The sequence below is a fragment of the Aythya ferina genome, assembly GCF_964211825.1.
Source record: "Aythya ferina genome assembly, chromosome: 3".
Taxonomy (NCBI): Eukaryota; Metazoa; Chordata; class Aves; order Anseriformes; family Anatidae; genus Aythya; species Aythya ferina.
This window is the reverse complement of record NC_140298.1, coordinates 111545287-111689465: the sequence shown is the minus strand read 5'-3', so window position 1 is coordinate 111689465 and position 144179 is coordinate 111545287. Positions and strand designations below refer to the sequence as shown.

General features: G+C 38.0%; 2 long non-coding RNA genes across 3 annotated transcripts; one reads left to right on the top strand and one right to left on the bottom strand.

Annotated features, from left to right (window-relative positions):
- Positions 1-64250: 64250 nt before the first annotated feature.
- LOC311435080 lies at positions 64251-113399 on the bottom strand. Its single transcript, XR_014691916.1, has 3 exons — positions 113341-113399; positions 68987-69218; positions 64251-64339 (listed from the first exon to the last, which is right to left on the bottom strand). It is a non-coding gene; the product is annotated as an uncharacterized lncRNA (long non-coding RNA).
- LOC311435079 lies at positions 75154-81608 on the top strand. Of its 2 annotated transcripts, none has more exons than XR_014691914.1 (3): positions 75154-75283; positions 80898-80960; positions 81266-81608. It is a non-coding gene; the product is annotated as an uncharacterized lncRNA (long non-coding RNA). The 2 variants fall into 2 exon arrangements; XR_014691915.1 differs by having other exon boundaries at positions 80857-80960.
- Positions 113400-144179: the final 30780 nt, after the last annotated feature.

Here is a 144179-nt window from a genome sequence, read left to right as displayed (position 1 = left end):
CACTTGATTATATAGAGCAATTATGCAAAGAGCATATGAGAAATATTTTATATTTCTAGTGTGAATATACAGTAAACTGAAGGGAAAACATTTTCCCTATGCTTAGTTCTGAACTGATATATTTTGAGGGATTTTGAAAATAGATAAATGGAGAAATTTTGAAGGAAGAAGTGGCAAAGGAATATTTAAAGGTAAGGGATGTTATTTATTTGCATTTGGGAGTATGCATTGCCTTTCTTCCAAACAAATCTGTAGGACCTTACAGGCAATTAGTCTTTTGAAGAATTATAGACTTGGGTGGATGTCTGAGAACATTTTTAAAATATTTGACTCTTACCAATTTTAATTGGAGTGGATGCATGGATTCTTTTGAGAATCCTGCACATTGCATATCATTGCTTTTAAATGTTATTTTAAATCTATCACTGGATAAAGAGTTTTGTATACCTTTTTTTCATACAAGAAAAATATACAAGTAGGTCAGATATACATACATTCATCTTTTCAGAGTTAGTCTTAGATTTTCATGTAGAGAGCCTTTAATTAAGGGAGGCAATATAAAATTTCCAATGAAATTCAATAAGTATGCATTTGATCCACAGCTCTTAGTAGACGAGGTGAATGGTTTTCATTGTACATTAGTCTATTAGTCGACTAAAAAAAATAAAGAAGAAAATGCATCTCTGTTAGTCATTATGATATAAATTTTAACAACCTTTACTAAAAACTGTCTGAAACATCACAGCATTTTATGATGAATAATTATAGTCCTCAGTTCTGGCCAGACCTTACTTGGTCAAATTGGTGAATAAATAATATCTGGATTCACCTATCTAAATAAAGATACCTTCATATATACCTTCATACCTAAACACAGTGTGAACTGTAGCTAATATGGTGTCCATATGCTGTTTTTACAATCAGCAGAGATATGGACAAAATATCTGGAACTGCAGGCATAGTTCATTTAACCCCAGTTTAACCCCAGGCATAGTTCATAAAATATATATATATATATATATATATATATATATATACACACACACTTTTGTCTGTTCCTCTTAATTTCCTCTATAGGATTATCCATATGATAAAAGGAGAGAAAAAGGGATAGAAATGGTATCTACTGCATCCCTTGATAGGTGGCTACATGGACCTAAAACAAATTGGTAACATACATAATTAGTGCTTCATGGAAGCTGGCACTTTGCTATTCCTTTGCCTGCTTGGTTCACAACTCTTCCAGGGTAAACCTATACAGTTTTATTTTTAGTATTTTACATATTTACATTTCTTATGGCTGAGTTTCTGTTCATATGAGAAACAACTCAGTTTATTCATTTTTGTTTTTAAAGAATATTTATAAAGAGAATTTATTATGGTACTGTATTTCAGAGGCTTCTTTTATAAAAGTGAAAAATAACATTTGGGCCTAAAGTCCTATGTTCAGAATTTTCTGTTGTGACTTAAAGAATACTCTTGCCAGGCAAGAGAAACCAGTCACTTCCAGATCCTAGTCAAGTACTTCAAAAACTGCTGGAGAATTCCACTTCTGAAGAATTAACTTTTTGGCTAACAGAGCTCTCAAATGTAACAAGTTACCTAGCATGAAACTTGAAAGATCATGTTGAAAAAGTGAAATTTAGTGCTATTTATCATTTCCTCCCTGGAAAGAAATGATTTTTTTTTCATTACAGTAGAAGCAGAAGTGAATGCTATACGCTCCAGGTTCAGCGTTCATCTCCTACTTTTGTTATTACCTCTAGGACTAGCATCAGATCAGATACTCAGTGGTATTCCAGAAGCATGGAAGACTATGCTCTTGTGGATTTTCCCAGAGAAGCTGTAGATGCACCATCCCTGGAGGTGTTCAGATTAGATGAGGCCCTGAGCAATCTGATCTAGTATGTGGTGTCCCTGACCATGGCTGGGGTATTGGAATTGGATGATATTTGAAGTTCCTTCCAACCTAAGCTCTTCTATAATTCTATGTTTTGTTCTGTTTCACTGGTTCTAGATAAGACAAAAAAGGATAGTTCTTTTGTATCATTCTGTGGTGGTTTTACTCAGGTGGACAGCCAAGCTCCACCACAACCACTCTGTCACTGCCCCTCCTCAAAGAAGGACAGAGAAATCACTTAACAATTATTGTCATGGGCAAAACAGACTTGGTATAAAGAGATAAATGTAATTTATTAGCTATTACTAACAAGCTAAAGCAGTGAAAAACTAAAAACAAACAAACAAAAAACCTTCCCCCCATCCACCATCTTCCACCTCCTCCCCGTGAGCAGCACAGAGGAACGGGCAATGGGGCTGTGGTCAGTCCCTGTTCGTTTCCACCGTTCCTTCACGATCCCTCCCTGCCCCTGCTCCACGCAGAGTCCCTCCCATGGGATGCCGTCCTTCCCAAATTGAGCCTGCAGGAGCTGCCAACAGGCAGCAGCTATTCAAGAACCACTCCAACACGGCTCCGTATCACAGGGTCCATCCCTCAGGAGCAAACTGCTCCAGCACAGGTCCCCCACGGTTGGCAGCTCCCCCCAGACTCCCTGTTCCCACATGGGCTCCTCTCCACGGGCTGCAGCTCTGGCCCAGGGCCTGCTCCTGCGGGGGCTCTCCATGGGCCGCAGCCTCCTCCAGGCCACATCCACCTGCTCCACCCGGGGCTCCTCCACGGGCTGCAGCGTGGAGATCTGCTCCATGTGGGACCCATGGGCTGCAGGGGGACAGCCTGCTCCACCAGGGGCCTCTCCACAGGCCACAGGGAAACTGCTGCTGCGTGCCTGGTGCACCTCCTGCCCTCCTTCTTCACTGCCCTGGGGGGCTACATGGCTGGTTCTAACTCCTGACTCTCCGAGCTACTCTGGCACAGCAGTACTTTTCCCCTTCCTTAAATACGTTCTCACAGAAGCACAAACAATTGAGCTTATTGTCTCAGGTCTGTGCAGTGGTGTGTCCCTTTTGGAGACTGTTAAAACTGGCCCTTATCTAACATGAGATAGCTTCTGCACTCTTCTTACAGATGCCACCCCTGCAGCCCCCCCACTACTAAAAACTTTCCATGTAAGCCCTTCAGATTCCTGATAGTAAAAATTGAAGTAGATGCTTCAGACTTCACATTCTTCAGGGCAGGAGCAAGGTCCTTCAAAGGTGCTTACAGGTGCTTCCTGTAGTATTGATGGATATTCCAAATCACACTATTAATCAAGAAAACATAAAAAATGATTCTTATTTTTCAGTCACTAACTATTCTAACATATATAGTGCCAAAAAAAAAAAAAATCCAAAATCTGGGAAAAACAAACCCAAGCACTCAAATAGTGTGTCAGAATGAAGCTTTTTTTTTTTTTTTTTTTTTTTGACAATTTATTTCATCTGTGAACTTCCATTATCTGATGTACCATATTAAGAAACAGGCTCAGTGATGATGATGGTGATGATAATAACATGGTATCTGGAAATAATTCTATGAAACACTGTCTGAAAAATGCCCCTATTTTGTACATAAATTTGGCATATTCGTAAATGAAACAAACACCTGCATTCACAAGCAGTCCTAGCTCTTATAACTGCAAAGTTTATGAGTTTGGACATCTGTGTTTGCTAACAGTTGTCACCATAATTTAGAAGGTCTTGGGAAGTGAAGGGTTATGGAATTAATCTTGACATATATTTCTGAAGATGATTTTTTTTAATGTAGAATGTCTGCTATATGTCACTATCTGCATTTATTTTATTGAAACGCACAATATAATAAAGAAAAAACTGTTCTATTTTATACATGTATATATATATATTTTTTATATTCATACATGTCTCAGGAAGCTCAGGAAGACATTTAAATAGTTATCTGTCATGACTACAATAACTTTGCTTGCATATGTTAAATTGTTTTCCAAAGTAATGATACTTTTTTGAATCAAGGCAAGAAAGACACTGACGTTAACTATGCAGTTATAATTTTCTATCAATTGATACAATAAAACCATGCTTTTTTTTTTTCTTTTTCCCCCTATAAAATATGGTAATTTGATTGGCTGGTTAATTGATTTTTCAGAGGAGAATCAAGAAATGACCATCTCATTTACAAGTAGAGCTTATCAGCCAGGATGCACTTGTATGGCCAGAGAAACAGAAAAACACAGATGGAAGAAAGAAAAAACAAGCAAACAGAAAATAGTGAAGCCAAATGTTCCAGTTATTGTTCAAACTTCTCCAGCTTGAGCTTTAAGGTATTTTTAATCTCATCTCTTTTCATTTACTGTGTCAGGTAAAGCAAATATATAAAATGCTACACTGGTTAGAAAACAGGTAGTTTTGTTTATTAAGTCAAAGTGAAATGTTGATTTAAACTAAGAACATAAAAAAAAACAAAAGGGAGATGATTATGGTTTCACTTTGGCTGCTCAGATTCTAATAATCTTCTACATGTAATGAGACTGGGGAATGGAGAAGCCTTTTCCTGACAATGCTGGCAGCAGGATAACTTCTACACGCTATTGATTTTTCTTCATTGATTGTAATCTTCCTCTTCCTGAGCGTCTGTCTTTGCTTCTCTGACATATCGAACACTGAATAGTCCCTGAGTAATTCTTGAACAGTTTGGGATCATTTTTATTTTCACAGGACAGTTGAGACCAATGAAGTGATTTATGTGTACTTTGGAAAGCAAAACAAAACAGTACTGCTCTGGGAATAAATACGGACACAAAGATTTTTTTTATTTTTTTTTTTAAAGCATCCCCCCTCTCCATTCCTCCACCCCCCTCTACTTCTCACTCCAATAATTTCATAAGTATCTGCCAAATCATGTAGAGGAGAACAGTAAAGCATAAACAGCTCTCACAGCTGTGATTTCAGCCATGATTGATGATGAAATACCACTGGAGGGATAGCAGAAAAATGAATATTTATTAATGATATAAAGTACTGCTGGTTTAAAATCCAAAGAGATCCATCATTTCATATCCATGGGATGTATGCATTGAAAGTGGAATGTTCAATAAAAGGACCAAATACCTTAGTCAAAACATAAGTAATTCCACTGAGTTGCTGATTGAATTCCTTTCGTAAAGTGAGCTAACCATAGTGTTTTTTATAAGGATTTTATTCCTGCCTTAGCTGCAGTTAAGATAACATGAATGGTAGGTCATGTAGACCTAGTCTAGAAAAAATTACCATAGCAATAGTTTTAGCATATTATAAATACACATAGCTGTGCATAACTATCATCCGTATAATATTAACATACAGTTTACAATCATTTTCTGTAGAGGTAAAGACTCCTCAATTGTTTGATGTGTAATGTTTTTTTTTTTTGTTTTGTTTTTTTTTTTTTTTTTGTTTCTGCCATTACTTCATTAGTTTTTATTTTAAGAGTTTGATAGGTCAGATAACCTGTGCTATACAGGCAGCTTTGCACACTTTTTATTCACACACACACCTCATCTTTCAGAAGTTAAATAAGTGTATTTATGACTTATATGCAAAAGAGAAAATTCATCTTTTTTTTTTTTTTTTTTTAAAAAAAAAAAAACTCATGTACACACACAAAAATCCTCATGTCTTTCTCTTTTAAATGTAGGCCTGAGTAGTAAATATTGTCCTATGTTGATCTGTTGATCCTTTTTTTTTTTTTTTTTTTTACTCTGATGTTTTTGCAGCCTGTTATATGGGATGAGCTTGTTCAGACAATAAAAAATGTAGCTGCTCTGTTGACAGCAAAGGAGAAATTGACTGATGGAATTCAGCTGCATAATTTAACATATGGCTTTCAAGTCAGGATGGAAGTTCCAGAATGTTAAACTTTGGCTAATGGATAGTGCTGAGAAAAGCAGGGTTCAGAGGAAGTCTAAAAATGGATCAAAAGCATACTTATGGCTAAAAAAAATGTAAACAAAATATTTATTTACTTTGATTTTGGGAAAAAAAAATAATTTTAAAAGCGAGCCTCTAATCAATGCTGTTGGCATTTGGATGGTAAGAAAAGATATACATATTCTACCCATAAGAAGAGACTCATTGCATCATATAAAATTGAGTGTGAGCAACTGAACAGCAAGTGATCTCCCCTCTTTTTTCAACATCACCCTTACATGCGTCTAACTCAGCAAAGCTTCACCTGATGAGTGGGTTCAGTATCATTTTGTATTCTCACAGTCATCAGTGGAAAAGCACACGCATTTTTCACTGAAGTTATTATTGCATTACCTGGGCAATTATAATTTTGTAAATAATGAGCCTGCAAAGAACATGGGCAGGGAGTGGGGCAGAGAGGTAGAAGAAGGGGAGAGTTTTGGTAGCTAAACCTCTGTGGAATCAGATGATGTCTCTGGCTGCTCAATTCAGGGATTAGCAACTTCCCATGCCAGGATTTGTAAAAAGACTGGTGCTCCTTTCTGGATCAGAGCTGGAAGAAGAGTGTGGAATTTAGACTTATTTAAATAGCTCTGCTGTTTAATGACTTTTTGTCATATAGTCGGATTTCAGAGAGGATTTAGAAGCTAAAAGGTTAAAAGAATATATTGTTGTAGTGCAACAAATTATTGTAAAATCTAGTGAGCCTTTCATAACTTCGCTTGTCCTGAGTGCTGAGCCAGCATTTTGCTATCACTGCCTTCCCAAGGTATTTCCAGCAGCTGCAGTGTTCAGGGAAGGTTAGAAGTATATTTTCTGGAAAACAAACAAACAAACAAACAAAAGACAAACAACAACAACAACAAACCACAGACACTCCTGCGTGATAAACAGTATAATATTGGCATTAATTTTGGGAAGATGGGAAGAATGATGACAATGATCTATGTTTTCATGTGGGGAGAACAGAACATTTCCTTTGGGCTTGCAAACATATTGCAAATGCAGGTGAATAGAAAGACACAGAAATCAGCTAATGACAAAGATTTGGATTAATTTTGTCAAAAGCCAAGATGGAATTTAGATTCATCATCAAGCACTTGAGTCTATATGTGCATTTGCTGCTATTAGAAATGCCCTATATACATCCTTTGGCAGCCCAAGTGGCTCTAGATACCCAGGTGGGACTGTTAGATGTAGCTTCATCAAGTAGTTACAGACCCTGGGGAGATTCCTCTTTCCTGACCTGATAGTCACAAAGCTGCTGCATTTCCATCCACATCTCCAGATAGCAAGGCGTATGGAACATACACACACACAGACATACACATGCACAACATAAAAAATGGCCACACACATCAGCACAGAGAGGAAACAGAGTCTTTACTGGCACCTGCATAATCATACTCAGCACTCATATGTGCATATGTAGCAGAGGTTCCCCATACTGCTTTTCTTTTCAAGCTGATCAGGGCTGTAGTCTGCTGGCAGGATATAGATAAGCACAATATGGGTCACTTGAGAAGCTGACCTCAGATGATTAGTCTATCCTGTCACTGGTTCCCAAACCTCAAACTATTCCTGCTGCTTGAACCTGAATCCTCAAGACTCCAAGGTTTATGTTCCTCAGATCACTTATGCTGCTGACATGTTCAACTGGCAGCTCTCACCCATTCACACACATTTACAAGAGTGGACACACAAACAGAAGACAGAAGTAGAATTTAGTAAGAATAAAGGGTAGTGTTGGGTGGTCAAGAACAGGGTCCACTCAGCACACTGTACCAAAACCAAACTCCCATTTATGCCCCATTTTCCCACACTTGTTCCTCCATGATGTCCCTTGACCCCTCATTTTTCCACCTTTGGTCCTTCCCCTATAAGCCCCCTAAAAAGTTTTGCACCTTCTCATCCCCTTAAACACCCCACAAACCAAAAGTTCTCTTCCCCCACATGCCATACTTATTTCTACACTCCTGTAGACAACCATCTCTTCTGTTTTGCAAATCACTCAGCAGAAAGAGACATCACAGAAACTCAGAATCACAGAATAGTTGATGTTGGAAGGGACCTTTGAAGACCATCTAGTCTAACCCCCCGCCAAGCTGGATCACCAAGATCATGTTGTTCAGGATGGCATTCAGGTGGGTTTTGAATATCTCCAGAGAAGGAGAATCTACAAACCCTCTGAGCAACCTGTTCCAGTACTCTGTCACCCTCACAGTAAAGAAATGCCCCCTCATATTCAGATGGAACTTCCTGTGCTTCAGTTTGTGCCCTTTGTGTCATCTTGGTGGGTTTCAGACCAGGGACAATAATCTGTGTTCCTTCAGTGGTCTTTAGGAGTAATTCAGAGTGCTCCTTTTTCACTGATTGCAGATTTTCATGTGCCTGTTTTTCCATTCTCAGTGGGGTGGGTCTTTGTGATTATCTCTTAGTCACATAAAGTAACAGAAGTAAAAGAATTAGGCATAGTTAAAAAGAAAACCAAACAGCAATAACAACAAAACACTGGTTGCAAATGTAAAAACTCATCGTTCATGTCTTCTGTTTAATTGATGACTGAGATATGCACTTCCACAGGATAAGTCATCTTAGCCTAGAATAGGTATGTAAGACAGTTGAAATAATTATTCTCTGAAAGTGATTATAAATGGAGTCAAGGGTGATGATACTAAGCTCACTTTCAGGCCTCTAGAGGTAGATAAAGCAAATCCCATCAAACAAGTCAATTGTGCACTGGGGACTGGAATGCAGGACAAAAGAACTTTGTTCCTGAGTCTCATGATGTGCCCTGGAAGTCTTTTACATCAATAGAAAGACTACCATCAGAATTTCTGGACTTTGGATCATTCACTGTCTTAACAATATAGAGTCAAAAAAGAAAGAAATAGAAAAGAGCTTAGATACCAGAAATGTTTTGCCTAACCTGGAGGAACTTTGGCATTTATCAGAAAATTCAGTCAGGTTGAAACAAATTCAACTTCTTGCATTAGTCAGTGGCTGTCTAACCCTGAAAGTATGTAAAGTCACAAAGGAGTCCCCTGGTCAGCTAGAATTTCCTTCAGTGTCTTCATTGAAATATAACTTGGAAAAATTTTGAGCTGAACCATTATGTGCATCTCAGCTGAGGAACCTGGGGAGCTTGTGCAGAATACATGAACTCAAGAAAAGGAAACAGATGAGCCTGCTTTTATAACCATCTCTCTCTCTCTCTCTTTTTTTTTTTTTTTTTCTTTTCCCTTTTTAGCTAGTGAGCTACTGGTGTGTATCCTTGTGTATTTACAGCTAAATAAGAAATAAGTAAGAAAGATTAAGTCCCTCAAGTTTTCCTGTCTCTTAACTATCTCCCCAAACTGTCCAGACTAGCTTGCTGCTCTTCCAGTCTTGATACTCTTGTATGAAGACTTCAACAGGTAAGATGAAAAGAGATCCAGGTCATTGTGTTCTTAGGGATAGATAACACTTTCCCGTCAGCATATGCTTAAAAGTAAAATTGTCTGACAAAAGACAGAAATATATCGACAACTATACAGCATCAAAACCTGCAAGAGAGCCCCTTTCATAATCCCTCTCATGTACCTGTTAAAAGAAGGCTGAAACTCCCCACTGTCAAAGAGAAGGTCTTCAAAAGGTCCAGAGCAGTAAAAGTTTAGCAGAAAGGGAGGTGAGGAGTGGGATCTGTAAGGGAAATGGATGGTGTAGAGGCTAAAGATCTGCAGAGGGAAACTAGAACCCTGAACTAATTGCTACTCTGTGCAAAAGATATACAACTAACCTGGGGTAACTTGCTTTGCTATTGCTATATTTTCCCATCTATTAAAACAAACAAACAAACAACAACAAACATACAAAATAATAAAAAAAAAACAACACTATAATAGATACCAACTAAAGACAGGATAGCAATGTATCCAGTAGGATACAAGATTTGAAGGTGTTAATACTTTTTAAGATCTAATGACAAAAATCTTGCTAATTTATTTCTTCTGCTTTCATATTGGTAACAAACACCAGATTCCAGTAATGCACTGGTTAATAATATCAAAAATAAAGCAGCAGAGAAGTGGAGATAATGAACCTGGTTAAGATTCTGTTGCTTCTCACAAGGGAAAAAATGGCTTTATTGTGATTCAAGCAGAGCAGCCAGATTTCAAGTATTTGATACTAGCAGGTAATGGGAAATTACCCATTTTTTTTTCCTATTTCTGCTCCAGCATCTTAACTTGAGCACCCTACATCATTCTATTTCATGGGTCCTGACACTTGGTAAACGGGTTGAAAAACTTTTAAAAAGATGGAAAAAAATACAAAAAGTCCTTTTGTTTTCAGCAATTATAATCACAGTTTTCAGAAAACAGCATCCATATCCTGAGCTGATGGCATTTTGCAATGGTATGTCACATCTGGATATATCAACCGTGTAATACCATTTGACTGATGGCAGCATTGCCAATTTGTGGAAAGGCACCTTTAACTGAGGCAACTTTTCCAAATACATCTCTACCCTGAGCCTATAATGTGCCACTCTGCCTCTTGGGCTCTGTATTGATCATTTGGCTAGTGAGGTGATGAAAATCAAGTTTTAATAAAGGAATATCCATGCTGAGTGGCCAGTGACTCTAGGTTCAGAGTCTTCATAGTTGTTCTTAAACTACCTTTAATCTGTTTTCTTAAGTAAAGTCCCTAGCATGAATGCATGAACGTAATCAGGTTTGGGCAGCTGATATTAGTGTTGTTACTATAACTGTTAAAGCTACCTGCACTCAAACCTTCTTCTTGGATGCAGTGGAATATTGCCATCTTCCTATTAACCTCCCCTACTTATCATACAGGAAGAAGAAAGCTGCAACATTTAACTTGGCCATGCGAGCCGATCGCCTCGCCATTTGCCGAGGCGATCGGCTCCGGGGCAGACGCGTTCTGCAGCGGAGCGGGGGATCGGGCCAGGCAGGGCTAATTTTGTCCGGCATCGAGCCTACTTGAGGGAGCCGCCAGGACCCGGCAGCCCTCGTGAGGGAGGCTGATGAGGCGAAGGCGGAGCCAGCAGCGCCCCCTCCCCAGCCCTTCAAAAGCAGCCCCTAGGGAGCGCGAGCGACCAGGAGCGCGGCGACCAGGGCGGGCAAACAGGGCGTGGCGCGTCAGAGGGAGTGGCGCGGCAGTTAGCGCGGCAGTTCGCGCAGGCAGGGCGCGCAGGAAGGGCAGAGCGCTCCCCCTACACACAAACAACACCTCCTTAACAACAGCCGTAACTAGGCGATAATGGTCGCCACCAGGCACGGCGCGCTCTCCAGAAAGTCGGTACACACGCAGACCGACTACCCGTTAAAAAATGCCGCAGTTCAGGTCACCGGATGCAAGGAGTGTCTGAGCCTGTTGCTGCCATCGGCGGGAGGCAGAGAAACTGCGTGCGTGAGGTGCGAGCAGGTGGATGACCTGGTCCGCATGGTGGCGGAGCTCAAGGAGGAGGTGGAGAGGTTGAGGGCCATCAGGGAGTGTGAGCGGGAGATAGACTTCTGGAGTAACTCCCTGCAGGGCCTCAAGGGGAGGTGCCGAGGTGAGACTCCCCAAATGGGGGCGGACCCCCTGCCCTGTCCCCGTCGGGCAGAGGGAGGGGATCTGGGAGCTGAGGAGGAATGGAAACAGGTCCTTGCTCGACATCGCAGGCGATGCTCTCCCCTTCCGGCCCCACCTTCCCAGGTGCCCTTACACAACAGGTTTGAGGCCCTAGAGATTGAGAGGCCGGTGTGTGAGGAAGAGGTAGCAAATGTTCCCAGGAGGATGCCTGGGGCGAGGAGGTCGACTCCGCGCCTCAGGACTGCCTCCACCAAAAAAGACAGGAGGGTTATTGTTGTTGGAGACTCGATTCTTAGGGGAACAGAGGGCCCTATTTGTCGGCCGGACCCTACCCGTAGGGAAGTCTGCTGTCTCCCTGGGGCCAGGGTCAGGGACGTTGCCAGGAAGCTTCCTAACCTGGTACGCCCCTCTGACTATTACCCCCTTTTGATAGTCCAGGCGGGCAGTGATAACATCGAAGAGAGAAGCCTCAAGGCTATCAAAAGGGACTTTAGGGGGCTGGGTCGGTTAGTGGATGGAGTGGGAGTGCAGGTGGTGTTTTCGTCCATCCCTATGGTGGCAGGGAGGAGTTCAGAGAGGACACGGAAAGCCCACCTGTTAAACACGTGGCTCCGGGGCTGGTGCCAACGCAGAAATCTTGGGTTTTTTGATCATGGGGCACTTTACTCAGCACCTGGCCTGATGGCCGCAGACGGGTCCCTATCTTTTAGGGGAAAAAGGATCCTGGGCCAGGAACTGGCAGGGCTCATTGAGAGGGCTTTAAACTAGGTAGGAAGGGGGATGGGGCTGAGGCTAGGATTGTTGGGGCTGTGCCAGGGGGAACAATGGCAAGGCCGGAGGATAAGGCAATGGCCCAGCTGAAGTGCATCTACACCAATGCACGCAGCATGGGTAACAAACAGGAGGAGCTGGAAGCCATCGTGCGGCAGGCAGGCTACGACTTGTTTGCCATCACGGAGACGTGGTGGGACCAGTCTCATGACTGGAGTGCTGCAATGCCTGGCTATAAGCTCTATAGAAGGGACAGGCAGCATAGAAGGGGTGGTGGTGTGGCTCTCTATATTAGAGAGTCTTTCGAGGTTGTAGAACTCGAGGTTGGGAATGACAAGGTCGAGTCCCTTTGGGTTAGGATCGGCAGGGACAACAAGGCTAGTGTCCTGGTCGGGGTCTGCTATAGACCGCCGAACCAGGATGAGGAGACGGATGAGGAATTCTACAGGCAGCTGACAGAGGTTGCAAAATCATCAGCTCTTGTACTCGTGGGGGACTTCAACTTCCCTGACATATCCTGGAAGCACAACACAGCCCTGAGAAAGCAGTCTAGGAGGTTTCTGGAGAGCGTGGAAGATAGCTTCCTGACGCAGCTGGTTAGTGAGCCTACCAGGGGAGGTGCCCCGCTAGACCTTCTCTTCACAAACAGAGAAGGACTGGTGGAGGATGTGATCGTCGGGAGCTGTCTAGGGCAGAGTGACCACGCAATGGTGGAGTTCACTATTCTTGGCGAGGCCAGGAAGGGGACCAGTAAAACCGCTGTATTGGACTTTCGGAGGGCTGACTTTGAGCTGCTCAGGACACTGGTTGGTGGAGTCCCTTGGGAGGCGGTTCTGAAGGGCAGAGGGGTCCAGGAAGGCTGGGCGCTCTTCAAGAGGGAAGTCTTAATGGCGCAGGAACGGTCTGTTCCCACGTGCCCAAAGACGAGCTGGCGGGGAAGAAGACCGGCCTGGCTCAACAGAGAATTGTGGCTTGATCTTAGGAGGAAAAAGAGGGTTTATAAGCTTTGGAAAAGTGGGCAGGCCACTAAGGAGGACTTTAAAGAAGTAGCGAGGCTGTGCAGGGACAAAATTAGGAAGGCCAAAGCTCATCTGGAGCTCAATCTGGCTACTGCCGTTAAAGATAACAAAAAACGTTTCTATAAATACATCAACACAAAAAGGAGGACTAAGGAGAATCTCCATCCTTTACTGGATGCGGGGGGAAACTTAGTTACAAGAGATGAGGAAAAGGCGGAGGTGCTCAATGCCTTCTTTGCCTCAGTCTTTAGCGGCAATACCGGATGTTCTCTGGATACCCAGTACCCTGAGCTGGTGGAAGGGGATGGGGAGCAGGATGTGGCCCTCATTATCCATGAAGAACTGGTTGGTGACCTACTACGGCACTTAGATGTGCACAAGTCGATGGGGCCGGATGGGATCCACCCAAGGGTACTGAGGGAACTGGCAGAGGAGCTGGCCAAGCCACTGTCCATCATTTATCAACAGTCCTGGCTATCGGGGGAGGTCCCAATCGACTGGCGGCTAGCAAACGTGACGCCCATCTACAAGAAGGGCCGGAGGGCAGACCCGGGAAACTACAGGCCTGTCAGTTTGACCTCAGTGCCAGGAAAGCTCATGGAGCAGATCCTCCTGAGAGTCATCATGCAGCACTTGAAGGGGAAGCAGGCGATCAGGCCCAGTCAGCATGGCTTTATGAAAGGCAGGTCATGCCTGACGAACCTGATCTCCTTCTATGACAGAGTGACGCGCTGGGTGGATGAGGGAAAGGCTGTGGATGTGGTCTACCTTGACTTCAGCAAGGCTTTTGACACCGTCTCCCACAGCATTCTCCTCAAGAAACTGGCTGCTCTTGGCTTGGACTGGCGCACGCTTCGTTGGGTTAGAAACTGGCTGGATAGCCGGGCCCAAAGAGTCGTGGTGAATGGAGCCAAGTCCAGTTGGAGGCCAGTCACTAGTGGCGTCCCCCAGGGCTCGGTGCTGGGGCCGGTCCTCTTTAATATCTTCATCGATGATCTGGACGAGGGCATTGAGTGCACCCTCAGTAAGTTCGCAGATGACACCAAGTTAGGTGCGTGTGTCGATCTGCTTGAGGGTAGGAAAGCTCTGCAGGAGGATCTGGATAGGCTGCACCGATGGGCTGAGGTCAACTGCATGAAGTTTAACAAGGCCAAGTGCCGGGTCCTGCACCTGGGGCGCAATAACCCCAAGCAGAGCTACAGGCTGGGAGAGGAATGGTTGGAAAGCTGCCAGGCAGAGAAGGACCTGGGAGTGATGGTGGACAGTCGGCTGAATATGAGCCAGCAGTGTGCTCAGGTGGCCAAGAAGGCCAACGGCATCCTGGCTTGTATTAGGAACAGCGTGACCAGCAGGGCTAGGGAGGTGATCGTCCCCCTGTACTCAGCTCTGGTGAGGCCGCACCTCGAGTACTGTGTTCAGTTTTGGGCCCCTCGCTACAAGAAGGACATCGAGGTGCTTGAGCGGGTGCAGAGAAGGGCGACGAAGCTGGTGAGGGGCCTGGAGAACAAGTCCTACGAGGAGCGGCTGAGGGAGCTGGGCTTGTTCAGCCTGGAGAAGAGGAGGCTCAGGGGCGACCTTATCGCTCTTTTTAGGTACCTCAAGGGAGGCTGTAGCGAGGTGGGGGTTGGCCTGTTCTCCCACGTGCCTGGTGACAGGACGAGGGGGAATGGGCTTAAGTTGAGCCAGGGGAGTTTTAGGTTAGATGTTAGGAAGAACTTCTTCACTGAAAGGGTTGTGAGGCATTGGAACAGGCTGCCCAGGGAAGTGGTGGAGTCACCATCCTTGGAAGTCTTCAAAAGACGTTTAGATGTAGAGCTTAGGGATATGGTTTAGTGGAGGGCTGTTAGCGTTAGGTTGGAGGTTGGACTCGATGACCTTGAGGTCTCTTCCAACCTAGAAAATTCTGTGATTCTGTGATTCTGTGATATGCTGATTTGAGGGGACGGGTTGAGACTCATCTCACTTTCTGAAAAACAATAAGCCTCTGCCATAACCAACACCCAGAAGTGAAGTCCTGGAAATGCACTCCATTCAATGAACAAGGGTTAAAAATTTAAACCTCTACACTCCTTCACTTCTTCACATCAATATGAAATTATTTCTAGATTCAAGTTTTGCCCCATTGTAGCCAAAATGGTGATTCCTGATACCATGAAAAATTTACTACAGAACTATACAGATAACCTTTTATTTAAGGAGTGTGTAGGCAATGACAAAGACTTTTCAAAGAATATTCTTCAGGATAATCATATAGTCTCAAAACACAGGCAGTATATCATCCATTATTCCCTTGTGTGAAAAAAAAAATAAAATAAATCAGTTGTGGAAGCAGAATGAAACAATGCAGACAAATCACTAAGTAAACAGTCATGCTGAAAAGTCCATGCCAATCCAGATGACAGCAGATAATATGGAACATTTGGAGTTTGAAGAATAAATTCTAGTTCCTAATTAGCATAGTGAAAATACTGGAAAGACAACCACTTAGGGGTAGTATTCATCTCCCCTAACTTTGCATACCTGCAAAGAAGATGTCTACAACTAAATGGATGTCTATACTCCTCCTATAGCTGATGGAGTGGAATCAACACTTTCAGAGCTTTCTTCATTTGATCTGCTTTCCTATATTAGGAAGAGATTAACTGAGTTTTAAATGTAGCAATTTCTCTCCATCAGCTATGAAAGCAGCATAGTCACTGCCATCATCAATGCAAATATCTTCATTGTAGGCATTCAAACTTAGCCAGATGAGTCATGCTGATGGTGTCTGTATGATTTTAACTGTTCCCCATCCTTTCTGACATCGACTTATTTTTACTGTCTTTGATACCAAATAAGAGAATTTCATTTCAGGAAGCAGCATTCACAACAATACACGAGGACCACATCAAGCAACGCTTAAAAGGGGTAGATTCTGCACTCTTCACAGTTCTACAATTCTTTCTGCTTCAGAGACTTCTAAGTAACAGGAAATTGCTGTATTTTATGACCTTCAGGTCTCCTAATATTTGTCATTAGTAAATCAGTTATTTATAGTAAGAAAGAAATGAAAAGTATGTGCAATGCACTCCCAATCAGATTTGGAAATCTTGACATTTAAGGAAATTGCATTTCATCTCCATGTCATTGTTTTAAAAATGCAGGTGAAATTTCTCTATTTTATTTTAAAATTAGAAGCCAGGACCTTGAAAGTATGTTTCAAAGAAGGTCAGTTTTACATCTAAATATATAAAATGCCTTAAGACAGCAAAAATTTGGGATTTAGACTTGAAACCTTAAAAATTAGTAAATTCCTGTGTTATTGTTTCTAGATCAACCTTATTTTGGCCAGGTTGTATATATGAATTATAATAGCATCTTTAGTTACACCAGCATATTTTTCTTTTATTTATTTATATGTTTTTCTCCCCAGGATTTCATACCATCTCCTTCACACATAGCATAAGATGGATATTGTGTTTCAAAGACATTAATAAATCTGTCATTTCCTAACTTTCAAGGACTTGCTTGCGGATCTGAAGCAACCTGAATATCTAAAAATTCATAAACATTTCCTGCAAATTACTGGTGTTCATGACATTCAAGTTTCCTTAATGCCACTGTGAGTAGTAAATACTAAGCTCTCTTCTCTGCACAGCTCATGCAATGTATATTTGTGTCTCAAAGGACTGTCTGTTACCATCATCATAATAAAGCTCATCAAAATATTTTGGTATTTGCAGAAACCTTCAGCTTTAAAATTTTGACTGAAGGCATTTCCAGGACTTCACTTCTGGGTGTTGGTTATGGCAGAGGCTTATTGTTTTTCAGAAAGTGAGATGAGTCTCAACCCGTCCCCTCAAATCAGCATGGCCAAGTTAAATGTTGCAGCTTTCTTCTTCCTGTATGATAAGTAGGGGAGGTTAATAGGAAGATGGCAATTATAGCTACCTTACGGACAGATATTTTATTTTAATGCTTTTAATATGGCCAGATGCCATGGTATAAATAACACAATGAACAAACAACTATAACAGCCCTAATGACCTTGTGAGACAGTTTGCAAAATGCAAGGAATTTAAGCTTGCTCTCATAGTCTTCTTCAGAAGCTGTACTTACCTTCCTCCTTTGAGGGAAGGGAGACAGAAAATGTGTTCTTTATAGGAACCAAGACCCTCATGGGATGTCAAAAATTATGCATAATGGAGCTGTCAGGAAATTTTCATATTTAGATAAGAACTCGACATAGTTTTGGCTTTTTGCCAATTCTTAAGAATCCTATCATTCAGAAGGTGAAAAGTATGTGTTCTTTCTTTTATGTTCAAATACTTTCCTCATTCTTGACCAAGTGTAACCCTTTACATTTCAACTGAGCTAGGAAAAAAAAAATCTAACACAGGGAGGACCAAAACTTCAGTATTTTTTCTTTCCTTTTTCCTGAGATGACACAAATGCAAAACTCTTGCTATCTACCAAGCTCTGTGAGAGACAGAGCAGAAAAAAAAAAAAAAAAAAAAAGTCACGCACTTTTCATTACCGAGATGTTGCAGAAGTGATTGATATTTTCATACTGCTTAAACCTCACCCATATAACACAGCTATAAAAGAAAAAAGAAGTATTACCAATTCTTTGCATATTGAGAGACTTCAGAGCTGCTCTGGGCCTCTTTGCATTCATATTGCTGAAGGTTATTGTTAGTTGTCAGTTTCTTAACTCACATGCAGTTCTCAGAGATATCTGATGAATGGAACTTTATGTGGCAAATACGAATAGCAAAGGAACACCTTGCCTTGATAACTCCAGGAAAGGATGCCACCTTGTGAAGTTTGAGAAGTTAAGACAATTTCCCTGGGAGGGGGCGTAAAGACAACCTGCCATTATGATTGATTGCATTCACAGAGCATTTCTGCCCTTGTCTCATTACAGCAGAGTCTGTCCTTGGCTCTAGACTTCCATTGGCTGGTTCTTTCCTCATTTAATGAGATTCAAATCTGTTGCAGATATTTCCAAGCAGTCTGAAACAATCTTATCCTCCTTTCCCCTTTTTATTAGACTGAGAGGCAGCAGATGTGGTGCCATCCAGTGGTCTAATAGTTCTGGGCTGTGCCAGAAGATTGTGGTATCTGTAACCCCTTTGGAGAAATAAAGGAAAACCACTGTAAGCACCAGTTCCTTCCCAAACCTCATTCAAGTTTCATCCACCATCACTGACAGTCATTATCTAAAGAGCAGAGAATTGAAAAGGACATGACAAATTTGCCTGACAAATCTGGTGGCCTTGCCTAACAAATCTGATGGCCTTCTACACTTAGGTTAAAGCATTGGTGATCAGGGGAAAAGCAGCTGAAATCATCTCCTTGGACTTGTGCAAAGCAATTGACACTGTACTCCATGATGTCCTTGTCTCCAAATTGGTGAGAAATGGTTTTGATGGATGGATCACTCGATGGGTAAGGAAATGGCTGGATAGTCACACTCAAAGAGTTGCATTTAATGGCTCATTGTCCAGGTGGAGGTCAGTGATGAGTGTTGTTCCTCGGGGGTCAGTACTGGGACCAGCACTGTTTAATATCTTTGTCAGTGATATGGACAGTGAAATTAAGTGCACCCTCAGCAGGTTTGCCGATGACACCAAGTTGTGTGGTGCAGTCAACATGCTGGAGGGAAGTGATGCCATCCCTTTGACACTTTGAGAGACCTTTGACACTCTTGGGAGGTGGGCCTGTGTGAGCCTCATAGGGTTCAACAAGGCCAAGTACAAGGTCCTGCATTTGGTCCAGGGCAATCCCAAGCAGCAAAAATGTGGGACACCTAGGAGTTGGACTTGAGGATCCTTGTGGGTCCCTTCCAACTCAGGATATTCTATGATTCTGTGGCTCTATGATTCACCTAAAGCTGCTTGCCCAAGACCATGTCCACATGGCTTTTGAAGATCTCCAAGGAGGAAGACTACACTACATCTCTGGGAAACCTATTCCATTGATTATCTTAGGGTGAATCATGTTTGCCTATTATTGATTTAGCTTCATAAAAACATTCTCTCATACAAAAAGAAAGAATGACCGCATATAAATTAGCCCTCAGAGAAAACCTAGACTTATAGTTCTGTCACTATTACAGGCTTCTTTTGAGCTTTCCAATCCAGTATAACTAGAATCAGAAAACAGGACAAATCAATAGGACAAAATATTACCTGAAAGAAAAGAGGTTTAAGGCCAGTTTGATTCAAGACTTCGGTTTGTCTAGGCTATTTAGGTCATTGAGCAGGATATATATGTATTTGAATTCTTGCTATTTATAAAATGGCTTATGGTATTTTTATTTATTTATTTGTTTATTTTCATATCAGTTAAACTGAATAGTATTTTTCTCTGGGTTAGTGTTCCCTGTTGATTACATCATGCCAAAGAAACAAATTTACAGTATTTTGTTTAACCTGACTAATGAGTAATCCTTTGAAGATGGTACATGTGGTGCTACTAGTAAATGTACTCTAGCTGGAATGAGACCACTCCTGAAATAGTGGAAAGTCTCTGTGTGGACAAAAGAGACGGTGGGATCTGGTATTACTACTACCACTGCTCTCACCAGCATCAGAGATAATATAAAAACGAAGTAAATTTTGGAGCTATTGCCTTAAGGTATGCTGAAATAACATCTCTCAAATGTTCTTTTCTGATGTTTCATTATACACAAGCAATATAAATTGCTTCTATTTTGTTTTGTTTTGTTTTGTTTTGTTGTTTGTTTGTTCATTTTTATACAATGCCATACCCTGATCTTTCTCTAACTTGTGCATTTGGTAACCTTCTGCTGATATGGAGGTGTGTGTTATAAGTCTTTTATGTATCTATATGTATATATAGATATATTTATTATTATTTGTATTCTTTATAGCTCATAAGTAGCAATTATAGTTTTCATATTATTGATTTGTTTTTATTTATTCACTTTTCAAGCATTATTTCATTGGACTCCAGAAAACCCCTTTAGGCATGCTGCAACTTCCAGAGTTTTATTTCCTTCTCCTTCTCCTTCTCCTTCTCCTTCTCCTTCTCCTTCTCCTTCTCCTTCTCCTTCTCCTTCTCCTTCTCCTTCTCCTTCTCCTTCTCCTTCTCCTTCTCCTTCTCCTTCTCCTTCTCCTTCTCCTTCTCCTTCTCCTTCTCCTTCTCCTTCTCCTTCTCCTTCTCCTTCTCCTTCTCCTTCTCCTTCTCCTCTTTTTTTCTTTTCTTTGCTATATTTCCAGATTAGTGAAGTATCTGAGGCACTTCCTCTGGATAAAATACCACACCTTGGTATCAACTTTTGTTTAATGATTGAGTTTTCTGTGAACAGAGCTTGTCAATGCCTCAGAGCCACAACCTTATAGCAACTTTTTTTTTTTTTTTTTTTTTTTTTTTTTTTTTTGTCATATGACTCCCTTAATTGTGTATAGTTAAGAAACCAAAGAGTTATATGCAACTGTAGACAAGTTCATGATCTGTTGTAAGCTTCTCTGAAGAGAGTCATGTGCACTCTAGAATCATTCATATGGCCTACAACTGGATGTTTCTGTAGGTTAATACTGTAGCAAGATTTTCTGAAAATAACTGCCATAAATAGGTTGTTTATAGAAAGAACTGATCACACCTACTGTTGGTCTGAGAGAAATAACCATTATAATTTGTGCTTTCTAGTCTGTACAGCCCCTGGAAGCCAAGGACTTTCTTCTCAAAAGAATTCAGTAACAATTACACCCGGGGGTTGTGTGTATGTCATGACATAAAACACAGTCTGAATTAATTATTTAGTATGGTGCAGCCCACTTTGACTTATAAGCTATAAAAAGCCCGCCTGAGAGAGAATTAATTATTGCTGGAAATAACATATAATTACAATGTTGCAGGGAAAAGATAAGAATTAATGTGCCAGGTGTAAGTAGATTAGACCAGCTTGACAGAAATGAGCAACTAAAAAAGAATTTATAGATGAAAGCTTACAGCCATTGCACCCATAGCGACTGGAAAGCATTACCATGTGATGACTGCTCACTAGCTTATGTGAAATGAGATATTGGCTTTAGCCTCATTGCTCAAAGATAGGTCTGTATGTCACAAATCTGACAACAAAATGGAGTGATTTGAACATCTCATCAGAGACACAAGGAGAGAAAAACTTCTATATCTGAATTAAATGTATTTCCTGCCTTGAAATGATCTCCTTGAGTGAGAGTTGAGGAGTCTTGTGGTATAGAAAGGTGCTTTGTGGGAAAACACATTTCAGTCTGTGTTTCTACCTTTGTCCAGTGGTGCAGGACTATAAAATCCAAAGTGGACAACAGGCTACTTTTTGATGAGGAAAAAGGAAATTTTCTGGTCTGTCCATACTGTAAAAAATAGAAGGGGAACTAGGAGGAAGAAAGAGTAAAGAAAGAAATTTTCACATAACTTAACCCATTTCATAACCATCTCATCTTCTTGTTTTAAAATGAGGCATTTACAATGTTCTGATCTTTAACACCTAGGAGAGGCATTTGTCACAAGGGTAATGTGTACGGTTTGCATGGTTTGAAGGTCAGTGTGAGAGAAGTACTATCAAACCACTAATGGGAGTCTAATCAAGAATGGCAACACCTTGAATGAATATGGAAGACATTTATTCTAACAACTTTCTTCTACCTGAGATTACAAACAGGCTTCGCTAAAACATTTACAGACAACATAGAACTACAGAAAACTAAGATTTTGAAAATTTAAATAACTGCTGTGGAAAAAGGAAGAAGGGTGACTTGATATAAACAGTCTATACAGCAGTATGGGAGAAATGAATAGCTCCCTGGAATGGGATAAACATACCTCTAAGCAGGCCTGATGGATAGAGCAATTGGGCAGAATTGTAAATAATGTGCATTTTTAAATTGTTCAATTATTGGCAAAGAGCTAGAACTCTGCACCTGGTTCCATCTCCAGGATAAAATTGGAGAGCTTAATTCTCCTCCCTAATTTACCTGTAATAGTGATTTTTTCTTTGGATATTTTAATATCGTAACACTGGGCACATGGTTAACTCAGCATCTGATGACAGCTACTTCAGGTTGTGTACCACTTGTTGTCTTTCTGTGTTAGGGTGTAGGACTAGGAATCCAAGCAGCTTCTCTAAGAAATCATATGTTAGTAAGAACTGTACTAAAGGTACAAAATCCCTACAGCATTTCTACTACTGATGATAGATTTTAGACAAACCTGAAGCTTAGTCTTATTTTTTTTCAGTAGTTAAATGGTTATTGTTGCTGTTATTGTTGTTTTTCTTAATTTAGATGTTCTTTTAAATACCTACATCACAGCTGATAGTCTTTTGATCTTACTTCAAAACTGCATAATAGTGGGTCAAAGAAAGTAAAATCATTCCATTCTATTCACAAAATTTGTCCTTTATTCAATTTACATGGAATTAAAACTCAGAATTTAAAAATGTATAGACTTATTTATTTATTTATTTATTTATAAGTTCTAATGAAAAGACAGCGTAGCCTTGTGCTTTTTATCATTATAATTCCTTGGAATTTGGGGGAGATATGTCTGAAATTATTTAATTTTATGACAATGTGAACCTACATGCAGAGGACTTCTGGAGATTTGCTTACCATCATGTAATAGTTAAATAACTAAAATGCTAATATACAGGTCTAATTTTCAGTTGACTGACTCACAGAAATTGTTAGATGCAATGCACTTCATAGCATTAATCAATCCATTGTTTTGATTTCAACTGTGATGGGCCATGTGTAATTATGATTGATTCTTGTGAACATTCAGAAATTCACGCAGTGCTTTCAACACAGAAATCCAACCATATCCTGGGCTGCATCAAAAGAAATATGGCCATCAGGTCAAGGAAGGTGATTCTTCCACTCTGCTCTGCCCTTATGAGACCTCACCTGGAGTACTGTGTTCAGCTCTATGGCCACCAACATAAGAAGGACACAGACCTATTACAGTGAGTCCAGAGGAGGGCCATGATGATATTCAGAGGGCATGAGCACCTCTCATATGGAGACAGGCTGAGGGAGTTGGAATTGTTCATCCTGGAAAAGAGAAGGCTCTGGGGAGACTTTATAGCAGTCTTTCAGTATCTAAAGGGTACCTTCAGGAAAGTTGGGGAGGAACCCTTTGTCAGGGAGTGTAGTGATAGGACAAGAAATTTAAACTAAAAGAGGATACATTTAGATTAGATATGTTGAAGAGATTCTTCACCGTGAGGGCAATGATGCACTGGAACAGGTTGCTCAAATAAGTGGTGGATACCCCATCCCAGGAAGTGTTCAAGGCCAGATTGGATGGGGCTTTGAGCAACCTGGTCTGGTGGAAGGTGTCCCTGCCCATGGCAGGGAAGTTGGAGTTAGATGATCTTTAAGGTACCTTCCAACCCAAACCATTCTATGCCTATGATTCTGTGTTTCTACAGTAATGAAGAATTTAGTATAGGAATATAATTGATGCAGAAGTTTTGTCAATGTTGTTTAAGGCTTTACAATTAAAATGGCAAAAATATATCAAACAGATAAGTTAAAGTTTCAGTGTTCGCACTAAAATTCCCCAGTTGCTGTTTCATTGGCATTTGTTTTATAACAAGAACATAAATAGGAATAAAAAGTGATATATGTTCATGCCTACATAGTTGTGTTTTAATTACCAGTTACATAGGGACTATTGAGTTAGCTGGGAAGTTTGCAAGACCACTGTTTTTCAGGCTTTAATCAAAAAATACCTGGTAACAAGATTCAGAATTGATGGTGAAGTTCATAGCTGGTCTTGTGCTATGTCATCTGTTGATACCATGTTGATATGTGATAGGTGTCTTAGATGACTAAGACACACTTAGATATGTGTTGTTTGCACTGTGTATACAGACTGTATAGCCTATATGGCCTGTGGCCAAGGGACAGGTCTTGGAATTTCATTTTCTATATCATTAAAATATTGCAGTAATCTCTGATATATTTTGTTTTTTGCAGCCAGCATTTTTCCAAACAGTTCTAAGGCACAGCACAAGTCAACATGAGCCAGGGACAACTCAGAATAGATATTTTCAAGGTATTTGGTAGGCTAAGAGAGTTAATTAATATGGAAATGAATCATTCTATGGCATGATACTTGAATGTCAGAAGCATGTTGCTTTATTAGTATAACCATAGAATAGATAAAACCCAACTTTTTGTCTCTCCTATTTTTTACCTCTTATTTAGGTTTGAAGTTTGCGTCTATAAAATCTTGTGAAGCAAAACATTTTGCCTGCCCTGTACTTTTCTGTTCAAAAAGAGACAATTAAAAAAAAAAAAAAAGAGTAAAAATAATAAAGTATAGAAAATGTCCTTTGCTTAAGCATGTTTCACTGAAATAAGAAGGATTTATTTATTTGTTTATTTGTTTGTTTATCATCTGTTCCAGCCCCCTGTTGCCACTGGCACAGACATCCAATCTCTCCCATAACCTGATCAGGCTTCAGTGATTGCAGTTACACTCTGAAGTCCTCAGCTCATTGAGGTGAATAGGTCAGCTCCTCGTCTCGTCATTGTCAATATGTGACAAGACTGATTTCTGAAAGTTTTCAACTAAAAGGAAGGAGGAGAGGAGGAAGGGAAAGAATATATTTTAAAGTGGAAGATTGATTTTGCAGATTAGCATGATTCTGGGAAGACACTGAAAATACAAAACTCAAGCTTTCTTCTACAGCCACAATTCTGTTTTACTAATCATATCAGTGCTATTTAGGGGTGAATTTTGTAATACATATTTTGGTGTATCATGATATATTGTTTTTGTATAAATTATCCAGCCTAAAAAAAAAGCCTGTACTTGGCTCCAGTGAGGCTGCACCTCAAGTACTGTGTTCAGTTTTGGGCCCCTCACTACAAGAAGGACATTGAGGTGCTCAAGCAAGTCCAGAGAAGGGCGACAAAGCTGGTGAGGGGTCTGGAGAACAAGTCTTATGAGTAGCGGCTGAGGGAGCTGGGTTTGTTCAGCCTGGAGAAAAGGAGGCTCAGGGGCGACCTTATCACTCGTTATAAGTACATTAAAGGAGGCTGTAGCGAGGTGGGGGTTGGTCTATTCTCCCATGTGCCTGGTGACAGGACAAGGGGGAACAGGTTAAAGTTGCGCCAGGGGTGTTTTAGGTTGGATTTTAGGAAGAACTGCTTTACTGAGAGGGTTGTGAGGCATTGGAATGGACTGCCCAGGGAAGTGGTTGAGTCACCATCCCTGGAGGTCTTTAAAAGACCAGGCATATTTAGAATGGAGTTGTGACTATAAAAATACCGAGAATCCTGGTAAAACCAGGTTTACCCTGTTATATTTCTCTTGCTATCTGCTTATGGGAGACAGGATATTAGACTGTATGGACCTTGGAATTGACCAAGTGAGACTGTTCTTATGTTCTTCCCTACTTTCATTAAATTCTACTAAAAATCTAATCACATTCTCACTGCACAGTGACATTTTCTCATTGATTACTTCATTTGGAATTGCTTCCAACTTTCAGGAAACATTTATTTCTACTCTTTGAACTAAATGAAGATGTTAGGGTGCTGATTCAGTTTAAGATTAAGAATTGAAAATTTAGTTATCTAGCATAGATGTCCACTGTTACAGTAGATGTCTATGATCCTATTACAATCAATGAAGACCTAGTCAATACAGACCATAGAGTCTCTTCAGCTCTCTGGTCTTTATAGATTGTATCGATTGCATCTCCATTAAGAATAATGAGAGCTTATATAAAGATAGCTTGATTCATTTTCCTAAACATAGTTGTCTAATACCATTTGAGATGGTCTACAGTATCCCATGGCAGCTGACTGCTGCCTCAGAAGGATGTAGATCTCCTCCAGCAGGTCCTTTGTCAGATGTACCAGCCCATTTGTGGGTGTCTTGAATAAAATAGATAGTTTGAAAAAGGCAGTATATGCGTGTCATCAGGCTGTAGAAATGAAACTGTCACACACAGGTGGACACCTAAATTTAGTATGCTAATGAGGATCTCACCACAGATTTATTACCTATAGGCTGGTATTGCTGCTTGCAACTCTGTAGAATTCCTTAATTTGAAATGAAAAATGTACGTGCCCTTCTTGAGTGCTAAATGAAATCTGAGATTTCATTTTCTCAGTTATTTGAGTGACTGCGGTTTTGTCATAGTAGGAGAGTGATAATGAAGATAACTGCAAAATGAAGACTAAGAAGGACTTGGTGCATATGTTGTCTTGCTGCTTCATTTAGCTATTTGTGTTCTCTCTCTCGCTCTCTCTCTCTCTCATTTATTTTATTATTTTTTTTTCCCCTCAAGTATCATATTGCCTGGGGCTTCTAACTGGCAGGGCAAGAAACGATTCTCATACTTTTATATTTTCCCTGAACACAAGTCTTGTGAGTAAATGGCTTCGGTGTGTGTTCAAGACCATAATAATTTACTTATTACCCTTCAGCAGAAGACCAACTGAAGCACAGTGTTGACAACAAACCTGGTATTCAAATATAAATGAAAATCCAATGCAACCTGAATGTAACCTCAGCATCCAGAAAATGTGAATCAGGAACCATGGAATCATATTATAAAATAAAGCATCTTATTACCTATTTTTTTTGTCTAGCATATGCATTGCAGAGCAATACTTGCAAGCCTCTCTGCAGCTAGAGAATAGAAATTTAAACACAAACACACACAATAAGAAGGAAGGTGAAATTCCACATACCTAATTTCTACAGGAATGGAGGTTTTAATTAAAAAAAAAAAAAAAAAAAAAAAAACAACAACAACAACAAAAAAAAAAAAACAAACAAAAAAACAATTACTATGAAACTTACATTAAATTTGCAAGACCTTGTGACACCTCTAGTTGTTCAGCTCTGTCTGAAGATTCTGTGTTCTTTCAGCTGAAGCCACTGTTCTCACTGTTCCTGACTTCAGTGGTTCAGCTCAGGAATTTCTATACTTAAGCATAGCATGAATAACATAAATTTTGTTTCCCAACAGAGACACTTGAATAAAGACTTTCCCTATGAAGCCAAGGAACATCATGAAAAAACAGTTCCTCTTGTGAGTAGGACTTTAAGACCAAAACCTGGAGAATTCAAAAACAGTTTTTTTTGCCTTCTATTGCAATTGTAAACAAACAAACAAACAAAAACACACAGTTTTCAGAAGTTGATAACAGAGATTGAGAAAGCCATCTCAGAGTTTTTGAATGCATCTAAATCCAGAGAATTTTCCTTAAGGGAAAAGACAGTTAATGTTTAGAGAGATTAGCTGCATTTTATACTATATCATATTACTGATGGGAGAAAAAAGAAATCTTCATAATGGCAATGGCCTTTTATCCTCAGGATAAAGATGAATGCAAGTCAAGGATTAAAAGCAGCAGTTTCAGAATGATTTAGCTACTTGAAGAGTAGAAGAGATCTGTCCATATGCAAAAGTCAGAGGGTTTCCTGCTTTTGTAACAGATAATTTTTTTTATTTTTATTTTTTGTTCCTTTTTATTTATATATATTAGACTGAAAAAATGTCCTTTCAAACCAAATAAAAAAGTGGGGAAATTCCACTTCAAAGCTCAATTGGTTTAGAAATGTCCAATTCTCCATAAACTCTTTTAAAAATAAAAATGCTTCCTTGACAGAAACTAAAAAGCAAAAGGAGTAGTATTAGATACCTCTAGAACTGACCTGTGTTATGGAGAGAGATGAGTTATCTGTCTCTGCATTTTCAAGGTATACAACCAGACTAATAACGTGAGTCCTTATAATAATCTTCCTCTTGATATTGGATCATTACAGTATTTCACTGACCTGCAGGTGGGGGCAGAACTATTTGCTGAATGGTAAAAAACATCAGCATAGAGGGGGACCTTTCAGCAAACTACCTCTGGCCATGTCCAGTGCCAGTTGCTTTCACCAAGAAGCCAGGATCCAGACAAAAGACAGCTAGTAGACAGTTTTCTCTTGGACACATTTCTTTTTTTCTCAAAGTAGTCGAAGACTCTGAACTGAGGAATTATGATTTAAAGTCCTATCAAAACTTGTTATTATGGTTTTAATAACTTCTAAGGAAAATCTGAGTTAGTGTAGGAGCACAATTATTACCTATTTCTACCCTTCCACATAGACAAATTCAAGCTTGTCTCCAGGCTCTTAAAAAGAAACACCTTTAATCTGTCTAGTCAGAAACACGGAGAAGCATGAAGAACAGGGAAACAGGCATCTACCTTTTCACATCATTTTTGCAGCTGTAAGAACTGGTACACCTTGAGCATCCTAGTCTGCTCTACTGCCAAATGCAGGACAGACTTTTGACTGAAACTCTGACCATCCTTATTTTCTAGATGAAATGTCCATTCCCACTAAGCTGTTAATCTCAATGTGGATATGGCCAGTTTAGCAGTGTACTTGTAAAGAAGTGACAGAGGTATAGACAGGAAGATGTGATGTCTTCATCAATAGACAAAATTTCTGGCAGCTGCTGATCAATGTGACGGCAAGTGCATGGAGAGGACTGTGGAAGTAATGGCTGCAAATTCTCTCATGGGCTTGGAAGCACAGGCCAGAAGAGATTCAAAGACAGGTTGTGTTAATGTAAAAGGAGGTATGATCAGAAGAGATGGGAAATTAGATAATGTACCCACTCATTTCAGGAGTGACTGGATATTCATTCATTATTTTAACAAGTTCAGAAACACAGGCATAGCATGTTGCAAAATGAGCTTTTCCTAAATAACAAAAGAAATAACAGTGATATCAATTTAAATCTTCTTAATCAGATTCAGTGATTTTTCTTAAGTAGCTGGGGGTGGTGATGGTGGCTGTGTCACTCTGAACCCCTCATATCAGTGACCTGGAAGGGCAGGGCCTCCTGTTTTCAGGAGCTCACAGGTCCCCTCTGATACCTTCTCTAACAGGCCAACTCCCAGTAAAAGGAGGTGAGGGGGGCAGGAGGAGGTGGGAAACAGCACTTGCTTTTCCCCAGCAGGACCTCACCTTTGCAGTTGATCTGAGATTGCACCACTTCTTACAAGATTTCTAACAGGAATTTTTGAGGAGTCACTGCCATACTGTAAGATGAATCCTTTCAGAAACTGTGAGTGTAGCTAATTCAAACTGGATCATCTCAGTTAAGTTTGTGCTGCAGTATGTCCATAAACCTGTTCTGGAAATGTTACAATTACACATAGAATCATAAAATCATTAAGGTTAGAAAAGACCTTCAAGATCATCTGGTCCAACCATTACCCTACTACCAATGTCACCCACGGAACCACGTCCCTAAGTGCCAGGTCCAACCTTTCCTTGAACAACCCAATTTATTTGTACAGAATAGGGGAAAGGAGCAGTTAAGTAATTTCCTAGTGGTTATGAATAAAAGTCTGTAGATGAGACAATAGGATAAGAGTTGGACTTGATGATCCTTAAGGGTCCCTTCCAACTCAGGATATTCTATGATTCTATAAACTGGGATGTCTTGACCACAGTCTTTTTTTTTTTTTTTTTTTTTTTATCAGTTGGTCACTCAGGTTTTCCTTGCTTGCATTTATGGCTGGCCTGGTTTTCAGCTGATTATTTCAGCATTTGGTTTGAATGTGCTGTGAGTTTTGCTGAAGTGCATGTGTATGATCCACAGAGAGAAACACTATATTCACGTTACCAAAATTTCACCAATAAAGATGAACCATGCATTATCTGACATGTTTGTCCCACAGTGACAATTATATTTTTACTATATATTTAGGCGTGAGATCACTGTGTCAAAGCAATGGAGAGAAGCCATGCTGAAAAACAATAACCTATCGTGTGATAATGACAGAAGAAAGTAGATGGGTGGGTGGAGAAGGCTTTTTCACTCTTCAGACTTGTGAGGTCTCCTTTAAGGTGTGTACTGCTGTTGGATAAAGAGACAAACTTGCAGTGATGTGTCTGTCAGCACTGCTTAGAGTGAAGGAGCAAGGTAGAAATTGCATGAGAGTCTATTACTGTTGCCTTCAAGGTAAGCTTTAGAAGAGAAAGCATGCAAAGGAAGAGCTGCAGTTTATAGCCACAGTTTGGCAGCTATTCCCAGTCTGTCTTTATGTCTTTAAAATTCCTTTCAGTACAAACATATGAAGGATTTCTCTCCCTCCCCTGCTGCTGTAACAGTTCGTTTAAGGGGACAAAGGAAAAAAATAATGTAAATAAATTATGTGTTCTGCTATCTATCCATTTTAAATGCTGTGTGTTTCATTTCCTGTCCTTTGTGCATGCATGCATCTCATTCAATTTTAAACCATAATTTTTATTAAGATACACAAAAAATGGGGGAGTCAGCTTTTAAACCTGCACTATATCTCTGTTAAAAACTTGCTCCTTTCTGTTCAATCTTCAGCCCTCTCTTTCTCCCCATCTGTCCCCATCACTGTCAGTAAGGAACACTCTTTTGTATTCCTGTGCTCTAGATCCTGTAAAGCTGCAAACTGTAGCCCCTCATGAGAGATGACCATCTAACTATTAAAAGGTGAAGCTTTATGCAAGAACATAATTCTTACTGGTTTATGGGTTGCAGTCAGAATTATAGTCCCAAAAGAAGCAATTTCTGATGTTTAAATTGGAGTGTGGTGGCCAACATGTTGCTGATTACCAGTTTTCCCTCCATTATTTCTGGAAGAGTGGCTTCCTGACATCAGTCTATGCACACTTATCTCACAGGCCATGGGGGGACCAGATCATGCTGTTTCTCAGTCTGAGTCAGATACAGTTTGGAAAGAGGAAAGTATCTGATCACCTTCTTGCTTTTGCTCATCAAAGTCTGCTGTAATTTGGCCTTTGGAGCACTTCTGGGAATTTTGCCATTGGCTCTGTTAGGAACCCAGTAGTAAGTCATTAAGACACTGATAAATGGAAAGACATTATTTCATATTCTTATTGCTATTATGAGTGACACATAAAATAATGCAATAGTTTTTAAAAGTAACTAAATAGTTTTAAAGTAATTAAAGCATCTCTAATAAAATTGGTGGACTTAATACTCTTTAAAACTTATGGCGAGTACAAAATGTTGATTTTTTTTATTTTTTAGTAATTTTATATTGAATTTAGGGAGAGGAAAGGTGAAGTTTCTTTTTTTTTTTTTTTTTTTTTTTTTTTTTCCTGTTTGTTTGCTTGTTTGCACTGAGTGAATTTTAAAACTTTCACCACTCTTTATAGTGATATTTAAAAGAGTGAAGAAGAAAATGAATTCTATCTAATAAATTAATTTTTGAATAAGCATTAAACAGCAGGTATAAGGTGACTTGACTGGGGAACAATGCCTGGGTGATATTATGATTCAATACATTCACTTCTTTGGCCTGATCTCACACATTTCTTGACTGACTCTCACTACAGGATACTTGGCAAAAAGATAATCCCCTGGTTCAATGAGCTGCTATGAGGAAAGTGTTCTGCACCAGCTGGATATTCAGCTGATGGCAGCGGAGTAATGCCAAACTGTTAGAAATATATATATGTTGTCAAATTATAAGGTATCCAAGGCCCATTCCAACCAAACCAAATATTTCTATGACAAGGTGGGAGTCTAACTAGAAGCCAAGAATTTACCTATTGGGTCAAATAATTACATTTCCTGGGTTAGAGCCCGAATACTTGGAATCAGAATATATAACAACTTTTACACTTTGGGTACATAGTTGTGATCTGAAATGCGCTAACTGTGTATGTGGAAGTGGTGGTGGGTGGAGCAAGGTGCCTCAAATTTAATGTGCTTCCTATCCTAGAAAGAGGTGCAGCTGTACTTTTCAGTTCGAGGTAACAGTTGCTCATAGAATCTCAGCAACTTTTATGTTGGAAAGGACCTCTTGAGAGCATCTAGTCCAGTATACTTGTTTAAGAGTTATTCACAGAATTTCAGGGTGAGGTGAGTGGAGGAAATCTGCTAGGGCAAACTACCCAATCTTGGCATCAGTCTTCTCCTGAATACTTAAAAGGAAAATACACAGCTAACAGAAATTTCTGTTCTTAACAGAATTTACAGTGTAGATATGAAATTTTGTGTCCTTTCAGAACATCATGACTCTCAGGCTAAGTCATAAATTTTGTTTCTTGTGAGTTAGGATGTTTTTGATTAAGGCTAAACTGGTACTTTAAATCAATCTTTTGGGTTGGCTAAAGGAAAATAAAAGATGCCATAGACTAGTTTTCTCTTCATCCAAATGAAACTGAATATCTTCCCCCACTGGTTGGTCAATAGCTGTGATTTTTATCAACCTCTTCTTCAAAATTTTGAGCAATAGAAATATGTGTACTCTCACCCTTCCTGTGGTGTGCTAGCATACAGGTCAAATACCAGTCCATGATAGAGTAGTCATGTTTGGGGATTGTGATGTAGACATATATTAAGAAGCCCTAGGATTTAATGAACCCTAACTGGATGGAGAATGCAAATGCAGAAAGTTAATTTAAAACTCGGCAAGCTTTCTGCCTCAAAATAGAGAGCAATTCTTCTATCAATTTATCATAATATTTATACAGCCACTAATACTATAGTAGTTGATTACTTCACGGTCTTTGAAGAAATTATACCCACAATACCTTTCTCTAAAGTAGGGGAGCATTATTATCCTCATTTTTAGGCAGGGTAGCAAGGCATAGATAAAGTGAAGGCTTTATTTTTAGAGAGAGCTAGACACATAAAAGAAGAGAACAGGTGCCAAACTGAATATTCAAAAACAGCTAAGTAATACTGAAAATCCCACCAGGAACCTATCACTATTATTAAATGCCTAAATACCTCTAAAATTCTGTCCCATAGCCATTGTGCCATATGCCTATAGATGACAAGCAGGAATGTATCCATTTTTAGATGACAATGTTTTCTTAACTGATCTGATACTTTCAAGGCAAAATTGAAATGAACCAGTTTATCTGTTTTTAACTCCCTCACTAACCCCTTCTTGAATACTTTAAATGTCACTATTTCCACTGCAACTGAAGGTGTGCTGAATAGCATGCCCTGCACAGAAATATGATAATCTCTCTTCAATGTTTGGCAACTAGTATCTATTAATTAAGAATCCATCATTTGTACTCTGTAATTATATTTATTAAACCCTAACTCATATCCTAACTATAATTAGTTCCTGCTAATTAATTTTATCAAATCCCTTTAGATTCATATCTTAAGTAAATATTGAGTAGCCCTACACTAATTATTTCAATCAACGTGGAGTGCATTTCAAATGACTGTGAATAGTTCCTATTAATTAAATTTAATATAAAATAAATGTTCTATGTAACAAATTTGTAAATGTTAAGATTTTAAAATAAACAAGAACAAAAGACTGGTGTAATGTGAAATACTCATTTACATATAATGCTGGGTTAAATTAGGCAGGTCTGTCTGTGTCAAAATTTCCACAGAGGAAAACAAAGGTGGCATTTGTTTTTGTTGTTGCTTAATATATATGTATGTATGAGAAATATGTGGAAAAGTACGACTTAGTAGTATAATTATGTACATTGAAATGCTTTTCCATATCCCTTGAAGTAAAGACAGGGCATGAAAGTGGAACAGGATCACAAAAATAGGTGAAGTGCAAAGTTTTTGTTAGAATCCTCTAGGGTAAGCATTCATTAACCACCAATGTTGATAGATAACATTTGATTACCTGTTTCAGAATCCTAGGTAATGATAACATAATGTGACAGGCTGCCCAGAGAGGCTGTCCCATCCCTGGATTGGAAGGGACTTGGAACAACCAGGTATAATGGAAGATATTGCTGTCCATGATAGGACAGATGGAGCTAGATGATCTGTAAAGTCCCTTCCAACTCAAACCGTAATTCCATATAATTCCATGATTCTGAGTCTATACAGCAAAAGAAAGTAATGTCTCAGTCTGGGTTGCTTAAACCAAAAGGACTGAAACTGAAGGGGCAACAAGAAGGTAGGATTTCATAGCCCTTCAAGATGCAGTGACCTTGACTTTTATCTGGAGGGTTACTTGAAGGCTGCAGGCCCTATCTTGTATCTCCCATCTATGAAGATGTCTTGGTTATCCCAACGTAGCTAACATGTCCCTTCACTTAGGCTGTTGCATCCTACCAAAAGTTTCTAGGAGATTATAGGCAGCAACTCAAAACATTTTCTAGAGTGAAAACTGTAAAGATTTTTTGTCAATGCTTTAATCCAAATGAGCTAGTCAACCCAAGCTAAAGATGTAGTGTCACACATAAATATGCCATATATCACCATTTATATAAGAGGATAAGAAAACTTCTGAAATATCCCAGATCTCTTCTGTTTCAGAAAGAGACAGGTAGAGTGGGATTCATTTCACATAATTTTAGAAGTCCATGCTGCATTTTCTACTCTTGTCTTCCTCTTAAATGAAATCCACTTTCATCTGCCTTCTTTTAGACAATGACTATAAAACAGGAAGAATCATATCCTAGAAGTGTTTATCTCTTTCTGCTGTGTCTAAATAGAGGTGGAGTGCCAAGCTCAGATACAAGCCATTACACTGTAGGTGTCTGCCTTTGATAAAATTTCTCATGGCACAGGAAAAATTCTTTTTTTGAGACTATGGAGACTTGAGTGATATAGAGAAAAAATAAAAATGGGAATAACTTTTTATTGACTTCTTTATTTTATTTTATTTTATTTTATTTTATTTTATTTTATTTTATTTTATTTTATTTTATTTTATTTTATTTTATTTTATTTTATTTTATTTTATTTTATTACTGTGATTGCTGTCTCACGATTTGGGTTTCTGGAACTATAGCTTTCATAAAATATAGTGACTGGGGAGAAAAGCCTGTATTATTTTTGAAGGATGACATTTTGCTGTCATGGGCTGTTACAGAAGTTATAGCATTCTGTGACAAAGGGAAAACAGATTTCAGCTTGGTAGTTGCAATGGGTTAGTCTTGATTTCAACTAGAGTAACATGGGTCAAGTGTATAAAGAAGCTTTCCATCTGTGAATATTTGATTTTAATTATCAAAGGATACAAACTATCAGGAGCTAAATCCTAATCCAAGCAGAAATATGCGGGACTATGATTCAGATATATTTCACTACTTCATTTTAATCTGTCACTTCATAATTTACAGTAGCACCTCCTAACTGACAGTATCACAGTCATTTTACTGCAGAGATCATGACAGCACAGCACAGATTTTTGAGTTTGCAGAGAACCTCAAATATGGTTTTCATTTTTTCTTATTTATCTTTTATTTAAACATGTAAACACACACACATAAATGAGATTTAACTATTATGGTCTGTTTTGTATCACTCTGCATATTGGTATCAATGGCTTATTTTTCCTCTGCCATTTGATACCACTTTACTACTCCAAAGTTGCTCCTGGGAAAGCTTTACAGATTTATAGGATAGAGAGACCATTAGTTCAACTCTTCTGATGATGTATATTTTCACAGACTTTAAATTTCCTGCAGCTGCTTCTGTTTTGAACTCAGTAACATGTGCTTGTATAAAATATTTATTTTCCAGAAAGATATGCAATCTTATTTTTGAAAGTATCAACAGATGGTGAGTCCACCTCCTCTCTCAATAGTTTGTTCCAGTGGTTTATCATTCATGCCATATGCTTAAAATTAATGCCACATTTCCCATCTGAGTTTGCCTGACTTCAGTAAAGCTACGCTCATTTCCTTGCCAGTCAGTTGTTTATCCATCCTCAGGCCTTTTGGGTTATTCAGGGTGAATCCTTATTGTCCTGCACATGTTAAGCATATGAGGTATACCTTTGCTCCAGTAAACAAGCACCAGTCAACCTGGTATCAGAAAACAACTCTGGCTTTTATCATTTTCATCAGCCTCTGCTTTGTTGGCTGCTTTAATCAATTGGTTATTGCTTTTGGATCTTTTAGCTCTTCCATTGCTTTCATCCTCCAAATGTTCATATTTATACTGTCCGTCTTACTTCGTTCATCTGCCTCGTATATGGGCCTGTCTCTCCCCCCCTTCCTTTTTGTTCCAATCTACCTTTGCTACTGCTATCTTAATCTCTTTCTGTAATCCTTGTATTCTATGTGCAATGAAAAACATAAGGCTTTGCAAAAGTGTTTGAGAGATACTGTTACTCATTTATCTTCCCTCTACTTTTTCTCAGTATCTTTATTTTTATATATATATATATATATATATATAATTTTTTTTTGTAATACCTTCCTTCCCCTACATTTAGCTGTAAATTCCCTAGAGCTGTTTATTTGCTCATAGAGGACTCTGGTCAATTTGTGGACACTAGGAAAAAAACAAACAAACAAACAACAAAACAGATTAAGGAATTAAGACATAATAATTTCATTTTCCTTGGTTGGTGACAGGTATTTGCAAAAGCTTGGTCTCTAAGCAGAAAACATTTGCTTTTCTTAATGGTTGGTCAAAACCCTTAGGATTTCTTCAGACATTTGGTCCTTTTTCTTTCCCTGATGTTAAATCTGGGAGCCCATCCAAGACTTACTGTCCTGACGAAGAGGAGGCGGAGGAGGAAGATTGTGATCAGTATGAAAGGAAGTGTGAAAAAAATGACAGCAGTCTTGCTGGCAAAGCTTCTGGTGACCAGTTCTTTCACACCCAGAAATTTTTCAGCTTTTTCACAGCCATTTTTTGATGAGTTCTCTGATATGAGCACATAAGGAAATCTTTTCCTCCTTACTAGCCATTCCTGACACATAGCTGGCAATGTTGCCCACTGACTGCATTACTATTTAAGGTAAGTCTAACCTTGTAAGTAGGGAAGGATGTCAAACCATTTTGGAAGAACAGGCAGTCCACATGTTGATTCTGTTTTAAAACAGACTTTTTTTTTTTTTTTTTTTTTTTTTAAACTATACTGGTGGCTGGTAATTTTGTTATAATGGTGTCATCAACCACTTTGAATGGCTGTGGTCTACAGTGCTTTTTCCATGTCATACCCTCTTCCCTTCACCAAAGACAACAAGACCAACTGTCAGACTGAAACAAGCACTACTTTTTTTTTAGTTGTTTCAAGGCAATATATTATTTTCTGTCTCTTATAGATCCACTTTTTTTTTTTTTTTTAAGCAACCAGTTTACAAAGTGATGACTTTATCTATTAAAATATTAAAAAAAATGATTTTACCATTTAGCAAATAATTATATCTTATAGTAACATAACAAAAATGTCTCTGGTGAACTAGGAAAGCCTATAAAATGTCAGTTCATAGGTGCAACAAATTTGCTGTAATCCCCCCTGCACTGACATATTTTAGAAATCTCCCAGAATAATATTGTATTTTACACTGAACATCTAATTTTCTATGGTTTGAGAAATGGGTGGGTTGTACTAAGGATATGTGCAGAAAAAAATGATGAATTTGCATAGTCAGTATTTGCATATTTCCAAGGAGGATTATACATATGAAGGTCAGAAATAATGCAAAAGTACTTTTTTTTTTTTTTTTTAAATGCATATAAGTAATATATTCACATTGGCTCCTCCACCTACATGCAAATGAGGGTATTTTTTGCAGGAGCCTTTGAAAGTGTAGTGAGCTAGATCCTTTCCTTTCTTTATTTAAGGAAAAATAGATTATAAGGATAGTAACAGGAACCATGCTGAAGCCTGGAAAACAAGAAGCAAGTTTGCTTCCTGATGGCTAAAATGAAAATTGCACGGGGAAAGCTTGATTCTCACAGAGTTCCTCACTGCATTTGAACTAGAATTTCATCAGTGCATTACAGTTTGGACAGATATGGTATATTGCTCCATTTGAAATATAGTCCATTACTACTCTCTTCAAAAAATAAAATAAAAATAAAGAAATATTAGTTAATGCATGGCACAGCCATTCTGATTAATATTATATTTAGTTTTCTGCTTGTCTCTTAATTATGACTCTTGTTCAGCAGTTTCTTAACAGTTCCTTGGACAATCTGATATGTAATGCAGCCCTTCTTGTAACATCTGCCCATGTCTTACAAGTCCCCATCTCTTTCTGTACTCCTTTAAATTATGATGGGATTGCAATAAGAAAAAGGGATCAGTGGAGCATTTCCTGACTAGCAGTGAGCCTCTTCTGAATCTAATGCTCATAGACTTGTTTGTGTCCTTAACCCTCCTGATGCTCTGCTCGTGGTAGGCTGCGTATGACACAGATGTTTCTGTTGTGCTATTACATGGCTATTTTCAACCTGTTTCTCAGAGCAGATGTTCCCTTGTGTGTTCCCTCCTTTCTCTGCAGACACACTCTCTGTACAAACAGCAGCATGCATTTCCAAAGTTTTGATTTACAGACAGAATGAAAACCAATACCAATGACAGTACTTTTCTCTCTAGCCTGCCCTGTAATAGGACATGTGAGCCTGGTCTTCTTTTAGTCTTCTTTCTCTCACGACTAGCAAGATGTTTCAACTTTTGAATTGTCTGTTTGTAACACATTTTCTTCATTGTATGGGTCAGTATCTGGAAGTGGCATATGTTTTGTAATATGGAAAGCTATCTCCTTCAATGTGCCATCTAGTGGTTGTTCCTTCTTTCTAACCACAACTGGCAGTGTAAATTCAACAGGATGTATCCTGGGATTTAGTCTGAAGGGAGAAGCCGCACAATAATAAAATCTCATCTCCTGCCATCTGTCTCCTGCATATTTCTTTACAGTCCAAGTACATTATATTTAAACTCAAATGCTTCAGTTTTGGCAGCAGTGGCCAGTTATGGTAAGAAATCCCCCGTGAGCTGAAATTCAAAAAGAAGGTGACATATGGACAAAATACACCAGGGATGGTAATGGCTGGAGTTTTATTCCTAACATGCTGGAAGTATCTAAGACTCCTGAACAATGGGATTGCTGGTTAATAGCAACACTGATGTATTTTGTACATTGCCTTAGTTCTGCAGCCTTACAGCTAAGAAGAGAGTAGGAAAAAAATAAATAAATAAAAATAAAAAGAAAGGAAAAGTAAACTGAACCTCACAATGGATTAGGTTCCAGTACCTCCTGAGAACAATTAATTAGGAGTGGACATGGACAAATTGATTTTCTTTCATTGAAGAAGGATGGAAGACATTTGCTTTCAAATCAGGCTTGTTGTTCCAGAAATGGTGACAGTGAACAACATACCATTTAGAAATGACATGACTCTACCTTCCATGTTTCTCATTTGTTAATTCATTTGGAATATCTGCTTTCCTATTCTAGGATATACAGCTTTATAACATAACAAACAAACAAAATAATGCAAATAACAATAACAATAATAAAAACTTTATTAACTGGAGCTTGTTCAGTCTTTGGTCATGTAGCTTATGAGTGTGTAGGAACATTCAACCTCATAGTGGTGCTGAGAAGAGTGAGATAAATTAGAAGCTGAACACGTATAAATGATTGAATTAATCAAGGTTCTCATTATTTGGGCATTGTTCTTCAAAAGGAAACATCCTGCTGCTAGTACTAAAAGCATTTTGAACAACAACCAAGCTGGTTGTTGATGTAAACAAATGAAGTATAACAAATCAACAGTGGACCTTTTAGTGACGAATAAGGAATTTGGTCCTATAATAAGAAAATATACGGGGGGGGGAGGGGGGGGAAGGTAATTGGTGTAATTGGTAACAGTGCAAACACAGATAAATATAACACAAAGGTATTAGTTTAACTATAAAAACGCATTGAGACAATTTATAGTGTAAACAAGATAAGAAACAATGGGGAATTCACAAAAGCAAGGACTGGTTTGTTAAATGTTAGGTAAAAGAAACATGTAAATATGTCATCTGTGGCTTTCTTTAGCTGATGCACAAAAACCAGTCATCCCCCCGAGGGTGATTTGGGCATTCATTTATATTTTTGATGGCAAGAGGAAGTGATCTGCTTTGACTGTTAGTTATCTAAAGTCAAATGAGATAAATCATACCTATAATCTCTTTCTGACTGGGAGTTTAGTAAGCTAACAAACTTGGCCAACTGGACCAAAATTTCAAACACTGTCAAACTAAATGTGTTTCTTCTCTTTTGTCCTGGTTTCAGTTAGAACAGAATTTTCTTCCTAGTAGCTGGTGGAATGCTGTGTTTTGGCTTGGGATGAAAAGAGTGCTGATAACACCCCGATGTTTTAATTGTTGCAGAGCAGTGCTTACACCAAGCCAAGGACGTCTCAGCCTTTTGCTCTGTCCTGCCAACAGGCAGGCTGGGGTTGCAGTAAGAGCTGGGAGGGGACAGACCCAGGACAGGTGACCCAAACTAGCCAAAGGGGTATTCCATACCATCTGACGTCATGCTAAACAATATATAGGGGTGGCTAGCCAGGGGAGGGGGCCGGACTGCTCGGGGTTAGGCTGGTGGTCAGCGGGTGGTGAGCAATTGCATTGTGCATCACTTGTTTGTACATATTATTATTAGTAGTACTATTATCACCATTGTATTATTATTATTATTGTTGTTGTTGTTGTTGTTGTTGTTGTTGTTGTTGTTGTTGTTATTATTATTTTCCTGTCTTATTAAGCTGTCTTTATCTCAACTCACGGGCTTCACTTTCCATTTCTTTCCCCCGTCCCAGAGAGGGAGGGGGAGGGGGAGTGAACGGCTGCGTGGTGTTTAGCTGCCGGCCGGGTTAAACCACGACATCTTTTAACTTAAACTTTCTAAAATTCTATTGTCTAGGCTAGTTTGCTAAATAGTCAAAGGAGAAAGAGAAGGTTGTCCAGAGGGCATGTCATTTTACATTGATGTTAAGTGGCATGAGTTATCTTTTGGAGGTTCATATATGTAGACTAAACATATAGACTACCAAGACAGGATCTTAACTGAGAAGCTTAATTTTAAATGGCCAAAAATAGATGAGATGAATCTTACTCTGTGTGATTTCATTAATTATCAGTAGCTGCTGAGGTCATTAATGTGGTGGTCAAATGACATGGCAGGACACTTTAAAGTCTGTTTGAGAACCAGCAGGAGCTCACTGAGAGCACATAAATAGGCTATACAGACATACTGAACTTCTTATGAGCACAGAGACCTATAGTAAAGATTGTTTTCTAGGAACTTGGCTGATTTACTGGATTTTAACAGCAGGTGCCCCTGTCCAATTGGAGGAGAACAAGAGGGAAAGAGGATTCTGCTAACTGCAGATTAAAGGGATATTGTTCAGCTGCTCTTATTTTCTCTGCTGCAAGAACCTGGCATGCCTTGTAGACAATTTGGATGCTGCTCCATTGCTTCTAGGAAGGGTAAATTAAAATAAATAAATAAATAAATAAATAAATAAATAAATAAATAAATAAGAGCTTTGAGGCAGTGCATGGAAGTGTTTATGCCCAGTGGTTGTTGTATTTGAACTAGTAGTAGTAATTTCTATATACTTGGAAAGAGGGAAAGAAGCTGAACAGGAGGGCCCAAGGAACATTATATTAGTGTTAGCAATGACCACATTTGTGGGTATTTCATGACAGTAGCAAAATCCTTACATTTTATATATTTAGATCAACAACATATAGACACTTTTCACACAAGCAATTTAAAATCTTCATATAGTGTTTTGGAGGTATTTATGTGCCTCTTCTGCTGGCACATAGGAGTCCAGTATCATTTGATGTGTTGTGGACTATGTTAGACATTAACACAGGGCCAGCAGATATCACACAGGACTTATAGGAAACCTTATGACCTCTTGGTGTGGCAAATGGAAGCAGTGTGTAGCACTACAGCATCTCACATGATGCTGGACACCCATCTGTGAGCAACTGAATTGACCTCTTTGTAACTAAATAGATCTCTAACGTTCTGCAGCTAATTCAATGGCTATTATTCCCAGTCAAGAACAACATCTGTGAGCAATTGAGACTCTTATTGTTGTAGAAGGCTTATAAACTGATGTGACCTCTTTGTACAAGTAGAAATACTGTTCTGTTGAAGGGTGCTAATAGCTTCCTGCTAGTGGGTCTCAGATCCATGGACAATTGCAGACATCGTTAAAGGCTGTTGGTGTGCCAAGCATTCAGTTTCAGACACAACCCAAGTGCTATTCAGCCCCCTTGCACAGTAAAACCCAGCTGCAGGAAGCAGGAATAACCACACGCTGCAATAAACTCTGTCAGACAGCATGACAGCTAAAGCTAACTTGGGCTGATAATGTGCAGGCTTTCCTTGGTTGTAAGTGCATAGGCTGAGATAATGGATCCATACGCATTTTAGAGGCGAAAACTAGAAGAAGGAAGTGAAAGCTGCACTATGTGCCTATGTCTCCACGGTCTATGACTATAACCGACGTGACCACACTTTTTTGTCCTTTGGGCTTTCTATACAAACATTGAGCCACCCTCACATAGTGCTGTACCTGAGCTGGCAATCCTGCTTGGTCACAGGGCTCAGTTCAAGTAGAGGTCTATCATAAGTGCTCAGTTCACTGCTTCTGAGTTGGAAAAACAGTGTTGCTTTGCATCCATTGGCATTCCTGTGAAAAGGAAAGTTTAGCTATTGCTTGACTCAACTGTATTCTATAAATTAGGATTTCTTCCAGGTCCATATAGGCAAACAAGACAATGCGCTGTCATATCTAGGGTTCTTCATCGTCTTAATCTTATTGGAACAACTTTGAAATTCAGAGATTGAGGTGCAAAAGAGAGCAGTGTAAATTGGAGTATTTGTGGAATCCTCATCCTGAAAAATGTGACTACAAAATGATTTGACAATCAATTCCTCAATCAAAGGCTGCCAAATTTTTGCATTGGATTTACCAGGCAGAAATATGTGCACATTTGGAATAAGCAGAATGCTTCTAGTATTCATTGAGCCAACTACACATTCACTGCATTGATGATCTTGCAGGCATTATAAATCTGACATGTTCTAAAGACATCAGATTTGCTGAATATTAGGAGCAGAATACCTTGTATCAGAGGCCAAAGGCTTTCTATCTGCATATGTTCTCTAAATTTGCAGTGTGCATGCACAAGACAGGCCATGAATTCCTCATATTCCTGGAGCTGGTGCTCCAACCAAGCTGCCAGATGTCAGGATATCCTGGAGGAAATTTAGTCTAATATCCTCAAATTCCAGCTGTAGAAAGTTTAGGGGGGAGTGAATTTAGGGAGGGTTGGGGGGGGGGGGGTGGGAAGGGGGTGGAAACGGAGTAAGACCAGAGGTCCGCAAATATTATGTTGTCTCCAAATAATAATCTGTTCATTTGCATGTGGCTATACCTTGTTCTTCTTCAGCTTTCTTGACAGAAAAATTTAGATACCACTTATGTGACCACATAGGTTTGATTAAAATAATTGAGAGCTAGGATCCTTGCCCTGCATAAACATATTTTTATTTTCATATCATATCTGGCTAGGTACTATATTAATCTGATTATAAACTGTTGGATATTTTGAAATAGTAGCAGGAAATGTAACTCTCAGAAATCAGAAAATAGTTGTTAGAATATACTAATAAAAAGATACCTGTTGAAGTGCTTGAATTTTAAACTCCTCTTTTCCACCCTCCAAAAAATACAGGACAAGTCTCACTCTTTTCATGCACCGGACTAACTCACAGCAGCTCTTTATAATCAGATTTTTACTTCATCACCCAGAATGTCAGATGTACCCATAGGATTTGCTCTCCCCTCCTGATGGGAACTGCATGTTCCTGCCTCCTCCACTGTCACAGTTCCTTCTGATGCTCTTTCTGTGGCTGCTATCATCACACTGCCACATCTTTCACTGTTGGGAGCACTGCACTGAGGCAGCAACACGGGGCATAGTCAAAGCAGTAACAGCAGAAGCAGAAATAGTGATGGCAGCAGCTGCTGTGGTGGCAGCGGGAACAGCCTCACTGACAGCAGCAGAGAAAGGAAGCTGTCTTCTGAACCTACAAGTGTGAGATTAAATGTTTGCCTGCTTGATTTATAACTGGCCCAATCTATAGATGCCAGAGCATTTATACTTTGGAATGTGCTGAAGATGTTAAGGGGCAAAACTCCAGTGAGCATAACATGATTAAAAGCTCAGTTTTCCTTGAACACTTTCTAACCTTGTTTTTATGAATGTTATGTGTCTGTTTGCATGTTGACAATAATATCTGCCAGGTTTAGACAGCAAGTTAGTCTCAGCAGGTAAGAAAAATACTTTAAATTTTATTTTATTTTTTCCACACGTGGTTTCTAAAAAACAAACAAGATCATGGTTTCAGAAATATATTTTGTAGCAGACACACACTCAGAAAACACAAATGGTTCAATTCTGCAAGCTGCTGTGTGCTCTCAGTTGTATTTGGTATCAAATCAGCTTGGCATTTTACAGGCTTATAAACAGATCAACATGCAAATAGGCATATAATGGGTAACAAATATTCATCTCCAAAAATTCCTCTTGCTCGTGTGAGTGAATCTTGCCTTCTTGTACCTCCTCTTTTTGAAAGTTGGCCCCAGTAGTCCTTTCTGATGTGTCCAGTTTTACATCCTTACCCTTCCACTGACATTAATAAGGGTTACAGATGTACAGTGAAGGGAGAACAGCCTTCCAAATGTCAGAGAGCATGCTGCTGTTCAACACTGCCCTTTAACCTAAGAAGTATACAGCAAAGTGCTGTCAAGTAAAGGGATAATTCCAGGTGATTCCAGTGCTAGAAACCCTTCGGGCTTTTGCAGGGACTGCAAATGTGATTGCCAGACTTAGGAGCATTCATTCTTCAAGGTCAGCTGCATATGTTCACACCACAGAGGAGAAAGTTTCTTTCTGATGGTAAAAGCAAATTTTTCTTTCTTCCTTTCTGTTCCTCTGGGAGAATTGGCAAAGCGATTTCCTCTCCAACATAGCATTTGGGCAAATTTCACCCAATACTTTGTTCACTGTTAAATAGTGATGCAGTGCTGAAAGAAATTAAAGAGCCTCAGCAATTAAAGTTGTAGAGAAAGTATAACATTGCCTTACACAACATTTTTGACCAGAAGTGTGTTTACTTCTCTAAGGCAAAGCCATATCTTAGACAGAAAAGTCACATTAAACTCATAAAATTTTAGATCTCTAAACATTAGATACTTACATATAGGATAATCATATGGTTTCTCTTTTGTGTTGCTGTGAAGAAACACTTTGGTGTGATTTGTCTCATCTCAAGGTAGATCTCTAAAACAGCCAGATGCATCATGCTATGGAAATGGTATTTTCTCTCCAGTGACTATAAAAGGAACCTGGCCCCTCTGTGAGTTGAAGTCATTTCCAACCATTCCCTGAAAGGGATTTTGGACTACAGGGGACATGTGTTTTATCTCAGTGGAGTACTGTGGCGAAAAGAGTGCCAGTAATTTCTGGAGCACAAGTAGGAGCAGTTTAAGGAGGGATGTGTTCAGAGACTTATGTAGCACAGATGTAACGAGGACTGGATTATAGGTGTGTTTATAGGATTATAGGTGTGTTTTCATACTCAGAAGGAAAGACCTCAATCTGTTGATGAAAAATATCTCCCTAGAGCTACTTGAGATGTCTTAGGGTATCCATGACTTTCACACACAGCTGATACAGGATTATGTAGCCTAATGCCTGCCTGGTATAGCAGCTAGACACCCCATGAAGTTACCTAAGTGGCCATAAATTACTGTGTGAGCTAGTGACAGAAATGTGTGTGTGAGCTAGGCATTTGAAACCTTATTCTACACAGTCAATAATCTGAGTGGTTTATCTCACTGACTATATTGACCAGATTTTTGTTGATTGTAAAGTAAGTTTAGACATGACACATAAAATGTTTAAAATACACCTGAATTAAGGTGACTAAATCTGGAGTTTATGGTTTGATTCATTTGCCTAAACATTAGTGACTATTGTCATCTGGGATGTTCTACTATATCCTAACTGGTCTTTAATTTCCTGTCAAAAGTGTTGTGGGTCTTTTGTAAGCCCTCTGCCAGCAGTGTGTCATGTCTCAGATGCCTGTGGATATCACAGTTCTAGATGTTAAAAAATGTGAGTCAAGCTAAAGGTATTTTAAGCTGGAACAGAATCCTGTCCTAGGTGTTTTCTTGTTTAAAAGGGATGTTGAAAATGGCAGAGGTTTCAGAAAGAACTATTTATTTTTGAGTTGGAAGAAATACAAAAGAAAATCTTTTTTCAATCTATTTAGTTTATCAGAATGATGACCAAAAAGAGTGTGACAAGAAACATTTTATAGAAATATTTTCAATAGATGGAAAATACCAAATACTTTAAAATAAATAAAAAGCAGTAGAAGTGGAAGCAAATATTTGATAATTTCAGCTTTGGCATTAGGTAAGCCTCTCTTAAGTAGTGGTAAAAATTACCAAGGGAGTTGGTGAAGTCTGTGTCTCTTCAAGTCTTCATATTAGGATGACACTTTTAAATATCATAAAAAAGCTGTCCTTTTACTGAGAGAACATTGCTGAGCTCAGTACAAGGGAACGTAGGTAAAGTCTGATGGTAAATGGTAGGCTGGAGAATGGACTATATAATATATGGCTTGTTGACCTCCTCTGGCACTAGACACTATAATGAGAAGAGTGTGAGATGAATTAAACTGTGATCGATTTAATTTTTATTTTTTTTTACCTCCAGAAAATGGCAAATAGGAATGATATGGACAATCTCTGTATCACTTCCCTCCTCCCTTTTTACACTAATTATCTATGAGGAAATTGCAAAATTCCCAAAGGTATTTGTTGTTTGCAGTTATTTGTATATTACACATTCACATCTGTATTTGTTGTTAACTTTCTTCAAACCCTTCTTGTTGCCTTCTGTACCTTTTTCTTTGTTGATTCACCTGTTGCATATTACCCAGATCCCAAAATTCAGACTCTGTGGATAGATGTCATTGTTTAATGTAACATCAAAGTTAATTTTCTTCACAGAGGCTTATATGATGCTGCATTTGGCATACTTGATGAAAATAATGGTGATAACACAACAAAATTTTAGTTACTGCAGAGCAGTGCTTACTCATAGCCAGGGACTTTTCAGCTTCTTGTGCTGCCCTGCTGGTGGGGAGGCTAGGGATGTGCCAGGAGCTGGGGGAGGACACAGCCAGGACAGCTGGCCTAGACTTTCCCAGGAAAACATTATATATGATAAGCCCTGCTTTCCTGGAAGTGGCTAACATCTGCCTGCTGATTGGAAGTAATGAATGAATTCCTTGTTTTGATTTGCTTACATGGCTTTTGCTTTACTTAATAACAGTCTTTATCTCAGCCTATCAGTTCTCACTTTTACCTTTCCAGTTCTCTCCCCCGCCACATCTTGGGAGAGTGAGTGAGTAGCTGTGTGGGGTTCAGCTACCTGCTGAGGTTAAACCATAACAGTAGGTATGCTAGTACTTCATGTTTAATACAGCGGGAATTGCTTTTATTTATTTATTTATTTTTGTAATTGAACTTTATTTCATTAGTAATAATAATTCAATTATTTTCTTTCAAACAAAGTAATTCTTCAGCAAATTGGGGAGTGAGGATGAAGATTATTCACAAAGTTGATTGATAATGAAATCCTCTCTGTGTCAGTCAGCTGTGGTAATGAGTGTAGAATAAGAACCTCCATTAGCAGATGAAATATGTGGGTTTGTCTCTGTTCTCAGACTGTTAATTTCTTATTCAGTGATGCTAGTATCAAATTATGTTACATCTCCCTACAATATTTATCTTGCTCCCAGGACGTTAGGTGCCTCAGAGGATACTTATCATCACAGCAGATAAAAAGCTGCAATGTCCTACTTATCTGAGGCACTGAGGATGAGTTTGTATTGTCATGTTGGTACCTTTGTGTATGTTTTTATGAGTCTTAGCTCCCACTGCCTGCTTTGCTATGTTCACTGATGTATAGCAAGTAGTTTCCTTGGAAAGTGAACTCAAATGTGAGTTTATAAGGTAAAATACCTAGATTTGTACTGTAAAAAGTACAAATCTAGCCAGATAATTCCATGGCATTTAGATTCCTAAAGATACCATCAAGTTCTGAGCAAGGTTTTCAGAAGCCTACATGTTCTGGATCCAATTAAATCAATTTTGTATGTCAAATCTGCTCTTTAGAAACAGAATGATCAATTTCCTTGTTTATCTTTCACACATGTCTCTATAGTATCTGATCAATCTGAAAATGTTAACTATTGTGTTTGATATTCATATGGTAGAAGAGGTGGTACAATTCTAATTCTACTGACAGCAAGACGCAGTATCGAATAACTTTTTGAAAATCATTATTTTGGTTCTCTCTATGATACATAAAAGCCCTGATTATTATTTTTTAAATAAAATGAAATATAAAATAAAATATGCTCTTAACAGCCTCTTTTTATGTCAACTAAGTAACCTGAATTCTGGCATTTCTAAATTTAGAGTGATTGATTCTGCAACGATACCTTGTCACCTTCTTGGGGGATGACATTTACTTTAAAACTCCATCCCAGCAATTTCCAGTCCTGCCTCCCCCACACCTATCCCATTTTCTTAGTTGTACTGTCTGGCCAGTTTTACTTTCCCTCTCTCAGATACTCTTTCAGTCTCTCTTTCTCCTCTCTTTTACTTTTATATCACATTTTCCACTCGTGTATGTTATCTCCACTGTTTCTATATCTGTCTCCCTCTTTCCAATTCTGAATCCTCAAATTATAGTGTCCTCAGACTGATTCTTTGTCTCACTCTACACTCTCTGCCTTATTCCACTTTTACTGTGGTCCAGTTGCCATCCTTTGTGTTTTCTAGTTTGTGCAGCTGAAGAATCATTGAAGACTCATAAGAGACAATAACCCTGCAGCCATTTCATTTCCTCTGGCTGACTTTAGAGGGAAAATTGCCATAATTTCATTGAATCCCTACCCAGAACATGTTCAGAGCCATCAGAGTTATTTGTGGGGAAGCTTCAGTAAGTCTGAAGTGAACGCACACATTTTGTTCCCCAAGCTGACTGTTGACCTGTGGCTTTCTGTTGTGGTGGTAGAAGATGGAGTTCTGATACCATGGTCACTGCAAAAAGAATAAGTGCTGAATGGAAAACACTAAACTAGTTTAAAAAAAAATGAGAACAAGCATTTTTTTTTTTTTGTACACAAACAATATATCTTGTATCCACTCCTTCTCTTGGCTTAAACATTCCTAGAAGAATTTAAGCCAGAACAGCTAAAATGCATATAAAATTTTATTTACACGTTATATTTTGATAAAATTTTCAGCCACTACAAAAAGGAAGTTTACATGTAAAGTACTGAGAAACCTTAATAATAAGCAGTGTCTCCAGCACTGTCTATAATTTTATGTGTGTAGAGAATCAGTATGATTACAAACTAAATTTATAGGCTCTTTGGGGTGGGCAACCACTGTGTAATAAGAATCATACTGACTGAATTTTTTTCACAGTTCTTTAAAAAATAAATAATAAAAAAACAAACTAGTAAGGATGAATAGTTTGAACTGGAAAATATCTGAAAGAAAAAATAAATAAATAAATAAATAAATAAATAAATAAGAAAACATTGCATCATTGCATGTCCCTTCATACTTTTTATCAGAAGTAGATCAAAATGACTTAGTTAAGGTTCAATTTAGGGAAATGAATAAAATATTTTCTGTCTGCTTCACACTTCCTTGTTAAGTTGTGTTGTGCAGAATTGATTGTTATGAGGATGTTTTCAAATCCTTGGTTGCAATGGATTTTTTTAATGGAAATTGTGACATACCTAGCAGCATTTTTAAGAACTGCTATACTTGGTTTGCTGCAACTTCCACCATTTGCTTTGCATCAGATTTATTAGTTGAATAGGCAGCCCTTCAGATATTGAGAACCTTTTCCTGTGTGTCCATGCAATTATATAATAATGAGATTGTTTCCTTAGATCCAGTGCTAGGCAGTCCTTTATTTTATTCTTGGGGTAAGCTAGAAGTTAGGTCTCCTTCCCTGTGGGTGTGACAAATATGTGCATTCCATCCTACATCCCACAACTACATCCAAATGGAATTAAAGATTTTATATGCAGCTTGTATTACTTTTTTTTTTTTTTTTTTCTTTTTCCACAAAATGACTTTAATCATGAATCTTTCAATCCATGAATACAGAGTGATCATGAACTAATGGCCAACTGACCACCTACTCCCTACTTAATCTCTCATGATGATGGGCCAATGGGCATCATCTCATTCCTTTTACAGGCATATCATCTTTCAAACAGACATCCCCATTTGAAACAAGGTCAATAAAATTGTCTTGAGCATCTAGGGTGAAGTCAGTGTCTGCAGCTCTGTACTTGGCATCACAAAACTCATTCTAAGACTAATGTACCAAAATGCAAATAACTACATAAGGCTTCTAAACGTGTGCTAGGTGTCTAATCTCCCTTTGTAGTCAGTACTTCTGAGTCTTACACATGGAGATGATGGCTACAGCACAGGAGCTGGGGGAGAGCTAAGCCAGTCATAAAGGGAGCTGGGGGTCATGTGAGATAGTCTAGGGCCTCCAAGAAGACAAATGTAATTGAACCAAGCACTTTGTCAATACAGTTAGTAGAGCATAAAAAGTGATTAATTTTGCATTAAATGAGACAAAATGAATTTGATTTATTTGTACACACATGGGTGACTACAACCATTTCCAATATCCTGTGGTGTCTCTAGGTGTCTCCAGGAGGTCACGTGTTTCCTGTAGATTGTGCATGATATCTAATAGCTCCATCTGGACTTTAAGGTATCCAAGGACATCTGAAATGTTGTGAGATGATTCTGACAATTATTTGAGATGGAAATATAACAGAAACAAAGTCCATTCAGTTATGTCTGGACATATTATCCCCGTTTTTCTTCAAGAATTAGTACAATCCTCATCACTGTTTGGTTACCAAAATAAAGTTTTAATTCAAAGAGTGACTTAAAGAATTCTAAATATTCTGACATAATGTTTAGGATGGTCATGGTTATACAAAGAATAACACATAAAGAATTGTGCTGGGTCCTCTACAGTGTTTTCAAAAATAAAGATATTCTCAGGGGAGGGACTTATTTCACCTCCAGCACTTCAGAATGTATCTGAATCGGATAACTTCACCAGTGTTTCTGCACTAGCCACAGTGGGGATGTCTGTAACATTTTAGTCTTCAGCTCCCAGACTGAGAATGCTGTCACAACAGAGATGAGTGAAAGAGGCACAGTATCAGACCAGTTGTTCCCAAGAGATATTGTGGAAAGAATAACCAATGGACTTCTCTTCATTCCTTTGCAACCCCTGTATTGCCCTCAGATATGCTGGCAACATGAGCAATACCACTGCAGATTTATTGAGTCTGCACACACTTTATTTGGCTTTTTATCTGTTGTATAAACTGCTTCGTTCTGCTATTCCTCAGCTCTCTTCACCCCTTCTGCCCTCCTTCATTCAGCCTGGTAGCAGCACACACTGGAAACATACAACAAGGAAGAAATATGGACTGCCACACTCATCGTGCCTTTAGAAAGCTTAAGGGATGACATACACTGTTCACATTCACAGTGGTAAGGAAAACAAAACAGGAGGAAAGAGTTTACACTCACTGAGAGCTTTCTGAAATGGTTTTGCCTGTGCTGACAGGGAAGGTGCCACTGTTATCCTCCACGCATTCTTACTAGCCCTCCAGCTGCTGGGGGCGCAGGCATTTGCAAGTTCTCCTCCAGGATGGGCAAGCATATCACACTCTGTGCTCGTTCCTCAAAATGTCCCCAGTGGAGGCCTTGTTCTGCCAAGAAACAGGTTTGTTACATCCTTGCAAGTTAAAGGTTAAAGTGTAATGCAAAAGGAAAAAAAAAAAAAAGAAAAAAAAAAGAAAAAAAAAAAAGAGAAAGAGAAAGAGAGAAAGAGAGAAAGAAAAAAAGGCCAGTTATCTCTTTATATCTTTAGTTCAGCCAGACATTATACTGGAGTCTCTCTTCAGATAAACTATAATTTGTCCTCTCCAAAAAGCTTGATCTTGCAAACTTCCTTTTTACAAAGCCTTTTCCATTATCCCCCTCTCCAACAGCTGGCATCTCATTCTCCTGTTAACAGTCCCAATTAGAGTAATCACTCTAAAACTTTAGTAGAGAAAGACACACTGTAGGGAAGGAAAACAACTGCTTTATCTCCTCTAGTTATTTCTTCTTTTGGGTAAACACTTAAGCTATTTAACCCTGCCTGAGCACTTTCTCAAAGGAAAGTTCAGTTAAGAGAGGACAATCATAAATCAATATAATCCAGTCTTTTGTTAGCCCATTCTTTTTAGTGCTCACAGTAATGAGACACAGCTGAATTATGTTAACAGTGGTTTTTATTATTGTATTTCTAAAGCATCTGTTCACATGGTAGATGGACATCCTACATGCACACCCTATAAAATTAAAAATAAGTAAAATTTATGAACAAGAATTCCGTCTTTCCTTTTCACTTACTTTCTCTAGTTCGTCTTTGTATACTGTTGAGATAAATGTCAGCTGTTGAATGTAGAAAAAGCTATGCCTATTAAATGGCTTAATGCAAAAAAAAAAAAAAAAAAAAATCTAAACATGTATTGTGTTCTGAGAATACAAAACAAGATCTGTAGGCATACGAATGCCATTGTCGTGGCCTTCCCTCAGAGAATATGTGATTCTTGAGTCCTGTGGAAAACTGGACATGAACCTCTTCAGCAGCCACAGCAGGGAGAGCCTGGCCAGCAGCTACAGCATGGAGAGATTCTGATCATAATATTTTTGGGTCTCCCATATCATGAAGATGTTAATATAGAGAGGATCCCATGAGAAGCCCATTTTTGGCTTCTCAGACCAGGCCAGGAACTGGAGAGAGCAGAAATATAGACATTACGAAACATTTAGGATTATTTATTTGATAGGCTAAGACGTTAAAAAGAAGGAAAAGGTTTTATCTAGGTCCAGCAGGCCTAGACTAAATGCTTCAATCCATTAGTAGGGATATTCTTTACCAAGGCTGATTTTACACAATGTAATGGGACCGCAAGACCTGATTTATTCCTTACCCTTTAGCCCAAAGCATCATTACTTTTTGAATCTGTATCAGAACCTTGTGGCTTAGGTCTGCTTACCATCACAAACCTACAAAGCAAATGTGGAAGACATATGAAGACATTACCTATTCCAACCCAGTGCTCAGAAACAAGCTTCCCTATACCTTAACTATTCCTGAAACACTGTTGTGTAATCTGTTCTTGAAAATGTCCACTGATGGAAAAGATTGAAATGAATGTTGAAGCCAAACCCTCCAAGAACTTTGATGGAATTCATTTTCAGACCTGGACACTATTAAACAACCCTTTCTCAGATCCCAGAGCTAAAAAATCTCTTGCTAACAGGTTTGTGGCTTGCCAATCAGTCAGCAGACTGAAATTAGGATCAGAGGAGCAGCAGACAGAAGGAGGTCACACAGCTCTCCTCCCCTGCTCTGCCAGTTATAAGCATTAAAACTTTCCTGTCTGAGAACATTTAACAGGGTTTTAAGACACTGTTGCTGACAGACATAGCTGGTTCTTCACTCTCATTGCATCTGGGAGGGCTGATGTGTCAGAAAAAATGGAACAGTAAAGGGAATTTTGGAGTATTATGAGAAGTCACTGTCCTAATTTATGTCTTATTTTGCCCCTGTGCTCGTGTCAAACCCACTACCTCTGATAAAAACATGCACAAATTAGACATTATAAAGTCAAATGAGTCCTTTAAATGCTGCTTTGTGCCAAATACTCTGAATCATGCCTGTGCAGCCGATAACAAAGGTTTACAGAAAAAGTTCTCTAGGGATGAACAAGCATCATGGTAGCTAACCATGTGCTGTGTAAACTTTTCAGATCCCACAGAGCACTGGAGATCCAAGAGTAGCCATCAGCTATCAGTCAATAGGCAGAGAAACAGCTATCAGTAGAAACCCAATTATCTCTCTTTGTTTCATTTGCAGTTTTGGGAAAAAAAATCAGTATTAGATGGGCCTTAAAAAGAGCAAAGATTAAAGTCTCTATGGTTCTGACATTTGAGATTAACAAAAGAAAACCATTTTTATTCTTTTGAGTTAGACTCCCCTGACCCTCATCACAGACACAGAAAAACTTCTTTCTGCAGTAGCATACAGTGGCACAGGCAGTACTAAGTCAATCACAGGTTCTTCAATTACTAGAACCTGTCAAGTCTAGCAAACATCAGTTGATGCTTGAAGACATCAGTGCTGTTATTTATATCACTGCTCACTAGACTTGTATAATTTAGTTATGCTAAAGACTAGAATCTATTGTGTTCTTTTTTTTTTTTTTTTTTTTTTTTTTCTGAATGCAGGGAGCAACAGTACTAACGGTATTCTTCAACAAGCTCCTCGTTTTATGAATATTAAATATATATATATATATGTGCCTCTCAGGTCTAACAGAGAGGATATAATTAAAAAGAGTAATTTTTACCTAAAATATTTAGTTTATCTGAGCATTCTTTTTCACAGAACAGTCTTTTGAATAAATGTATCTTGCTGGCTCAATTTAAATGTTAGAGCGGAACTCTATAAAACCATACAAGTAAACAAATACAACTAGCCTAGAAAATACACTAGAGAAACAAGAGAGTACCAGCAGAAGAGAATATGTAATCCAACATATCTGGACTGTTTTGGTTTTATGCCTTGATACATTGAAATAATCATGGAGGAAAACAAAAAAATAAATAAAATAAAACCTGTTGAGCTAGCTAGCCTGTAAACTAATCCCTACAAATGTGCAGTGCTCAGAAAGTCACCTGGGAACAGCCACACACAGGCTGCTTTGTTCTTAATAAATCTGCACCTAGTCTAGCTCCCAGTGGAAGAGTCCTACTGAGATCAAAGATCTATTGATCAGGCATCTTGGTGATAAATCTAAATTTCAGAAGTTGGGTTCTTGCCTACCCTGTGGAGTCTTTGAGAAATGAGACAGAAAGGGGCATGCAGAAGCACTGGTTATGCTCTCCATGAATTGTGTGAAAGTGTTTATTTCCACAAGTTTTCAAAATAATAAATGGCAACAGTCTGAAAACTCAAAAAGGCAAAACACAGATAAAACAAATAAAGTATCCAGCCCCCCCGCAAGATAAAAATATCTTGTCACACACAGTACCTGTTACAAATAAATAAATAAATAAATAAGTTACCCACAAGATTTATTTTATTTTATTTTATTTAAGGGAAAAAAAGACAAATATTTCCTTTGAGCTCTTCTGTCAGAACTTTTTTTTTTTTTTTTTTTTTTTTTTTTTTTTTTTGGCCAGTTTCTACAGTGTGAAACAATATTAAGAAAAAATGTTTATGCATAATAAATACTGTTATATATCCCAAACTGAACTAAAAGGCCATCAGACATCCCATATATACTCAGTTGATCAGTGACTAGCTGTAAGTGCAAAAGTAGTTTTGAACCTTTTCAAATCATTTGACTCTGCCCTAATTAGAAAAGACATATTTTTCACTTCCATCCAAGCAGCTGCTCTCCTGTCTTACAGCTCATGAACATTGTTCTCTTTTCATATGCTGGCTAATCATGCAGGTGTTGACATCGCTATCCTATATTGCCTGAAGATTGTGTTCACCAAGCATCCTCACACTGAGGGGCAACAGCAATGCCCTAGCATAAAAACAACCTCCCTTTCAACACAGTGTGGAGTGAGAAATGGTTATTATGGTTTATGAACATATCAGACTCACTTCTACAGAAACATATTATTGTGTTATATTCTGGTTTTCAGTGATTATTTCTGTTGACATAATTGTTGTTGCTCTTGTACACAAAGGGAAAAAAAATTACTCTGTAATATATACAGTAGAATTTCATGGAATTTCTAAACACTTCCAGCCTTAAAAAAATATATGGTAACATCTACAAATGGAGCTTTACTACCTCACATATGTTGTAAACATGAGGCTTGTGAAGTGATGAGATATTAAACCTGCAGCCCTGTAGTTAAGACAGACAGTACAATAAATACTTTTCTGTATGCCTTCTCTACAGAAGAGAAAATAATAGATACTGTAAATAGTTGAGGTTACTGGGAAAAAAAAAAGAAAAAAAAAAAAGAAGAAAAAAAGCATCTTTTATTCATTTATCTATTTATTTATTTATTTATTTATTTATTTTCTGGTAGCTAAGAAAGGTTATTTTGAAGGAGATTAGCAGTAGTATCATTTCTAAAGCCACACTATTGTTTTTCAGAATTTCCATCTACAGACCATTCCAGACTGGCTGCCAGTGCTCCAGGAACAAATAGAACCAGCACATACATGTACATTTATTAGTGATGTATACTGTACTATGGAAATCCTAAAAGGGTCTTTCCAATTTATGGTAGGATCTTGGACATGTCATACTTCAGCTCCATATGACTTGGTTTAATCACATGAAAAAGAGATGCATCTTTTAAATTCAGAGCATATGTTTTAAAGTGCTTTGGGATTGGTGAGTTTTAATATGGTGTGAAGAATTAAAATACTCTGGAGCAACTGTAATTATTGTATTCATATGGATAAGACTACCACTGCAATCTATTCCCCACCACACTCCCGAATCCTACTCAAAAAATCTTCAAAAAACAGAACACATTTTCATATAAGTTAGAAATATTTGATATTCTTTGAAAAGAAAGACTGGGATTTATTCAGTGTTTCAAAGAATTTGTCTCTACATGTGCTTGTCATATCCCTTCAGAGAACCTATACAAGATATAATGGAAACAGTGTCGAGGGTGATGAAAATGCCAGAGCATCTGTCAGTGGATCACCTTATGACAGCAAGTGATAAGCCTCCTAATGCTGAAGTGATGAATGTGCCCGAATGTGGACGCTATGCTTGTGTGAGACAGCTGAAAAACACAAATATGAACAACTAGACATGAGGACATGCCTCTGGGGAGACCCCACTAGTTTTTGTAGTACTTGACTGATTCTAGAAAGCTGCACATTTTTACCACAGAGAAAGATAAGTGTGCTTATCAATACAACACCATGGCTCAGAAGAGGAGTAGTTGGTAGGCAGGAAAGCATCAATTGTATCTAAGTATCAAATGTGACCTTTTGTACATGTTCTCCTTGCAAATGATCTTTTATTTTATGTACCTTCAAAGTTTTCATAATGCATTTGGAGTGTTTTATAATTGAACAGTAATATAAAAGCAAGTAGCAATAAACTTATTCAAAAGAAATTGTATACATTAAATGCTAGTTAGAAATTATTTTGCTTCAAGAAAGGAAGTATGGGGCTCCTGTTTGTGGTCAGAAACAAAACACAGTATGTAGGTAGGTTATGATTAAAAATGTGTGAAGGTCTAATACAGACAAACATGTTTCCATAAAAAACTAGAAAGTTACAGGGGAGGAAACTCCATTTTTGATATATTGCAGAAGGGTTTGAATATACTGTTGAGAAATATGAATGTGTATTTCCCAAGATGAGTCAAAAACCTATAATATATTTGCTTTCTGAATGTTTTTAAAGCTCTGAATAGGTCTTAAAAATTTATTTTATTAAGCTGTTTTACAGGATACACACATTAAATTATGTATCAAAATTATTTGTCATATTTAATGACAATAAATGTGACAGAGAAAGACCTATAAGATGAATTCCCACAAGAACAGACATTAGTATATTAGAAATGGATATAGAAATCTATATTACAAATGGATATAAATAAATTCATTTGTACTTCTTGGAGCAAGATGTAAAAGAAGGGAGCAATCCATATTATTGACCCAACTTTAATAATTTTTGCTTTAGATTAGCCAAGTAAAACCACAAATCTCAGCAAATGTTCACAATAAGCATTCTAACTTTTGACTAAATATTCTGATTGATAGTGTCTTATACACTAAACAAAACAAAAAACCCACCACCTGCAGTTGTCTGGTCTCAAAAGGTAAACAAGCATTTTCTCAGTTTCTAATAAATGAATAAGGTTATATTGATTGGCGTGTCATTAGTGCGTTTGAATAGAAAAAGCTTAGTCTTTGTTTACTGCTGTATCTTATTCCACACAAAAAGACTACAGCAAGGAGAGGAGGAGGGCCCAGTGGTGCTAGGAGAAATGGCAATGTTGAGGAGGCACCCATGTAGGCTTTTCTCTATCTGCTCAGATGGATGGAACAAAAAATTGGGTAATTCAGGACAAAACTAAGCAGAAAAAGAACAGGGAGGTTTAGCCTGACATATGTGCAGTGGAATGTGAACAGGATGAACTTTATCCATGGTGAAGCCATGAAGGAGGTGTCCAGCTCATTGGCAAAGCCTGTCTTCAGTTCCACTGTGAGCACACAAACCACTCGTGTCTCCAGTCACTGCAAGAATGATGTCAGAAACCAGACGGCAGCCATGGGAACAGGTACAATACTTGTGCCCATCATTAGAGAAGGGGGAAACTGAGGAGGGAAGGAAGATGTTCTCTGTGAAGACGTAGGGCCAGACTGCATCTGAACTCCTTTCTCTATTTGTACTAAATCTAACAGCTGCTGAAAACACATCTCCATCAAGTGAATACATACACTATTGCATAGATACTGATCTTCACATAGGGCTGCCTTGGTTGGTATCCTAAAGACACCCATTCTCATCAGGTTCTTCATGGACCTAGGGGAGAAGGTTATTTTCCCACATTCATCATCTGGCTTTATTCCCCCTGAATGAATGTCTCATGATCTAGCACAAGCTTCTGTGACCCTCACTAGTTATGTGTCTTTTTGCCACTTGCCTTAGAGCTAAGCGTAGAAACACCCACTTTATGGCAAACAGATATCAGGGTAGCTATTAGCTCCTGAATTAGCTCTGTACTCCCAGCTGAGGCTGTTTCCAAATAAAATTGGCATATCAGAGATACAGAACCACCCAACAGGACCAAAACAACCCCTCTGTGTGTGTGGACCTGAGATGTTACTTTGTGTAAGTGTGATCCTGAGAGCAGGCAGAAAGCATAGATGGGCCTTATGCCCCATCCAGCCCAGGCCTACTGTTTCTGTGTGCTCCACACCACATGTTACTGGTCAGAGGTCTCCATGAGTTAAAAGACAAGTGGGACATCAAGTAAACTTTCTGAAAAACAAAAGGAAAACAAAACAAACAAAAAAAAAGGTTCATAAATTTGCCCACCATTCTCCCCTTCTCCAGACCCAATGCCAATCATAATCCATTTGTTGCTTTCCAAGTCACTTCTGCACTGAAGGAAACAAGTTTCTCATCTGCTTGAACCAGATATTTCACCTACATCATACTGTTACACACCAGCTGCCTGGTCTCTGCTCTAGTATGCACTGAAGACGATTAATCAAAAGTGAAAACTTTAAAATCACTGCCCTTTCTTTGCTCATTATTAAGAAAAAGTCTCTGACTGAGACTAACTATGGACAATTTCAGCTTGAAAAGTAACCCTTTCGTAAAGTTATAAGCCAATTCTGAACATGACCTTTCAAATGGAAAGCTATACAACTTTAACCAGGTTTCATGCTGGGTCCCTAGAATATTTCAAAGACATTTCTTTCACTCTAGCCCATTTTCTACCACTCTGTTCTATGGTAAGTTTGGTTTCATATTTCTTTGATCTGTGAGGCAAATACTTTACATAGTTTAAAAATAGATCCATGAAGCCTTAGCTCTACTCTTTAGTGCTGAGAGGAAAGTGAGTTAATAACCAACGTAGCAGTCTAACAGTAGTGTACTCCTTGTGATGTTCTCATTGGAAGAAATTCATTCCTGCTGTAACTCCACTGACATTAACAGAGCTACCAGCTGAGATGAATTTGCCACATTTTTGTAAAGTACTTTAGAATTTGATGTCATAATTCTCAAAAGACACCCCAGGAAAGATCTCTCTTTGGTGGGTGTGCATGCACATAACAGTTTTCCCAGCTTCTTGTGTTCCTTATATTTCTCTTCACACCATCTCCCCACGCTCTTTGAGGCTCTCCTGTTGAGCAGATATGATGTACTGGATACTCTTTGAAAATAACCGTGTAGGGCTAATTATAACTCTATTCTTCTACTTTTTACATGAATGTGAATTTGGCAGCAGAGACTGAAGAATGAAACCTATTTGAGAGAATATCATGAAAAAATTGTCCATTTTCAAAATGGTTGCATGTTCCATTGCTCACAAAAGGTCTTGTGGTACATAATATTTTGAAAAGGACATTGCTTGAACATTGCTGAAACATGAATGATATGAAATGAAATGATGAGTTTAAGGATTAAAATGCATAGCTAACACAGGTTATGAAGTTTTCAGTGACTTGTTTGCTTGAAAAGCCAATTTTCAGAAAAAGCACATTCACAGAAATGGTGTTAGTGTTAATTTATTTCTGTTTATAAATATTTTCTTTATCTCTGCTTTTAATTTGTATTTGGCAATAGAGAAAAATTAAATCTAAAATAATTAAGTATATGCTTCTGAATACTTAAGAATACTGTTTTATTTGTGTTTTTATTTCTATTATTTGCAACCATTGTTGTTTGTTAACTTCGTAACTGTGTCTCCCATCATATGACTATCTGTTGTTGCAACATACAGAATGCCCCCTCAAGCATCTGTAAAGGTCAGTAGTAGAGTTTGAAATGCCACTTAGTGCATGGCTGTTTGTTTGATATATTTTTTATTAATTAGAGCATTTGATGTGTAGCTGTAAAATCTATTTTGAAGACATAGTGTTCCTGCCGAATCACTAAATAATGCTTTAGACTAGTGGAAAGATCTCATTTTAGCCTCAGAGAATTGTACAGTAGTTCCCTTAAGCATCATGGCTGAATACAGGCTATATATTTCATATACTGCAGGCCTGAAGCAAATATTTTCTGACACTATCCAATAAATCATGTTTTCCTCCACAGCAAATAATAGAACTGTACAGTACATTATATCTGCAGCAGCAACAAACAATTCATCATCTCTGACCTTTCCATAATGACAACAATCTGAAGAATAGAGACTAATTTAAATTTTTATATAATGTTTAAAATTTAAGGACTAAGTCTCCTTTATACTCCTTTCACACTGCTCTGGTAATAAAAAACTCTTTAACATGAGCACAAATACATTTTTTTTATTATTAATAATAATGTATTTTTATTTTTCAAGCTCACACAAATTAACAGAGCACAGGTTTCTCAGAGGACTTGGACCTTGCTGCAGATCAGGTGGACATACCCAAAATAATTTTCAAATGATCACATGCAAGCCACTGAAGTTCAGCCTGTGGAGCCTGAGGACCTTGGATGTGTACTCTTCAGTTGTCTGCGCTGTTTCAGTCACACATCTGCAATATAAAAAAAAATCCTCACATTCATAGCTGACTCTTTTCATCTGCTCACATGTGATCTATATGTTGCTGTCTTTATTCCTGGGAAGAGAGATTGTCTTCCAGCTGGCAGTTTAACCAGTGAAGTATAGTAAAATGTTACATATCTAAAAAATTCTTGCAGTGTAAAAATCCATTTCCCACTCTTATTAAGTTACACAGCCACGGGACTAGTTACTATTTGCATAGAAATCTAATAAAAAAGGAACTAAACTTTCAAATGTGAGCTTGAGAAACAACTGAAGCACATAAACATGACAAACTTCTTCATTCTTCTCCTACCTTTACCCTGCTGACACTAAACCCAAACAACCAAATGTGGTTACCAACTCCAAGTATTTTCAGTGCCAAACCTTCCTGATGCACATCACCTCTGGCCATTCTGAAACCTTGGGTCTGAAATGCACTTTGAAGCTGGTTGTCAGAAGCTATCCAGATTTTCAGATTTTGGCTATTTCATGTCTAAAGGTCTAGCTGCTTCCAAAGAAATCTCACCACAATCCCACAAGTCCTTTGCCATCAACTGCAACTGCATTCATGTGTTTTTTTTTTTTTAATTTATTATTATTTTTTTTTATTTTATTTTTTAACAGGTTTCACCCTAATGGCTGAAATGCCTTATACTCCATGCAGAAATCATGCAGAAGTGCCCATACATATCATAAGAGAGATTCACCATTGACTAAATATTGTCTAGTTATTGGTAAAAATATATTATCAGAATATTTTGCAGTTTTCTGGTTTAATACATGTTTGTACTCCTAACTGAGCTGGGAAAGATGATTCAGAATATCCTAGGACCTCCAGAACTAAACAAAGCTTCCAGTTTTGCCACTGCAGGATATTAAAGTTGTGATGAAAGGGTGATGACTGCTCTGTCCCTCACTGTAACAGCAACCAATGTAGCTGTATCTCACCTTGCACCTTGTTTCCTAAGGAGCCAGAACTGATCAATGATCAAATGATCTCTCCTATTTAGAGAAGATTTGAAACTATTTGATGCTTTATAATGGATTAAGGTCAAATGAGATGATCCCTACCCTTAAAACACAGAAAGCAATACTTCCAAAAACCTGAATAAATTAATAGTTTTCATACATCTTTTTAAGTTATCACCTCAGGATATTTTATGGATGCTCTCTACAGATGGTGATGCACATGGCACTATCTCAATTAGCTCAAACTCTTTCAAATAGTCCACACAAATAATACCCCAAATGCATCAGATGCCTGCATTCGTTTCTCTAATGAAAGCTCTACTGCCCCTACCCCTCATTATTTTATGTGTCCTTGTGCAAAAGTGAGCTTCTTTGCCTGCTATAGCAATAACTTGACATACTGAAGCCAAATATTTAATTGTCTTTATTGCTGAAAGAAAGAGAAGATCAAACCCACAGTTATTCAGAGAGTTTCTTTGCTGCACAGAACATCTAAATAAAAGAGAAGAAAAAAAATCATCCTTGATTATTGTATCTGTAAAATTATTTGGAATGTATACTGTATAATTAAGACTGATTATCAGCTTAAATTTCTTGGCTTTGCTTTTTGAGAATACTGTCTTCTGTGGACATGAGGTTACTGAAACTGTACACTAGTGAGGGAACAAAACAAAACAGATGGTGCATTAATAATGGAAGTATTAGAAAAAGGGTACTCTTCCAGATTTCAATGTATTCATTAATACATTTTAGACAATTTAATTGCTTCCTGAAACACTAATTGAAAGAGTTTCATTTGCAAAAACCTAGTCTTGGTAATATAAACTAGGCACAGTGCCACAAAGAGCTTGAATGCTGTAATAAGGAAATGAATAGACAGCTTTTTTTTTTTTCTTTCCTTTTTTTTTGTCTTTTTTTTTTTTTTTTAAGTATGTTTATTTCTTTTAATGAAATCTTTACAAAGGCGTACAAAGCATCAGGAAAAGAAAGATTTACAAAGGGAAGCCACGTTTAAGAACTGGATGTTTAGAAAATGTGCAGAATATTTCTGGTTTTTGAAATGTCAGGCCATGTCAAGGAAGTGTGAGTTGAATTTAAGAGCCCAGGAATATAATGCAGTATAATTTTATCAACATTACGCAGTCTTATACTTGGCATATCTATCAGTCTAATTAATGGATACTTTTAAAACATTTCCTTCTGAAGGTGTCTGCTTCAACTACTTCAGTGTCTCTTCTAAATATGGATGAGCAGGCAAGTTTTTGTGATTTTGAACCCTCTCACCTGTTGCACATTTGAGTCAAGCTTTACTGTGATCAGGAGAGTGGGGATGAAGAACAGACAGGAAGGTGAAAGAAAGCTAAATAAATGCACTGGAAAAACAGCTGCAGTCTGTCAAAGAGAATAAAGAAAAAGACCAACAAACATGCAGAGAAACCAGAAAAAGATCAATAATGAAGAGAAAAAAATACTGAACGGAAGAACACTCAGTTTCTAGAGCAGCTTCTCATCAAAGCCTTGCAGTGATAGGCAAAGTCCAAAATAATGAAGAAGTTGCTATAAAGTTGTTGTGGTTTAACCTCGCAGCTCCACACAGCTACTCAGTCACTCTCCCCATGTGGGATGAGGGAGAGAATTGGAAAGGTAGAAGTGCAAGAACTCCTGGGTTGAGACAAAGACAGTTTATTATGTAAAACAAAAGCCACACATGCAAGCAAAACAAAACAAGGGTTCATTTGCTACTTCCCATTGTCAGGCAGGTGTTCAGACACTTCCAGGAAAGCAGGGCTCACCATGCATAATGGTTTCTTGGGAAGACAAAAGCCATCACTCTGAATGTCCCCCTCTTCTGCCTTCTTTCCCCAGCTTTTATGGCTGAGCATGATGCCATATGGTGTGGGACATCCCTTTGGCCAGCCTTCAAAACCTGGAAAACCTTGGGAAAAGTAGATGTTTATGGAATATTTTAACAGTTGTCCATAAGAGGTGCAATTCTTACACGTACCCAAGATTTCATGCTTGGGTGCTGTTTTAATTCCCAGTTATTCCAGAGTTACTGGGATCTCACCTGTTTAGTTTGAAGGAAGCTGAATAATTCTTAAAAATTTTCACCTAAGTCAGTAGCTGAAGAACAAACACACACTCAGGCCACAGTCAGACATGCTGCAGGAGTCTCATCTGAGCTAGACTGAGATCACTGCCCTACCTGTGGATTGCTGCTCACTTAGACCTGCCAGCAAAACTATGGTCCCAAACAGATTATGTAAAAATGGTTGAAACAGCAATCACTGTTGATACAAATGTCACAGTGTAACTGTGTTTTTACTTTGTCATTTTAACGATGGGTAACCACTCCTGGAGTTTTTCTAGCTGATATGATATGTGATATGATTTTTCTGAGGAAGCTATTGAGCAGCAAGAACAAGATAGAAATGACTTTATCTTATTTTGACTAATTTGTGACCAAAAAGCACATCTAAATGTAGCTTCATACTTCATCAGATCCTGCTCACACATTGGTTATGTATTAGTATAACAACATTGCTTAACAGTGTGATTTTTTCTAATTATGTAGTTATAGGGAAACAACTCCCTTTATGGATGTCATTACATCAATGCAAAAGTGCCTCATACTAAGACAGATGGCAGAGCTATATGAACACACCACAAGGCAAGAGGGCCTGGATTTACAGCACATTCACTGCTATGTGTTACCTGTCCTTTCATCTCTCAGAAGTCATGAGATATTTGTTGAAAGTCTGAAAAAGTTTCTTTCTTAAGCAAACAATCACTGATATCTTATATATTCATACATGTATGATTAAAATAATGAGATTAATACATACGCTACAGAGATGAAATCTCATACATCCCTCTCCCACCTCCTCTTTTTTTTTTTTTTCCTCCTACAGTGGAACTCCAAATAAAAATATAAATTGATTTCTCACAAAGTATTTTAAAAATGTTTTTGAATTTCTATGAAAAGTACATCTGACATTCTCTCCCTCTTTCAAAATAAACAAACAAATAAATAAATAAAAAGGAATTTGCAGAACACTATTTTTTTGTAAACTGAAAAACACATAAAACACATTAACAGAAAATTGATGACCAATTTAAAAACATTTAGTCTGATCCCATTTTGAAATATCTATCATGATTACAATGGATTAAACATACAAAACTAGCTGCACTTTTTCATTCAGACAGAGTCATCTTTTTCCAGATTTGTTTTCATCAACCATCATTATCATATGTAAGCAAATAAAAGTAGGAAGACTGAGTTAACAAAACCTGCATCACAGTTTAATTGCCACCACAAAATTACTGGCAACTTTAATATTAAACTTCTGATTCTATAGAAGGTAGAGTCTTATCTGCGTCATATAGAAAAAAATGTGAAACTAATATGTCTATGCTCTCCAGAGTATTAGTAGCAGCTTGTTTTATGAATCATTACTGTCCTTTCCAAATTACTGAGGAAGAAACAGTACCCTGCTTGATAAAAGTGGCATTTTAAAATCATGATAAAGAAATATAAGACTTTAACTATAAAAGCTTCTTTTTCCTAGCTTCCTTAGGGATATTTATTTGAGCTATGTTTGCAGTAAAGTCAAGTCCTAGTTGAGACAGAAAATCTATCCTAAAGCAAAGGTTTGTTCATGTTATCCTGGAGCTGTCTCCATATATGCATACTAAACTATCTAAAATTTATCTATTTGTCTATTTATTTATTTATTTATGTATTTTTGACAGAACACTGCAGAGTAGGAATCTGGACTGCCACCAATGGCCACATTTGCTCCCAGTAATCCAAATCCTATCTTGACTACCTAATTTTTCAGCACCATCCCTCGAGTCTGACTAAATGACAGCTCTGATGTTAATGTGAAATACCTTAAAACAGAAAAATAAATAGAGTTGGTTTCCCTTCCCTTCCTTTCCCTTCCCTTTCCTTCCCTGGGCAAAAAATAGAATACAGAAGGTTCTGTCTGACCATCAGGAAGGTATTTCACATGGGTGAAATACCTTAAAAAAAAAAAAAGGCAGAGTTTTCCCAGAGAGGTTGAAGAGTTTTTCTCCTTGGAGATCTTCAAAAGCTACCTGGACATGGGCCTCAGCACCCTGCTGTACTTGAGAAGGGTGGTTGGACCAGATGATTTTGGAAGATTGCTTACAAACTTAACCAATTTGCATGATTCTGTGAATGTGCGCAGAGAAGGTCAACAAAGCTGGTAGGAGAGCAAGGCTTCATTAGCAAAGCAGGACTTCATTAAATGTAAAGGTAAGGAATCAACCCTAAATGTTTGTTCCCTGCCTCCCTGTACCACCACCACCACCACCACCACCACCATCACCATCACCATCACCATCATCATCACCACCATCATCATCATCATCACCACCACCACCACCACCACCACCACCACCCCCCAATTTCTTCTTTTCCCCAGCTTTTATTGCTGAACTTGACATTATATGACATGGAATAGCCCTTTGATTAATTGAGGTCAGATGTCCTCACTTGTGCACTTCCAGCCTCCTCACTGGTGGGGCAGTGTGAGAAACAGAAGAGGATTTGACACTGCATAAGCACTGTTCAGCAACAGCTGAAACTTTGCTTTGCTATCAACACTGTTTTGGTCACAAATCCAAAACACAGCACCATACAACCTTTTATGAAAAAAATTAACTTCATCCCAGACAGACCCAGTCCAGTTGAGCATTTACTTAGCATTCTCTCTATGTCTATTTGTTTGTCTCTAAGAATGGTATTGAGCTGCTCCCTGTAAAAGAATATTATATCTTCTGTTTTCAGTAAGATGAGAGGTTAGATTGGCTCAAATTAAAATGAGAGTTGAAATTATTAGGAAACAAAGACCTTTAGCAGCTCTTTGTTTAACAGTTAATCAAAAGTTTCCTCTTTCTCATCCTCTGCTGAGGCTTTGTCATTATAATTAATAAATGGGAAATGACTGAGTGACATATATATTGTCATTGTTTAGCCTTTTGAAATATTGAGTGATCAATTTGGCTCTTCATGTTACCTTTTTTTTTTTTTTTGTGAACATGGCTGTCAAAAAATGGAATGTTTTGATAACAGCCTTACAAATTTTTAAATGAAAATAGTTTTGTTGTAAAGTTTTTTTTTTTTTTTAATTATTTTTAAAGAAAGGGTAATTGATAATGAGAAAGGGCTTAACTCAGAAAACATTGGCTAGATTTAATGGCATTTTAAATATAGTTGTAATTTTGTGGATTAAAAAAAAATGCCAGAAAATTTGAAAGACATATAAACTGTCACAAATGTCCACGATGTGGTATCTCAGTCAATTCAGAGTTTTGTCAAATATCTTCAGAAAAATTTTGCTTGAGAATGTGAAACAGATTAAAATTCAGTCTGAAGCTGATAGCCTTGTTCAGCTGATATCGCATAAATAGCTTTTTCTCATTTGTGGGAACACATTTGTGGACAACCTTATTTTAATTTAGATATAACATAATGATACAGTTGAAAACTGTCATGTATAGAGATATAGGCAAAAATATAGACAGTCAGGCAGGTCGAGGTAGCTTTTCAGTGTGGGAAACCTCTGCTGTCTCTGAGCTGACAACAGAACTAGGTTGCATGGTTCACAGCCAAGAACTGGGGCAAAAGACTTTTGAACCACAACTCCCTGTGGACTATGCAAAGTCACAGACGGTGATGTTTGAAGCTGAGTTGGCGCATAGGAAATATCTCACTAGAAAACAAAATACTTCACATTGTACAGATGTTTTGCTAAGATTTTCTGTATTTTTCCTTGTCATCATCTTTCAGGCAAAAATAAACAAAAAGCTGTAAGTGCTGGAATGATGGAATTTTGTCAAGGAAAGGTATTCCTGTTTTTACTTAGGTCTACCTCTTTTTATCTAAAAAAAAAAAAAAATCCTCCGAAGGAAGCCAAATACTTACCTTGTTCCTTGCCATTACTCTTTATTATAATGAGGTTTCCCCACAACTAGACAAAAACAAACAAACAAACAAACAAACAAAAAAAAACACCTCTCATGTACTGCACTTTACCTATATTTACATATATATATTTACCATATATATACATGTATATATTTACTGTGTTATATGATATATACATGCTGATAAGCACTAGATTTTTCTCTATTTCAGGCATTATTAAAGTGCTGAACAGTTGTTTCCCAGAACTGAGCAGTTGCCACAGATAATAGCTAGTGCTCTAATAGTATAAAAGATGCATCAGGGGTTTAACTGGGGTTGTCTCCTGATATTGGTTTCTGCAAGAATTGCATATGAACAATAGTCTTGCTCCTCCTTATCTTTTGCCTTCATTGATTGTCTGCTATTTGCACTGCTGTGATCTCTTTGCTAATGCCCAGGAGTTACATACAAGTTGCTGCACTAGGTTTTAGTGGGCTGAGGTGTGCTTGGAGTGCATGTTTTTGGACCTTTAAATTCCAAGATCTATATGATTTCTGATTGCTTCCTCACTACAGTTTTCTATCTCTCTGTGTTTGAAGTAACAGACCATAGACAAATATCTTTGTTTAAAGCTACAGCCATTACCTGTCCCAACTTGGATGATGTAATAAACGTATGTGATGGCAAGGAACTGTCTTCAATGATCTAGGTGCTTTCTTCCAGGTTCCAGTATCTCAAGGCAGCATTTTAGACCTTCATTTCCTGATATTGGATTTTAAGCAGATTTCATTTCTTCACTATTCTTCTTTCTCCTCTTACATCCAGCTTAGTCCCAGCGAAATGTTGCTCTTCAGCAGCCTGTTGCCTTTGTCTTGCCCTGTAGGGGAATATGTTCTTAGGAAACATATTTGGAAAGCAGGTATTAGTTTAAAAATGGCAACTAACCTTAGATTTTTAATTTTTCTTTCCACTTTTATTTTTCTCTTTATTCTGATTCTACCAGAAAAGCAAAAAGCACTCCATGGAAAGGTCTTAAAAGAAAAAAAAAGCTTTGCTATCAGAGCTGGAAAGACTTGGAGCCATCTAGATGCTCAGCGTAAGTGTAGTCTTTATTTGAATTTTCGTATTGAGAACATTCTGCTCTATATTATGTGTCCTGTTTTGGACCATTCAGAGTTTGCATATTAGTAGGCAGCAAAGATCTTGGAAGTCATGAAGTGATATTTTATATTCTGCCTCCATGCTTATTTTCTACTGATCCGAACTGTTTTCCCTTGTTTTCTACAGTTCTCAACCTTCAATTAGGTTGTTTCCATTGAGACATTTTAAATGCTCTTCTTACCATACCAAAATCTTGTTTGTACACAAATGACACAGATGATGCCAGAAGTTGTGTTCAATACTTGTTTGTTTTTTTTTTTTCCTTTTTTTTTTTTTTTCTTTGAAATATAATCAATCCCAAGGACCAAAATTCCAACAATTTTATATCATTTTCAAAATAATTAACTAGACATCTGCCACTCAGTTAAAAGGCAGATTTTATCCTAGCAAACCATTGTGTGTTAATTTTTATGTCTGTAAAATAAATCATGCAACACAGTTTACAGATGGCTTCACTTTATTAATACTCACTAGTTGAGATTTAAACCAGTGTTGTCTTTTAACTTAATAGTTCAGTAGCATTCACTTTTAAAAGAAAATAATGATGAAACTTGACAAAGCGATAAATGTAAAACAGAAAAAGCTGTTTTTCATAAGCTTTATCTTTACTGACTAAAAGACAATTTTAACTTTTACTATCACAGATTGATGTTAGAAACTGAAGTATTTGCCTTAAGCTGGAGTAATAAATTATGAATTTGTGGCCTCATTTAACGTTGTGGTAGCCCTGGCTGAAGCACTCCCTTAGGAGAAATGTCATTTTTTTGTCAACACATACAGAGCAATAAAAATATGCACCCTGGTGTTCCCAACATTTTCTATAGTATGGAAGCTGTGTGGCATAATTTATAAAGTGCACTCTAAGATTACAAAGCTATTTTTGAAATTGCTGCATTGAAAATAATTAATAGAGAACCTGATACGTATTCATTTGTTTAATAAGCTCTCAAATTAAAACCAATACAGAACAAAACAAAAGAAAAAATAAACTTTACCTGAAAATGAGAGTAAATAAGCATCAGTAAGATCAATAACCAGACTAAGACTGCCTGATCATAGCTTTTATTTTATCAGCTTAATCAGGGATCAGTTCTTAAAGATGCTGGTTTTCCTGGCCCTGATTCAATGAATCAGAATCACAGACATAACTACAAACAAGAGAACAATCCTTTCAAATATAATTGAACTAAACATTTGCTTCATACTGGACTTCTCAGGACAGAGCCAGAGCATATATCTCTATCTCTACCTACCTACCTACCTACCTATCTATCTATCTATCTATTTATATATGGATTGATACATTTTGCAGTTACTTTTCAGGAAGAGTATAGGAACCTGTGTTGGGTCTGGATGGAGTCACCTTTTCCTGCAGCAGCCCACACAGTGCTGTGCTCTGCATTCGTAACTGGAACAGCACTGATATCACTCCAGTGTTGTGTCTATTGCTGCATAGTGCTGGCACAGCATCAGGACACCTTCCTAGCCCCCAAGAGCCAGCAGGCTGGGGGTGGGCAAGTGATGGGGAGGGGACATTGCCAGGGCAGCTGACCTAAACCAATCAAAGGGATATTCCATAATACCTGATGTCACACTCAGCAGTAAAAAGGAAGACTGTCGTAGGGGAGGGGGCTGTTCCTCCTGAACAACCACTACACGTTTTGAGGCCCTGCTTCCCAGGACGTGGCCAAACATCGCTCATTGATGGGAAGTAGAGAATATTATTTTTACCCTCTCTCTGTGCTTCCACACAGACTTATTGTTCCTTTTGTTTCATTTTCTCCCCATTCCCTTTCCCTTTAATTGAACCTTTGTCACCCCAAACCTTGAGTTCTCTGTGTTGTATTTTCTCCCCCTTCCTCTTTGAGGAAGGTGCTGCACACTGGGAATGTTCCTTGTCCAGTTCAGACCCTCAGGCCTTCTCATCTTTCTAGTTTTCTCTGTTGATCCAGTAATCAGTTTGGGCTATGGAAAAATGTTACCTGCCCCTCTGCAAAACAAACAAACAAACAGAAAACAAAACTGCAGTATCAGGATTTAAAAAAAAAAAACAAAAAAACAAAAAAAAAAACTATTCTATTTTTGATTTTCTGCTATTGGTGCAGTTATCTTAAAAACAACCTTTACCTGCTGCTTCTGCTATAAAATGCTGTGCATTGAATGGAATCCAAATAAACATATCAGCTATTATTCACACCCTTCATTATTTTGGTTTAAATCTCTGTTAAATCTCTGTGCTGACACTATTATTTCAGTCTAAGTGCTCTACTTTGATATAGCTTAAAGTTGATTTCTTTCCAATTTTTCTAAATTTATATAAAGACACTCTTAAGTTGAAATAAGAGTGTCCGTACAAAGCTTCAGCCGAAAATTGGAAAGGCTGCAAATTACTATTGAGATTGTTATTACAGTTCTGCTCATGGTGTAGATAAACGCAAAATCATTAAAGTAAGTGTTAGTGATGAATAAGCACAAGAGAAAAATACATCTGACTGAGGCTTCACATTTTGCATTTTGTTCTGCAATACCTCATTGGAGCTTTCCATCTATGGTTAGCACTAGTAAATTGCATCAGATTTCATCACATACTGATTTCTTTGAAAAAGTTAGATGCAGTTACTGATAAACTACTTTGTTCCCCTTGTTATAAAAAATAACTTGTTATTTTCTCTTGTTATAAAAAATGCACTGATATAAAAAATAACAAAGATTTTGGGTGGAGTCATTCCTTATTGAATGTTATGGCCCTCAAATATTACACATAGATTTGATGATAATTTGAGTCCACACGGAGTAAGACTGGGCATGTTTTATACTCCCAGAACAGTTTTGTCCTTTGAAGAACCGCTAGCTGCTTTTTCTCATGACATTTATAAATGTTTATTTAGGAAACTGGCTAACCTTTAGTATTGGAGTTCTTCTGTTTCCAATACAATGCTTTCTAGTGAGGGACAGACCAAAAGTAAAATGATTAGTCCTGCTATGATGTTAATTTAACCTAATTGCAACAAACGTTCAATTTATTTTTCCTTTGCCAGATCTTATTTCCAATATATTATTAGAATTTTAACCACTGATTTTGGTTAGTCCAGGGTTTATCTGTGGGTAAAGATTCCCTAAGATTTCTTTGTGTGGATAAAGAGAACAAAAATCTTCTTAGATTTTGAATTTCAGAGTTGGATTCTGAGCTCAGAATCAATGAGGAGGTGGTGTGAATTTCATGCTATTTCAAGTAGAGTATCATGGATACAGCAGTCAATGAAGCTGATCAGAAACAGCATTAGACTTGCCTATAAAGATAAATGAGGAAATATACTGAATGGTGGGTGCCCCTGAACAGTGTCAGAAGAAAATAAGTTAAAAGGCAAAAATGCTTTTATATTAGAATAAAAAACTCATAAAAGTTTAAAAAGGAAAATATAAAAGAAGACAAAACAGTTAGAGAAATAATCCAGAGACCCAGTGGGGAATATCAAGGTAGGATATTAAATTGGGTTTAGAAAACTGTACTTATAAGATTATGTGAAGGCAGAGATTTGAGGATCAAAAGAAATAGAGTTAAATGGCTCAAATGCTTTCACATGATTCTAAATCGACTCAGCACGAGCAGCTTGTGACGTTCAGTCTGCCAATCTTCCCTGGATATGTGTGTTCTCTTCCTAAAGCCCTCATTGTGATCTTAGTAAAAGAAATTCACATACTAATGATGTCCCTTAGTGTACCTTATGAAACATTCAAAATGGTCTGTTATGGATATGGAGCTTAACAGGGAGCAACTAATTGTTTATGCTGGGCTAGCCTGAGGGGGTTTCATTTTAAAACTTTAATATTATAAGGCCTGAATTTCCAGGGTAAAGTTTCTCTAATAGATGGTTCTATAGCACATAGCCAGTCAGTGAAAAGCACACTGTGCATAATTTTTCATATGAAACTCTCTGTAGACTATGTGCTGTTTATTTATGAGGCTGAGGTCTGGCTATGCTAATAGCTGGGAAAAAAAATCAGACAGCCACCCTACCTGCTAGCATACTAGAATTCTTGTTGTGCCACCTTCCAAGCTGCTGTTTTATTAATGATCTTGAAACTGAAATAGTAGGGCATGAAGAAGTGTTAAAATGACTTACTGATATGTCACAGACATTTGCCAAGAAAATGAAATGCACTGAGAGGAAAAAGCACCAGGGAGGCCAATGAGGAACCAAATGTTCCATATTCTGATTTGTCTGACCTTCGCCTTCCTGAGCTCTAAAGAGAAAGTAGGCTGCCTTGCTTGTGCTGTGCAAACTTGTTATCCAAAAGCTCCATAACTATGTGGATTATGTACAGCATTTGCTTATTCACATTAAAAATAAGTTTTTTTTAAACTGAACATATCTTTTGCTTTGTTTAAAAAAAAAAAACAAAAAACATGAGCACAGATATTACATGTTCTCTCAGACCCATCAATGTTTCATGCTCATTCCCTAGCCTTTCTAATAACAAGCTCTTTAGACAAAAAATAATTAGGGAAAAAATAAGAAAAGAAAGTCATAACAGAGGAATAAACAGAAGAAATATACATAGCTATGCAGTGTCAAGCAAACAGTTGGAAACAACTTTCACATATCCTTTTGTCAGTGTAGTATTTCTAGTGTCTAATTCAAAGCTTTTATTATTTATTTATTTATTTGTTTGTTTGTTTGTTTGTTTGTTTTTCCTTCTGGATAATAATCTGCCTGTCTTATGTCACAGCACACAAGATAATCGATTTGTGTCTTTGGGGGAGTCCCTTGGTGGTGAATTGATATCCACTTTGCTAGCAGCATAGTCAGTGAAAACTTCTTCCCAGCTGGTTGTCATCCCAAAGAGCAGTGCTAGCAAAGCATTTCCTGCATCAGCTCTCTGATCTGCTCAAGCTGAGCTCAGCCAACTGGGAAGGCAGATTTCACCAGAATCTCAGTGGGGATGGAGGCATCTTAAATAGCCTAGCTGGTTCTGAGAGAGGACTTCTGTCCACAGACTTTGAACACCCACTCTCCAGAGAAATCAATAGGAAAAGTGATCATGAGAGATTTTCTCAAGTGTCTGAGCTGATGAAAGTGTCCTACCTGGAGTAATTTACAAATCAGACATAGAATTGAGAAATACACACAAGAAAAACACATAATCCTGTCAGAGAGGCTATAAAGTTTGATGGTTTTTTTTTTCATTGGAGATGAGTCTTTCCCATATTATCGGAAGGAAACAAGCAAGGCCCCGCTATCTTTATGGTTTGTGAATTACATTTTTCATGCCCTTTCTTCCAAAAGTTTCCCTACTATTTTGCTTAACTTTTGCTCAGTAGAATAACATACTTGGAGTAAGGTTAGTATTTCAGGTGAATGGGTGTCTTTATTTTGCTAGTGAATGATATAATATGTGTTTATGACTCACATATAAAATGCTTTAGGGAGTTTAATGTCTCTGTATAAATTTGATATCTGAAATTATTACGTACTATAGAGTCTGTATGGCATCCTGTAGCTGGAATGGGAGCTGTAACTCAATCTCTGATCTCTCCAGTGAATGGATATTAAAGGTACTAAATGATTATAAGTTGGTTTAGACTCTTATGTTGTTGTTTTTGTTTTGTTTTGTTTTGGCTTTGTTTTTTAATTTTCCCCAGATGGATTTGTCAAATTTGGAGGGAACTGCATTCACTTTTGGAGGCAGCAGACCTGTCTTTATCCACAGTTCTCACAGGGAATGGATGGGAGCAGTCCCAACCCATGCTGTCTTCTGATGGGCTGTGACACCAACTGGGTAGGTCTCTCTGTAGATGGGGAAGGTGAAGGCTGCATTCACAGCATCCTTGGAGAGGTTGCTAACAAGCACAAATGGTACCACTTGCTGTGTGTCTACATGTCTAACCTGATCATAGGAGCACATTTTCAATTGATTTTCAGTTTCAAGACCAAATTTTAAATTTGCCTAAATTCCTGCAAGCCTGCTTGATTGCATGAGGCTATAAAGGGTAAAAAGTCAGTGAAGAATTTAGTCATCTGTCATGGTTGATTTAAGCAAGTTTTAGACTGTTATCCTAGAGTTCAAAGGTTCACTCACGCCACCATCAAGTCCTCCATCTGTTCTCTGGCTTCTGATACTTAATTGTGTTTGGTTTCTGTTAGAGGCCCAGAATGCTTGTTAGATGCTAAAAAGGTGTAAAACATAATCCAGTACTGTCTCCAAACTAGTACCCTGGCAAGCACAAACAGTGCATCTAAGATCATGTTAGTATTGATCTTGAGTCAGATCACATTAGCACTTCCTACACTACCTGGCTAAAGCCTGCCAGGGAGTTAGCAATGCATAGAAAGACAGACCCAGGCAGTACAATCGATGGATTAATGACGTCTGTCTCCTTTGTGCAATTTTACTTCCTACATATGTCTCTTGATCGCCTTGTGCCCTCCCTGGGAATAAACTTTATAAAGATTCAGAAGATACATGACACGACTGTATAAGTATGTATATGTATAAGTATGCCTGTATAATAGCAAATACATATACATATAGAAGTATGATAATAATTAATGTCTACTTCTGTGTATGCACCTACATTCATCCATATATATAGTTTTTCTCTCCTAGGAAAGAGATTTTGCATTCTGGGTAAGTTTTGTGCTCCTACATCTTAAGCTAATATGGAAATTTTTAAGAAAAGCAGGTTATCTTTGGCAGATGGTCATGTTTACATGATACAGAGAGTTGTATAAAACAGCTTGTAAAATTTCCAGTGTACGGATGAAAAATAACTATAAACTTTCCTAGAGGATTTCTAGGTTTTTTCTTATGTCTATCTTCCTCATCAATTTAACTACAGATTATTAGCATTTCTCATTATTAAGTGGCTATATGCACCCACATTCACACACACTCATGGATGGGTTTCAAATGAGTTTCTTGCATTAACAATAAATTATCCTGTCAATTTGCTTTTTTTTTTTTTTTTTTTTACTTTAAAATTTAACACACTGTTTTCAAAAAATACCATGTTGTAGCTAAATGCTTCACTGTATGTTGCTCCATATGTTACTCTGCTATTGCCTTCAGAAACAAACCTCCATTTCCACGTGACCATACCTTCAAATATTTAGTTTAACCCTCCTATTTATTTATATTTTTTTAAAGTGGTGGTTTCTGATTGAATTACTGATACATCAAGAACATTTATTTGTGATTTATATTCTTAATTGGAAGAGATTTTTCATTAAGAAGTCTGTGTAACAGTTCATATCTCCAAATATTATCCATTTGTAAAATTAGCTGTTTGTTTTTTTGTTTGTTTGTTTGTTTTTTTCCTTATTTATTTATTTTTCCCCTACCATCTCTATTTCTCTACTTACCTCATTCTGAAGCATTTCCCTCAAGGATTTTAAGTCTGCATTATTTGACTCCCTTTACATAAGTTTTACCACCTGTTTTCATAAGCTCTTCTGAGAATCTTAATCTTGTATTTATTATTATCTGTATTACACTAACATCTACAGGACCAGATGAAACCAGAGCTGCTTTATTATTATTATTATTATTATTATTATTATTATTATTATTATTATTATTATTATTATTAGATGTACATTTCAAACATACAGTGAGGCACTAAAGAAAATAACTGACTTCCTCACACATTCAGTGAAAAGAGGAAAATACCATGAAGAAACTGGGAGATGTTTTCTTCTCCACTTGGAAGCCTTTGTGGGCCTCAAGCTCTTCCATTGACTGCTCAGATACACCTGACTGAGTGACTTAGTTTAATTTGGACTTGGACTTACACCAGAGCCTTGAGCATCAGTACAGTCTGTATGTCACTCCTTTGTCTGTGTCTTCTTTTATGTATAGCTATTGTATCCCTTAAGGGAAATGCCTAGCAGAGGTTGCTGATAGTTGACATTATATTGCTGTCCCTATCCAGGCAATAAAGGCCAAGACCCGGATCTAGAAACAAAAGGGCAACATTGCACTCAGCATGTCTATGGAGGAATTTTTCATTAAAATGTCTTTTAAAAAGCACAGGTTGGGCATTTCACTTATGAAGGCTGGATCTGACCAAAAATCAATAAATGAAAGACTAGAAAAGGAAACAGAATGGATGTGATTCACCCATAGCTGTACATCTGGTCATAGTCTAGCACAGAGCTGGCTGGACTCCCTTGCCTCCAATATGATGAGCAGTTGTTCACATTTGCCAAGCATTCGACAAAAATATATTTGGTCATTTTTTTTTCTCCTCACAGATATTTTTTTCATTTTTATTTCTTTCAAGGCTCAGTTCTTTCTTTGGGCAGAAAGAAAATGGAGCTTTTAAGGCTTTATAAGCAACATATCCAGACAACGTAGGCACCAGGGACTATTTCAGAGTGTTTCCATAAAGTTGTTAGCAAAACAACTAGGAGCCAGTGTTGTAGTAATATTCATAGCCAAAATGAAGGCCTCTGTGACTCAAAGATCCTCCTTAGAGCTGCCAAAGATGTTTTTTTCTGGCCTATAAGGAAACTGCACTGCAGTTTGGTGACTTACTCATAAATTCAAATAATAACTCTGACATGCCGCAGAGCTACTTGCGTGTTTGTTCCTCAGAAGAGCTTCATGCAAGGAAGTATGGATTCTGCCCTCAATTACGATTATGATTATCTATGGTGCCATTATATATGCAACAGATTCAGTTCCCTATCTTAGGAGAATGGGTTCCTATAAGTATAACTATAAGCCCACAAAGATGCTGAATATTTTATGAAATTGTATTTTAGTTTAGAAGTGATCTGCTAGGAATATATTGCTTTCTTCCTGCTCAACTCCCTGAACACTCTTAAAAACATGATAATGCTCCTGACAAACCTTTCAAGGCTAAGCAATTTCTTTCAAAACAGGAAATAAATTACACATTTGAAAATCGTTCACACACTTGATCTATCCTGATCAAAAACCCCATCCCTCAAGACTGGACAGGTTTTCTTCAGCAGTTTATAGTGGGTTCAAATTCTTGTTAATTTAAGAAAAATATTATAGGGCAACCATTTTTTATTATTTATGATTATTTAAAAAAACTCATTTCCCTTTTCCTACATGAGAACACTAACAGCACTCTGTTTTATGGAGATCATATTGACATTTTTGCTAACTTCATGCTCATGAGGTTAAAATTGCTGTCCATCACAATAGTATCTGAACACTTACTCTTCATGGTCCCATCCAAAAACTTGCTCCTTTCACCAGTGTACATCTACTATGGCTTGGCTCTCTCAGAAATTGTGAAGAAAGAGATTGTAAGATTTACAAAGCTATGGTATTTCACATTGGAATTTGAGCAAATTCTGTAGGCTTTAGGCTCCTTGTGCAGCCTGCTAAAATATATATGTTTTGTTACAATTGGAAGTTTGTCCGTGAACCAAAAATGCAGTATTTTAGAAAGTGAGGGGGTGCACTTAGATCAAAATGTTTCCATTTATAATGTATTCATACCTGCCACCACTGAGTACCTAAGTACAGTACTGACTATCCTGAAAATAATGAACCTGAAGAATACCTGGATCATAGTTCTGTTCAACATACAGACTGTACAATGTGTCAAGACCAAACATAATAAAATATTTGACTGCCAGGACAAATATACAATCTACAGAATATTTGAGATTGAAACATTAGTGTGTTAAATAGTGAGCAAATGTTGAGTTTGATGGTGCCTCTTGCCTTACGACCTGGCCTCACCAAAACATAAGACAAAGAAAGTGTGAATCCCAAGGGAAAGGACAAATTTAATGATAACATAAATCATTGGCTAAAGCAATGATGAAACCCTGTTCCTCAAGCTCAGCCCAGACAAAATCTCTGTCCCTCAGACCAATGTATGTTTTATTCTGAAAAGAGACTGGAAATGCCATGTACCTGCTTCCAGGCCTATTTCCCTTTCCATAAGGTTGTTTCTTACTGTGCAGTGATTGTAAGGTAATTTCCATTACTTAATGGAAACAGGAAAAGAAGATGTATTTGCTGAAGCTGAAAAACAACCAGGAGTACAGAAAATCTATTACAGCTCTGAAGAGTCCAGTTTTTAAAATGAACAGATAATATTCTAGTTCTCTGTTGTTGCTGCTGCTACCCCTCTCCCCACATTTTATTTTTTATTCTTTCCCAAAAGGTAAAAGAGTTTAACTGGGATAGTTGAATTTTACCTCTTAACTCTATCTTCACTTCTTTTTACTTTTTTTTTTTTTTTTTTAGTGGGTTTGTGGTGTTGGGGTCAGGATTACAGTTGTTGTGAATGAAAGAGAAGAGTGTTATTTTGTGTGTTCAAGTGAAATTAGAACGTGTATGCCTTTAGCAGAACTGTACATTTGTTGATTGCTGTGGTAGCACTGTTACTTAAAAACAATAACAACAACAAAAGTAAACAAAAAAATAAAACAAAATAAATAAATTTCACAGCTGTATCGGTGATATTACACCATGGAAGAATTTGTACAACCGAAACAAGAAATACATCAGTAATTATAAACAACATTGTCAGTATTCCAAAACTACAGCACACATTATGAAGAGTTTATGTCCTCATTACAACCAAATACATTGTACATAGATTAAAAGAAAGTTAGATGCAGGTTGACAAAACTGAAAGCGTTTTATGTTTAGCAATAAAATTAGATTTTTCCTACTAAATAATTTTATTTTTAAAAAGATTAGTATTTGAGAAGATTTAAAAAAATAATTAAAAAAAGAAATCATTAAGTAATCTTATAAAGATATATTAATCTTATAAAAATATGTTTGGAAATGGGTTTTGGCTTAATAGGAATTTAGAATAACATTTCAATAATACTTTTAATTAAAATATTTGGAGGGAAAAAAAGAAGAATAAAAGAAGAACTTTTTAGAAGAATCACAATAGTGCTTCTTCAAATACATTATAGAAAAATCATTTGGAGTTTTTTTTCAGTTAAAATGTTCGTGTTCTGTGGTCAACTCAAATGTAAGATTTCAGTGCCTGATACTAATTGGGATCTAAGTCTTTTCCTACTGAGTACAAGAAGGTTCTTCATGTCTGGTAAAAAAATAAAATAATAAAATAAAATAAAATAAAATAAAATAAAATAAAATAAAATAAAATAAAATAAAATAAAATAAAATAAAATAAAATTTAAATTAAAAATTGGAAGTAGTTTGGAGGTGTTGTGCAATTATGATCATATTTTTATGTTTTAAGCCTCTAGTGTAACACAGATCTACATAGATCTTACATAAGAGAAGTTCATCAGAAAAGTGTGTTTAAATCTTTTTGGTATTTTTAATGTGCATTTTAAGAGAGTTTAAAAAAATCTATATTACATTCACTTCTCTAGAACTCCAAAGCCGTTGAAAGGATTTTACTTTTACTTTCCAGATGAATGAAGTACATTTCAAACCAAAAGTAGGATGTTTAAGGAATTTCTTACTTTCTGAAAAGGTAGGATTCTAATAAATTCTTTTTCAGACATAATTATAACAAAGTTCTATAAGCAACAATTTCGGTCAGCTGGCACATTCCTCAATTTGTGTCCATCAAAAAACAGCCAAACTATGAGGAGTGATTTAGCACCTGTGCATGGGAGAAGGTTCAGAGGGCTTTTTGGTGCTGGTGGCAGTCTGGGTAGACCTGGTAGCTCAACTTCAATCAGTTATGTTATTAACAACATCTTATGCTAGGCTTTGTGTCCTTAGATATTAGAGTTTTTATACAAGAAGATAATTGTCATTATCTCTGTCTTACAGAGAATGAAAATGAAATGGCTTGCTCAAAATTACCTTGGAGATGAGGGGCAGAGTCTTTGGAGGAAATGTGATCCAGGAATTTCCAGCCTGTTAGATCAGACATCACACAGCACTTAGCCATCCTTTCAGTGCACACTGTGTGGCTTAGCCACACAGACAAGATACTGAGGTTTATAGACATCTTCAGTGGATATTCTGTATGTTTCATAAGGACAGGAACCCTCTTGGCTTCTAATTTGGAGGAGAGGAGCCTAAATTCTGATCCTGTTCTACTACTACCCACAAAGCTTAAAGCTGAAAACCTGTTTTCCAAGCTGTTACAGGTTGCTTGTGAATGCAGTGTTAGGAGGGAGCACATATCATTTCCTATAACAAAATAATGGAAAAAAAAAAAAAAAAAAAAAAAAAGCTTTGCATGGCTGGCTGCTTATTAGAGGCAAGATTAGGCTGACATTTTGAAAATAATAATAATAATAATAATAAAAATGATCAAACTACAATAAAAACAAGAGAAAATATTCTATATGCATGGCAGAAGTTTTATTTTTTAAGAAAATCTTGTGACTCAGTTTCTGATTTGTCCAAAATACCAAATCACTTAAATCTTTTTATTTTAGTATACTAAAAGTAGGTAGCACAAAGAAGTGAATAAAACTACAATTTAGGTAAATTAGATCAATCCCCTCTACTCAGCATTTTCAGCATTTTTGAGATCTTCAAAAGCCACCTGGACATTGACCTGGACACCCTGTTCTGGGTATTCCTGCTTGAGCAGGGTTGGTTGGACCAGATGACTTTCAGGGGCTGCTTTCAACCTTAACCACTCTGTGATTCAGTGAATATGATTCTGTGTTCCATGATTCTGTCATTCCATAATTTGCCTTTCACCCAGATAAGAATTGGAAGGTTAAATTAAATTATATTTTAAATATATTTTGAGAACTTAATGCAAGAAGTAATTAAATATACTGATTTCAGAAAAGTTTCATCTATGTACACTTATAGAAAGACCCCAACACAGAGAAGTCATTTTGATGTAGTATTCAGAGACTACTGTCAATTTTTTAATTGAAATTATGGTTATTATTTTCTGTATTTGAATCATTCTCTATGATGTTAAATCCTGGTGTTAAAACATTATTTTGATTGCTATAATTAATATAGGAATTAGAATACTAGTTAGGACTTGCAACCTAATTGTGTAAAAAAAAAATTAAAAAAAAAAAAAAAGAGAGAGAGCAAAAAAGATTTTTTTTCTGCAGTTCATATTGTCCTTCGTTGAATATGTATTCCCAGACAATGTTATGTATTCAAATTAAAACACTCAATGCTGAATCAGTCCAAGGTCATTATAGTTTGTCTGCTACAGTCTCCCTCAAGTTTGATGAGAGCTACATTAATGAATGCATTAGCTAAAAAAATAAAATAAAAATAATAAAAAAGAACACTGTTAAGTTCTTGTATTAGTGATGATAATTTTGCATTTGACACAGAGTTAAAAAGAATTTCTTTATTTGATGGTGTATTAATATCTGCAGTGACAAATCCTTCAGCACATACTGTAGCTGCCATTGCCTGGAGGAAAACCTAAGGACATTCTAAATAGCACTGTTGAGGGAAGTTATAAAGAAGTACTTGGTTTGGAGCTGTTAGACTGAAACTAAGCAGGAGGGTTTGATGTATTGCCAGAAGGGTTTATCTTCTCAAAAAGTTTATAATCAAACACAAAGGAAAGCCTACTGCATATATTGTTGTTCAGCGAACATGAAAAGTTGTTTTCCTTTCATTAATGCATCTCTCTTTACACTTAGCCTTATCCAAAACAGCACATTCTGTAGACATTATTAGCACTTAAAGTCCAGGATTAATTCACTTCAGTGAAAATTTAGTTCCTTTTTAAAATTATTTTTAAGCTGAGCTTGGCAGAGGCACTTGAATGGGAAGTCAGAAAAGGGAAAGTAAAAATTGATGCTGTAATAGCATCTAAACTTTCTGTCTAAATTCTAAAAGCATTTTGCACATATTATGAATCAGATCCCTAAGAAAATCTTATTTATAAAGGTAAGTATTGTCCTATCTACTCCAGGAAGAAGGTGAAATAAGGAATCAGTTACAGTTATATATAGCTATATATTTATGTTTATGTTTATATAATTCAGAGAGTTGAACTGAATTTATATCCCATTATCTCATCGCTACCCTTCAACTGAAATAAGAGGATCACACACGTGAATCTACACATGTACAAGTGTTCACACATGCAGCCCACACTTATATTGTTTGTGAATCGCCTATCATAATATTGATGTCTGCAGAACAGGTGTCTTCAACTGTAGAACTTGCTCCAAGCTTCTCTTAGAATTAATGGAGAAACAAGCATTTTAAGACATGATCCACTTAATCTTACTAGGTGTCAAGTTTAGGAAAGGAATACTCCCAAAAGTCAATTTTTCTTTATTGATACTAAAGAGAATCCAGAGAAGTAGCTCAGATGCAGAATATATAAATTTAGAAACCCCTGCCCACAGTAAGTAATAAACGTTTCATAGCATGTTTCTGTGATTTTTCATTAAAAAAATTAAAAAAATAAAAAAAATGACAAGTACATGGCTATGAATATTAAGCAACCTTTTAAGGTGCCCATTCTCAATTTTGAACACATATAAATCGATTAGGGCTATAGTTTTGAAAGATAGTCATCTAGCCTTTTAGATTAGCATTGCATGTTTTTTTACTTTTCTGCAATAAATAAGAAATGTTAAAGAGATATTAATGATTTAGGTAGAAAATCTTACAAAGGAGTGTGAGAAAGATTCAAGCTATATGAATAAGTCATTTTAGAGATATATTAGTCACAGATATTGAATGAAAGCAACTTGGCTAGGGGTATGACTTTTCCTATGGCATTAGAAATTACTGAATAACATGATGTAAATATGCACATGGGTGCAGCCTGCAGGGTTTGTTCTTAAAGGTCCATAAAATAATGTTGAATTACATATGTATGAAAAGTAACTCACCTCACACATATACCATGTTGGGCAGAAACTGAAAGATATGACGAACAGTTGGTATCTTGGTTACAGAAAAATCAAAAAACTCTCATTTTGTTGAATGTGGCGAGATTTTATATTTTGTCTTCAGTGTCATAGAGCAGGGGAAAAAAGGAAAAAAATAAACTACATAGTTTTCTCATTGGTTTGAGTGTCATGAGATTAAAAAAGACACAAATTTGATAATTAAAAGGAGAGAAAGAATGAGTAGGGGATGTGTGAGTAGGGGACACAAAACTAAAATGGCAAAATCTGCAAAGTGGGTATAAGCACATACATAGGACAAATATCAAACAATAAATCAGTAATATAATTCAGCATTTTCCTCTCAGTGTTTTCTACTACAGCCTACCTGTTTTATACAGCACAGACCACAGCCAGTACTGAACAAGATTTACTTTAAAGAATCTTAATAGAATATAGAGATAGTGGCATGAAGAAAAGGAAAAAGAAGCTTCAAGCTGAATATCAAGCCAAACTTTCAGTGACTGAAATCTATTCAAACATGCAATAGTGTAGTGATCAGAAACATGTGTCAAAATAACACCAGGAATGGTACTTCTGGGAGCACTCCAGTATTGGCAGTTATATTGCTTTATGACCTTCCATTCTTAGTATATATGATGTTATGATAGCTTTTCAAAAAGTTAGCTTTTTCTCCCTGGCCCTTTTCTAGTCTGTGCTGCTGTCTAATGTGGTACAGGAGCTAGCAGACTTCTTGGAAAGGACAGAACATGTACATTTGAAAAGTCACTATTTTTCACCCAGCACTATCATCCTAAATGGATGGAAATATTTGTTTGCAGAGAATACAATTTGCCTAAATCTGCTGCAGTTCTTCCGTGTGACCTCATGCATGTTATTGTTGTCCAGGACCATGCCCATACCTTCATCCACCACCACGGCTGGCACCAGAGTATATATGTTCCAGGTTCCCAGAGACTCCTGTGTTAGATGCCGTGGCTCCGTATCTGGTTTACGCAGATTACTGAACCTACCAAAATGATTTCCTCAAGTGAATTGCTGCCCAATGAAATACAGAGGTCTGAGTTAGGTACTAATTTGCTGGATGAAGTATTCCTTCTCGTTGAAATGCATTTCCTTCCATTTGTGTTTCATAGCCCAGTTTCCCAGTTTGGAGGTAACCCTGCTCTCAGAGCTCAAGGAGGGATTTTAAAATACAGTTTTCTTTACATATTAGAGCAGCACTGAGAACACCAACCTTATTATACTCTCCTTTTTTAAATGGGCACTTGTAAGAAAAGACTGGAAGTTCTATTACTTCTTTCTGCTGCTTCCCTGCATAAAACCACAAAGAATGTATATAGGGAGAAAACAAAACAAAACAAAAAAAACAAATAAACGCTTCATTTTAACTCTTCCATGATCTGTTTTCTGTGTATGATGTAAATTCTAAGGGACTGAGAATTTCTGTAATACTTTAGTACTGTGGTGGTTTTACCGTGCTGGGCAGCTAAACCCCACAACCGCTCTCTCACTCCCCCTCCTTTAGATAAGGAGGGGGAGAAGTAAAGCAAAGAACAACTCACGGGTTGAGATAAGGATAATTTAATTAAAGGGAAATAATTATAATAATTAAATAAAGACTACCATGAACTAAACAATTTAACTAAGGGGAAATAAAAGGGAAAGGGGAAAAAGGGAGGAAAACAAACAAACAAAATAAATGAAAGCTATATGGAAGTGCAGAGGAAAGAAATTACTCTCTACTTCCCACAAATGAGCGATGATTGACCACGTCCTTGAAGCAAGGCCTCAACGCACGCAGCCGGTGTTCGAGAGGAGGACCGATGTCTTCTCAACGAGAGCCCACCCCTCCCCTCTTCTTCCTGTTTCCACCTTTTATTGCTGAGTGTGACACCACATGGTATGGAATATCCCTTTGATTGGTTTAGGTCAGCTGCCCTAGTGATGTTTCTCTCCTCACTTTTTTGCCCACCCCCTAGGAGGGTTAGAGAAAGGCCCAATGCTGTGCCACTGCTGCTCAGCAGTAGACACAACACTGGTGTGATAACACTGCTGTTCCAGCTACAAGTACAGAGTACGGCACTGAATGGGCTGCTGCCGGGAAAGTTAACATTCCAGCCAGACCCAGTACAACCTCCACCCCTTATTCCATAACATTTGTGTCACACTCAGATCCCCATACTTTAGCATACAAGCATTCTCATCATTATCCCTTGTCCTTTAACAGGACAAGGATTTAACAGGACAGGATTAATAGGCAGGTGTATCTTTTCATTCCATAGGTCTTTCTTGGAAAATGTTCGTAAGAACTGTTGATGATTAGGTCTTCATCTGCCAAAGTGGCCACTCAAGGCAGGCGGAGTTGGATGTCTGGACACCAGCACCAGCTTGGTTCAAGTCCTTGTTGCACTGCCCGGCTCCTTGCAAAGTTGACCTGTCGTTGATCCTACAGCATCTTCCTACAACATATAACTTAGATTATAGATTAGTTTTCTCTCAATGTCAAATCTCCTTGAGGCACACACTTGATATCCCCATTCTTTTGCATGACCCACCAGGTATACCCTGGTCCTTGGGCGAAGACAATCCCACGAGTGGGTTTGCCTTTTCCCGAGCCAGGAGCAACCCACACTGCCTTCCCCATCCACCTTCCTATATGCACTACAGGAACCTTAGCTCCTTTCACAGTGTGTAGGGGTTTTGTTTCGGCAGGACCAGCACGGCTGTCAGACCCCCTATTGTTAACTAGCCAAGTGGCTTCTGGTAGATTTGTGTCCCATTGTTTCCACGTCCCAGCACCTAATGCTCGTAACATAGTCTTTAACAGTCCATTGTACCTCTCAACCTTCCCAGAGGCTTGTGGGTGGTAAGGGATGTGGTACACCCACTCAATACCATGCCTCTTTGCCCAGGAGGTAACAAGATTGTTTCGGAAATGACTCCCATTGTCAGACTCAATTCTCTCTGGTGTACCATGACGCCACAATACTTGTCTTTCCAGGCCCAAGATAGTGTTTCGGGCTGTGGCATGGTTTACAGGGTATGTTTCCAGCCACCCAGTAGTTGCTTCTACCATGGTGAGTATGTACCGTTTGCCTTGGCGAGTTTTTGGGAGTGGTCCGATATAGTCAATTTGCCAGGCCTCACCATATTGAAACCCTAACCATCTCCCCCTGTTCCAGGGAGATTTTACCTTCATGGCTTTCTTGATTGCAGCACAGGTCTCACACTCATGGGTAACCTGTGTGATGGCCTCAATGGTCAAGTCCACCCCTCGATCATGAGCCCATCTGTAAGTGGCATCTCTCCCCAGATGTCCTGATGTTTCATGGGCCCATCGAGCTACAAACAGCTCACCCTTACGTTCCCAGTCTAGGTCCACCTGAGCCACTTCAATTTTCGAAGCTCGATCCACTTCTTTGTTGTTCTGATGTTCTTCAGTAGTGCGACTCTTGGGCATGTGGGCATCTACATGACGTACTTTAACATCCAGGTTTTCTACCCGGGCAGCAATATCTTGCCACAGGGTAGCAGCCCAGATAGGCTTACCTCTGCGCTGCCAGTTGCTCTCTTTCCATTGCTGCAACCACCCCCACAGAGCATTTGCCACCATCCATGAGTCAGTATAAAGATACAATACTGGCCAATTTTCTCTTTCGGCGATATCTAGGGCTAGTTGTATGGCTTTTACTTCTGCATACTGACTCGACTCACCTTCCCCTTCCATGGCTTCCACAACTCGTCGTATGGGATTCCACACAGCAGCTTTCCATTTCCGATGGCTCCCTATCACACGGCAGGATCCGTCAGTAAACAACGCATACTGCTTTCTGTCTTCTGGCAACTCATTGTATGGTGGTGCCTCTTCAGCACGGGTTACCTCCTCTGTTGGCACTCCGAAATCTCTGCCTTCCGGCCAGTCCATAATCTCTTCCAGGATTCCTGGGCGATTGGGTTTTCCCATTCGAGCCCGCTGTGTAATTAACGCTATCCACTTACTCCATGTAGCATCAGTTGCATGGTGTGTAGTGGGAATTTTCTCTTTGAACATCCAATGTAACACAGGTAGCCGCGGTGCCAAGAGGAGCTGTGCCTCTGTACCCACAACTTCTGAAGCAGCTCGAACACCCTCATATGCTGTGAGTATTTCCTTTTCAGTTGGGGTGTAATTGGCTTCTGATCCTCGATAGCCCCGACTCCAGAAGCCCAGAGGTCGACCTCGAGTTTCTTCTGGGGTTTTCTGCCAAAGGCTCCAGGTGAGCCCATGCTCCCCAGCTGCAGTGTACAGTATATTTTGCACAGCTGGTCCAGTACGGACAGGCCCAAGGGCTACTGCACGAGCTATTTCTTGTTTGATTTGTTCAAATGCCTGTTGTTGCTCAGGGCCCCACTCAAAATAGTTTCTCTTTCGAGTCACTCGATATAGAGGACTCACAAGCTGACTATAGCCTGGCACATGCATTCTCCAGAATCCCACGAGGCCTAGGAAAGCTTGCGTTTCCTTTTTGCTAGTTGGCGGAGACATTGCTGTTATTTTATTGATCATATCCATTGGAATATGGCGACGTCCATCCTGCCATTTTACCCCCAAGAACTGGATTTCCTGTGTAGGCCCCTTGACCTTGCTCTTTTTAATGGCAAAACCAGCTTTCAGGAGAATTTGGATTATTTTCTTCCCTTTCTCAAAAACTTCTTCTGCTGTGTTGCCCCACACGAGGATGTCGTCAATGTACTGAAGATGCTCAGGAGCTCCCCCTTGCTCCAGTGCAGACTGGATCAGTCCATGGCAAATGGTAGGGCTGTGTTTCCACCCCTGGGGCAGCCGATTCCAGGTGTATTGGATGCCCCTCCAAGTGAAAGCAAACTGCGGCCTGCATGCTGCTGCTAAAGGGATGGAGAAAAATGCATTAGCAATATCAATTGTGGCATACCACTTGGCTGCCTTTGACTCTAGTTCGTACTGAAGTTCTAGCATGTCTGGCACTGCAGCACTCAGTGGTGGCGTGACTTCATTCAGGCCTCGATAGTCCACTGTTAGCCTCCACTCGCCATTAGACTTTCGTACTGGCCATATAGGACTATTAAAGGGTGAGCGAGTCTTGCTGATTACTCCCTGACTCTCCAGTCGGTGAACCAACTCATGGATGGGAATCAGGGAGTCTCGGTTGGTGCGATATTGCCGTCGGTGCACCGTTGTGGTAGCAATTGGTACCTGTTGTTCTTCAACCTTCAGCAATCCTACAACAGAAGGGTCTTCTGAAAGGCCAGGCAGGGTAGACAGCTGCCTAATTTTCTCTGTGCTCAAAGCAGCTATGCCAAAAGCCCACCGGTATCCTTTTGGATCCTTGAAGTACCCTCTCTTGAGATAGTCTATGCCAAGGATGCACGGAGCCTCTGGGCCAGTCACAATGGGATGCTTTTGCCACTCATTCCCAGTTAGACTCACTTCAGCTTCCAGTACAGATAGTTGTTGGGATCCCCCTGTCACTCCAGAGATACAGGTGAGTTCTGTCCCTTGGTAGCCTGATGGCATTATGGTACATTGTGCGCCAGTGTCCACTAAAGCTTTGTATTCCTGTGGTTCTGATGTTCCAGGCCATCGGATCCACACAGTCCAATAAATCCGGTTATCCCTCTCCTCTACCTGGCCAGAGGCAGGGCCCCTCTAGTCCTGGCTGGAGCGTCTGCCACTTAATTCTTGCAAATGCACAAATTCTGGCAAATGAGAGGTAGAGGTCCCTTCATCGTGGTCAAGAATAACATCAGCTCTTCTACTGCCTCTGGGGTACTGCCCAGTAGAAACTGGAGCAGCATTTCTCTTAGGAGCCCCTCTTCTTGCTGCTGTATTTCCTTTCAGTTCACGTACCCAAGCAGCTAGGGTTGAAGTAGGTACACCATCCCATTTCCTCATATCTTCCCCATGGTCACGCAGATAAAACCACAAGGTGCCACGTGGTGTACGTCTCGGGTACTCTCTCTCTTGAGCAGGCGAATGCTGATTCTTAGTGGCTGAAGTATCACTCTGTCTAGATGAGGGGGAATATACTTTCTCCACAAGCTTGTCAAGTCCTTTAGACAATTTCTCCACAGCTGAGACACAGGACTGTAGCGGAGCAGAGAGATTGTCTTCATATTTTTGAAGTTGGCAGGAGACATCATACATTGTTGGTCCCATCCCCTCATCCCAGTGAATTGCTGCCAGGGTACTGGCATGTGCTGCTGGTGCACTCCGCACAAATTTACGCCACATGGATGTTGTGCACTGGACTTCATCGGGGTCTTGAGGTGTCTGGGCATTGTCCAAATCACTATAAATCATCTCCCGCACAGCTAATTCCCGCAGATGTTGGAGACCTTTATCCACAGTGGTCCACTTGCCTATGTGATATACAATATCTTCCTTATGGGGATATCTTTCTTTGATAGCTGCCAGGAGTCGTCTCCAGAGGCTGAGGGCCTGTGCTCCTCTCCCGATTACTTTGTCGATTACCCTTTCTCTAGAGAGGGATCCCAGCTGCTTGGCTTCATTGCCTTCTAATTGTAGGCTACTGGCCCCAGCATCCCAGCATCGGAGCAGCCAAGTGAGGATGTGTTCACCTGGGCGTCGACCATAATCCTTTCGTATTTCTCGCATCTCACTCAGGGATAAGGATCGAGTGATTTCTGATTCCTTTATGATTTCCGTCTCATCTTCCTGCTGTTTTTGTGATGGCTCTGCTTTAGAGGTGCCTGCCAATTCCCCTTCTCCCTCCTTCTTAGGAGAGCCTTCTTCCCTTACTAAACGAGCTGACCTCCGTTTCCATTGTTTTGACTTGACTATGGGGGCGACTGATACCATAGTTGGTTGGTCCTCTGGGTCAGCCACAGCATGTGTTACTTGGTCATCAGATTCAGAGACTTCCTCCCTCTCTTCAAATTGCTGGATGATGTTAAACAGTGTTTGATAGGAATAAACCAGGACCCAGCACAATGCTGCAAGCTGTTGTTCTCCGGCATTATCAGGATCAGGACATACAACTCTCAAACATTCTACCAAGTTTTTAGGATTTAGCACTTGCTCAGGGGTGAAGTTCAAAACTATTGGAGGAGACACTCGCGACAGGTATCTGCTAACATCATCCCACACACCGTGCCACTCACCACGAGACTGTTTCGGGACAGATTCCCAAATAAGTTTTCTAAACAATCGACTAATCTTAGAGAGAAAATGAAACCTGTTATTCAGAATTAGAAATAGCAGTACATGGGTTACAGATGGATCTTCAAAATACTCCCAAACTGTTGTAATTAGCCCACTGTGAAAGAAGGGAAAGGTACCATTCCTGATATTATTAATAAACTCGTGTCCAGATGAGAAAAGGAAGGCAGTGTAGTTCTGAATATTCTCTGAAAGATAGTTTCCATGGGACCCAAATGATAACAGCGCAGAGCCTGAATTCCAGAGTAAAACCAAGGTCAGTGCTTGGCAGCACAACGAATTAAAAAAAGTGAACACAGATTGTAGCACTTTGTCGGATCGGATATATAGGAGAAAGGAGAATATGACACGAATTGCATGACATATGAACAAAGCCATTATTATTAACAGGGCAAGGAACATGGTTACTAGCAAGCAAGTGTGTTAGTTGTATGCGTTTAATCAATTCTATTGTTATCTCAACCCTTCGAGCCCCACGTTGGGCGCCAAAAAGGACTGTGGTGGTTTTACCGTGCTGGGCAGCTAAACCCCACAACCGCTCTCTCACTCCCCCTCCTTTAGATAAGGAGGGGGAGAAGTAAAGCAAAGAACAACTCACGGGTTGAGATAAGGATAATTTAATTAAAGGGAAATAATTATAATAATTAAATAAAGACTACCATGAACTAAACAATTTAACTAAGGGGAAATAAAAGGGAAAGGGGAAAAAGGGAGGAAAACAAACAAACAAAATAAATGAAAGCTATATGGAAGTGCAGAGGAAAGAAATTACTCTCTACTTCCCACAAATGAGCGATGATTGACCACGTCCTTGAAGCAAGGCCTCAACGCACGCAGCCGGTGTTCGAGAGGAGGACCGACGTCTTCTCAACGAGAGCCCACCCCTCCCCTCTTCTTCCTGTTTCCACCTTTTATTGCTGAGTGTGACACCACATGGTATGGAATATCCCTTTGATTGGTTTAGGTCAGCTGCCCTAGTGATGTTTCTCTCCTCACTTTTTTGCCCACCCCCTAGGAGGGTTAGAGAAAGGCCCAATGCTGTGCCACTGCTGCTCGGCAGTAGACACAACACTGGTGTGATAACACTGCTGTTCCAGCTACAAGTACAGAGTACGGCACTGAATGGGCTGCTGCCAGGAAAGTTAACATTCCAGCCAGACCCAGTACAATTGAGGATCCATTTCAGTTGAATCCTGTGTTACTGTAATGCAAAAAGATCAAAGTAGTTTTCATTTTTCCATGAACATTAACTTATATAAACAGAATCCACATTTGTTTTTTCAGTATTATAGACTCAGGCAGCTAATATAGTAATAAAAAGGGAAGTCTTTTATTTTCTTAGTAGACATGTGAGACAATTCTTACTTAGTTTATTTTGATGTTTTCTTGGTATTCTTCCTGCCCTGAGTGATATTTCCATAATGTCCTTTACTATTGGAAACACTGAACACATAGTGTTCATTACTTCACAGTGTAGTTATTAGATACATTTTTGCAATATCTTCAGAGCTTCTCAGTCTTCAAAAATACACTTGGATCAACTGTAGTGTTATTAAAGGAAAAAAATGAACGCAGCTCTTTTCCTAGGCACACACTGGTTTGTGAAGTCTGTCTGTTTTCCATAACAGTACTAGAGAAGGTTGAATGGACATCACCACAGAATTAATGGGCATCTTCCTGTTGGTTTTGTTCTCTTCCTTCTTCCTCAGTTTTAATCTCCTACTTTCTGTCTGTGGCAGATGGCATTATGATGATGAAGAAGGAGATTCTGGTCTCAACAGCTTGTGCCAGCAGATCAGCAGTGCCTTTTCCGGCAAAACCTTTTTTTTTTTTTTTTTTTTTTTTTTTTTTTGTTAGTATGTATGACAATAAATATTTTTAGAGAGAAAACAACTCAGTTTGTTAGAAAAACCTACTCATGAATGGACATGGGTACTGATGAAATACTGTTATGCCCTTTTGAACTACTCTATAGGGTAAACCATGGTGACCAAGGGCACTGACACTAGCTGTAGTACAGTGTGGGAGAGTCATTCAACTACTCTAGACCAGATCTTTCCAATTCTCAATTGAGTCATGAAATGTTCAGGGAAATAGATGCCTAATACAAAAAATTAAGCATATATTTGGATCAAAAAACTGGTTTTGCATAATAATAATAATAAGAAGTAGTAGAAGAAGAAGAAGAAGAAGAAGAAGAAGAAGAAGAAGAAGAAGAAGAAGAAGAAGAAGAAGAAGAAGAAGAAGAAGAAGAAGAAGAAGAAGAAGAAGAAGAAGAAGAAGAAGAAGAAGAAGAAGAAGAAGAAGAAGAAGAAGAAGAAGAAGAAGAAGAAGAAGAAGAAGAAGAAGAAGAAGAAGAAGAAGAAGAAGAAGAAGAAGAAGAAGAAGAAGAAGAAGCTTTACTTAACTTTGATAGTAAACTAAAAGCTTCAAACCAATGAGACAGTTGTGCAGGAGTTTGTTGTTGGCCAGCATTATTAACTTGATAAATATTTTTCATTAGAAGACTAATGGCTTTCATATTGAGCTCTAAACAGTGGATTTTTTAAACTTATTATTGCTTGTTCAAATTGTAAGATTAAATTAAAAAAAATACTGTAGGCAGTGACAACTATTGATTTTGGAGACTTAGCTTTTGTTCACATGTGTTGAGCATTTTTAGAAGAAGAAAAAACTTATTTAGTTCTTTTCCTGGCCTAAGCATTTTATTTTCAGTTGTTCATTCAATCTGCAGATAAATGCCATTTTAAAAATAACCAAATAATTATATACAATAAAATATTATCTTCCAGAAAAATGAACCTTTAACATCTTACATTTTGTAATATGAACCACTGTCTTTTTTTTTTTTTTTTTTTTAATATCATTTTCAACCTATCATAAGCAAAGCACAGAGAGAAACATTTATCCCAGAATGTCATTTTTATATAGTTTATTTTATTACGAATGATTCTCATCTATTTAAAAAAATATAAACCCAATAACAATACTAGATTTTCAGAAAACAAAGCAAAACCAAACAAAACCTGGAGATTCTGATGCTAAAAACACAGCAGGAATTAAGGAAGAAAACAAGTTTCCAAACTGGGCTTGATATAATATAATCTACTAGCTAGTGTTTATGTTCTATTGGCTTCTAGTGGATGGAGTGTTGGAACACCCAAGTGCTCTGTGATAACTATCTGATAGTGATGACTGCACATTTTTCGAGTGCTGCTGCTAACAAAGGCCTCGCTCTATTTCAAATGGCAGGAACTTGTAAATTCTAGTAGAAGATAGTAGAGAGGGGTGGCCATGGCATTTTGATGTGGCTGTGGTATTTTGCCATGTAAATTGTGCTTGATGTATACATGTCTCTAGATGATTCCCTCTTCTATGGAAACAAACAAGAAAAAAAAACAACCCCACCACACATCACCCCAAACACACACACAAAAACAAACAAACCCACCACCAACAACAAAACACAACAAAACCATGTCTCAGGATCTTTTCTAATCTCAGAATTTAAGTTTCACATCTCACCCAAAAGTTTGATAATGTTCTTGCAATGTTCACATGTCGGCAGTATACTTTATTGAATGTCTACTGCTTTCAACAGTTAATAATTCCCAAGCTGGCATTTACTGCCTTACAAAAGAGAGCCACAATAACACTGCGTATATTAATTGTGGTTTTTAAATTAAATATGAGTAGCATATCTGAAAGGTAGAACCATTTTCATTAATGCATCAGGCTGATAGCAAGTTATGTTACCAAAGTTCAGGAAAATGTCTGCAGTGTCCCTGGGATGTTCATAAAAATAAATTAGCCTGTGAAGACATAGCGTGCCTAGGGAAGTTCAAATGCATGTAGTTGTACTGGAGTGCAAAGGACACCAACGGTTTTACTGAAATTATTAAGATAGCTATGTACTGAATATCCAAAGTGTTTTATATAGCAATAATTTATTGTCATTTTTCTTAGACAGACTACAACTTATACAGATGACAGTTCAGAGAGAAGAATGCTTATTTAACCTTGGTTTTCTTTTGGATTGTGAATGAGATCTCTTACATTTAACTACATGATCTGTGACCAGACAGATAGCATAACCAAAGAGGTGTTCACTGACACTGAATAAATGAAAAGAAGAGATTGGTTAGTACTTCTCAATGAACTCTTCTGTAGACTATTTGACTCCATGCTTTGATGTTACGAGTCAGGATGGGAATGGTAATTGCATTAATTAGCATAACAGGAAAAATCTTATTAAAAAAAAAAAAAAAAGGTGTCTGTTTCAGAATGAGAAAAAGTAATTCCAGGATGATTGTCGCGTTAAGGGGGGTAGCTGATTAACCGTTACGGGCCCGGTCAGATTCAGGACACTGAACCAGTCGGACATTCACCAAAAACACATTAACCGTCTGGGGGTCCAGTCAGACATTCACCAAAAACGCATTAACGGCCTGGGGGTCCGTTCAGACATTCACCAAAAACGCATTAACCATCTGGGGGTCCGTTCGGACATTCACCAAAAATGCATTAACCGCCTGGGGGTCTGGTTAGATTCAGAACACTGAACTATCACGGATAACCACCCTCACCCTCGTTGCACTCAATGAGAGTTATCACAATGCAATCAAGTATGGTTTATTACAGCAACAGATAATCAGGTTCTTTTGGATTGCCGGCGATAGTGACTGTCTGCAAAGCAAGCTAGTATGCATAAAATACACAGGTGTTATAGGTGTTATAGGTGTTACAGATGTTATAGATGTTATAGATGTTGCAGGTGCGCAGCCTAGAAATAAACGCGTTAAAAAGGATCAGAGACTCTATAGAGATTTATAAGCAAGTATTTAGATCTCACCCAAAGGCGTCCCAATGGGGGGGGAAGAGAGGCTCAGCCCGTCGACTGATCCCAGGAGTCAGGAGGTCCTAAGGATGTTGTCCTCGGGATGGTATCTCCCCTGACGGTGGTATCTTCCCTAACATCCCCTTTCTCTTGGGCCAATTTATATTATTTTCTATCTTTTAGGTGGAGCTTGAGTGGCTCTAGTCAAGCATATCTTAGTTATGATTGGTGTAAAGTTTTCCCGTCTCCGTTTAAAGTAATAGGCTCCGAGGAATTCAGAGCGCATGCTCAGTGAGGGGTGGTCGCACCTTGGAGGCGGGTAGCTTTTGGGATGGAGGTGTGTTTTGGTATTATAATGATATTATAATGAGCAAAAAGTACACTAGGGTACAGCATTTGTCAAAACATGACAGGTCTTTGGCTTAGGGTGGCAAAAAGTGCAGCTTTGTGCACAAGAACAATCGAGGTCCCATCTGATTACAGAGCCTAGCCGTGGTGTCTCCACTCCACTCTATGCTCCGTGCTGTTCCTTAGAGCTAGCACACCAAGTTTCCCCAGCGCGATAGCATCTAAGGCTGGGAGCCTAGGGAACGCTCAGATAAAGCAGTTATGCCCTACCCTGAAAGCCTCTTCAATGCTGTACCTTTTCCTTAAAAATGTGAATGTTAGTTTTATTTTCCTAGTTACTTCAGGCATTTACACCACAATGATATATGTGGATCATTTGCTAAGCTGAAATCTTACTTGAAGTTGACAACTATGAATCTCAGTCAGGGATGGAGTTAGCAATATAAAAGCCAGGTGTCTAGTGTAGGATGATCAGTGAGCCTCTTACTAAAGACAAGTCAGGTGTCTTGGGACAATTATTTATTCTCTTCTAAAACAGGATCAGGAAGAAGGTGATCTGAATTACATCAATGTATATGTTGTTACATTTTTTTTCAAATACTGCAAGGGATGCTAATGAGAAACATGTCTACTCATGTTTACTGAACTACTTTTCAGTGAGACACTTTCATCCTGATGTGGGCCATTGACTCATGAATTATTGTAACGTTTACTGCAACATATTGGAGGGCACATTATCCCACAAAGGTGAACGAGGATTAGGTGACTTCAAGTGGTCTGAGCAAGTGAACATCATTACATCTGACAACATTCTGAACTGGGTGCAGGATTCACTATGCAATATCTTTTTTTCATACCTTCTGCCACGAAATAGAATAAAAGTAATAATAAAGTAATCTTGTCATCAATTCAGAAATCAAATATCAAAATCAAACAGCTTTCACACATGCAAAATGTGAAGACCAGGTTACCAAGAGTCAGTAAGACCTAGCAAAAGGTACACAAAAAGCACTGGAATAGACCCATCATGGAGAGTCTCCTACGTCAAGAACCATATATTTACACAAACTTTGAAGTCCATTTGTTATTGGAAAATTATATGGAAAATTATTGTGAGATATTCAGCCCAACTAAGAGAACAGTTCATTACTGTAATACCAAAGCTGATTAAAAAAAAAAAAAAAAAAGGAATTTAAGGAATTTAAATGTTGAGAGAAATTTCACTATTATGAGTGAGACAACCATTGAAGCAAAGACGTTTAGGTAATGTATTTTTTTAGTAAAGAAAAAGAATCAAAGAAGGAATTTATATAGATTGCTTGATAAACAGAAAATGTTCAAAAGGTAGAAACAAACAAACAAAACCAAGCAAACAAACAACAACAAATCCACCTTTGAAATATTTATATAATGCTAGCCATTTTGTCAGCTGAAGTTGTTTCTCAAAGTTGTTTTAAAGGTCTTTATGTAGAAGACTTTACTGCAGTAAAGCTAGAAACCTGTGGACAGTTATGATGCTCTTGTTTCAAAAAGTCTACTAAAAAAAAAAAAGAAGAACATTCTGAAAAGAATCCCATAAGACACTCAGGAGCTGGACAAAAACAGTTACAGACCTGCTGAAATGCTCAGTCTATTTAAATTATCTATAAGAATCCTGAGAGGTGGCTTGATCACACTGTGTATATGCTTTCAAGATGTTTAAGATCTTTTAAATGTAGAAGTGATAACAAAAGCCAGTGCTTTGAAAGTCTAACTAAACAGACTTCAATTCAAAAGAAACACATTTATAATATGTGAACTACTGGAAAAACATCAGTGAGTAGACTTTCTGAATTTCTCAAAGATCATAGAATCATAGAATATCCTGAGTTGGAAGGGACCCTTAAGGATCATCAAGTCCAACTCTCGACACCGCACAGGTCTACCCAAAAGTTCAGACCATGTGACTAAGTTCACAGTCCAATCTCTTAAATTCAGACAGGCTCGGTGCAGTGACCACTTCCCTGGGGAGCCTGTTCCAGTGTGCAACCACCCTCTCTGTGAAGAACCCCCTCCTGACGTCCAGCCTAAATTTCCCCTGCCTCAGCTTAACCCCATTCCCGCGGGTCCTGTCACTAGTGTTAATGGAGAAAAGGTCTCCTGCCTCTCGACACCCCCTTCCGAGGAAAGATGGTTTTGTGTTGGACATGGGCTTGCATACTGAAGAAGAAAACAAAATTCCTGTCCACTTCAATTAAAATAAAGTGTCTTCAGGAAGATTACACAGAAGCAGATCACCAATCACAGTGACAATTATCAGCTTCCTTACCCTCTTCAGCTTTTCCCCAAAGTAACAAAAAGCCTAAGTAACAACACAGAAAAGTTTGATGCTCACCCCTCACCCCCACACAACCCACATTTTTTTTTTTTTTGTGAATGTGAGAGATTAAATTAACTTAATTTCTCTCCATTCAAAATCTTTGAAGAGATTTTAGCAGCATAATGGCACAATGCCAATTCATAACATCCTAAATTGGTGGAAAAAATCATCTGGGTAAAATTAGCTGCCCAGTAACAAAAAGCTGAAATAAGGTGGGATAAATCCCATCATAAAAAGAATTCAGTGGAAAATAATTCATGAGAAAGGGTATGCTTTGTGGAAAAAGTACTTACCATCATGCACTTGGTCTAATTATACTTTGCTTTTCAAAATATAATGAACAGCAGTTCATATAAATGGTAGGTTAACAACATGACTAATTTAGTTATTGTTATTGCCTTTGGCATTCATTTTGATATATGTATTGTTAAATCTTGGTATATTAACTGCATTGTGTTTGCATCTTTGGTTAGTTGGCTACTTAGCTTCCAGCGCTTTACTGCATTTGGAGACATTGAATACAAAAGTACCTCTAATTTTCTGACATTTGTATCCTTGCTCTCACTTCTTTAGTATCCAAAATCCCAGAAAGAATAGTATCAGAGGGGAATGCCTGCAAAAACTCCTCTGTAAGAGGACACCAAAATAGAATGTAAAAGTATGGAGCAGCAGAGTGCAGCTGCTTTGCTTATTATTCCCAAAGCTGGGGACAAAGCCAAGAAGTAAGCCCAGGTGGGCTGTGCAGGAAAGGTTGGCTTACGGGGATAGAGGGTTTTTAGTTACAGATGGAGTGTTTAATACAAAAAAGGAACAAAATAGTCCAAAAACTGAAAGATCATTCTCTTCTCTTCTCTTCTCTTCTCTTCTCTTCTCTTCTCTTCTCTTCTCTTCTCTTCTCTTCTCTTCTCTTCTCTTCTCTTCTCTTCTCTTCTCTTCTCTTCTCTTCTCTTCTCTTCTCTTCTCTTCTCTTCTCTTCTCTTCTCTTCTCTTCTCTTCTCTTCTCTTCTCTTCTCTTCTCTTCTCTTCTCTTCTCTTCTCTTCTCCTCTCCTCCCCTCCCCTCCCCTCCCCTCCCCTCCCCTCCCCTCCCCTCCCCTCCCCTCCCCTCCCCTCCCCTCCCCTCCCCTCCCCTCCCCTCCCCTCCCCTCCCCTCCCCTCCCCTCCCCTCCCCTCCCCTCCTCTCCTCTCCTCTCCTCTCCTCTTCTCTTCTACTTTTTGTAGTAGTTTGCTAGATTATGTTTATACTAAAGCTGTTTGTTCAACTATCTATACTAAAGCTGTTTGTTCAACTATCATGTATTGGAGACATCTGCAAGACTGCTTTGAACTAGTTATATTCTACTGCTGTTAGAGATATAGTCAAGATAGTCACGGCAACAAGAAGCCTGCAGTAGGCAAGCCTTTGAGACTGGAAGGAGGACAAGGTAATAAACGTTGACTACTTTCCAGATTTGGGTCAGAATAAATGCTAATTTACATGCTCATACATATTCAGTCTGCTATAGTCATTTGTAACCTCTGTTTACACATCCAAGGTGGAATGAGGTGACCAATTTACCTTTTGGGCAGGCTTCCTAAACTTAGGTTGTCAGAGACACAGTAGATGTTACCAACTATCTTCTGCCATACAGACCCCCATACGATATCAATTCTGTCTCCCATATATCTCAGACTCACCTATATAAGTTAAGTAATAAAAGAGTACTTCAAATACGTTATTCTGTTATTCCTCACTCATCTAATCAGTTGTATCTCTTTCACCAAAGACTACCTTGACCATATTTTGGGAATATCTTCATTGAGTACATCATGCTACTTTTTCTTTTCCTCAACTTTCTTCTCCCCCCCCCCCCCCCCCCCGCCCTCTCTATTCCCCTCCCCTCCCCCCGCCCCCTCCCCAATTACTTTTGGCTCCCTCTTTACTTTTTAGGATGAAGTGGAGTTAAACTAAGCCCTCTCTTACGTGATAAAGAAGGAAATAATTCTAGATGTTAAAATAGGTTGTCAGAAACGTTGACAAGTGTAGATAGAATGTGATTTATGGACCTTTAACTTTTTAAATTAAAATCTTATATCCTTAGGTAATACAGTTGTGTTGGTGTGCACTGAATTCTTGCACTGCATTCCAAATTATCTATCGCACATTAATTTACCATAGATCTGTTTCAGTTGTTTGAGTAAAATAGACAAGATAAATTGAATTAGTCTGAAGTATGAGATTGTAGGGAAAATGAAAGTCCACGAAGACTGTCAGATGTAAGAATTAACTATTACCACTTTAAAAGTTACTTGTAAAGCAGAGACACTAGGAGACATATTTGAATTTTGATCTCCTTTCGCTGTCTGATGTAGTGGATATCCTGTTCAGGGATACGGCTAAGACAGATATACCACATTTTTCTTCTCAGTTTCTCTCTAGTTAGAAATAGAAGTTTTGGGACTTAAAAGAACATATACAAGGTTGGGCTAATAGTCTTTTAGACATGTGGCTTGCCAGCCTCATTACAGACTTCAGAGAAACATCAGAAAATTCAAATTGCTCACCACATCTTCAAAGAATTTTATTCCTTATCACTATTAATTATGAGTTTCTGTATATTTTGAAGCATGACAAATCATCTACTTTCCAAAAAGTCTCGATTTTTTCAAATCTTTAATATCTTCAAATTTAAATGAATGAATTTTAAATTCCATTTCTGAATATACTCTCCTCATACAGCCTGGGCTATGATATGACAAAATTGTTGAAGAGGCTGTTTTTGATATTTTCCCATGCAATGTGGTCAATAGAAAGCATTAGCATTCTAGAAGGCCTTTTTGTTAATAGTTTTTAGTCTACTTGAGGAAAATCAATAATTTTGGAAAGGGTTGTCCAAGAGATGTAAAGGCTATTCAAAATTATTTAAGGACCTGGAATGTTTGATGGCATAAAAGTTTCAAAATAAATAAATTATGAAATGTGATGGACTAACATACCTACCATTTTTAGTTGTTCTTTTCTCCAGAAGTTTAGACCTGATCTACTATGATTTATGTAGCTTTTCAGAGGAAAAATAAAAAAAAAGAAAATAAAAAAATAAAAAATAAATAGAGAAAACAAAACAGATAAGGAGCAATGTAACAGAGACATTTACAGTTGTAAGTACTTTCTTTGTTTTTTGGGAATTCTGAAATCCCTCTCAAGTCATACTATTTAGATGCCAGAATATTCACAGACTTAATTTACAGATTAGAAATTGGTAAAGCAGTAAATAAATAAATAAATAGATAAACGTAAAAATGGGGGGGAAAGTGAAAGATAGCTAACTTTAAAGCCAAGACTGCATTTTTAACCAAGACTTATTAGTCACCTGAAAAAAAAAAAAAAAGAAAAAAGGAAAAAAAAAAAAAGCTAAGCCAGTCCCCCCCCCAGAAAAACTAAGCCAGGCTGTCTTTACAGGGGCAGTTATAACACTTACAAAGGCATTTCACATCTTATGTATGAAATGTGTTTTGAAGTGTGCATGTCACATCCTGTGGATGAAATGTTACTCTAGAAGTATCTATCTGTTTGCACATCTATAGAAAGAATTCAGGTAATCAGGCTCCTAAGTTAAGACTTCATCAATGCACAAGTTCTGGGGGATAACATTAGGTTAAAGTTATTTATCTGAACTAATCTACTACTCTAATTGGTCTAATTCTCCCCATCTCTTTGCTTTAGAACTATATTGGGAGTTTCATCACGTGCAGAAACATAGAGCGTTATACACTTTGTTTTCTCAAAAGACAGATAAGAAAAACATTAAAAATAATGATTTTTTTCTGGTATGAAGTGAGTTCATGAGCTCCTGATCTATGTAATATCAAGCAATGTTCTTTTGTGACATCTGAATTCCCACTCCAGTGCCACTTCAGCATCATTTACTAGGGAGGCACTTTGCTATGTCAGTATATGCATCCTTGAAGTGGTTGTGGGAGAACAGCAGGTGAAATGTCTGTAATTTAATCTAGCTCCATAAACTGTCACTTCTGGACACCTAGAAGATGATTTCTTTAAGTATAGTGTCTAGCTCGTTTATGAGGTAAGAGCTTGGCAAATTCATCTCTTCATTCTCATCTGCCTTGTCTCTAGTTAAATGGAGAGAATTGTGCCTTCTGAAGTCAGATTTTAGAGATATTGTTTATATCTTGATTGTTTTGGGTGCAGGTAAAGGTTCCAGTGGAGTTTTCTGTTTTGCAAGAAGTCAGCTTCACACAAGTTCATTCAAGAGCTGAATTCTGCTACTCATGAGATCTCTATGACTGAGGCACTGGGGAGAGATCTCAAACCATGTGAAATAGCATGACAACTGAAACACAGCCTACAATATAAGATTTCTATTCAGGTTCTTAGCTACAAATAAGTGCACATATACAAAGACACAAGGACAAAAAGCCAAATGTGCTTAACAGCAACAAAAGATGAAAGTGTAGGAGGAATACTGGTAGGCATGTTAAATAAATGTTTTGCTTAAATTCAAATGCAGAAAAACAGGCTCTTCCTCTGGTGTCCTCAAAGGCATTTACTTTCTCCTCTGACTTTCAAAGGTATGTAGGTTTCAGGAACAATGACTCACTAGAGACCTAAAATGTACGTATGAATCTAAATTAAATGAACTATATTTCTACCAGCTACCTAAGTATATATAGCCTTCTGAAAAATCTAGAAGATGAAGCACCTGTCTGTTCTTCAGAAACAACATAAACAGAGATGCAAGAATTGCTTGTTATATATAATTTCACACATTCCCTATATCTCATTTCATTTCTTACAATATAAAAATTAAAAACATCATCTACTTCAGAGGTCTTCTCCTAAATTTATATTGTTCTGTTTCCTTTTCACCCTCCCCTTCTAACGTGAGTAGTGTAGAGCTCACAATTTCCCTGTTCCCTGTTCTCAGCAATGGTATCCCTCTCTGGCTGTTTGCTTTCAATAACTGTCCCTTTTATATGACTTGAGATGCACAAAAAGAACCAGATCTTAATAGAAAATTTGACTGCTTGTCTGCTTAGGTACCTCAAGTCTATGTACATGTTCAGAATTTTAATGTCTAGGGACATTTAATGGCTAGGGATAGGTGCTTTTTTCTCTTTGTCTAAATCTTAAAACACTGAAAATATCTTGAGAAATGTTTGCTATTTTACTTCTGGTTTGGAAATTATGCATTGCTTCAATCGTGTACTGACATAATGAGGGAACATCACACAATATCTGATAACAGTGACACTGAAGTAACGTGAGAAAGTCATTTATCTTTCTGTTTCATTCTGCCTGTGAGAGGCAGAAAGTCGCTACCATTCCTATTTGAATAAACATTTTGGTGGGAATTTTACATTCATTTGAATATAAAGGACTGAAGACTTCAGCTGCTGACAATACACATATAAGTTAGAGGGGAAAGAGATGGAGTACTGCTACTTATCAGCAAAATAAACTGCATCTTTTGACTTTTTTTTTTTTTTTTTTAGTATTAAAATACCTTCTGTTTATTGATAATCTCTTTGCCAGACATATTGTGTAAGTCTATTGCTCAGAAATGGTTTCTCTTATTTCCCCTGTCTCTCTTTTCCCTTTCTCCCTTCTAAATTGCTTCGCAGCTTGGAGGAATCTGTCAAAAACTCCATTAAAGCTTCAATATTTGCCTGTACAGGTATAACTAATTAAGTTTAAAAGAATTATTAGAAAAGTGCATTTTCCTTTTGCCCTTCCTAGTATTAATATAGGAATTAATAGTAATTGATTACAATCAGTACCCCACTTACACTGAAAATTTTTGAACTCCAGTAAAACGTCTAACTCATGCACTTCAAGAACATTCTAAGGTTAAAGAATATTTGGATCCCTTGTGAAAGATCAGGTGATACAGGGAAAAAAATAATACATCTGTCCCTTATGGCTTTATGTGCTAATTAACAAGGACCTAGATCCTGCTGAATGCAGGATGATCACTGAATGCAATGATCCTGTGGATGTTCACCTAGTATGGGGAGAAGGAGAAGAAAGCTGGAGGTCTTCCTGTCTTATATTGAGGTTCCTTTATAGACTGGAGCCATTGTCCTCAGAAAAATTTTTACTTTTCTGAAAATCTCTTCTGAACTGTTTCTAAGAACCAGGTTGATATCTGGAGACAACAATTTACTCTTCCTGCTGCTGCAAGGTGCAGTGCTGACAATGGGCTCTGTTCCAGTTAAGCAAAACATTTGACTTGACCTTAACCTAAACTATGCTCATTTTCATTTCTGGAATTAGCAGCCAAAAATAGGATGCTCTTTCCCACCATAATAAACAACATTGTAGTTTCCTCCTCCTTTGCTGACACTTTTTAATCTGGAAGATGAAGCATGCATTATTTGGGAAAGTAAGAGGAACCTAAAAAAACATTAATAGTGTGGCTCTGTGGAGAAGAGCCAGTGCAGGGCTGTATGCAACCAGATGTTTCAAATTTGATAGTCTAAGAAACATGAGTATAAAATAGTTTTTTTCCTGTCCCTCAGATTTCATAGGCTAAACATATTATCTTTAGTTGAGGTGAAATTTGACAAGAGAAATTTTACTCTGGTTATGTGGTTCCAATCTGCCAAAGCCATGACACAGTCTTATCTGATCTGACTTTGTAGGGGTAGTCCACCAGTTTGCTGTGGCAAGACAGTTCTACAAATCAAAAATAGGAAGTTACCAATTCATCCAAGCAACCTCAGCTCTGCTAACAGAAGTTTGGACTGCTATTTCAAGTGTTCCTTTGAAGCTTTCACTGAATTTATAATCTCAAGTAGAGAGCACAAAGAGACATGAGCAACTAGACATTTCCATAGTTTTTGTTTGTATGGCGCTTTTTGGTTTGTTTGTTTTTCTTCAACAGTTTCTGGTCTGCTTGAGACTGAACTCCTTGCTGAACATGATTCTCCTGATCTCTAGGGACACCTTGTATTGGTATTAAGAGACAAAATTGCTCTGGCATGTACCTTACCTAGTTTACATATCACATAACAAATACAGTTACATAAACAAAATCATATTCTTAAGTAAATTACATTGCAACTCTAACAGCAGCCCAAGCTAGTTGTAGATAGGCATATCAATGAATATTGAAAAATACTAACTTTACTCTTATATCAGGGAAGCATATATACATATACATATATATATATATGTATATATGTATATATATATAATTCCTACATTCTAACTCCATGACACCCATTCATGTGTGAAGTAATTTCATGGGAGATTCAAAAAAAAATTAAAAAAGGAGCAGAGTTTTGCCACCTAATATGACAATCACAACAACAACAACAGCAAAAAAGCAAGCAAGCAACCAACCAAAAATTAAAAACAAAACAAAACAAAACAAAAACACATCTTATAGTTGTCATGACTATATTGGTTTACAGATTCTTTTAAATGTGAAGCTTGATCCTTTTGCTTTAAACATGTACTTCTCATGGATGGGTCAAGAAGATGCTGGACTGAGACAAAAAAAATAAATGAAATGGTGCTAGTTGTTCATTAGTTAACACTTTCCTCACTAAATTGGTACACTTAGCTCAGCATGAAGTACTATGTTTTAGATGAAAGGTGAAATAGAATTCCCCAACCACTTGGTTTCATTAACATCCTATGGTACTTTTAACCAAATTAGAGAATGTGAATTTTGATGCTCTTACAGAATTCCTAGTTGGGTAATTACATTTGGCTCTGCCAAGCTCCCCCTAGAGAAAATGTAATTAAACTGAGTTGATATCTCTGGCACAGCACAGACAGGTATCTGTACTGCAAAAGCCACCAGCACAATTGACATAAATCAGTGCTCTTTTGTGAAAGAGAGAACAAGAAGCATTACTTCCTCCTCATCAGAATTGGACATCCTACTTCAGTTAATGGGTATATCCCTGTAGTGGGTTTACGTGGCAAGGTTTTGGTAGCAGGGGGCCATAGGGGTGGTTTCTGTGAGAAGGATCTAGAAGCTGCCCCATGTTTGGGAAGGGCCCCACTGTTTTCCAGAGCTGGGACAATAAGTGATGTTGTTTTGCGCCTCTGTGAGAGCATATTTAAGACAGGGAAAAAAAACGCTGTGCCACACAGCAGCTGGGAGAGTGAGAGGAGTGAGGAACGGCCTTGCAGGCACCAAGGTCAGTGAAGAAGGAGGGGGAGAGATGCTCCGGGTGCCAGAGCAGAAGTCCCCTGCAACCTGTGGTGAGGACCATGGTGAAGCAGGATGTCCCCCTGCAGCCCATGGAGTACCACGGTGGAGCAGGGTTCCACGCTGCAACCTGTGGAGGAGACCATGGTGGAGCAGGTGGCCCTGCACCGATGGAGGCTGCCGCCTGTGGAAGACCCCTGCCGGAGCAGATTTTGGGCCAGATCTGTAGCCCGTGCAGAGGAGACCACGCAGGAGCAGGTGACCTGGCAGGAGCTGCTGCCCGTGGGGGAGCCGGGTTGGAGCAGTTTTCTCCTGAGGGATGGACCCCGTGGTATGGACCCATATCTGGAGCAGTTCTGGAAGAGCTGCTGCCTGTGGGAAGCCCATGCCGGATCAGTTCATCAAGGACTGCATCCCATGGGTGGGACCCCACAGCACAGGGGACGAGAGTGACCAAGAAGGAGCGGCGGAGAAGAAGCTCTATAGACTGACCGTAACCCCCATTCCCCCGTTCCCCTGCACCGCTCGGGGGGAGGAGGTGGAAGACGGTGGATGAGGGGTGAAGGTGCTTTTGGTTTCTTTCCTTTGTTTCTCACTTCTCTAGCTTGTTAGTAATGAGCAATAAATCTTACTATCTCCTTATGCAGAGTCTGTTTGGCCTGTTACAGTAATTACTGCATGATCTTCTCATCCTTATCTCAACCTTTGAGCCCTTTTCATCATATTTTCTCCCCATTCCTCTTTGAGGAGGCGGAGTGAGAGAGCGGCTGTGGTGGAGCTTGGCTGCCCACTCGAGCAGAACCACAACAATCCCCATTGTGCCAGCAACAGGAGCTGTTAAGCAATAGGAACTGAAATCATAGCTCACAGCTCTTTTGGCTGTTATCTAGGTTCTTAGTAGGTTTCATTAATGTTGTAAGTAGTGATTAAATAGATATACACAGGAGAGAGAAATGGGGAAGGCACTTCTATAGTACAGCTAGGAAGTGGCTACACAGACACTACATGTTGTTATTCCTTTAATAATCACAGAACTACGGAATCCCTGAGGATGGAAGGCACCTGTGGATGCCATACAGTCCAACATCTCTGCTCAGAGCAGGGTCAGATAGAAAAGGTTGCCCACAAAATCACTGAATCACAGAATGGCTGAGGTTGGGGACCTCTGGAGATCATCTAGTCCAATCCTCCTGCCAAGCAGTGTTGCCTAGAGCGGATTGCACGGGATGGCATCCAGGTGGGTTTTGAATATCTCCAGAGAAGGAGACTCCACAACTTCTCTGGGCAACCTGTTTCAGTGCTCTGTCACCCTGACAGTAAAGAAGTGCCCTCTCATATTCAGCCAGAATCTTCTGTGCTTCAGTTTGTTCCCACTGATTCTTGTCCTGTCACTATGCACAACTGAAAAGAGACTGTCATCATCCTCTTTACACCTTCCTCTCAGATATTTATATACATTAATGTGGTCTACGCTCATACTTTTCCAGGCTAAACTGACCCATTTATCTCATTCTGTCCTGGTACAAAAAGTGCTCCAGTCCTCCAATCATCTTCATAGCCAATCAGCTTCATAGCCCTCCTCAGGACTAGCTCCAGCAGTTCTACGTCCCTCTTGTACTGGGGAGCCCAGAACTAGACACAATACTCCAAGTATGGCCTCAATGTCCAGTCAGTTTTGAATATCTTCAAGAATGGAAACACCATAACATTTCTGGGCAGCCTGTTACAGCATTTGACTACTTTCAAAGTAAAAAAAAAAAAAAATGTATTTTTACATATGAGTAAACAGAATTCCTTGTACTCATTTTGTACTTACTGCTTCTTGTCCTTTCAGTCAGTACCACTGAGCCATTCTTTATCTTCCGTACCCTGCTTCCCAGGTATTTATCTACATTAATAAGGTCATCCTTGAGCCTTTGAGCCTTCTCTTTTCCTCTCTGAAGAGTCTCAGCTTTTTTCTGTCAGATGTTCTAAGCCATTATTTATCATTGTGGCCATTTCCTAGACTTGCTCCAATATGTCTCTCTTGTACTGGGGAGTCCAGAACTGGACCTAGAGCTTCAGATGGGTCTCACAAGCACTGAGTAGAAGCTGATTTAAATATCAATCTTCTTTTTCTCCTACTTTGCTAGATGACAATCCCCCACATATTGAACCTTTTAGCATCAGGTGATAGCAACTGAATCAGGTGATGGTAGGCTGACAGTGTCTTTTTGAAGAAAAATATTGAGAAACTTGAGGATCAGATCAGTGTATTATCTGAACCCCAAATCTCTTGCAAATATTGTGTTTTAGATCCACTTCTGTATGACTGTTACTCTTTACCAGTTCTTAGCAATAGCTTAGCCTTTTAAGGCTATAATTAAACTGTCTCACTAATGGACAGTTAATGATTTAAAAGGAAACATTCCACCAATGTCATGTCCCTGCATTATACTGTACACATTTTAATGGTTTGTACTGAATTGGTTGCTTATTAAGACCTTGAATATCTGAACAATTGTACTATATTTTCTCAAAATAAAATAACATGATACGATGTGGTTAAAGTAGAGTGACAGCCAGAGTTGGCTTGAATGTAAATGCTGCATTGTACCTTGGCAAAAAAAAAAAAAAACATTCCACAAATCTAGTGAGTCAGATGTAGCCTTGAGTTTGGATGATATTCAGCATAATGACATGGCTCAGAACTGATTTCCAAACAGTCCTTCATCACTCACAGAGCCTACTTAGTCATCTAGAGTCTGTGCAAGCAAAACTCCCAGTGACTTCAACAAAATAATGCCCTAGAAATTAATGCAGCATAGTTCAGGGAAAAAAAAAATAGAAAAACAATCACTTTAGAAGGTATATAACTTCCATCTCTGTATCTCTGCACTTCACAATCTTTCCTCACAATATTATTAAAGAATTCCTAAAGTATGGATTTTATGGATAGGTATTTGATGAGTCCAAGGTCATGTGAGAAAACTAGCCAACTGCAATAGATCAATCCACCCTAAAAGAAAAAACAAACAAACAAACAAAAACAAACATTGTCTCAGCATAGAGAACCTTCCACCAGTACTGTAGCTGTGCGTTACTGACTGGGTGTGATAGCAGGCTGGTTTATGCATTTCATATTTACCATTAAAATGCATCATTAAAAGTATGAAGAGATGTTGACATTCAGACAGATTTCCTTATTAACAGTAAACTCCATCCTACAATAAAAACTTTTCTCATATGCACCTAAAATATGCCTCACTACATTCTAAAATCACTTGTTTTTCTTTTCTTTTCCAATTAATTATTATAATTGATCTAATTGATCCTATGCTTTTTTTTTCTGAAAATATTTGTGCAAGAATAACTTAGTGATGAATAGTCAGAACAACTCTTCTAAACAAAAACTTATCAGTAGAAGATTATCAAGGAACAAATATAGATTTATGTACATGAATAACAAGAAAGATGACTCATGCTACGTCCAAAGGCAGATTTGCTGTATCAGAGCCTGTTCTCAGGAAATGTGTTGTGGACTAACCCGGGCTAGCAGGTAGGCACCACTTGTCTACTTGCAGCAGAACAGGCAAGGCAATAGGAAGACCAAAACCAGAAAAACTCACTTCCTTTTAAATTGAGAAACAGAACATTTTAAACTAATATTTTTATTTTGATGGTTTTAAATTATGAGGGAAAAAAAAAAAAAGTTAGGTACTTGCAATTTACCAAAATATAATAATAATATTTCACTACAAATGGATGGGTTCTAATTTGACATTTTTTCTGTTATAATAGGTTCTATGTTTTATCACAGGGCTCAATCAAAATAAGCTATTGCTGGAAAAGGACTTTTATTACAGGATGGTCACATCACCTACTTTGTAAACAAATTGACTTTCTTCCTTTCTTCTCTTTTGTTTGGCAGAGTAATTGTCTGTTGCTGTCTTGCAGCAGTTCTCCTGGTTGCAAAGTCTTGTTGCACTATTTTAAATAAAATTGGTGGACTGACCTTTTTGTCTATGCCCACGTCTTTATTTCCTTTTAAATTGAGAGTGAACTCTCACATAAGTAACAGTAATCAAGGAGCAGAGTTTTATTTATTAGCATTGATTCTACAAATCACCTGGTGCAGCAAACAAACTCTACAGGCAATACAATAATTTAACAATTCTCTTGAATTGTAGAGTCTGTCTCCTAACTCTTGTCGGTGGTACAAGGAAAAGTGAGACAAACAATGAGCAGCAATCACTGTTCTTCACCCCTTTGCTCCTTTATGGCTCACCACACAATAATGTAATTTACCACAAGCAGGGAGATCCTCAGGGAACCCTTTACAGAACAGGATCTGGCCTTAGGCATTTACTTTTTTTTTTTTTTTTTTTTTTTTAAGAACAGTTTTTTATCGAGAAAAAAACTTGTATTTTCCCTTCCCTACCCCTACACCAAAGTGATGGGATGGCACACTAATCATAGCACTATGCTCACTTCATAGACTGTGAAGTAAATTGTAACAGACATTGGAAATCTGGTGTTAGGGCCATTACAGTTTAAGATTGGTTCTAATCCTCATTTGCTTCTTTTCCAGGACATTGATCTATTGATTTGTATGTTAGGTCACCTTCTATAGAACTAGAAGTCGGCTTCCTTAATTGTCTCCTTAGTCAGCTGAGAAAGATAAAATTATCCCAGAGATTATTCAAAGTACAAAAAAGGAAAAAGTGATAAGTGATAAAAAAAAGTGATAAGGTGTAGCTTGATGGGACCAGAAGTACACATAAATTCCAAAATTAACAATGAAACACACCTCCACTGCATTATTCAGACAGAGGAAGAAAAAAAGAAAAAGTATTTCTCAGTATTTCTCAAACACTACAGTAAGAGTGTAGAAATATTTATTATCAGACAGACAGATGAGATATAAAAGGCACCAAGATGCAAGGAAAATTTTCCTCAAACATTAAAACTCAATTAAAAGAAAAAAAATAGTTTTCTGGTGCCTACAGTTCTGTATGTCACTGAAGTGATGGAGGGACTATCCAACTGGTCCAGCTGATGTTTGTAGTAGGACTGGAGGGTTTAAGAGAAGCTTTTCTTCCTAGGTGGTAACTTCAAAAAGCATCTTTGTGGTGCAATGTTTTTGGCCCTTTGACTATGAGGCAGACAACATATTGAATATCCATCTGCCAACCTCGTTTTGACAAGCTGTGTATGAGTTCTTAATGGCAAGATATATGCAGGATATCTGATGTTACACTGGATCCTGCTAGGCTGGATTGGATTAAAACAGGCACTTCAACACTCATTAGAAAGAAACACTTCAAGAGAATGCTCCTATATGTTTCCTGTGCAAGAGAGATATTCTAGATAATGGGGCAAGAAAAGTAGGATAGGTAAACACATGGCAGTACCAATGAAAATCATAATTACAACTGAACAGCATTACTGGTAGATGAAGGGAAGGCAGTGGCTATAACATTTCTGGATTTTAGTAAGGCCTTTGATACTGTTCCTCACAGTGTCCTTCCAGACAAACTGTCCAACTGTGAGATCAGCAGGCACATACTATGCTCACTGATTAACTGGCCGAATGGTAGAGCTCAAAGGGTCACAGTGAGCAGAGCTACATCTGGCTGGCAGCCACTCACTAGTGGTATTTCCCAGGGCTCAGTTCCTTGGGCCAGTCCTGTTCAACATTTTTTATCAATGATCTGAACCTTAGCAAGGTTGCTGATGATACTAAACTGAGACATGCTGTAGACTCTCTAGATGAATGAGAGGCCTTGCAAAAGGATTAGACACACTAAAGCATTGGGCATCATTCATCATAGTAGTTCAACACAGATGTTCAACATAGGTAAATATTGGGTTCTGCACCTGAAATGGAGTAATGCCGGACACAGGCCCAGACTGGGAGTTGAGTGGATGGAGAGCAGCCCTGCAGGAAGGGCCCTGGGGGTGCTGACTGACAGCAGGTTCAGCACGATCCTGGAAGCCAAGAGGGTAAAACTCTGGGTTGCATTAAACACATCACAGACAGTCAGTGAAAAGAGTTGATTCTCCCAATACATGTAGCATTGGTGCAGCCTCATTTTGAATATTGTGTGTAGTTTTGGACTTGGCAATATAAAAAGAACATAAACTTACTTGAAAGTATCCAGAGAAGGGCAACCAAGCTGGTATGAGAGCTGGAAAGCATGTCCTAGTCAGTAGAGGCTGAGGACATGTGGGTCCAGCCTGGAGAAAAGAAGACTGAGAGCGAGCTCATTGCTCTCTACAACTTCCTGAGGAGGGGCAGTGGAGAGGGAGGTGCTCATCTCTTCTCTTTAGTAACCAATGATAGGACATACATGAAGTATGTCCCCGGCACACAAAGATGTGCTGGGGAGGTTCTGGCAAAATCAGGGAAGATTTTTATTTTTTTTCCATGAGGGTGTTCAAACACTGGAACAAGCTTGCTAGGGAGGTGATTTGTGCCCCCTGCCTGTCAGCGTTCAAGAGATATTTGAATAGTGCTCTCAATAACATGCTTGAACTCTTGGTTAGCCCTGAAGTGGTCAGGCAGTTCAACTCGATGATCTCTGTAGGTCCCTTCTAACTGAATTATGCTAGGGAAAAACAAACAAGCAAGCAAGCAAACAAACAAACAAACAACAACAACAACAACAAACACCAGATCTTATTCAATCTGATTAAGAACAGTGAAAGTGCCAAAGATGAACCTGCTATGAAGAACCAGAAATTCCACTAGAACTGGTGAACATCTTGTTTAGCTGAAGATCAGAGTTGGTAAAATTGTTTCTGTAAAAGAGATGTTATCAAGAGACAAAACTGAGTGTTACATTTAGATGTCCCTAACTCTGAAAACAGAAGTGATGTACATCAAAGAAGAGAAATAACATGGAGTAGAAGTCCTTTCAATTTGACAGCAGTTTTTTTGTTTTGTTTTGTTCTGCTTTTCCAAAACAAAAATTAAAAAAATAAAATAATAAAAATTAAAAAAAAAAAAAAGGTATTGTATGGAACAGGAATATGTTATAGGAAATAATAATTAAAAAAAATAATTATTATTATTGTTTCTGCCTAATATCAGTGGTCTGTATGTTATGGTTGCACTGACCACAACTGAAATCACAGACTAAACAGTTACAGAATCCTTTCGACAATCTTTTTGCCTTTTGACTAGGCTGGCAGAAAGATTTGAAGGAACAGAGACACTTCTTACCATAACATTTATCTGTCTGTAGAAATTAACTTGGACAACTTGTGAAGGGAAAAGCAAGATTTAAAGTAATAAGTATTTTTTAAAATGCGGTAATATTTGAAATGCTGGTAAACCCTTTCCTCTTTCATATTAGAGATTGTTGAAATCAGAAGAAGAGATGACTCTGAAGAGTTGTTTTGGTTCTGAAAGAGAATAAAAGCACATATTCTAAAATCAATTCTGTAGACTAGAAAAAGATGAGCATGGTACTATGGAAAAGATAAGAGAAAGACAATTTGCTCACTGAACATGACAAACACATGCAAATTAGAAATATAAAAAAAAATTTATGTAAAGTCCCAGAGAGAGAACCACAAGAAATTTGAGTTATCATTCATGATGTGTCTTGCAAAATCTATCAATACGTTTTGTAACTGGGTTACAAAAAAGGCAAGAACAGTCGTCAAAACATACCATGATTCTGTTTGTGGTGGCAACAAAAAATATTCCTCCCTATTATGGGACAAGACCCAAAGATGACTGCAGAGGATCTGCAGTTGGGAAAAAACAGCTCCTTACTCCTACAGAGAATAGAGATGGGGAAAAAATCTCTGGAAAAAGCAACAGATGGATCCAGGCTCTTCACAAGGGGGCACGATGTGAGGATGAGAGACAAACAAGCTGAAAGAAGTTCAAATTTGATATAAGGAAAAACTTTTCATCTTTTCCACCTCATCTATTTATTTATTTATTTTTGACAAGACTGTCAGGCAGTGGAACAAGTTGCCCAGAGAGACTGTACAGTCTTCATCCATGGGGTCTGCAGTATAAAGGAAAAAAATATCTGCTCTGACCTTATGTCTGATGCTCTTAGAGCAGGAGGTTGGACTAGAGACTCCTCAGTCTCTTTGAAGCTGGATTACACTGTGATTCACTGATTCTGGGACTGTGATGTGTGTTCATACAGAAGCACTAATGATGGTATTTATATGTATCTGTATATAAATAAATGTATTCTTTACTGAAATAAATTATTTGATTAATGCACAGTCAGTAGTTTTTATATCCTTGTGAGTATGCCCTCAGCTGAGGTACAGAAAGCAAAACATTTCTGAGAAGTTTTCCTAATTAAAGCCTATTCTATATATGGTTGCCTTTACCAGAAACAGCATAGACCAAGGTGATGGAAGAGACTTTGCTCAGGTAGTTTAACTCACCATGACCTGTTTGACACTAGCAAAACAGTGGATAGCAATGTCTTGATCCCAATGGATTTGCTGATGTAAAATCAGTCAAATCCTCTGTCATGCTCTGAATGCCACGATAAATGCAGTAAATGAGAGAAAAATATAATGAGGAATTATTTGGCAAGGCTTAGCAAAGATGTTATGTTAATATTATACTTACTGTATTCTGAAATCACAGTCGTCTGTCTTCTACAGCTTCAATATCTTCTGGATTAGATAAAGAAAACTATGGATTATTCTGAAATAGCCTTCAAATTTTATGGCATACCTTATTCCCTCTCATATTTCCTTAGTTAACAGAAGTACAGCTGGAGGAAGAGACATTTTTCTGGACAATTTGTCATTCTGGAAACATCAGGTTTGTGCCAGCTGCAAAACCTGGCTAAAAATAAGGGCAGGAAATGTAACAGTAAAGCTGAAAGACAAGTTTTAACTGTTGAGTAAAAGAAATAAGAGATTAGAAAAAAAAAAGAAGGAATGGAAAGGGAGATCACAGGGAACTTATGGGACTAAGGAAAAAGGGAAAATAATTTAAAAGGAGGAAAGGGGGGAGTATACACAGTGAGTGATAGGGCTAAGTGCCACCAAATAAATAACAAATTACAATTCCAATTGGGTCCACAGAGCTTCCTGTATTGCACATGTGCAGAAAATGAGCATGACAGCAGGTATTTCTACTCTATATAATTACTGTTTTAAGCCTAGAGCATTATTATACAAAGGATAGAAGTTAAAAAATGCTCAAGCTAGCATTTTAGGAAACTTTTTTAAGACACATTTCTAAGCAGTGCCACTAACCTGAGGGCAAGCTAAGTAATGCCAGACCAAAGTTGGCTTTTGATTCACTGCTGACTTAAATCTGGTAAAGTAGCATACTGAAGGCAGTCTAAAATATGGCCAGCCACAAACATGGGTTAAATTAATCTGGTTCAGCTAAAATGTAGTGCATGAAATAAGAGTCAGTGTATAAACATATATTATAAACTTTTATGACTTAAAATTACTGGACCTGAGTATAACTCAAATGAGGAAGCTCCTGGAGATTTTTCCTGCCCTGAGAAAAGTGACAGAAGCATGATGCCTGGTATTTAGCTGCATTCTTTCTCCTGTTATTTTTAAAATGCAGAGACCTTAACTCTCAGATATTACCTTCTGACTGACAGTGAAGAAGATAGGTGAAGGTATCCATTCTCCTCCCCCAGCATCATTTATATTCATGTGTTGTTAGAGCGTCAGATCTCTCAGAGCAGGGATCTTCTATGCTGTGTTGCAAAGTGCTACACACAGCACTGGTCCATATTTGTGATATATGGCACATTTGCCTTTCATGCAAATACACCACTGGTACCAGTGAACATGCTGTGATCATGAAGGAGTTTCAAACAAGGCCAGAAAGCCTTGTTCACCCACAGGTAGCTAAACCACTGTTTAATGCCTATATTAAGAAACAAAGAAAGCAGAGGGTGGAAAAGTAGTTTTTATTATTCCAAGGAGAGCAAGAGAGGAGAAAGTATTTAAAGACTTTTTTTTTTTTTTTTTTTTTTTTTTTTTTTTTTTAATGCAGATATTTTTGTGATAAGGTTTGGGGATGATATTACTTATAAGGGCAATTATTTATAAGGGCAAAAGGATAATTTCACATAAAGGTTGAACTTCAGCATATCAAGGAGAAAGCAACAGGCTATGAGAAAAGAGAACCTCAAATGAAAACCAGTTGTTCCATGAACTCCAATATTACAGTGCTCCAAAATGCACTGAGCTGCACCAACTGGCATATCATCAAAACTGGGAATAACATAAAACTGCCCACCCTTGAAGCATGATATAAGGAAATTTTGCACTTACGGAATACTGAATATATTCCAACAAACAAAATGTCAGGCAGCATTTCTCCATCTAGCTTCCATGCTCAGAATATTAATGGAAAGTGGAACATTAGCAAAAACTCTGGTTGGACACTTTGTTGCTGAAGGCTTCTTAAGCAATTGAAGATTAATCATCTTTCTAATCAGAAGAAGATTGAGGACTAAGGACTTATCACCAAACAACTTAGTTGGGTAAATTACTAAAAGCACCTAATTAAATTGATATAGTGGCTTACCAGGATGTAAACTTTAAAGTCTGAAACCCTGTAAACAGCACAAAGGTGTTTACCTATTATTCATGATTCATTTTTCTGTTGGTAGAATGGATAATAGTAACTTTCTGATAGCACCATAAAAATTACTTTAAAGAGTGGTGTAGCCACATAAAGACCTTTTTCTTTCCCCCTTCACATCATAAATTGCTAGATAAGACACAGGGATTTTTATTAGATATGAAACAGTAAACTGAAAGCAATATTTATAGCATTGTACATCTTCTAAAAAAAAATCGTGCCTTGAGGTTTCTGAAGCTTTGTAATACAGTTATTATTGTTTAAGAAATAATTGCTTCTGCTTCAAAGTTCACTCAGTTCCATTAAAAATAAGGAAAACAAAAAAAAAAAGAAGAATATGGTTAAGAACCTATATGATGTGAATTCATCTCACATAACTTTATTCTCTTCACTGAGCTTCCTTTGTAGAAAAACTATGATGGCTTTCTCTGCTGCTAATGGGGAGTGGCTGGTTCCAGACTGCTCTTAGCCCAATGGAAAAGGATTGAGGAAGTTAAGATTGTATATCAGGCCTTGCAGTGAGCATGTAAATTTGAGTTTGGTCTTTGCTTATATCTTTTCTGGACCTCCTAATTAGGGAATCTTAGGTTAGATAACAATACTTCCTATCTTGCTTTGAGAATGAGAGAAACTGCATTACTTTTGTAGCCAAAGCAGATGCCTGGGACATGTAGAAATTGTTAAGTGCACAATCAGGATATAATCAATATTAGTTTTCTTTGAACTTCAAGATAAATTTACTAAAACTGTGTAACTAAAACCAGTATATAAGTATTTTATAGCATTGTGGTGGCATTGACAGACACAATATATAAACATTTTACATAATTATTTAAGCAGTATACAAATCAAAAGGGCAAAGATGAATGTAGCTGCTGTCTCTGGTAGGAGACAGACAACTGATGAAAATTTGTTAGACAAAGGACAAGAAAGTGCTCAAGTAACTGCAAACAGAACATTCTGACCAATACAGGGAAGGCAGCTGGAACAAGATAAGCACTAACAGGAGCAGAAGAAGCAGATGAGTCTACTCCTTCTGGGAGGTGGACAATAACATGAAGCGTCAGTAGAAGAAAGCAATAGGCCTGACTCAGTTCTGACTTCTCTCATCAGTAATCTCTGAATCTTGATCTCAGCTATCAAGACCATCAGGAGCCATCAGCATGAACTGTATGGCTATAGTATTGTGCACTCATCTGTAACTCAGGTTATAAGTGGTAAAGAGAGATAGTTTTGTATATATAGTGTTAATGATTAATAAAGTGTAAGGACTAACAATTATTGTGTGTGCTGTTAATGAATTAATTAATTCAACAAGGCTTTGATATAAACTGGACTGATTAATCAATCTTCTAAGCACTCCCATCACAGACATCTCTGATTCCTTAACTGATACATATTTATACATATGCACTGCAGCACTCTCTTTCCTTGTCTTTCCTTACTGTCAGGTCTCCGTTACTTCTCATTGCCATCCTATGCAGTCAAAGATACAATGACACTGTTTGCAAGCTCTCTCTCATGGTGTTAGTGTTATACAAATAATAAAAAGCAACAGATGTTGATTTTCACCCATATTTAACCAATCAGAGATAAATGGTTCCTTTTATCTGCAGCCAGACAAGCATGACTGGAGTCCGAGAATTTCACAAACAGAATATTTAGTGAAGAAAAAGACTGGTGCTTTAACTAGCATGTTTGACTAAACTCCAATTAAACTACTATTGCTGCTGCTACTACTACTACTACAAGAATATCTACCCTAACGATGAAGACTCACAGAGGGTTATTTTTGGGAAAAAATAAAATAAATAAATAAATAAATAAATATAATCCTATTAATCAAAAGAAAAGTAACAAGATTTTTCCTGGCTGTGATATGTCTTTGGCTGATAGTACATCTCCTACAGGAAATTGCACATGGTCAGTTTTAACAACTGGATCTGAAAACACATTGGACAAAATATTCCAGAAAAAAATACTTGTGGGAGAATGGATTAGTAGGTCTATTCCATTCCTAACTTGTAAAATACTGGATTAGAATAAAGTTTGTCTATTTCATTCTGATTTCTTTAATTCTGTAAAGTTGATTTTTGAGCTTTGCTGTTTGAAAGAGTGTTATCTTTAGTTATATAGATGGGTTTTAACATTGTTTTACCATTGTAGAAATCTCCACTTAGGTTAAACTAACATGAAAAAAGTGAGAATTTGTTCTACATACTTTATGATTTTCTACTATTAGCTTGGAAATGGTGAAAGCAATACTTGCTGTGCTTTCCTCCACTGAAGGAGGAAAAGGACACACAGGCCTATTGACAAATCCTTTTTTTTTTTTTTTTTTTCCACAGAGAGCCAAATAGCTATGATTGTAAACAAAATCTAGGGCAGTGTTTTACATCTTGTGGGCATGGCTTTTTGCATCTCTGTGTATGACTTTTTTTTTTTTTTCTTTTTTTTTTGGGTGGGAGAGGGTATAAAATGTGGCAGAATTGAAGGAAAAGATAGAGTCTAAGAATACAGACAGGAGAAAAGTTCTCTGGATGTACATTTACTTTGGGATAGGAAAGACAAAAATAAAGTCCAAGAAGAACAACTTTATGCTCCAGTCTAATAGATCAGTACCTCTCTGGATCATTAACTCCATTCAAAAAAAGAAATAATAATAATAAAAAAAAAGAAGTCTGCAGCAGCTTCAGACTGTTCTGTTTGTGACCTTGCACTCTGGTAGGGCTAATTGTCACCACGATGTTTCAAATCAAACTCAAATAAAAAAATTTAAAAAGTTCATATAGCGAAGACATAATTTAATTTAGGGTATGCTTAAAAGGGATGAAAAATTATGAAAGTTGCACAATTTTTTGGTTTTGTTATGATGATGATATTATTAATGAATCCCTACCAATGCAAATAAGAACTTCTCTGAGTAGGGAGGCAATTGCACTTCTCATTCCATGCTGGTGTTCCATAAATGCACACACACACACACACACACAAAAATGCAACCAAACAAACACAAAATGGTCTCATCTTTGATTACAATATTCCCAGGATACAAGGGAATAGACAACACAGCAAAGAAGAAAACAAGATGTAGCTTTTTAAAAATATTTGTAAATTACCTGCAACTAGTCTAACATTATAAAAGAGTTTGAACAAATTCTCTCACATTTAATAATATACTAGGAAATGGATGCATCTGAACTTCAGGGAGATTTTATTTATTGGTCTTGCCTGAAAACAAAAACAGCTAAATACTGTTTACAGTATTTAGAAGAAGATGGTAAAATGATAGGCCAGTTTATCATTTATTTTTTCAATACGATGACTGTAGATTCTCTACCCACCAAAATAAATAAATAAATAAATACAAGAGAGCCTGTTTATTTTTTATTTTTTTAATTATGATCTGTTACCCCGAAGAAACAAAGTGGCATTCTGTTGACACCATATGGTGGCTGAAAAATGGATTCCATAGTATTCTATTTGTTAGAGTATCTTTTGAGTTTTTGTATCTATAATTTATGTTGGGGCCTTCTCTGATTGCCAAAATATTCAAACAGCTTTCTCTTTGCAGGGTAGCCTGCGTGGGGGGAAGAAGGTTTTCAAAACAGCAGGACCCAAACAATCTCCTACTGCTCAGAGGAGAAATCATTTCCAAGCTTCTGTCCTTCTGGCTGCTTTCATTGTAATAATAATTTACATCCTGTGCAAAGAGACTGTTTGCATTCAGAAGAAATCTGAAAAAATAAATAAAAAGAAAGGGGGGAAGGGGAGGGGAGGGGAGAAGTAGTTATGATCCTGCATGCTAATGCAAGAATTTGTGAATATTAAGCATCAATTAAAAGTTGCATTGACTACTAGATTCTGACGTATGTAGATAGCTAAGGCTTTCATATCTTAATGGGAAGTGATATGCAGAGGTTATTGAACAGCGTAGGTTCCAATTTATTGCCTCTGCATCTGGCTTTCATAGAGAGATCTAGAGTGGTAATAGATGAGCTAAAATAACTAAGGCATATTTCTCCTGGTGTCTACTTGGTTATTATTCACTTTTTAAGAGGCCTATTTTAGGCAAAGATTTAAGCATGACTGTGTGATTTACAAACAGATAATTCACATGTTCTTAATATGCTATATGAGGTAACTTGCATTATGTAGCAGGAAAGGTCTGTTACAAGCAGCAGGGGCCATGGAATTGAATTAAATTCAATTTAATGACCTGAGGGACAACATCCCTCCTTTCTCACCTCCCTCTTCTCCGATCTATCACAGCTTAGCGCTTGCTGCTGTTTGACCAGTTCTGCTTCCCTCTTGCCTCTGGGATGTTGGCAGTAGCACATACAATGATGAATGACCACCCAAGTGTTGGGGGAACTAAGAAGACAAGCTGCAGCTGAGTTATTAATACTTAACAGAATAGGATTACAGGAACTGAAGCCCACCTGTTGTGGAGATCTTCTTCAGAATTAGATTAGACCTATTGATTAGACATGGAGATGTCCTGGTCTCAGAAGCTTATTTGTCCTCAGGAGTCAAAGGGAGATATACAGAGGTTCTATTATCATTCCTTAGCTTTGGGAAGCATTCCTTCCTTCTTGACTCTCCAGCCACCCTGGGCACACAGCTGAGTTACTCCAGCTGCTGTCTGTAAAAGTAATTTAGCCAGTAGTAAACTTGGATCCCATGAAAATTATAGTTTTTATAAAGAAATAAAATGGAAGCCAGATATTCCAACATTACATCTGGCAAAGTGCTGCTGACAACTTTGCTTATTCTGAAGACATATTGTTTTAGAAAATGGGTTCACCCTAACAGTGAGTTAGTGAATACTTATTTCTTATGTGAATCTGGTTATTATTAGACTCTTGAAAGTTCAGTCAGTATTTAAATCTGGCATATTCTCTTCCAATACAAAGGAAAAAAAGATTATCTCATATATAAAATGAAAATATAAAACTTGTGACCAAATTAACATTATATTTTTGCAGATGATACTAAAACATTACAATTTGGGGAAATTTTGAAATTCTAAAAGGAACTGTATTTAATCTGAGAAAGAAACCTAACTGTTACTGTAGTTAGTCTGAGAAAATTTCATTAAATAATTATTCTAATTCTAAAGAATTAGAATTATTTTCACTTGTGACAGATGTAGTACTAATAGTTCTTAAAAGCAAAACCAAGATGGACTAAAGTTCAAGCAACAGAAACAATGGATCTACAAATTAATTTGTATCTTAAGTGAGATCTAACTCTAGAAACATTTATTCTACCTTACAGATCCCTTGCAAAACTTCATTTGTATGTAGAGATTTTTTGTTTGTTTGTTTGGCTGTTTTTATTTGTTTGTTTGCTTGCTTGCTTGCTTTCCAGGACAGAACAATGTGACTGTGCTCTAGCTATAAGCCTCTCCTACTTTAGTACCCATAACTTTCAAGGTCATATGTGTATTTCATTGTCATTGAAAGTGATGTGTGTTTGAGACAGAACTCTTCCTCTGCTCTCTACTCCTGAAAAATATGATTTCAGGTATTAAAGGACTAAGGAATTTAAGCATTCTTGATTAGGGATTATAGAGATGAGAATGACAATATCCATGCAGCCAACAATCCATTGTGATCTCAGTATACTGATAGGGGAAGACTTATGACTGAATTAACAAGCTACATACATTTGGGAATGCTGGTATTATAATTTGGAAATAGTTTAAGACTAGAGTGGTGAAGGGAGGAGATGTCTTTTCCTAACTACACTTTTTTTTTTACTACCAAGCTGTGAAGCATAGAAGGAGGTCCAAGATAACACTGATTTATTGTTTTATTAAAACATTGATTCATGCTTTTACAGTGCTTTGAAAGTGAAATGCTTCTGTTAGGTCAGATGTGGAGAAAAGACCTAGTGTCTCTACAAAGTTTTTTGTTCATTTGGCTCAGGGGATCTCATAGGCTACTTCTCCCTTGTTTTGCAGATGTTTGCAACACCAGGCCCTGAGTTCCTTATCCTTTGTCATCACATCTGTTATCTGGGTTAAGTTAACAATGGTGTCTGCCTCTCCAGCACATCACTCTCCAGAAACATACATGTGGGAAGCTGTAAAAGGAGATACATGTTTTGGCTTTACTTCTAAATGTAGTGATGACAACACTGAGAACAGAGTAGTGAATCAGTTAAGATGTTGTACAAGGAACTCCAGACCACAACACTCACACTATTCTTTCCAGCCACAACAACTTTATATTAAGGATTACTTTGCCCTACAATACTTGACTTGATTATGTCTGTAGACCATTATATCCAAAACAGCACAAGGTTAGAAAATGTAAAGCATCTGCAAGTGCTACTTTTTACTCTTACTAGCAGATGACAATAAACAGTTCTATTCAGGGCAAATGGCACTGCTTAAAAGAAAAGGCATTGAGAAGATTATGAGGGTATTCAACAATTAAATCCTGAGCAAAACCAAAGAGGATGTCTATCATCAGGAGGGTCACTGGTAAAGCTGCACTATAATTAAAGTTCTGGGATTCTTTTTTTCTTTTTTTTTCTTTTTTTTTTTTTTTTCAAAGGGCTTGATTCTGCATTTCGCAACAGTATTTTAATACCAAGATACTTGTCTTTAATCCAGTGAAGATACACCAATGTAATGAAAAATGATTTCCAATATTATTAATTTCTCTTATCTATTCCTGTTTGCCATCTGGGAAGATTAGGAAACAAAATGATAATTAATTTATAATAAAGTTGATCCGGTATACAAAGATTTGCCTGCAATATATTTTGTTATGTATTTTGAAAACAATCACTTTAAGCCATTATTAAGAACTCTAATTTGTATATAAAAAAGAACGTTACTTGGGAAATCCTGCCCCCTGACAGAAAAATTGTCATTTACTTCAGCAGAAGCATAGTTTCTGGCATTGTCTTAACTTTAAAATTGTTTTGCTTCATTATTTAAACAGAAATAAAATCTGTTCTGAAAAGACCAAAAACTGTGTTCACCTGTGGGGAACACATGCTAAGTCCACCTTCTCCTTCTCTTAGGACAGAATTGATTTTACGGATTAAGGATATTTGAAGTTAGCCTAATATTTTCTGCTTAGATTCCACTTCAGGGTAATGCTGGACCCAGCACAAAACATTTATACACAGCATAGTCTTCTCCAGAGTAGAGTGGTGCTACAGACCCTGCACCAAAATCCTCAGCTAGAGATGAATGGAGTTTGCATTGCTCTCTATATATTTTATACTAGATTGAGTGCAAAAAATACTTGATGTACTGCAAGAGAACATGTTTATGAAACATTTCTAGCTAAATGCTTCAATTTTAAAATTTTCATTCTTTGGATGAAATTCAAGTACGTGTCCAAGCTTTAGGTAAGTATCCAAACCACCAAACTCATCTGTCACTCTGGCAAGCTATTATGGCTTCAAAAATAAACAAACTACATTCTCAGTATTAGTGTTTGAAGCAGAATGCTATACACACTAGATTCGACAGCATGTTTAATATGTTTTGCTTTGTAAAAAAGGTAAATATTATTATCTGCTATTGCACAGAGACCACAACAGTACCAGTGACTTGTTCATAGAAATTTAATATTTCATTCATAAACACACGCTGATGTGCAGGTATAAAAATATAAACTGAGTCTATCTACTTCTCTAAATAGAAGGGGAAAGATTACCTGTATAACTTAAGACATGGTTTTCTTCACCGTCATAATAATTACCTTTTCTTTTTCAATCACAATGCTTCTGTCCTTTAGTCTGTGAATGCAAAATCAATGTGCTCTGTGGAAAGCGCACCAAAAGCCAGGGTCATAAAAATTTAGAACTGTTATTCAGGTGCCTAACCTCAAGGTTTAAACACACCAATCATTTCCCATACTCAATAGAGAGAGATTCAAGGACACAATTTCACTTATCTAAGGTCTATTCCAATTAATAATTAATAAGGGAAAAAAAAAAAAAGAAACAGTAAGTGATGTAAAAAGAGATTTGTTGATTTGTAGAGAACAGTCTTGGCAGTTTTCTGAATTCCTGTGAGTGAATCAGGACCAAGAAATGGAGTGTCACACAAAATATGTGGCTTAATTGATATCCACCAGAGGACAGATGCATCTCTTTTATGATGTGAGCTGTTTTTCTTTCACTACTCTACATACGCTCTGTAAGGCTTCTAACTTCAGTGTCTCTTCAGTGGCTACCTTTTGGGGTAGGGGAAGAGTGGGGGGTACAAATATAACCTTTGTTAATGATTTAGCTTATTGCCAATAATTTTGTGTTGCTGTTGCCTTTTCCTTATCTGCTTTTCACACATTTCCTTCATTGATATTCCTTCATCATTCTGAGTTGTTTTTCTTTTATTTATTTTTTAGGAAGCTCTTTAAAGTCTTTGATTTCTTTAATCACAGTTGCAATATCTCCTGGAACCACAGGAGTCAGAAGCCATTTCTATTCCTAGCATTTTTCTTGTTTAGTTTGATTCGAAGAATCACAGATTCATGGAATCGTTTGGGTTGGAAGGGACCTTAAAGATCTAATTCCAACTGCCCTGCCATGGGTAGGGACAATTTTTACTAGTCCAGGTTGCTCAAAGCCCCATCCAACCTGGCCTTGAACACCTCCAGGGATGGAGTATCCACAGCTTCTCTGAGCAACCTGTTCCTGTGCCTCACTGCCCTCAGAGTAAAAAAATTATTCCAAATATCTAATCTAAATCTACCCTTTTTAGCTTAAAGCTATTACTCCTTGACCTATCACTACACCTCCTGACATAAACTCCCTCCCCAGCTTTCCTGTAGCCCCTCTTTAGATACTGAAAGGTTTCTCCTTCTTGTTGCCGTTGATTTCCCTACCAAAATTTAATTCCAGTAGGGCTTTGGCTGTCCTTTGGATTTTCTTTTTCCTTTGGATTCTTATTCCACTATTCTTCATGTTGTGCATACACAGCTTGGTAGCCTAGACGTTTGTCACACCTAAAATTTAGCTTCTTTGTAGTATTGTAAAGTATTCCATACCTCTGATATTAGTTTTCAGTGGTGTAGAACTGAATGTCAGTACTACATAAAGAAATGGGGGATAGGATTCTCCATATATATATATATTTATATATATTATATATATTCTTAGTTTAAGAAAAAAAAAAAAAAGGAAAAGGAAAAGGAAAAGGAAAAAGAAAAAGAAAAAGAAAAAGAAAAAGAAAAAGAAAAAGAAAAAGAAAAAGAAAAAGAAAAAGAAAAAGAAAAAGAAAAAGAAAAAGAAAAAGAAAAAGAAAAAGAAAAAGAAAAAGAAAAAATATGGTGGGCACATCTTCAGCTGGTTAACAAATTCCCTTGAAGACAGTAGAATCTCTTGAGTTTACAATTGCTGAACATATGGTTTCAGGTCTGCATGTACTCTACCAAGGACAGAGGCCAGCAAGGTGTTAAAGACTATGTGATCTTCCCCATGATTCCAAAATAATGTGTGTTGGAAAAGTCATAGAAACTGCAACACCTTTCTGACTGGGAATCCCATTTTTTGCATGGGGAGTGCTCACAGAATCATCTAGGTTGGAAGAGACCTCCAAGATCACCTAGTCCAACCTCTGACCTAACGCTAAAAAGTCCTCCACTAAACCATATCACTAAGCTTTTGATGCCACTTCTCTTGTTATGAAAACAGTGGAAAAAAAATAAATTAAAAAATGCATTGCTAGTTTCAGATCTGTGATCCAGGGGTAGTATTTCAACCTGATCTCTCAAGTTGTAACTACATATACAAGTACCATGCTTATTATGATTAGAATCATAGAAATATGAAAATAGATGCTAGGGTTTTATTTCCAGCAGGAATAGATTGTCATTTGCTTTCTGGTTTGGTTTAAGTCAAACCCTTACAGCTACATAACACAGGCTGTGCTCAGTGTTTCACTTTCTTTTTGAGTCTGCTAGTCGTGATGAATTTGTTTTCTACCTCATCATTCTAACTTGAGAGCAACATCAAATAGTTTAAAGACAAAATCAGTCTATTTAAAAGAATGTTAACTACTACACAAGTATAAAAATAGTACTTTGGGAACAGAAATAGTCATAAATATACATTGCAAATTTTGACCTTAATCATAAAGGCTAATCAAAATATATCCTCTGAATTAAAAGTAAAAATAATTATTGTATTTTTTAAAAATAATTTTCTGAGATGCCATATATGTTGACCATGTGATAATGGACAGTAAAACTGGGGAACAACTCATTATCCATTAGATGGCCAAATCTCCATCTTACTAAGTAGCTTTAGAAGACTACTTTTTAATGATGTATTTAAGATCTAGAATAAACACAGTTTTATTCCTTTTAATCACCATGCAATGTCTGGCATTGATTGTCAGTATAAAGATATGTCAGGCCTCAGGCCATCCTTGCACATCAGTCACCACACATTCTGCTGAAGACATCAGTCATGAAACATTAACTTCTTAAGACAAAAATCAAACTTCACAGGCATCACAGCAGATGTGTGAACAAAGAAAATCAACAGTTGGGTTTGTTAAGGGAAAGCCATATGAGAAAAGGGAAAAGTCATTAAGGGAAAAGTCATGTTAAGGGAAAGTCATATACAGAGCACTGCCTCATTCTCTTTTTTTTCTTTGATTATCCTTCTCCTTCCTACCCTCATATCCTGTAGTCCTTTTGGATGTGATCCTTGGAAGTTATACACACAAAGCATTTTTAGGTAAGAAAGGAAAAATACCTTTCACTGGAAGAAGCCCTATAATTTCTGATCACCATAAAATGAAATATATTGTATTCCGTTAAATCAAGACACAAGGGAAGGCTGCAGAATACCCCTTCCTTTGCCTATTACATGCAGTGAGAGCATGAACCACTGAGACTTTTTAGATGAAATCACATGGTGAATTCCTCATACCTGAAAGATTCTTCCATCTCAGGTTATCCACTGCAGATTACATTTGTTCCCTTGAGGTCTACACCGAAACTAAAGTCACCATTTTTTACTAGAGTCCCCCGCACGCAAGAAAAGTTCTCCCTGGCTTTCCAGTTTCCAGACACTAATAATACCTGTGTTAGTATGCATTGTCACCATAGGTGATCTGTCTAAATTTTGGTCTGGATTAAAGAAGTAAAGAGTAGATTAATGATTCTTCTACTATCCTATTGATTTCAGCTGAAGTTAGTTGAGCTTGTTGCAATTCAGTATCAGACATGAAGAGTGTACCAGAGCCTTTCAAATATACCTTCAGTGTTGGTATACTTGTCTTATTCCAGGAGCTGTATAATAAAAATAAATTTTAAATAGAAGTATTTAATTGAAGTATACATCAGCTTTACACCTAAAGGTTTGGATGTTCTTCTGAAGTTTATCAGTATTTAAATTGTTCTGGGAGTCTTATGATGGGAGGTGTTAAGAGATTCCCAGAACAGATGTTTTCAATGTTGGAAGATTATTTATAGCATTTTTGGTGGCATGTCAATAATAGTAATTATAATAACAACAACAACAAAAACAAGTAGTTTATGAAAAAAGTATTATGTGAATATTTTGACATCTCTAATGAACATCCATTTGAATTCAGATCCAGCAGTAGCCAGATTCCTACTTCCTTTAATGTACCTATGGGAAAATAAACATCTTGGACAGTATGGAAACAATGGGTTAAAGGAGCAATATTTGGACATCTGGTGGGGATATTTTTTTATTTTTTTTATTTTTTTTTTTTTTAATTTGTAGGGTAAACTCAGTATCCCTCTTGGAACTGGCTTTGAAAGTATTTATATTAATTTAGCACAGGTGCTATTTGTCTGTTTTCTAAAGGGTTTATATTTACAAATAGATCTTGAAAGGTAGATGTAAAGTCAGGTCTGATAGGAAAACAGTATAGATAGATGATGATAAGAAATGGCTGAAATATTGGAATGTCCTACATCTATCTGGCTTGCAGTTTCTCTGCCTTCATGTTCTCTTTCCACATGTAACTTTTTGTTATGTTTTAATTATCCGGGAAAACATCTAATTACTCAGAGAACCATTTCCAAACACATGAAAGACAAGAAGGTGATTGGGAGTAATTAACAAGTATTTTTAATGCCTGACCTACCTTTTAGTCATCTATGATGAGATTACTGTCTTGGTTTATACATGGAGAGCAGTGGATGTGTTATTTTTTACCTTAATAAGGCTCTCCTAAAACATTCTTGTGCACAAACTGACCATGTACAATGCAGATAATGGCAAGTGAGATTGACTGAAAACTGTCTGAACTTCGAGGCCCAAAGGATTGTGATCTGCAGTCAAAAGTGAAGTTGGAGACCAGTCACTAGTGGTGTACTAGGAGGTTGATAATGCAGCTAATCCTGTGCAATCTTATAATTAGTGACCTGGATGATGGTACAGAGTGCACCCTTCCCCAAAAGAACTTTGACAGGCTAAAAAAGTGGTCCAGTACTTTCTTTCATGGAATTCAACAAAGAGAAGTATAAAGCATAATTATCTTTGGTTTTCATTAAAAGTTGGTCTTCTTGATATAGATATGACTTTTTATTTTATTATTTTATTTTATTTTATTTTATTTTATTTTATTTTATTTTATTTTATTTTATTTTATTTTATTTTATTTTATTTTATTTTATTTTTAGAGTTAATATGCATTAGCTTTTTAATGATGTATTATCCAGGAAAATTGTTATTTCACTGCATGATAATTTTGTTCCTTTATCAACAATATTATTGCATTTCATTTACTTGATTTTCTTTTTACTTCCAAATTTAACCCTGTTTACTGATATTATTTTATAACGTGTTGTTTAGCACTGCAGAAACGTCACAGAAATGTGAATTGATAGTCTTAAACGTATAGCTGAAGTTATGGGAGAAAGATGCTGATATATGGAACTTCCCTTTTTCTCCTGAACGTTTCACATCTTAAATCACTGATGATGTGGTTGGACTTGATGATCTTAGAGGTCTTTTCCAACCTAAGTGATTCTATGATTAATACTATTTAGTGAAGTTTGTATATAAACAGAAAATGGAGCCTGAGGCAACTTTGATTTCATAAATATCTTTGCAGGACAGAATTTGGCTCAAAATATCTCTACATATTAATATTGTCTGAGTTCTATACACGTATATTTTAAGAGAACTATTGAAATGTTTCTCACTTCAAAATGTGGCTATATATTAGGGACCAAAGAGATCCCAACAGTGACAGATTTTGTGGTGTATAGAAATATGTAAGCAGTATAGACCAAACCAAAACAGTAAATCAATATTTGAACTGTGGTTAAAAAAGGTTCAGCAAGCTGAACGTGAGCCAGAAATGTGCCTTGGCAGCCAGGAGGGCCAATTGTATCCTGGGGTGCATCAAGCACAACATTACTAACTGGTTGAGGGAATTGATTGTCCTGCTCTACTCTGTACTGGTGCCTTTATTCATTGCAGCCTCACCTTATTATTTATTACAGCCTCACCTTTATTATTGTGTGCAGTTTTGGGACCCACAGTATAAGAAACATATAAAACTGTTAGAGAGTGTCCTAAGGAGGACTACAAAGATGGTGAAGGGTCTGGAGTGGAAGATGTATGAAGAGCAGCTCAAGTCACTTCATTTGTTCAGTCTGGAGAAGACTGAGGGGAGACCTCATCACAATCTACAGCTTCCTCACAAGGGGGAGTGGAGGGGCAGGTGCTGATTTCTTCTCACTGCTGACCAGCAATAGGACCTGAGGAAATGGCTTGAAGCTGCAACGGGGGCTATTCAGGTTGGATATCAGGAAAAGCTTTTTCACTGAGGAGGTGGTTGGGCACTGGAACTGGCTCCCCATTGTAGTGGTGACAGCACTGAACCTGTCGGAGTTCAAGAAGCATATCAAGAATATTCTCTTGGATATATTGTCTGATTTTTTAGGTGGTCCTTTGGGGACTCGATCTTTGTGAATCCCTCCCAACTTGGGATATTTTATGATTCTCATACATTCAATGTGCTAAGGGAAAGTGCAAGGAAGTCTACACAAATGTACACCTTTTAACTGTAATGGCTTTCATGCAGAATAGAAACTCAAATCCCACAGCAAAGGACAGATGGGAAATGGCAGTGAACTTGTATCAAACTCTCATCCTCCAGACTGAAGGCTAAACATTAAGTATTTGTATTCTGGGCAGAGCATTTCCCCGACCATGTTAAATGATTAAAAACTGAAAAACAGGGAGATTATCTCCTCAGCATCAATGCCGAGGCATCTTTCCATTACTGTTATTAGTTTAGTAGTGTTTTCATCAGTGCTGATCCCAAGGTTTCATCTTTAAAATCTTTAGCATGCTTCACATATTACTTAAGGGATTAACAAAGAAGTTTGTAATTGATTCTGTCTTTTCAGGAATACAAAACAGAAGAAAACTTCACACAAAATACAAAAGTTTTTAGCATGTAAAGCTCTGTATTCATACTTATGTGTGAACATTCAGGTTTTAATGATTTCAGGATGGAGAATTTTTTTTTTTGTTGTTCTTCTTATACAAAGCTTAGAACAATATAGGGCTTGTCTATAACATGAGATATGGAAAAAGTAATACTATCTTCGTAACAAGCAAATAATAAAAGAAAAAGTGTCAGTTAGAAAGGCTAATAGAATAACAGTATCTGAAGAAAATGTTGTGTCCTACAAGAGGACTTTTTTTTTTTTTGGGGGGGGGTGAGGGGGGTGAAGGGTTAAATAAAGTCATTCTCTCACATTTGATGTCAAATCCAATCTGGATTTCATGTATATATTAATCTAGGATAATTGTTTTGTTTTTTCACTTTGAAAAGAATGGGGAGAGATAACAGTACAAAAGGATCACCTGAACTTAAGCAAGCAAAATGTGCTAATGAGACAGGGAGTTATAGGTCACACACATCCATGTGTTCAAATATTGGCCTATTTTTTCCTAGCTGAATCAGCTGATCTAAGGAAAGACATAACTTACCTTACATCATGAGATGTAAGGTATCTGATATTACTTCCTTAGTAACATCACTGAAACACTATATGAAAAAATGCTAACTTAACAGAATTTGTCATGGAGTATCAGATCAGTGACAGGAAAACTGAATACAAAAATTCTTGGTTAACATCTTGACAGTGAGGCAATTAATCAAACAAGATGGACAAGGATATGTGACAATGCCCTTTTCAAACCTGATTGTAAATGCAAATACAATTACCATATGATGGTGAAAAAAGGTAATTAAAAGTAGCTTTCTGTACACAGCCAGTAAAGTTTGGTCTAAATGGTTTATGTCTTCCTTTATTATTATTATTATTATTTACAAAAATGTGTTTTGTTGTTGTTGTTGTTGTTTGTTTTTTGTTTGTTTGTTTTAATTGGAATACAAATATTTACAAGATAATATATGTATAAAAGAGAGGATATCTAATGAACTTTTCTTTATACTAAAAAAACACACCGAAAAAATCAGAAATGGAGTCTACTAGCTGGCCCTGTGGCCACGTGTGATGTTAAATGAGGGGAAGAGCTAAGATTGCAGCTGTCTTCTCCAGCTGCTCCAGCCCAGGACTGCTCCTGTCTGGCTGCTGGGACCCAGTAGAGTTCTTGACACTACTGATAACAGAGGCTGCCCTGGCCAAAGGCTGCTTCCAGCAACACTTACCTATATGAGTCCCATAAGAAAAACAGCTGACACCCCTTCCTGTTCTCTTGCCGGTAGAGACAGAAGTTCACTAGTGCAGGGACACACACAGTCGTGGATCCCTCAAATACCAGCACAACCTCTCTGTCCATCCAGAAAATCATCCAGAAGAATCACCTCCCTTGACCTGCTGGCCACACTCCTTTTAATGCACGCCAGGATGCCATTGGTCCTCTTGGCCATGAGGACACACTACTGGCTCATGGTCAACCTCTCATCCACCAGGACCCCCACGTCCTTCTCCTCAGAGCTCCTCTCCAGCAGGTCATCCTGCAGCCTGTACTGATACATGTGGTTTTTCCTTCCCAGGTGGAGGACTCTATACTTGCTCTTGTTAAACCCTCATTTGGTTTCTTCCTACTCATCTCTCCAGCCTGTCCGGGTCTCACTGAATGGCAGCACTCTTACCCACTTCACAGGTCACCTACTCCCCAGCTAGTCCAGTTTGCAGTTCACTGCAAACACACAGCACACACACACTCATCTTTCAAGCACATCACATTCTCAAGTCCCCCTGGGTGTACCAGAGCAGACATCCCGCCTACCTGATACCTCAGATCCAAGGACTCTGCTGCTCACCAGGTAGTCCAGCTTAAAATTTTCTGATGAATACACACCCATAACCCACACACAGACAACACCCCTTCCCCCCAGCCCCCAAGCTGCTGCCACCATGTATGTGGGCTGTGACCCGTGGACTTGCTCCAGCAGCTGGTACAGAGTCCACACCTACTTCACTCACACCAGTCCCTCCCCAGTAGTTGATTTGGGAATAAATGTTACTCAAAGGCTCAGAGTCTGTAGGACCATTTCAGATCCAGAGCTATAGACCTTCTAACTACTGGTGTCAGGACCCCCACTCCAGTAACTGGCACCACAGTTTGGGGACCTACACCAACTTCTACTTGCCCATTATCAGCTATTGCCAGTGCCTGGCACATAGTCCTTGCAGCATACACACAAAGAAGGGAGAGCATGTAAGTACACAGGCAGAGGGAGTTAAGAAAATTAAAAAAAGATTTAATGAGGAAACATAAGACAAGACTAACTGCAACTTAGCCAGAGAAGCACACTGACTGGCCCCATTTTCCCCCCATCAACCCGTTTATACCTATCCTCTCATTGTTCTTCCAGCTTCCTCTTCCCCTTGCACATCTCACATAGGTTTGCAAAACTCTACAGTTTCCTGCAGCCTCCCAGTTAAGGGCCCCTTGGTTCAGTATTTAATCAGTTGCAAGGTTCATGCTTACTGGAAGCAGCATCCGTAGCTTGTTAGCCCATCAGTTAGTGTGACTGGAAGGTTTGTTTCTGGTGTCTTTCTCTCAGCGTAGGAATCCTCAATCAGATAACCCTGCTGGAATAAACATTCCTACATTTTCACCTGTTCTTCATAAATTAGTGTGACTGACCAGCCTTGGTTCCTATCACTGCACCCATTTCTTATTAATGTTTTGTTGCCTTGGAAAGGGTCCTTGACCACGTACCATTAAAGAAGTATACACTCTTCTACACACCCTTACATGTAGTAATACAATCTCTTTCTCTCCAAAACAGAGTAGTAGCATCCACACTGCCTTTTGACACCAATACCTGGATCATACTCATTTCCAAGCCATGGCCAAATACTGAGAAGCAGTTTCAGCTGGCAAACCTAGTACCGACCTGAATAATTTAACAACACAAAATCAAGCTCCTGAATGCAAGTCTGAGCCCTTACTGGTTTTAATTTCCTAACTCTATTGTAAACTAATGTGCTGTGTCTGTCTGGGATGGAGTTAATTTTCTTCATAGCAGCCTATACAGCACTGTGTGTTGAATATGTGATGAAAATAGTTTTGATAACACACCAGTGTTTTGGTTATTGCTGAGAAACACTTCCACAGTGCCAAGTTTTTCTCTTTTTCCTACTCTGCACCATCTCCCCCAGCAAGGAAGCTGGGGGTGCACAAGAATTTGGGAGAAGACACAGCCAAGACAGCTGACCTCAACTGACCAAAGTGATATTCATAGAATCATAGAATCATAGAATCATAGAATCATAGAATCATAGAATATCCTGAGTTGGAAGGGACCCTTAAGGATCATCAAGTCCAACTCTCGACACCGCACAGGTCTACCCAAAAGTTCAGACCATGTGCCTAAGTTCACAGTCCAATCTCTTCTTAAATTCAGACAGGCTCGGTGCAGTGACCACTTCCCTGGGGAGCCTGTTCCAGTGTGCAACCACCCTCTCTGTGAAGAACCCCCTCCTGACGTCCAGCCTAAATTTCCCCTGCCTCAGCTTAACCCCGTTCCCGCGGGTCCTGTCACTAGTGTTAATGGACAAAAGGTCTCCTGCCTCTTGACAACCCCTTACGAGGAAGTTGTAGACTGCGATGAGGTCTCCCCTCAGCCTCCTCTTCTCCAGGCTGAACAGGCCCAGTGACCTCAGCCGTTCCTCGTACGTCTTCCCCTCCAGGCCTTTCACCATCTTCGTAGCCCTCCTCTGGACACTTTCCAACAGTTTCATGTCCTTTTTATACTGTGGTGCCCAGAACTGCACACAGTACTCGAGGTGAGGCCGCACCAGCGCAGAGTAGAGCGGGACAATCACCTCCCTTGACCTACTAGCGATGCCGTTCTTGATGCACCCCAGGATACGATTGGCCCTCCTGGCTGCCAGGGCACACTGCTGGCTCATATTCAACTTGCTGTCTACCACGACCCCCAGATCCCTCTCTTCTAGGCTGCTCTCCAGCGTCTCATCGCCCAGTCTGTACATGCAGCCAGGGTTTCCCCGTCCCAGGTGCAGGACCCGGCACTTGCTCTTATTCCACACCATATGACATCATGCTGAGCAATAAAAGCTCAGGGAAAGGAGGAAGAAGAGGTATTTGGGGGATAATGGTGCTTATTTTCCCAAATAACCATTACACCTGTGAGGACCTGCTTTCCCGGAAGCATCTGGACCTCTCTCTGCTTGTTAAAAGGAAGTAGTCAACAACTCCTTATTTTGCTTTGCTTGCATGCTCAGTTTTGCTTCACTTACTAAACTATCTTGACCCTAACACATGAGTTTTATAACTATTGCTTTTTCCAATTTTCTCCCCCTTCATTTTGGGTGGAGTGTGAGTGAGCAACAGAGTGGGGGCTTAGCTGCCAGCTGGAGTCGGTCCACCATACACAATGTTCTGAAGACTTTCGTTCAAGTGCTCTTCAAATAGCAACATTTTCAACTCTTCCTCTTAAATATAGAAATAGAGAGAGATACAAAAGTGTTTTTCAGTGAGCCCTTAACAGAAGAAATGTCTTTGTGTGTTAATTTGAATTTATCACTTTAAGTGATTTCACTGAACAGAGTAAACCCAGCTTTATAATGCCCCCACCAAGTGTCTTTTGCCACATTTCTATGCACAGAGCAGAATCTAGCTGTGCTGACCATGGTTCTGAGGTGTTCAAGGAGGGCCTGATGGAAAACCTGCATATGTCAGCTAAAGCCTTTCACTTGTCTCCAGCAAGATTTTATTAAGTTCTTTTTACTATGAGGCTTCCTGGAGTATGTATAACAATTAACCAAGTGGTTGAGAATAGGAAATAGCTTCTGGGGAAGGAAAATGGTAATGGTGATTTATAATGTGAATTTTCACTAAAAACAATATGTGAATTTGAAGTGTACTTCAGGCTTGTTTGAGGTGGAAAATCTGTCAAGCTGAAAGTCATTTATTTAAGTTTATCTCCCTCTAACTGACTCTGGGACCTTAGAAATGTTGCTAAATAAGTGAAGCTGTTCACAAAGTGAACCCTAGCACCTGCAGCAAAGTTAGGGAGAGAAGAGATACTTCAGAATTCAATTTACTTTGTATTAACTTGAGAGCTGATACTCATCATCTGCTTTAACTGCTTGTTTTATCTAAAATGCTAGAGTCACATGAACGGGAAAGAAAATTAAGAGATTTCAAATTTGTTGCTCTAAGCAAAATGACTTCCTTATCTAATCTAATAAGAGGCTGGATGAGTTTCCCTGTTTTAATAATCACTGTGTTCCAAATTTCCCTTCCATTAAAAAAAATTAACATAAATTGTCTGGAGAATTTATCTTACTATAATCAAGAAAGTTTTCTTCAATACCACCCTAAAACATAAATGTGATAGTAGGCTGACAAACTTTTGCTAGAGGCTTTTCCTACCACAGCAGAATTTTAATGGTGCATTTGAGATTTTAGAATAACAAAAAAAAAAAAAAAAAAAAAAAAAAAAAAAAAAAAATCTACTTATGAAGACCAGAAGGATGTAGACATCTCAATTCCAGTAACTGATGTGAAGTTGGGTGTGATTAGTATAGTACAAAGGCAGGAGTCTTTTAAAAGAAGGTCTGAAAGAAGAGGTGTTGATTTGCAAGGTGGCATTTGACTACTAACTATATGTAGTATGATGTAGCACTGAGATATAAAAAGTGTTTAGTGTTTTGGTGTTCCATATTATGATCCCACATTTATGAGTCTGAATCCAAAACAACAATATTTGACTTTAGTGCTTATTTTAGACTCCCTGAAATTTTAAACCTGGTTGTCACTCTTGTTGAGATTTACTCAGCTGTGTTTTTTTTTTTTTTTTTTTTTTTTTTTAATACTAACAACAGTTTATCACTAACAGAAGAGGACTTGTGTAAAAGATGATTAGTGGTAAGTCACTTCCTTAGATGGAGGTGGAAATCGTACATCTTATGTACTTCTGACCTGATTATTTTGTTGTGTGCTCTATTCTTTTTGGCCTGGATGTGTGCCTAAGGAAGATACAGAATCTTCATAGAATCCCAGAATCATAGAATGGTTTGGGTTGGAAGGGAACAAAAGATCAGCTAGATTCAACCCCACTTCCATAAGCAGGGACACCTCCCACTAGATTAGGCTGCCCAAAGTCCCATCCCACCTGGCCTTGAACACTTCCAGGGATGAGGCATCCACAGCTTCTCTAGGCAGCCTGTTCCAGTGTCTCACTACCCCCAGAGTAAAGAATTTCTTCCTAATATCTAATCTAAACCTACCCTCTTTTAGCTTAAAGCCACTACCCATTGTCCTATCCTTCTTTACTCTGAGGGTAGTGAGGCACTGGAAGAAGTTTTCCCAGAGAAGTTGTAGATGCCCCATCCCTGGAAGTGTTTAAGGCCAGGTTGGATTGGGCTTTGAAGAAGCTGATCTAGTGGGAGGTGTCCCTGCCCACAACAAGGGAGGTGGAAGTGGATGATCTTTGGGTCCCTTCCAATGCAAACCATTCTATGATTCTAATATCCCTTTCCTTGCTGTCCTAAGGGTCATGCAACATTGTTAAGTCCCATATAGTAATCAGCAATTGCAAGTTATTCTTCGAATGAGAATCCCGTCTGTGATTTCTGGTCACACAAAGGCTAGATTATATATCTGTGGCAGTTTAAAAGGGTCTGAAACTGAAAATAAAATCAAGTTGTGTGCACCAAATGGTCTATCATACTGACTTGAAATGGAAAGAGGCTTCTGAGTAACTGAGAAAGGGGCCTCTGTTGATTTTTAGTGATGAAAAATACTGTACAATTGTAAGATAATGTATTATTTTAGGAAAGCATACACTGCATAAACAGTATTGAAAATTTAGAAGTTCAAAACTGATTAGTTAATTATAAAATGTAAGCACACACAGAGAAATATATGTATACAATTCCACATATGTGCTCTAAACTTGTTGAAAGTCACCTACTAATTACATTTTGTTGAAGTTTAACCTGGCAGGCAGCTAAACACCATACATCTGTCTGCTCTCTTCCCACCCACCATTCCCAGCCCAAGTAGGATGGGAGAGAGGGCTGAAAGGAAAAAAAGTCAAAACTCATGGGTTGAGATAAAGAGTTTAATATGATAGAAACTGAAGAGAAAATAATAATAATGATAATTATATATGTATATAAAACAAGTAATACACAATGCAATTGCTCACCACACACAAGCCAATACCTACACAGTCCCCAAGCAGTAGTCCCCCCTTCCCTCACCAGCCTTCCAAGTTTTTATTGTTGCACAGTATGGGACATCCCTTTGGCTAGTTTGTTTCAGCTACCCTGGCTGTGTCCCCTCCCAGCTTATTATGCACCCCCAGCCTCCTCGCTGGCAGAGCAGTGTGAGAAGCTGAAAAGTCCTTGGTTTAGTGTAAGCACTGTTCTGCAATAACTAAAACATTGGTGTGTTGTCAGCATTATTTTTCTCCTAAATCTGAAACATGGAATATACTATCCACTATGCAGAAAATTAACTCTATCCCAGCCAAAACTAAGACACATTTTCAAGCAAAATTATAAAATTGAGGCTACAAAATTCACTTAAGTAAAATATATTTGGCTGTATCATATTATTGTTTGTCTCCAGAATATCTTTAAAGACATTACCAACAATTGTGAGACTTGTGAGAAAACTACAGTAATTAGCAATGTTGATTCATACTTAAAGGAATGTGGAATCTACTCACCAGGGCCTTTTGAACCTGAAGCAATCATTTAGAGAAGTATCTTGGTGTGGTTTAAAGGAAAATACCTTCAGGAATTGGATATTTCTGTTAAGTAACTGTCTGGATCAGATCCAAATTTGCTTTGAAAATTAAATAAAAAGCTTTGGATACTTCTGAAGCAATGACTACAGAGTAATTTGAATGTCTGCTGGAGGCACTTTAAGGAAAGAGAAAGAATCCAACACCATACAGGTTTGTGTTTAAAATGAAGAAAAAATCCAATGCATATAACCACCCTAAACTTGTGCTATCTTTCACTTCTCATGGCTCCAGGATTTATAAACTAATTTTCAGGGTAAGAGGCTCCCTAATGCTCTACCTGTCCAACAAAGGTTCGCAAAGGTGATAGAGAGACTGGAGCACCTCTCCTATGAGGAAGAGGTGAGAGAGTTGGGATTGTTCAGCCTATAGAAGATGAGGCTTGGAGGGAGGGGATCTTACCAATGTCTATAAATACCTGAAGGGATGGTGCAAAAACGATGGAGCCAGGCTCTTTTCAGTGGTGCCCAGTGTGAGGACAAGAGGGAAGGGGCACAAACTGTAAAACATAATGCTCCTTCTGAACATCAGAAAATGCTTCTTTACTGTGCAGGTGGCTGAACACTGCTGTAGATTATCCAGAGAGGCTGTGGAGTCTGCCGCCTTGGAGATCTTCAAAAGCTGCATGGACATTGCTCTGGGTGTCCCTGCTTGAGCAGCAGCTTTGGAAAAGATAACCTCTAGAGGTTCCTTCTAACCTAAATTATTCTGTGATTCTGTAATCTTTGGATCCAAAATTCAAGTACACATTTCTATCAAGTTGTAGTTTGATGCAAAATATTTCAGACTATTGAATTGCAACACAAATTATATCCAAAGCCAGCCCCTGGCAGGATCCACATTGCATATATGTCTATATATGTCAATATATTTTCCACAAATGGCCTTTCAGCCTGATGAGACAGAGAGAACAGCATGAGGCTGTTGGTGTTTTTGATTCTACCATGAACGTTGTTTGTGTTTCTGTCTGTGCTGATCTCTGTAGCTGACTATGTATCTTTTTGTGTGTTGTATACTTGTGTCTGTTTGTGTGCCTGTTGGGAGTACATGCCCAGCTTTTCTAGTGGCTGGCCATCAGGGATATAGAGCTGTAGCAGCCTTACCTCTATTAGGCTGTCAGACTTAGTGACCTCTACAGAACCACAGGATAATTCAGGTAGGAAAGGACCTCTGGAGGTACCTAGTTCAGCCTGCTGCTCAAATCATGGTCAGCTGGAGGTCAGAGCAGGTTGTTCAGAGCTTTCTCTACTTGGGTCCTGAAAACGTCCCTGGACAATTTGTTCCACACCTTGACTGTCCTCATGGTGAAAAAGATTTTCAGTATTTTCCCTTTCTACTCTGCGCTGGTGTGGCCTCACCTCGAGTACTGTGTGCAGTTCTGGGCACCACAGTACAAAAAAGACATTAAACTGTTGGACAGTATCCAGAGAAGGGCGATGAAGATGGTGAAGGGCCTAGAGGGGAAGACATATGAGGAGTGGCTGAGGTCACTGGGCCTGTTCAGCCTGGAAAAGAGGAGGCTGAGGGGGGACCTCATCGCAGTCTACAACTTCCTCACAAGGGGGAGTGGAGAGGCAGGAGACCTGTTCTCTGTAAACACCAGTGATAGGACCTGTGGGAATGGTGTTAAGCTGAGGTAGGGGAAGTTTAGGCTGGACATCAGGAAGAGGTTCTTCACCGAGAGGGTGTTTGCACACTGGAACAGGCTCCCCAGCAATGTAGTTACTACACCAAGCCTGTCTGTATTTAAAAAGCGATTGGACTGTGCACTTAGTCACATGGTCTAAACCTTTGGGTAGACCTGTGCAGTGCCAGGACTTGAACTTGATGATCCTTATGGGTCCCTTCCAACTCGGGATATTCTATGATTCTATAACAAGTCAGAGACGTGTTCCTCCTTTCATCTTCCAAGCAAAACCGAATTTAGAAGATTCCTTAGAGTCTTCCTAACCTTCCTTAGAAGATTATGTTTCAATTTTCATTCCGAAGTTAGAATAGCTTGAAGTACTTTTCAGCAGCTGATTACTCTGATATGTGGCCTGGACCTGCTGTTTGGCTATGTTAAAGATAACTAGCTAACAAATGATATGCTGTCTGTTAGTCTTGCAGGGTTTCATATATGGTTTGAGATTTAGTGGATTAAGCCATGACAGCCAACATTTGAGAGTTACACTGAACATTCCAAACTCTTCCATGTATTTAGAATATCAGGTAAATAACAGTTCACATTCTTTACAGCTTACACAGACATTGATTTCCTTGGCAGGTTCAACATACATTCTTTCTGACAAAAATGTGGTATATTTTTATAAATTCACATTGAGACCATCCATTTGCCTTTGAGGTTAGGAGAACGAGAATGGAATGACCATACTCTTGTATTTAGTAACTGGTGGAAAATAAACTAAGGGAAGAACTCTGTTAAATATTTGTCATATAAGTCTTTGACATGCTATACCTATTATTTTCCAGTAATTCTCTTTCGTAAGCAAAAATAATAGAAGCTATTAATACTGCTTGAAAGTAAATCTTCCACCAGCAATTGCTAAAAGTCCTGATCTAAAGAAATTATATTTATGAAGTGAATGATGAACTATTGCTAGCAATCGTTCTTTCAGATTTCTCAAGCTAGCAAGCAACCTACATTTATACAATAAAAAGCGAACTTCCAATCCATTCCTTGTCACAGTTTTTTCTCAGTCACCTAAAAAGTTACTTCACTGCTGGTCCCAATACCTGCATGACTCCACATATTCTTCATTACTGATGAAATATAAAATTACATGAAATGACTCAAGTTTAGATTTTGAACAACCTTACTTATATCATTTCTAGCTAAAAAAATAAAAAATAAAAACAAACAAACAAACAAACATATTTTCTGTGTGATTTACAAGCAATCCCATAGTTTAAAGGAATTAGAGCATTTTCCAAATAGGAGTAGAAGATGCAGAGACAAGAACTGCTTGAAAGTCTGGTGTTGTCAGGCTATTTTGGCATTCTATCTCTGTGCTTTATTTTGTGAGCTTTTTGATCACTGTCTGAGTGTGAAGCCTTTGTTTTCCTGAAAAAAATTGTCACATAAATATAGGTATTACAGATGAAATAAGCCTATTAGATCATCTCATCTTTCCTTGTCAGGGCAAGATCATTTCCTATGGTAAATTATCTAGTGCAGGCCTAAACAGAAAACAACTCAATTTTGTAAAAACAAACAAATGAACAACAACAACAACAAACATAAAACAAACAAAAAATCATCAACAACAAAAACAAAAACACCAGAGATTTCAGCATTTATTTTCATTCTGAATCAAAAGACCATCTGAATCTCATGAGAGAACAAGGTAAAGAGAGACCAACACCAAAAAAAGCTCCACCAATGTTAAAATTCACTGGCAATTTGGAAAGCTTGAGTTCCTATTTCTCATGTTGTAAATCTTAAATATAACTTTCTCACATTCCGGCCAAATAAGAAAGCTGTTAGATATTCTGAAGAACCATGTCTCTCTTAGAAGATTCTTCTACACTTGAAAAAAATGTGCAGTTTTGGATGCTTGTTTAATTTCTGATATAATTTCACCAATGTTAAAGTGCATCTTATTTACACTTTCTTATACACTAAAATCACGTTAAATAATTTCTCTCTATCCTTGATGTTTATAGCCTTCAAATATATGTAGATAGTTAATGTGTACCTCCCCCCACCCCCCTGACATTGCTTAGCAACTTATGCATATTTATTTCTTTTAATCTTTCACTGTAAGTCAATCCTTTCAGCCCCTTAATAATTTATGTTGTTTTTCCTTGAATTTCCTCCAATGTGTCATTTTTTTTCTAATACTATGAGGCCCTGCATGCTTTATTCTAGACACATGCTCAAAAGTTGACATGGGGAGAGATAGAAAGGGAGTATCAGTAGCTTACATGTATGTTTTCTTCTTTTGTTATTTTGCATGCCTGAGGTTGTTTTGTTGTCTTCTTTTTTGTTGTTTTTGTTTGTTTGTTTGTTTCATAATACCTGAAGAAAATCTTGTTATTTTACTCCTTAAAGTGAATGTACATACTATATATATGTCCACATACACAAGTTGAAAAAATAAACAGGATTTAATGTGTTTCCCTCCTGAAAGATCA